Source organism: Pithys albifrons, chromosome 7 (genome assembly GCF_047495875.1).
Source record: "Pithys albifrons albifrons isolate INPA30051 chromosome 7, PitAlb_v1, whole genome shotgun sequence".
NCBI lineage: Eukaryota > Metazoa > Chordata > Aves > Passeriformes > Thamnophilidae > Pithys > Pithys albifrons.
In genome coordinates, this window is record NC_092464.1 from 50,922,333 (window position 1) to 51,049,433 (window position 127,101).

Genomic DNA, 127,101 nt, shown 5'->3' on the forward strand with positions numbered 1-127,101 from the left:
ACCTGAGCAACCTGGAATCAAGAAACACGCCACCTGAGTAGGACTGTACTCCCCAACCTCCCCTTGCTCCTCTTGAGGCAGGGACAGTTGCAGCGAGGAGAAGAGATGAAGAGAGGTGGGGAGGGGAGGAGGAGGACGATGAGGTGAGGGAGAATTTTTCATTATTGATGAAAGCCTGTAAACCAGATAGATGAGCTGCAAATACACAATTTGTTTACTCACACCAGATGCTCCTCCAGCTTCAGTTATTTTGTCTTCCTTTCAAGGCCACACCATGCATAATCAGTCTGTGGGATCAGGAAAATGCATCCCTAAATCTTTCAAGGGTTTATTTTATGTAGAATTAGAAATTACACCTACTCTACAAGGTTAGTAGTGTGTGCTGTTTGCTCTCTTAGGCATAAAGAAGTCTTTAGATAAACAAAACGATACAATGGGTTATTGCTTTACAATCCCTCCAAAAGCACAAAATTCAGTAATCTGCCAAGTTCAATAGGGCATATTCATAAAAAAAAATCCAAGAAAAGGGAGAAATAATTCTGGGCTAATATAATTTCAGAGGAAGAGGGTATCACTAGTATGTAACAGCAGTACATACTGGAAAGTATTTCCCTTGCTTGTCCTAGAATAAAGTTCTATAGATTGCAGAGAAATATACTTACTGTATTCATCTCAGAACATGCAGAGGTAAAAATGTCTGAGAGATGTCTGATTGCCTAAAAAAATTAGAGTAAGAAAAAAATTTATACAAGAAACAGTTGTTAATCCAAAATGAGAAAAGCATGTCTATTCATTTCCTTCTGCTAGAAAGGGAAATTAGAAAAATTATCATTCATGGCTACCTTATCAATGTTCTTCTTTTGACATCTATCATCTCAGTATATGGAATTTTCCAAATAATTTTAAAGATACAGAATTAATAATTTTCCTCATCCTTTCTGCAAGACACTTCCTTTGTGGCTCTGGGGTGCACGCATGAGATGTGAAGACACTCAGTGTCAGAAGGGTATGCCATACACAAAGTAACCTGCAGCACCCAAATGGCACAAGACATCGTGTGCAATAGTGTGGCTTTTGGGACATTAACAATACATCTTTTTGCCAACAAATAATGACAGTCCTTGTAGTGAGATGTGGACATTTTGTAGTTTTTGAATTTATGTTTTCCTTTATAGTGTGGTGGAATTAAAAAATGAAAGTAGAGTCAAGAAGGATTTCTGAAGAACATGGCAGAAGAAACCATGAAAGCCTTTTGCTGTAGACCAGAGACCTTTTCCTGTCTATACACAACCTCAAGCGTGCTGGAAACACCTCTGTGGATTTGGCACATTGTGACATCCCAAGGACACCGAAGAACCAAGGCCGAGGGTGTGTCTTTGACATGGAGATTTCTAAAACATAGAAACATGTCAACTGCACACAACCAGCACCTGTTAAAGGAGTGCTTTGAGCTGAGCATAAGAAGGCTTTGGGTTGTTCATAGTGTCCTTAGGGCTACGACTGTCACACATGATGGTCCACTTGATTATGTATCCCTTTCAAAGAAGTGGTGACATGGTGTCCACAGGGAAACTGAGGATCCATTGTCCAGTGTTGGCCTCTTGCAGTGATCTGTAGAGAACCTGTTACTGAAATGCAAGTGTCGAGATACAGTTAAGCAGAAAACTGGCCTGGAGGTCATCAGAGCATCACTGGAAACCAGGTGTAATAGGTTATTACAACCACCTCAAAATGGTGCCCTGGAGCCCGGAATTTATTGTAACACGATAGCCAAAAGCAAGTTGTGTCTCTGAGAGATTCTTGGGCCTAGATCAAACCTGCTGAAGGAATGAACAGAAAATCAGACAGCTTTCCTGTAATCTCCTTAGACTCACTGTGACATTTCAAATCCAAAATCCCAGCTATCACTCTTGAGCCAGTCAGCTTCTTCACAAAACACATCTGTCGTTAGACTTGCTTTTGAAAGCTGTTGTATCCTGAGAAAGAGAAAAATCAAGTTTCCTCCTCTTCCAGAGACACAAATCCCCATTTCTTCAACTAAAAGCTAACAGATCAGAAATGGAGAGGAAACAGATATTGTTTGTATACAAAACAAGTACCCAACAAAAATATAGTGAAAAATAACTGAATTCCTAGGAAAATTCCTAAATATTTGCAGCTTTCATTCCTCAGCAAACACAACAAAGCAGATTCCAGATTCATGGAGAACTTACTTTCCACATAAAATAGGTGGCCAATGAAGAATTACTGCAAGGTAGAGATCTTCAGCTGAGTGATGGTTAAGCACAGACAAGCTCCCTTTCTTAGGGGACAAATACATTAATTAGCCGCAGTGAGTCTGGAGCACGAGGAGCAGCAGCTGATCTGGGGTCCAGACCTTTTGGAATTCTGGCCACAATTAGAGCTGAGAGCAAGAGTTTAGATGGTGCACCTGTTATGCTCTATTTCTTTGGAAAAAGAAGTTTTAAATTAAGATTAGATTATATAATACAATGTATAAACTATATGTACTTCAGTGCTACAAAACTTCCAAAGCACCACAGATGAAACAGCTTCTTTGGACCAAAGGTTTATTTTTAATGACACAGCACCGGAAAACATAAGTTACAGATGACTTTTTGATACAGGATACATTATATATCTTACTTTAAAAGGTTCTGTGAAGGTAAGCTGCATAAATACACATAGTGAAAATATATTGTGTTTATTTCTTCTCAGAGATTAGTTCTGTTTCTTTTTTAAAATGTATTTAGCCAATTAAATAAAAAAGTATAGATTAGCATCATAACAGCTCCCCTCCAGATTATCTGATTGTAACTGCTGCAGCTGGAAGAGGAGACTGAGCCATGCCTTCTCAAAGGTTAGCAGCTTGGAACATGATGTTATTCTTTATCTAAGAATGAAAATTTCACATTACAAACACAGATACTGTAACATGTTTTGGCAATGGAGCAGCTGAAACAAAACCTTTTCCTGTAATGCCAGACAGTGAAAGAGCAATGCATGTACTGGGTGATACTACACAGCCAGAGAACTACAATGATGTTGTGAAAATGCATATATAGCCATATGCACTTATATATACACATGTAAGTTCTTATGTGTATATATTATGCATGTCCAAAAATAACATTGAAAAATGTTGTAGTAGTTAATTATATTTTTTTTAAACACATGAAACTTATAATAGTTTGACCTCATAACTACAGGATAATTAATTAAATCTTCTGCAGTGCAACTCAATACAATACACTTAGTGCAGAGAAGTTAAGGTTTTGGTATTGAGGAAGCTAATTTCAGATTTCATGGGAAAGGACCAAATACAGGATCACCATAGCTCTGACAAAGCACAAACAAACCTGTCGCCACAAACTCAAACAAATAAGGACATTTCTTTTTAATTTGATTTTTGTTCCCCCATGTACTGCTTCAGAAATTGCTGTTTACATTCATGCTCATTTCAATGTGTTCCAACAAGCTTTGTCTGGCACCACTCTGTAAACCATTAACAGCTTAAACTACAAAAAGATGGGCTCCTGTGTTTCGAAGAGGTTAAAAACCTACTGACTGAGCTTCGTATCATGTTCCTCTGCCTGGGAGAACTATTCCAGGTGGCGCGTGAAGTTCTCTGGGAAAAGTCCTTTATAACTGTTTGCATCTCTGTACTGAAGCCACTCTGATTCCTTAATGCCCGTCAACCAGCCAGCCTCCTGCAAAGGAAAACACAGTCTCTTAAATTTCATGGCTCCTAATTTCTCACGCATGGCTAAAAGACTTAGTGTTTTGGTTAAAAAGCAGCCTCTGATTTTGCACAGGACATTCTCTCTGTTCTGCCACACCACAATTTTGTGAGACCAAGTGACTGTGAGCACATGGTATGACCTTTAGCCCATCTAACTCCTAACTGTACTCAGTATCATAAGTGGTGCAAAAACAGTTTTGAATATTAAATTTTTCCCCCTGAGAGTTTTTTTCCTCTCCTTCACGTATTGGCAGTCAGAAGAAATAATAGCCCTTGCAATCTCTGGAGTTACTATCTTTAGAAATTACGTAATAATTTTTCCAAAAACTCCTGGAAACCCAAACCAGAACTTGACAAGCAAAACTGTCAACAAATCACCATCAGTCCAAGCAACCAAAAGCAAGATTTCCTATTGGAAAGCACTGACTTCTCTTAAGTGTGATAAATTCTACCTGGAATAAAATCAATTCAGTATTTTTAAATATGATCAACTTACATCTTCCTAACTCAGTAACTCTGTACCTTATTCCTTTTAAGAACAGGTGAGAGCAAAGCCATGACAAACAGAATTTCTAATGCTGCCAAGTTATTATGGCACAAACAGCACACCTGGACACAGAGTAGCTGGAACAGATCATCATCAAGCCATGAGAGCTCAGTGGCTGCATGTACTGGCAAGCTGCTGTCTGCCCCCAAATAAGCAGATCATTAAAGCAGATCCAGCTTATATATGGCATTGGCTGGATACAATTAACTGGAGCCATGTTTTTAAAGCACAAGAAATATCTGAGAGATAGAGAACTGCAGCTTTCTAGAGCAGGCAGCATAGAGTGTGTGAAGGAATACAAAGTTATACTGGATAATAACTTCAACTAAAGGCCAGTGGAAAAAGCCAATGGGTGGGATTGGTTTGCTTCAAATGGAGAGCACAGGCTGATTTTCCCAGCTGCATTAGAATTATGGCTTTAGACAGGTCAGTTTTGAAGGAGAATAAAGACTAAGAAAGAATAACAAAGATAAAAAGCTTCTATATAAATGAACAAAGTACCAGGCAAAAGACAAAAATATTAAGTGTTATGATGATGCTAAACATGAAGGGCAAAGATGTACTGAGTCATACAGATATGAACAGAATGCTTTCAGAAACATGAATACATACAGGATTATTTTCTGCATCATTGCACACAATTTACTTCAATTAATGCTAATGGAATTCTGATGCACATCAGAAGAACAATATACTTCATGGACTCACCAAGTGAAGATGAAACATATTAAACACCTCATACAGCTAGGAAAAACAGTGTGAAGACAGAGAGCATACTTTGCTATCCTTAGAGCAGTGTCCTATTCTGGGAACACCAATAATGAAATCAAGTGAACTGCTGGTGAGGTAAGACGTAGCATAATTTGAATAATAGACTCTATCCCTATAAAAAACAGTCAAGTGCCTGCTGAAATAAAAATATTCTTTCTGAAATAAGTACAAAAAACCAACCCACCCACAAAAACCAATTAGTTGCCTCTTGAATTAAAAGAAAGCTCATCTGAGATGATGAACATTAATTATTACCTACCTTTGGACAGCATCAATTAGCAAAACAATTTCAAACATGGTTCCCAGCACTCATATGTGCTTAGGGCTAATATTAGTATTCAGATCTATTTTAAGAAATATTCTCCATTCAGAGCAGAGCTTTCAGCTGCCTGATTAGGTAGAATCCAGCCCCCCAACTCTCAACCCCCAAATCAGTGGAAGAATTCCCACCACCACTACAGGCAGTAACAGGTGCAGTGGGGTGGGTGGTGCCAACAGTGGGCAGCACAGTCTTCTCTTCAAAGCAGTGGCCAAAATCAGTACATTTCACTGCAATTCAATTCACTTATAGAATACAATTGTTTAAAAAGCCACCTGAAATTTGTTGTTAAAATAAAATTAGATGACTTAAATGAAATCAAAGTGTTGTTTAAGTCAGGTTCAGGCTTCCAGAGGGCAAAGTTATCTTTATCAGAGGCATATAACACACACAGCAGCATCTCCACACCTTCAGGCTATGGGAGAGCACAGTCTCTGTGTGTTCTCAGTGCTCTCTGTGGGTTAATTTGTATTATTTCTCCAATTCCACACATAAAAACTCTGAACATCCAGGGAGCATGTAATCAATTCTATTGCAATGTTAGGACAAAATTATAAAGAAATCATTACAGTTTGTAGGTCATCCTCTGCATTAAGTCTTTGAGTACATGTCTGTCAGCATAAAATCCACCACACTGTGGCACAAAAAAGCCCTAGAAAATATGCTGAGGTCAGATCCTGCTAATAAGCATATACCTAGGACTTCAGATATAGTCAGCTGTGCTATTTAGTCTCAAATGAAACCAAGTACTAAACCAAAATTAAAATCTTTGTGTTTTCTCACAGTAATGACATTTTGAATATGCAGTCCCATTGACTATAACCTGTGAGAAAAAAAGTTGAGGCAAAGAAAAATATCAACAAAAGCAAGAACTGCTTGTTTTTACCTGATCCGCTGTAGTCTCAGAAGGAATGACTAGTACAATATCTCCTCGTTTTAGATTGAGCTCATCACTGTTAGCTGCCTCAAAGTCATGTAGAACTTCAACCTGAGGAAAATAACACCAAACATGCAGATGTGACCTAAAGGGAGAGATATTTTCTCAACAAAATTACCTGTTAAAACTTGACTGAAAAAAAGCTGTCTTTATGCAAACATATGGCTATGGAAAGGCACATTCAAATTATCACAGAATCAGAAGGGGTCAGAATGGGCCTTAAAGATTATCTAATCGCAACCCCCTGCCATGGGCAGAGACACTTCCCACTAGGCCACATTGCTCAGGGCTTTATCAAGCCTGGCTTTGAACACTGCCAGGGTTGGGGCATCCACAGCTTCCTTGGGCAACTGTTCCACTGTCTCACCACCCTCACAGGAAAAAATTTCTTCCTAATATCCTGCTCTTTCAATCTGTACCCATCATTCCTTGTCCTAGCACTACAGTTCCTGACAAAGAATCTCTCTCCAGCTTTCCTGGAGGCCTCCTTCACATACTGAAGTCTCCACACAACCTTCCCTTCTCCAGGTTGAACAGCCCCAACTTTATCAGCTTGCCATAGGAGAGGTGCTCCAGTCCTCTTATCAACATTGTGGCCCTCCTCTGGACTTGCTCCAACAGTTCCACATCCTTGTTATGTTGGGGACACCAGAACTGTGCACAGGTGGAGTCTCATGAGAACAAAGCAGAAGAGTATAGAAGCATAAACTGTTAATGTCGTTGATTCGTGTCACAGTTTTCTATATATTTCCTCGGAAGCAGGGACAGCTTAAGTCTTCCTGAGACTATCCAAGGAAAATTAAGGTCCTTTCCCAATGTTAGAGGACCTCAAGGATAGATGATACTACAACATCTCACAAGTCCTGCCACCTTCATTATTCCTGTGTAAGGATTTCCTTTCATTAGCCACTATCATTATGATATCTGAGAGAGTGATTTTGGTACAATTTTACAAATAAAATTGATAAAGATTCCCCCTAACTGATTACTTCAGATTCTCTCATTCTCTTATTGTGGTCACTGATACTATTCTTCTTGTGAACATCCATGGAAATTTGAGTTGGTTGTATGGCACCCACTGCAACACATCATCAAAGAGGTGAGTAATGGGAACTCTCCTTAATGCTTGCCCTGGAAGGAGCTCCCATGTACTGGCAGACAGGTATGCCAAAAATATCTGCTTTTCAAAAGGGTGATTATTAAAACCCTGGCATGGTCAACATGTCATAGTGAACAGACCATGTTAGGTAAATGTTTTTATCTCCTTGAAAGATAGCCAGTCTAATTTTCTCAAAACACAGACATTTCCATGAGAAATGAAAGAAGTGGCATTGAGAACCAGCTTGCAAATATACATTCTGCTTCTCCTTATTTATGTCTGACCCCAGAGAGTGTGATGAAAAACAAAAGATAAACTATGTCAGCATGTTTGAGTCAGAGTTACACAATACTGTTCACACTCACCTTAATGTTACTCTCAAAAAAAAAATTTGAGCAATGAGAATAGACCAAGAAGAATGGCATACTTACAAAGTGCAATGGGACTAATTACTCTGAACTATGCAAATTATAACAGGAAGCATGTAAAGTTCATCCATCCCCAAGCAACTTTTCTGCTGCTCAGTGATTCCAAAGTGAGAAGCATTATCAAAGAACCTTGTGAACCAGGAAACCCTGGGGGCCTTTCCAGCCAAGGAAAGACTTTCTCTTATGCCTCATTAAACTTTTCTATTTGATTACCCTAACAGTTTATAATATCACTAAAGTTACAGAATGACATTTTGGTTCATTACCATGAATTGTAAGTCCCAAGAGTTTCAATAAAACCAGTATTTCCACTATAGATTTTCAGGCCAGAAAAATGCCATTTTTTAATGTTCTCATAGAATGGTTGGGATTTGGAAAAGACCTTAGAGATCAAATACATTGTTAGCTTATCAAATATATCATTAGCATTTATCAACAACATTCCTAACTAACTCCATGGCAATGCAGTTTTATTCAATATATTAATTTATAGCAGTTTGGTGAGACTAAAGGGTTCTTGTATTTCAGTGCATCTTACAGCTACCTAAGGATATGGATAGTAACAACGGTGTGCAGAAAATGTATTTTCTCAGACTTCATTTATGAAGCAACACAACAAAATTAGAGTTGTGTTTATGTGTATGTGTGTGCATGTGTCTGGCTGATAAATTAAATATCCTTTGGCCTCAAAAATCATCACATTGCCTGTGCAGACAGACACACCCACAGCAGCCAGATCTGAGGGTGTATCCAACAGAGGAATGAAGAAACAGACCTTATAGAGAAAACCAGGTGGCATTGCAGAAGCTGCATCTTCTTCTGGAAGGGGCTGATCTTTAGAAGGTACAGATTGGATTTCCTCAGCAGGTTTCTGATCGCTTCCAGCTTGGGAAATTTCACTGGCAGAAGTGTCAGTGCCCTGAGTGCCCATCTCTGCTGCAGCATCTTTGGACTCATTCATGACGACTTCGTGTTCTTCTCCCTCCCCCTCGTTGTTCGATGCTGGCTCTATTACTACTGAAGGGATGCTGCTGACCTTGTCCTGGGCAAAAACAAACAAACCCCAAGGAAAGAAATGCATGACTATTTAGTACTTTATTTCAAACAGCAAAACACTACTGCACAAGAATGTAAAGGAGTAATCCCTTCCTACTTTTCACTGTCCTCCTTAGTCCTCCTAAGTCTGCTTTCTATATTACCACAAATTATTGCAATAAATAATAAAAATGCTTTGCAGGCAATTTGGGATCCATTTTCAGTGTGCATAGAAATTAACAGACCTTTCTCCTCCACTCTGCTCTTAATTTTGGGTAGTTTTGGGTAAAGGCACTAGTTCCAGCAGTCATTGTCCTGTATTTCTTTGGTAATTCAAGTTAGCAAGATAATAGTGATACAGAGGTGATTCAAGAAGGAAACACAACCTGTTTCTTTGACTGAGGGGATTTCCCCTCATTTACAGCAATGTAACTGTGAGCAGAGAAAGCAAAGAGGCTAAGTAGGTAGCATCTGACCAATAATGGAACCTAGTGCAAAAAAGCATTTAATAAAACTTGTCGGAGCATCCAATTTGAAAAAAAAACAACAAAACCCAAACCAAAAAGCAACAAAAAACCACATTCAGTGATTCCCTGCCAGACCATCTTATTCTGGAGCACAGAAGAAACAGAACATGCAAGGGCAGCAGGTGGCAGCTGGCTGCCCAGCTGCAGGGTCTGCTCTGGTGGCTGTTTGGCAGCTCCTCAGAGCCTGCAGGAGAAAAGGCAGCAGGCCAGATACAGAGAGATGGCTTGACCACCATGACTTACGTAAAGCAAGGTAATGCCATTGATAGGACGTGGTGCCAGGACACAAGAAAAATACAGTCCTTTTTCTGTGCATTCTCCTGAAAGTCCTGTTTGGTTAGGTGATAAATCTCATCTCCACAGAGGGGCACAGAGAGACAATGGTGGGAGGGAGTGCCCAAACAATGCACTATCCATGCTGCTCCTGGGCCCAACACAGGAGCCATCAGCCCATCAGGTCCCATCTCCACAAGCCCAGAGAAGCACAGGGGCACAAAGGCAGGTACAACCCAAATTAAGGGCTCATAAGAAGGGATACCCTGTGTGGGCCCCTCCCAGGGCTATCCCAGGAGAACATCACCCTTGCTACTGGCCAGACCTGGGGGCACAGGCATTCAGTAGCCTTGCCTCTCTCAGGCTGATGATTCTGTCCCAATTCCCTTAACACTCTCCCCCATGCATTGACATGAGTTACCTGAGACACATCAGCTTCCTTTTCTTCTCCCTGAGGTTTGTCACCTTCAGCAATTCCCTCCTGCTCAGCGGCAGCAGCGCCATCACCAGCTCCTGCTGCCATGGCCACACTGTCTTCTGATGTCACAGCCCTCTCACCAACAGGTGCCACCTAAAAACAACAGGAGGGAGGGACCATTGAAGATACGAGTTACAGTGTTGGCTGGAAAGGCCATGGATCAGCCCCTGCTCTGTGACCTCCCTGGGTGATGCTGACTTACAGTCTCAAGCTCACTGGTGTTCCTCCTGATTTATGGAGAGCAGTGCTGGGGGCAAGCTTGTGTAGAGAAGTTGAGTAACAGGCAGGAGAAAGATATTTATGAAACCTCACTAGGCACCACGTACCAGACTTCTCAGGTGGAGTAATTAATAGTGGAGTAACTGTTTGCCAAGACTAGTATTTTTTTCCTTTTCTTGTCATCCAGCTGTATTGTGGAAGAAATTTACCACTGGTCTCTGCTGAGGAGGAGGAGCTTGCAAGCTGTCCAATGGGTCCACAGGACCCTGCTAATGGAATCTCTTCTTGGGGAGAGGCTCCAACCCTTTTCCAGCTAGTCAGCTACCTGGTAGGCTTAGGCTGGCTTCAAAAATCTTGTACTCTTAATTACACACTCCTTTCTAACAGAGAGCCATACAAATCAGGCTATGTCAGGAAAAGTAAATATATTCCACAGCTGGATAAAGATCAGAAAAAATCTAACTGCAAAGATCTATAGTTATGTCAGTAACATAACTGAAGATACGTAAAAGCCCATTCAGTCTGGATATGACTGAAGCACTTCTGAGCAGTCCATGTTGAGAAGATAATGCATTCAATGCTGAATCCTTCATCCAGCAGAAACTTACTGTAAATTTTATGTATCACCCTAACATTTGTATTGCTATATACTGCTTACAGTAGCATATTGGGCATACACTAATACTGGATTAATCTTACAGTTTGAAGAGTGGAAGGCAAATGACAAAACTCTTCCTTTAAATCAAATTCATTTCTAGATGGAATTTTTAACTTAGAGCAGATATCTTGAGGAAAAACACAAAAGAAAAACTGTTTTAGAGGCACCAAAGTGAAGCCACCATTAGCTTGATCTCTTTGATCTCCATTTCACAGCCTGATGCTTTTTGTTTCCTCAGTTTGATCTCTCTCCTAAAGATGAGTAACTCGGCTACCTGAACTCAGCAACTGTTCCTGGGCACTCTTCTGGCATAGTTTTTTAGCAACATTTAATATTCAGCACTACTCCTTCTGGCTGCTATTAACTGACATGATAAATTCTCCTGGAGTCCTTGAAGGCAGAAAATACTACACAGATTTCAGAAATCACTGGGGAACTTTAATTAAATTGAAAATGCTGCTGATGACGGATGCCCTGTTGCAAAAAGAAGTAACATCAAAAGACATGGGCAGATGTTGATATCTTCTCCTGTAAGGCATGTGAGCCTGCCACTCATACTATTATCAATTTTAGCAGCCTTGACCCAAGAAGTTATACAAATAAATCAGAAGTCCTGGAATAGGCTATCAGGAAAAAGTGCAAATAGAGTGTACATCAGATTGATATCATACTATGCACCCCTAACAGCAAGGTGTAGAAATTGATCTTGCTGTCTGTTGTGATTAGGATCAACAACTTTTCTATTTATTGGATTTGTATAGCCCACTTTATTTCAGGAAGGAGCAGAATACTAATTTACATGAATCAGCTTGCACATGCCCCGCAGTGATGCTCTCACAGCCACGAGTCACTAAATGCATACCACAGCTTAAAATTGTATAATCATTTGTTCTTCTGTCTTAGAGCACAAAACCAATGTAAGCTGGATGGTTAAAAAAATCTTTTACAAAAAGGCATATGAGGTAGCATAGGATGAACCTTACTAACAGCCACAAATATATTTGCTTAGTAGAGAGGAATAAAAAAGAAGAGGGAGGCTGAATTCATACCCAGCTATGTTGAATCACATCCTTGCTGATACAGCTACTTGCATTACCTTACTTCATACTGAAAACCAGTCCTAAAAATTTATTTTATATAGTTCATAAGCAACATTAGCCTAATAGTATTCCAAAGCAGCTATCTCTAGCAGTATCATTGCAACTTGGACAGTTGTCCCATTACACCAACCACACAGGGGACAAAGAATGTTCACTATAAAGAGGGCTATAATAGAACAACTCCACTGTTTAATTGCACAGATGTGAATTTTTCTTCAGCCAGGATGCAGCTGATTCATACCTCTGTACTCTCACTAACACTGCTGTCAGCTCAGCACAACACCACAGACTCAGCAGCAGCTGAGAAGAAGGAGGGATACCCAACTTGCCATTGGGGTCTGCCAGAGGAGCTCCCTGAGCTGTGCTGGTCTTCCAGAGCTGCAGTTCTTTGTGTCATGGCTGCATTCAGAACAGGACTGGGTAATTTTTATGACAGTTGGTTACAGTCACAGCTAAGCTAGCTAATGTCAAAAGGAACCAATCATCATGCTTTAGGGAATGCATCAATTGCAAAGTCTCGGAGGATTTTGGGGTAGTACTGAAGAATCTGTTATGCAAGAGAGTATCAAGGGAACCACCCTTCACTGATAGTCAGATATCAGCTTAGCAAATAGCTTGATCTCTTATAGCAGCTCTTATGCAGACAGTAACACAGTTTTAAACAGCAATTTTAAACAGAACACAGGGTCAAATTCACTCCCAGATAAGAGACCTCAAATTTTTAAGAACAAGTAGTAACAGAATAAAGGGGAAAGATTTCAAAGACATAGCCTTGCTGCTCAGGGAACAGTGAGGCATTTCTTGCACATTTCTTCTTGGACCAGACTTGCTGGGAATGACAAGCAAATGCTAGAGCAGCAACACAGCTCTCTTGCACTGTGTTAACACAAAGTAGGGCTTGATCTGCCACTCCCACCCTGGACTTTGTTGCTCTTCAATTCCACTGTTTTCTATGTGGATGTGACAGCACTGCTGAGGAGTATGGCACCAGTGAGTCCCAAATTCACTTCCCAGTGACACTGGAATACCCTAGAGCCACAGATATATCCTCGACTCTAGCAGAGTTAATGCTGTTTTGCAGCAGGATAGCAAACCTAAGCTTGGACAGCTGAACTTACCATGTTTTGAAACCAGTGAGCAAAGACCAGTTCATGATCATTCTGTATGTAGAGTGACACCAAAATGAGTAACAACAAAAAAGGAGGCTGCCAGTCCCTCGAGGTACAAATCCTGAATTATTAGTAACTAGGAGTTATAATCTCTTTCCCAGCCCTTACTTCTATCCCTGTGTTTAATATGCAGCCACTCCTCCTGTGCCGCCCTCTGTGCACATTTGAACACATTATAGTTTTACTTTAGTATAGAAGGATTCAGGATAACATCCCTGAAGATATACAAGCAAAATGCAATCATTCAGGTCCACACATGCACAACTTAAAGTATGTCATCAAACTTTTCACTTGCTTTGTAATTTGATTTTAACTGTACCTAATGATGCCACATTGTGCTTCAGCAAACCAACGCACCATTATTTTCAAGTATCTGTTTTAGCTTAGGGCATATTTTGCCAGGAAGAAGAAATGATTATACTTTTTCTAAAGAAGTTTGCAGGAAGGCTAGGCAAACAAACCTATGGAAATTGTAAAAGCTACTGGGAATCTATGCAGAGTATTTCCAAATGTCAGGAGAAACAGTTTCTTCCTTCTGCCATGGAATTGTTTTGTTTGCTGCCCTGAAATATTTATCACTCTACACTGCTGCAACAGGCAGTTCCTCAGGCAAATCCTGCACTGAACGAGAGGTGATCTGATGTTAGAATATGTACCATTGATAGATATGTATCTGTGCAGTGTTGGACCAGATACCACAGCTGGGTCGCAGTTGCATCGTACTGACCTGCCTATTGATGACAGGTAAATGAGAAATAAATTTTTTTGCCACAATTCTCTTCAAGATATTAAAGCACAACCATATTCTTGAGGCTATTCATATGTACCTCATTTTCTTTCTCAGCAACTCCAGTTGTCTCCTTATCCCCTGCCTCGACACTTTCCTGCATAAAGAGGAAATAGGATCATCACCTTAGTTGTGCTGGGCAATGGGCTGCAGAGGAATTGGTATTAATCAAGCTAATGGAGGCATGCCAGGTATGGGATGCAATGAAATGAATGGCTAAAAGGGGTAGTACACAGCGAGCAGAAAGATTCTTTCTGCCACATATAATCTGAAATAAAAGTAGTTACATGCTAAACAAACAAAACCTTTAAATATGTCATCATCATCAGACTGTAAGAGCTAAGGACAATTTTATTTTTGTTTATTACCAGTATTTTTGTAAGAGCACCAGCTTTGAAGAACTGTTTAGTAATCAGCCCCATTATGGAAACCCACTTTGCTAATGAATTTTGAGGCTGTTTTACAAACACAGCTAGGTCAGTTTTTTCTACTAAAGAGCTGTAAGGGTGAAAAGAAGTTACACAAACATATGTGGGGGGCACAGTAGATTGGACCGTGTGCTTCAGCAATCAGAAATTAGGAAACCTCAAATACTCAGGCCCCAGCTACCTGCCTTCACACAGCCACAACTGCCATGCCAAGATTGCTTAAAGTTTCATTGAAGGGGCTGCATGTTCCTCTTTTGATAAAAGGATGCTGAGCTATATGCAAACTTCATATAATTCATTTTATTTTCTACAATAATATTTTAGTATTGTTTGCAGTCACCTCATAAGCCCCAAACATGCCCAGATGCCAGGGAAAGGCAGCTGCTGATAGTGGTGTTTCCATAGAAACCTCTTACAGCTTTATCACCATTAACATTGCAGTGTAACTTTTTCACAAATTATTAATTCCATTTGTTTTGAAGATGCCAAGCCTCTGCTATGTGGCCCTCAATTTTATAGTAATTTTGAGAAGACTGTAGAAGGGTCTTAAAGAGAATGAAACAAATATCAACAGCAAAATACAAATATTTCATACTCTAGTCATGCATGCATGCACACAACCATCCAGGCAAACCTTTTCTTTCACACAGCAGAGATGAACTGTTGCCTGTAAAGACCTTATGACCACCTGCAAGTCAGGAGACAGATGCCTTCCCTGCTTATACCATAAAACAGTGCTGAATTTCTGCCATTTGCTGTATTTACAATTTACCTTTAGAAATTATAATCATCTTGCACTTTAAAGTGAGGAATGTGCTAGCCTTTGCCATTTTCTTAATAATTCCCTGACAATATTCTCTGATAAGAAGTCCATCAGCTCAGCTTTGGGTATCTTTGCAGAAGAATCTAATATATACATATCCATATCTTTAAATGAGAACTGGTTTCCAGGCTAACTGAAAACACAGTCTTGGCTGGAAAGGTGAAAGTAAGGAGAATGTATCTTGCTTCCCAAAGCCTGGGCTTTCCCCAAGTTACTGTGACTATTGTGTGCTAGTCTAATTAGCAGCATTTTGCTGTTCTGATTAGCTGGAAGTTGCAATTTTGTGAATAGTGGAGTTCGAGAAGAGAGACAGGGTAGCATAAACTCCATCATTTCTAGAGCATGAAAGCCTAGCAAAAAGGATGACTAAGTAACATGTTAGTAAACTAACACCCTGGTTCCAGAGAGAAAAAAACCTTGTTCTGCAGACATCAGACACTATTCTACATTAGTTGTCTCCTGTATACAAGAGCCATATATCTTATCTTTAATAGCCGTATGCTCCAGTTTGGCACCTGCACTTCACACTCAGAAGCTGGACACAGCTGACCACTCCTCTGCATCTAACCACTGTACTGCTCTCTGAAACAATACTATTAGGGCACCATGAATTGTACCTACAGTGGGATTCAACCATAATTAGACACTCGAAGCTGCAGGCTGTTTCCTGGCCTCTGCTGTACTTGCCCAGTGTCTGCAAAGAGCTTATCACGGGGCAGTTCCCTGTATGCTTATACACAGCTTTGAAAACCACAGTATTTAGCTGAGTGTCTGACTCCTTTAATGGGAGAACATCAGAGTCCTGACAGTATCAGATCCAAAGCACTGAGAGGCTCTTTCCAAACTAATGAACATAATGAAAGCAGAAAGGCTGATGTTTGAGCACTGCTCTGAGCTCCAAGCACTATGTCTCTCATGTAGTTGAAGAAGAAAGGGAATTAACATTTCATAAGCTTTCACTTTATTATGATGTCCTCTTGTCATCGTTGCTTGAATGTGAAAAATTGATGTGGTGAGAGGGGTAGTATTATTTGAAAAAGCAATAAATCAGTGGTTAATGCATTATGTGCGTCAGACTATCCTTTGGATGTTACAGCTGCCTTTGGGTCATATAGAAAATGAAAGCAGAACTGCTGCTGAGAAATGATGTCTTAATCTTTTGCAACTCAGTGTACTTTTCCTTGGCTTTGATCATATTTGTCATTAATCCTAATTTTCAAATCTCTTCCGTGCAAATTCTGGAAAGCCTGAAATAACCTTTCAGAGTCAAATGCAGAATTGCACCATTTTAGGCAATTTTTAAATCAACACTTTCAGCTTATTTTCCCAAATTACCAAGGACAACCTCATTTTCAATATGCAATAAAAAAAAACAAGAACAAACCTAACCAAAACTGCTTAACTTCTTCTCAATGTCTCTGTTATTTCTTCTGGTTTGTTCTTAAATTGCCTGTCTCTTGCACTGTATTTCTCACTGCACACTGGGACGCCCCCAAGCCCAAGTGCAGCTGAGCAAGCTAAAAGCTTGTTCTTCTGAGAACACAGCACCAAACTGTGCTCAACAGTCCAAAAGGCACAGCTATACATCTTTCAGCAGCTTCTGTGGCAGAGGAACTCACCCAAAACCAACTCCTTTTTTCCATCCAGTTTTTCAGTAGCAATCTGCATACTCTACCAGTGACCAGCACTCATCAGAACCCTTGAACATGTTACTGTCTTGAGCAAAGCAGGCTACAAAAACAGATGTATTTTTCCTCCAGGGTTTCTTGACCTGTAGGTATAATCCACCAGCAAGACTTGCTGATAGTAGTATGTAGCAGAGGAAACTCAGATAAAAAGGATATTCACCGAGATACCTGTATGAAAAGGGATGTTAGTCAGCATAAAACCCTGTGTCGACTGCCTCAGACCACCTCTTAATTTGCAGTGACATTGTGTGCCCTGCTTTGTTCTCCATGCACACTTGTACTTCTCCTGTCATCATTTCCTGAATGCTGACATGTAAAAAATCTCCAAAGTGGTGTTTAGAGTTCCCTCTTTGGTTCACAACTGTCTTCTAAACTGTGCATCTTGTAGAAATTGATAATACAATCACTTTTTTTCTGGAATTTTCGTGCTCTAGTAAGGACCATACAAGATGCTTGAAATGAAATGAGGAAACTACTAAGGTCATTTAAAAATGGCATCAATTCTTCCCCCTTCTGAAGTTCATCTGGAATCAACCAACCTGTGAAACCAGCAATCACTGAGATGAACATGCCTGAAATGCCAAATGTAAGAGGAGTGACCTCTCAGGGCTGAAAGGAGGATGAGTGCTGGTGAGACCATGCTGTGACACAGCCAGACATGTGGGAGAGCAGCCATGGAGGGTAACCAAGGGAAGGATGACCATGGGAAGGGCGACTGAGATGCAGCAGGCACATTCCCTGATGAAACATGGCTCAGATGAGGCCTGGGAGGTGGCACAGTGCACAGATCACTCACCACAGGCTGCTCTGCCTCCTCGACAGGCTCACCAGGGATGGCCTCCTTTTCCAGAACAGCAGCAGCAGAGGTTTCCTCGACCTTGGGTTCCTCAGGCGGAGCTTCTTCAGCTTCAGCCTTTTGTTATTGATTTTTAGGTAGACAGTGGAAAAATTGTTGAGGAGGACATGATAGTGGGGAGGGAGGAGGGGAAGGGGAACTGTGCCTGGCACAGTGCTGCTTCAGGCTCAACATTGCTGGGTTTTGCCTCTGGCCAAGCACAGCACCTAAAGGGCATTTTCATCCTCCAAGTTCTTTAAGTAAAATGAGCCAGTTTTACATCCCTCCCTCACAAGGAAAGAAAGCATAGCTTCCTGAGTTACAGTAAGAGGTAATGCAAGGGAGGGGAAGTCACCCAGTTTGATCAAAAATGCTCCAGAAGCTGATGGCAAGACCCGAAGTTGAAACTGGAACCCTGTGTACCAACCTGGTCTTCAAATAAGAGTTTTCCAAATCATCTCCTACTCCTCAGTTCTGTCTGTTCTCAGAAAAACACAGTCCCTCCTCCAGTGAAGGTAAGAATCAAATAGCAGAGACTCAAACAGCTTTTCTATACACAAGGGCAAACATGACTGACTGAGTTCTAGCCATGCAAAAATCATTCCTGGTTTCTTATTAAAATGCATCTTCCCTTGAGCTCTCAATCACTTAGAAGGCATCCACCCACTATTGGGATTTCCACCCTCTTAAATTTTGGCCTCAGCTTGTTTTTTAGCCAGAGGATCTACCAAGTATCACCAGCCCTGGCAAAATAGCTCACAGCAGAAGTGCAATCTCCAGTGGAAAAATCACCTTACAAATATGCACACATACAAGGGGAGAGCTCCAAGCAATCCTCAGCATATTGCATTTATAAAGATGGCTGAGTCAACCAAATAAAATAACCCCAATAGATTAATTTGCCATGAACAAATTGCTCAGCATACAATGGAGCTCAAAAGCAATTGCTTGGTAGTTTTTAACAGGCAGCTGGCTAGAATATGATGTCTCCTGTGAGACATGAAGGGATGGCTCCCATGAAATTCTTTATGATAGTAAAATCTCCTCCTGATTTTTTTCAGGAAAAACCCCATAGCCTCTCAATTCTTTACTCATATATTCCTTAAGCAGATTAATTTTTAATGAGGCACAGAGAAGTTTGCCTATGCAAGACCTTCAGGATTTGGCACACCATAAAGGAGCATTCACTATATTGTATCAGGCTGTGGAGAAACCTCTCTGTGCAGTGTATTAATGACAGCTCTAGAAAATTTCCCAAAGAAGAGATAGGACTGAAATGAGAAACACAAAGCAGATTTATCCCAGGTGAGTTTCCTGAGGTTTAATGCTGGAAGATTCTTTCAGGCTTAAAACCTCAGGTAACGTGTCATAAAGCAGATTGCATTGATATGGTTCAAGTCACTTGTTGACAAGCAGACTTCAGTTACCAAAAAGACTTTCAAAAAGATTGTCAACTCCTTAGAAGTAGATCGTGCCTACTATTAATATGTGGAGAGTGGGTAAAACTACAGCAGTATTGGAGATATTTAAACAGTCATCACATGCTATCACCTGCTTGCCCTACACTGGACCACAGTACTCATTCTAGTCATTTCTTAATGAACAAACTGTTTGATGACACCTTTTTAAAGTAAAGGTCTTATCTCAGAATATTCTGGTTTTCTTTTCTTTTGCTCTGTGCTATCCTTGTGAAAGATTGGTTCAGTGAGTATGGATTTACAAACTGCAATGATATCAGCCACCCAAGCTGTTGTGTTTTAAAGGATGGAAAACACAAAAGAGAGAAAATCTCTTTGCATAAAGAAAGAATAAAGAAACTCTTTTTTTACAAGGCATTTAAAAAGGAACCAAAAGCCACCACTTACCAAAGGCTCTGTCACATTCTCATTTGATTGCACTGCAAACGCAGAGATATCCTAGATACAGAAATGAAGCATGAATGCAAAAACATTTGAGACAGGATATTTGCAGATATCCATCAAAGCACATTCACACAGAATATGATGACAAATACATCTTAACTAATAAATATCTTTAATACGTACTTAGATTTTCTAAGTCCTATTAATTAATATTAAACACATCCCTTTTTCAGTTGTACATTCAATCCCTCTAAACTAAGAAGTTTTTCACTCAACAGAGTCAGTGAAAAGCTATTCATTAGATAGATGTGATTTACAAGGACTTTGTTTTAGGTACAATGCACTTCTAAGTCATGAACCTTTTCGCAGACTACACATGGCTGTGCTTGGAGAGCATGGTAGCTCTAAGCTACTTTCATATCTTCTTGATCCTCGGCTTTTATTTGAATAATAACTAGAGTAATTACAGATACAAAATTTTACCTGCATTAAGAAATGGAAATATGGAGGTGTTTTCCAACACTTCGCTCATTCAGAACCAATTAATTTGCAAAATATTGCTGAGCCAAATTATTTTCCTACTGCAGTGAAGGCAGCAAATATAAATTTACTCCAGAGCAACATTTTGCCTTAATTATTAGAGGTGGTAGCATTGTGCTGTGCCCCTTCCTAACAGATCCTTTACTAAACTAAACATCCTGGAGCAGAATTTCAATCCCTGTATAAGCTGAGTTCTTTTGGGTACTTTAAAAATATGGTGTACAGCATGTGCTGTGGATGAGCCAGTCTCTAAAAGGATGCTAAAAAAAATGAGGCCCCAGGTTATCCACCTGAAATTTGAAAGCATAAACATGGTGCCTTCATGTGCTGTATCTCTGTGATGGGTACCACAGTCTCACCATCAGCACAGCAGTGAACAAACACCTTACATTTCACTTTGAGAGTAAAACATATCCTAACTGAAAATAAACATGGAGGAGAAAACTTCTCATTATATTTACACAGAGAGTCACTGAAATTGTGGGAAACTGAGGAAACCACTCTTTACAGGATTTTGGGATTGTGAGAAAAAATCCATACAAGAGCACAATAAAAAAGAGCTAAACCAGCCCTTTTTAGAGGAATAAGTCAGTCCCACAAAGGTAGTTAGACTTTTTGCTATTAAATTCAGTGAGGCCAAGAGTTCTGAGAGTATTAGAACCATTCTAGCAACATCAAAGAAGAATTTCAGAGAACAGACAAGGTCTGGATTTCACATAGTATGACATTGCTATGCAGCTTGTCTGTAGAAGAGATTTCCTGAAGTTGTATAGCCAGTCCTGATCCCTTCCTAACAGCAGAGAAAAAAAATTTATCTCAAAACCTGTTTGCTTCTTACCTGAGCAAATCCATTAAATGCTGTGGTGGATGCCTAAGTAGAAGTGAAGATCAGAACAAATTATTATTTGTTTACTAGATCAGAACATGAGTCAAAACATTTTTATTTGCAAAATAAAAATGTAGGCCAGACATCCAAAAGAAAAAAAAAACAACAAACCAAACCAAACCAAGAAAAAAGGGTAAGGCAGCAAGAAATTTGACAACAGTGCTATTTGATAACAGGCATCACAGGCTTAAAGAAAATAAAAAGAGAAAAGCAGAGTAATTTAGGTATTTTTACAAAACAATAATAAAAAAAAGACTAGGTGCATTTAAAGATATTCAGATAAAACACAAAAGCTGCGAGACACAATGTGCCTCATTCACCATTTTGAAATGCATTTTTGGCAGCCTTTTCATTACAGGGCTGAAGGGCACCACACTATGAACAGCTGCATGGCAATTTTTCAACAAAAAGAATAGCACGGGCTTAGGAAGGGCAGTGGGAAACACACAGATGGAATGTTTGTAAACGACAAGGTTATGCATGGCCTAAGGAACTCTTTGTCTAGACTAGGCTACACACTGGGGTAGGTACCTCTTCTTTATCAGCCTCAATTTCCTGGTACAACAATCCATATCTCCGGTTAGCAATTTCATCTTCAGATAAATCTGAGTTGTTGGTCTCATTGTCTTTAGGACTAGTTGAGCTCTCGGTGCTAGCATTCCTGGAGTTTCCCATTTGAAACAGAGCCAAGGGTCTAGCTACCTCCTTGCTCGGCCCAGGATTGTTACTGCCTGCCTGCTCCCCAGGCAGACCTTGCTTTACTGATGTCTCCTGAATTTTATTGCTTGTGCTTGCACCTACTTCTCCCCAGCTGTTATCAGTACCTCCTAGGTCTTGTGTAGACCATTTATTACTAATGCCTAACCAAACGTTTTCCAGGTTACCTTCCTCTGAGTCTTGCTGTTTGGGGAAAAAGGGCCAATTATCCAGTCCATTGGCTTGGCTATCTGACAGATTAGAAAAACCCCAGGAATCATTAGTAACTGTTGGATCCCAGTTTGCCAGCCAGGGTTCTGTTTCCAAGGCTTCAGGAACACCACTGCTACTAGGATGCTCTTCAGTGACTGCTGCTGCTGCCCTACCTGCCACTTGATCTTCTGCACTATCTAGGCAAGGATTACCACAGCTTGTGCTAGCAGCATCGGCTGTCTTGGGCAGCAGTGCCCCCTGGTTTTCAGCAGCAGCTTGACCTTCAGTGCCAGTACTACCATTTGGGAGATGGCTGATGCTATTATCTTCAGTTTCTTTACCAGACTCTTCTGCACTGAATAATTCAGCATGACACAGATCACTCCCGGTATCTGTAGAGTATTTTCCTGTGTGGTCAGTTACCTCTAGGTCAACCCCTGCCCTCCTGTTTATGCACTCTGTAGAGGTACTCTCTCCAGTACCATTGTCAGTTTGGTCTAAGGCATCCTCAAAAGTTCTTTCATGGCCCTGATCCCACATACCAAGGACTGTCTCAAATTCAGTGCCAGTGTTCTCTATAGCGTTGCCAGTGGTCTCTATAGTGTTACAGTTGTACGCTACTGTTTTGTCCCCACTTCCCAGCCCTGTGCTCAACAATGGTATTTCTCCATCTGTCTCCTCAATGACATCAACCTGTTTGAATTCTTCTTCTCTAGTGTTTTCTAGGTTAGCACCACTAGCTCTCCCAGTATCCCCATCATTATCTTCAAACTCGGGGAAATTTTCTACCTCTGTGCTGACTAAAGTTTCAAGATCTGATTTTGCTAAACCCTTCTGAAGTTTTGCCTCACTGTTTCCTCTGGTTTCACAACCTCGCTCTTCCAGTTCCTCTGTACCTTCTACCTCCTTGTAGTTAGCTCCGGTCTCTACCTTTTCACTTGGCTTGACACCTGCCCACTCGTCTTCCTCATGCTCTTCCTCTGCCTTTTGCACATCACATGGGAGGGGTTCATCCAACAAGCTATCAGTTCCCAGGATGGGTGTCTCAACACTGGTTACAGTCTCTAAAGGCTGATTGGTCACCACATCTTCCCACGGGATATTTTTGGCATCCAACTGGTCCTCCAGTGAAGTCCTCTGGTTTTCGTTTATGGAAGCTGACCCTGGTGCAGCATCCTCCTGCTCACCCACTGCAGGCCAAGCACCAGCAGGCAGAACACCTGTGGATTCGCTGGGGGTTTGCTCTGCCCCAGGGAAAAGCAAAGAACCGCCTGCAGCGCTTTCCTGGCTGACACTGGGTGTGCTAACATCTAGGCCCCAGCTGAGTGAACCTAGATCAGTTTGAGATCTGTTAATATCTTCTGATGGCCCACTGTTTGGGGTTTCCTCCATGACCAGGTTACACAGGGAAAGACTTTTTGAAGAATCAGGCTTTAAGCAGACAGAAAAGCAAAGAAAAAACACAAGATGAAAAAGATAAAGGCGGACTTGATGAGAAAACACAAAATTTATATTTTTACAAGAGCAATTTTAATTTAAAGAATGAAGTGACTAAATTAAGCCATTTAAGGAAAAGCTATGTGGTTTGCAACATCTGGAAGCAATAGACTATAATGCAGAAGAGCAGCACTGATAGACAGAACTAGAGAACTATATATTGCACCACAATGATTAAAGCGTGTCTAGAGCGGCTGTGATTCTGGGGGGAGGTTTGCTTACCGGCTGCACCAATTCACTGCTTGTCTGTACAGGAGAAAGTCATACACAGAAAGTCACACATGTAAAGACATACATATAAATATATACATACACAGAAAATAAGAACATGATGTACTTTGTTACAGCAGCAGTTCGTGAATTAGCAGTTCTCTAACCAGCAGCAGTTACCAGTGTGGGGAAGGAGCAGCAGGTCCTTTCCTGTCGCTCCACAAAAGACTAATCCCAGGCCCTTGAATTTTAAACCTCTGCATTACATTATGAAACAAGGCACATCTTCCTTTCTTGTGTGAGTCACTGACAGTTTTATTGCAGGACTCCTGTTGCAGGTCTATTTTAAAGAGGAGTTGCTCTATGAGACAGTGAAAAATAAGTGACAGTGACAATGCAAGCAGTGGTAGGACTTGTATTTACGCTCAGGCATCACTCAGGCAATGCAGACTACCCTGAGCACACAGCTCTTATTCTCCGTTATGTTGTAGAGGTTCTTACATCCACACAGAGTAAGGCACTGAGTCACAAACCTGCTGCCCACACTGCCACTTTGAACAGACAAATGCTGCAAGGAAGTTCAACTACTGTGCACTCAACTTATTAAGAAAAAATTTGTAAAAGCTTGAGTATCCCTAATTTCAAATGTTCACTAGGGACTTTAAAAAAAACAAACAAGCTAAAGCAAAGATGAAAATAACTATAATCCAGAATACATATATAATATTAAAAAGCTATAAATAAAAGTGTGCAAAGAGAAGATAAAGCTATCTAATATAGGTTTAGAGGAACACATTCACAACACTTCTGGGTAGTTTAGCTGGCCTAGATATTTGCAGCCTTGAAATTTTGAATACTCTACATATATGACTTTTTTCAGGCTTTATTTAACTTTACTTGATAGAGGGAGGTGAACATTTAATATACATCACATATGGTACATGTTCACAAAACAGTGCTGCAAACCTGAATACATGACAAGCATTCACAGATTTCTGTGCTGGCCAAAGTTACAAAAGGCCAAAAGTGAGTGTACCAGGCTCCATGTCAAGTCAACCCAGACAACTCCATGACAAAGTCAAAAGAAAGGTCACAAAAATGAGTTGTTTTCTTGCTGCTGATCATTGTATTTGGTTTAGCATCAGGAGGAAGAAGGAAGGATTTATAACAGTTTCCTGCAGTAGCAGGTGTTGTTGTGAATAGCTTCAGTTCACTGTATGCTCACAAAGACAAACCAAATTCTCGCTTCCCTACTGAATTTTGAGAAAATAGTAGTCCCTTGGGTAAAGGTCCTGAGGAACTACATCTTCAGGTAATTAAAACAACTGAGTAACATCCATTATTACACTCTAATGGCTGTAATTCAGGCATGGTAAAAACAACACACTTAGCTACAATAATTGTGAATTTTATTAGCCTAGATTTCTGACATCACTTAGGGTTTGTAGGCCAAGCAACAGTTGCTTAATACACTTGAAAGCATCATGGTTTGTAAATTATTTATCTTGGCTTTGGGTAAAGGCATTTTAAATCGGAGTTTAGGTTGTCACAAAATCAGAGGCACAGAAACATAATTATAAATGTCAGGCTTACCGTCCACAGATCCCAGGGCAATGTCTGAAAAAAGGAGTGGAAAAAGGAGGCCATGAGGAGAATATCATTCATATACTCTATGTCTAAACAATGTGCTTTAACTACGAAGATCGAACTTATTGATATGTGTATTTATAATACATATATATTTTATATATTAGCACACAAACAAGGAAGTTGACCAATATTTTCTTTTTCTTGTCCAATCTGTTAATAAATGTTAGTGACCTTTTACAGAAGAACTAAATAAACTGAGGAAAGAAAAGCATCAGACTTCATGCCAAGTATTTATAGCCCATGCCCTGAGAAGGAGCTCTGCTGGTTGGCCCCCAAAGCTGCCTGAGATGCTTCAAAATGTATCTACTACATTAAAGTCCACAAAACTCCAAAGCCTAAAGACATTCATAAAGTCAAATGTGAAATTGAAACATTTACAAATGTTAAATGTGACATCTGGTGCATTTAGCTTCTTTTCTTGCCTGCTTCATAATTTATAAGGACAGAATGGTTCTCTGAACAACTCCTGCTTTGATGAGCACAAGACACAGTAGTAACTCATTACTCAGACTTACAGCAAATTAACTTCAAGAGCCATTATGCATTCATTTTAATTTAATCCATGTATGTGCTGTTTCTGCAGATGTAATTCACAAGTGCATGTTCTTACTTCACTGTAACATTACCAGTTGAGCATTCAAGCTTTAAGGAAAAATGCAAGGTCTATTCTTATAGTGCTAAATGGTACAAACCTACTGACTTTCATGAAAGGAAAAATTGCTCATTTTCCATTTTTTCATTTTCCTTTCAACTTTAAGCATGAGGGAGAAGAAATAAACTGAAGAAAGGTGAGAGCACAGCTAGAAAATGGAGAAGAGGGCCAGGCAGGTTTAGAAAGGTCGCTTCTGAAGCAGCCACAGGAACAGAAAAGCAGTTGAGCAAGGCCAGGCCAGGGCTCACTTAGTGTGGTTCAATCACCCTGGCAGAGCAGTGGAGGGAGGTAATTAATTAAACTGTTAATAGAGAAGTCACGCCAGGCCTCCCAAGGCATCCAGCACAGAGGACTCCTCCTGCCTTGACACCACTTCTTCAGCAGTTTGCTGAATGAAAAGTCTCCAAGACTGAGGCAAAAGCACCACTTAAGGCTCTGTTGGAATCTCCCTACAAGCACAGGGCTCTCCAGAGACTGCAACCACAGGTTTTATTCAGTCTATGCTGCCATAGCACTGATCCTGTCAAATCCAGGACTGTCTTCCCTCTGAAAACGTGGTGTTCTGACTCATCCACACACTCTTGTGGGTGTGGACCATCCCTTCTTATACATATGTTAGGAGGAAAGGTAAAAGGAGAGGAGAGTCTGAAGGTGCTCAGTGATTGCTTTCTGTGTACCTAGATGAAAACTTACAAGGTACTTTTCTATATAGAATTATATTCTGTATTTCATAGTACATTTGTATCTAAAATAACTGTTTTTTAATGAAACTAATAAACTGTTCTACAATCTGTGCAATATGATGTCAGAACAAATGTGTTCTGTCACAGATGTTAAGTATCTTTGGTTTAATGACCCCACGGCTCTAATCAGTGTTATTACAAAAGGAACTCGAAGGGTAGCTAGCAAAGCCACACCTAGAGTTTTCTGTCACTGGTGAATGCCAAGGAATGTCATTCACCTTCCCCTTCCTCTTCCCTGCTTAGAGGGAGCAAAAAATAACAAGTAAAATGCACAAAGCTTCTGCTAGAATGGAACACTTCTGGCAAGTCTCAGTGAGAAATTTCAGATAACATTTGGAATGTTGACAATGCATCATTTTCCTGACAGTGCATATCCCATGAGAGATCACTACAGATCTCATTACATAACTAGAACTGCAGACCAAGTAATTAATTAATTAACTGAGGAAGAGATCAGCGAGAATCAGGACTATCTCAGCTTTAAACTTGCTTGTCTTCTCACTCCTTTCCCAGAGCTGCATTGCTGAGTAGCTGATTAGTTCTCTCGGGTCTCACAGAACAATCCAGATTAGTGATAGCCACAGGGATAATGGGTCTTGCTAACAGTGTGTTAACATTGTTGCTTCGTGACAGGACAGGGATACAGATAGGAAGGTCAGGAGATCTTCCTTCCTTGACTATCTGCCCTCTGGGCAGTGAATTCTGGATTTTAAAACAGCAGGTCCTGTAGGGTAAGCCAATGAATATCAGCAACCTGATATTATCAGCATTTTGTATTCATTTTCATCTTACCAACCCCCACCCCCATAGTGCTGCAAGAAACTGTCATATTAGTGCTGAATGCAGAATTTCTGTAACACAACATCCTACAAGGAAATACCCTATTCCTCACTCTCATTTTGCTTGAGGTTAAGTCTAAAATAGATTTACAGCAAAACCACTCAGCTCACTCTGCTGCCTGGTACAGAAACTCCATCACAGCAAAGCAAACATGTGCTGACTCCACGAGACCTTGGTCCCCTGAGGCACCTCTCCAGACATGAAGAATCAAAGCCAGGTCAGAAAAATAGTCAGAGAAACAAGCACTGGAGAATTACAATGTTTACACTAAGAGTTATTCTAAAGATGGAAAATAACAGCATGCCAAAGTGCAGGCCAATGTACCAGCAACATCATCAAGTACAGGCTTGCTGAGGGCGAAATACAGATGGCTGACTAGAGCTACTCAGGAAGATAAGTTTTTTCAGATGCTGCAGATACACTGTTCATTAGCACACAAGGCAAATCTTTGCTGTCAAACACAGCTTTGCCTACCTCAAGGCAAAGAGATACCTGAGACATGGGTGAATGACTAACTCCTGTTGGTGCAGCTTCTGGCTTGAAGGGGTCAAAGTCCAAATCTAGCAAAGATTCCTCTTTCTTAGCTTCAGGTACTTCATTCTGTAAGAAGAGAAACATAACTCTTGGAAAACTTATCTTTCAAAAGCTTCCCTGGGCAGTAAAATATTAAAATATTAAAATAAACAAAAAGTTATATCATAGACTTACCAGCTGTGGTGCATGCCAGGAGGGGAGGAAGCTCTGAAGATTTTCCTGAGCTTTAGAGTAAGTTTTAATTTTAGGATATTCACTCTTATGATGCCTTTGATTTCTCTATAGTACAGCTTTGTCTTTTCAGGCTAAACAATCACAACCCTTTCAAAAAAGTGCTGAGTGTGCACCATTTGACTGTGAAGGCCCTTCAGAAGTGCTCCGAGACAGACACCAAAACCAGAGACTACATGAATGCCACCCAGTGTCAATGCATTCTGATCAGTGGATCTCTTCCCAAACACAAACATTAATTAAAAGCCCATACTGAAGGACATAAATGCATTTGAATTAAGTTTCAATTCTGAACATGAACACCAGTTTATATTTAATGCTGTCCTCAGCTCTGAACTTTAGGACTAAACACCTCGTAGTGAGGCACCACAACAAGCTGCCCAAAGAAGTTATGGATGTCCCATCCCTGTAAGCATCCAAGGCCAGGTTGGATGGGGCTCTGAGCAACCTGGTCAAGTGAAAGATGTGGAATAAAGAAAAGGTGATGATGCTTCAATCGGCACAGAGTTCAGCTGGGGACCTCCTTGTCTTCAGATGGTGTGAATGTGAAAACTGTACACATGCTGAAAAACTGAATACATTTGTGGCAAAGTAGTCTGCTCAGGCTTACTAAAGAGGTAAAAATCATACTGAAGCAGCCCTTGAGCTGCAAATGACTGCAGGCTGGGAGAATGTAGTAGAAGGACATGTCAAGAGTATCAGCTTTGCTTGCCTTGCCTTCTTCCTTTGGCCTCTGCTTTTGGCCACAGGTGATGAAGGATAACTGGTCTGAAACACTGAAGGCAGTGTTATGGTGCAGCACTTCAAAAAGTCAAAGCCACCATTCTGACCAGTAACCAGCATTACATACATTCTGTCATCCCTTCCATCCAGTGCATTTAGACTTCATCACATACACCCTTGATGAAACAATACAGCATTTGCTGACATATGATCAGAAATGGATGAGACAGAAAAGTGAATTATCTCTCAGTGAGGTCTGAGAATGAACTTGCTGCTTTTGAGGACTGGATCAGATGAACAGGAGTCTTACTTAGGCCATGCACGATGACAGCTAAGGTATCTGCAGTGACAGGGCACTCCTCACTGACTGCAAAAATTCTCATTAACCATGACCCTCAGACCAAAATGTTAATGTCTTAACTGTAGCAACAAAGGCCCAAATAAACATATAGAGTACATAAGATACCACATTACATGGCAATGTAGGAGAAGAAGGAACCTCACGAAATCCCTCAGTAAGGGACAAAGCCATGTCAGGGAGGCCTGGCAAACATCCTGTATTTATTCCGCCATCACAGGACATGAATAAACGAGACATTTGAAAGAGGTGGCTGTGCAGAAGCAAGGCTGTACCTCCCAAAGGTACGTGAAGGAATGGAGAAGGCACCAGAAACCTGAAAGAACCATCAGAATTGCTACCCCTTCTCTGCATAGTCTGTACAAGCTTTAAAATAGCCTCAACAGTTCACTTCAGAGCTGTCAGATGCCCTCAGACACATTAAGTATCTGTAGGGGGCATAGAAATGTCCAAGCTAGTAACTGGACACTAGGGAGAAATGTGATGTGAAGAAACTGAGAAAAAACAAGGAGTACTCATTTCCAAATGATCCTTTTATCCAGTCACTCAGATGTCTCATCTTCTCACTTCTTCCTTTTACTTAGTGGCAATTAAATCCATCCCTGAAAATGAATAACCTGGACATGGGAGCTACTTTGTTGAATCAGTGCAAAAATTTTCAAGAGCATCAAGCAGAACTGTCTTTCAGCATCCTGCACAAGAGCAAGTGTGTTAGTACTGCTTGGTAAAGAAGGAATAACAACAACAACAACAGGATATTTGTGTTCCAGAGAAGAAAAGTGTTTGGCCTGTTTGTAATCTACTCTGAAACTCTGGATTAAAGCAGCAAAGCTCTATTCACCAACCTGTTGGTTTTGTGCCTCTGCACCAGCAGTGTCTGGGACACCAGTGGTGGTCCTTTGGGAAGTCCTGCACCATTAGCAGGCTCTGCAGGCTTGAGCAGTCCCTCCATACTGCCCAACAAGGGCTTAGGGACTACAGGAGAAGCCAAAAGCACCGAGAGGAGCAAGTCCAGGTTTCCTGTGGTTTCAAGCTATATATTTACATTAACCAGTTCACTTACAGAAGGATACAAAACCTATGTATTATTTTATTTGGTATGTCTGTACATAATCAGGGTTCTCAGATACAGCAAGGATGCTTTAGGGATGGGAGTTAGTTTTGTGGAGGGAGATGTTCAGATGACTCATGAGAAAGCAGTAAGGGAATTAATAGCTTAGGGCATTCCGAGGTCATTGGCTGCAGAGGAGGGAAGGACATAAATTATTCACTGAAGGGAGATCCATTTTCCCTTGAGAGCCATGCAAAAGATGTCAGCTCTCAGAAGCATACCCTACCTTTATTATGCCATTCCATTTTTATGCCAATTTCTCACAGAAAGGATGTAAAAATTCTGGAAATGTGACTTACACTCATTTAAAGCCCTGTTCCAGTGTCATTCCTTAATGAAAAAGAAAACCAGCTCCATTTCTGCTTTCCCAGCTGGCCTGACATACAAATGTTAGTTGGATACTGTATTTAATGCAAGGGGCCACATCCTGCACAGGTTGCACCAATTGTTACCACTTCTGTCAAGGCCCATGTTACCAGATAATTACTATGAAGTCAGGGGACAATGATGCAACAGAGCTCCCTTCTCCCTTCAGAAGGAGTGCCTGGTAGTGGCTGCATTCTGGGAGTTGCCTTTAATTCTTTAATTGCATGGGGACTTGACCATAAATAACTCTTTTCTCTTCCAAATAGATCCCCACAGATGGCAACACCTGTTTCTCTCCTCCACAAGGAAACAAAGCAGCACGTACTCAAATCGTATAAAATAACTTTTTCATTGCTGTCCCGACATTCTGTTGTGTTGCCAAACAAATTAGTACAAACCCAATGATTCACATGAAAACAAAATGCATAAACATTCTGCATAAGCTTCAGATCAACATAATTCTCCCTTGTCTATCAGACACAGGCTCAGATTTCAAAGTTGCAATTACCATAATAGAAAAGGTCCCTTTTCAAACAACCATCAATTAACCATAACTATGTGAAAGCTGAACAGCTGAATACAAATTTTACAGACTTATTTTTTGCAACTCTGGCTTTTCTGTTTTGTTATATGCAACTTTTAAAAATTACCTAATAATGAGATAAAACTAATTTTGATCACTTCTCTTCTATGAAATGTTACTATGAGCAAAATAAGGGAATGAATAATCTAGCTGAAGCAGCCCTTCATACCTGTAAAAACCAGGCAAGTTCCATGTTCTAAAAACCACTCAAAAGAAAGAAGGAATACTTTTAATGTTTTTTGGATGAAGGAGACAGAAATAATGATGAATCACTGTAAAGTTCTACTTGAGATTCTTAGGTTTAGAAAAAAGCATTTCAGATCAACTCTCAGCTTATAATGCAGTCTGGATGCACTTAAATCGCAAACATGACTTTTCATGGTATTTTTAGTCAGGCCTCTCAGGAAATGCCTCATTTTTTTCAGTATGTCAGCAGTGTTAGCCCTTTGAGTGATAATTGTGACCTGTTCAAAGGTAAAACACTATTTGTAAAACACCCTTTCAAGATAACAGAAAATGGTAATTGTGTCTCTGCCTTTTACCTGCACCCTCTTCCTCCCTCCCCATTGAAGATCAGCCCCAAGGGCACTATCTTGGAGAACTTAGGGTGATTCCAAGGCTGGACCTGTAAACTATTCACTGAAGCTTACCTGTGATGGGGTTGTCACGTTGATTTCTGGGACAAAGTTGTCGTCAAATAAGTTAATGATGTTCTCCTGTTGCAGTTCCTTTGTGGGTGTGAGCTTAGGCAGTGGTGGGACTGGTGGACCTTTCCTCAGCTAAGACAGCAAAAATGTCACAGGTTAGTTCAGGGATAGAAGAAAAGCTTTAAGTTAGACCTAAACAGAGTGTGTCGGGTCTTTATCACCCTAAATAAGCCATGAGAATAAACCATAGATTGAAAGGAACTGTTTAGTTTTTCACCACCAAATGCCTTGAAATAAACATTGTGGGAAGATCAACACAGCTCTAAGTTTCAAACTCCTTCAGACCAAAATGTCAGTTTTCATACAAAAGCACTTCTTGGCTTTTTTTTCCCGCTGCATCAGGCACACAATGCAAGACACTTGCCCTCCCACAGAGCCCACAGCTGGAAGGGCGATGCTGCACAGAACCAGCCTCTGCAGCTTTTTGGCCTCTCCAGTTTATTTGTGTTTAGCTTTGGGACTTTGGCCCTCCCCACTTGTTGCTACCTTTAAAGCATAATTAATACTAAGACCATGTCCTTTCTGGGAACCAGAGCACCTGAAATGTGTTTGGTTTATTAACTCCCCCTGCTCTTCAGAGATTTGCCTAACTATGACAAACTAATTGCTTGGAAAAATACCAAACATTATTGGATAATTTTTAGATCTTTCAAAATACCAAGAATATTAATCCATAAAAAATCCTCGGGTGGTATAGTGACATAGTACCACTGGCATCAATGAGACCGAGGCCTGCCAGCTGAATATTCAGGCAGATGAATATTCAGGAAGTCTCTTTTGGGAGACCAGAGGAAATAAACATGCTTGCTAAATGTAAAATCCAATTTCTTCTGATGTGTGCCCAGCATAGAAATAGCAATCATTACAGAAGATATCCCAATTTTAAAAATATCTGTAACATCAACGCAAGTCTTTGATATGCTCACAAAGAAACTCTTCCACTACAGATGAAACTGATGGATGATTCTTATTCTGCCAATACTGGTGAAAAAAGTGAGGCCAACAGTGCCAAACTTCTCAATCCAGTGTTAAATCTGACATTAATGATCAGTAATTAGCACAGCAGTATTTAAGGTATCTTTATTATGTACTGTTTTAGAGATCAACCAGACCAGTGATGCTCACTGGGTAGTTTCCAAGGGTAAGCATAATTTTGAAGATGAACAGAGTAGAAATACATAATATACAAAAATTCACAAGGAGTTTTTAGAAATAGACTTTTCAAGCTATCACTGCTGGGATACGGGTCCTTAGAGACAATGCAACTTTTTAAGAAGTATTTTGCTTTGCCAGTGCAAGTCCCACAAATTCACCAGGCACCTTTGAATTTCTTCATTTTCCCTTATATGAAACCCATTTTCCATTCCTGTTGTGACACAGGGATGAACAACTAATGAACAGAACAGACTACACCAGAACCAGTGGCCTCTGTCGTTACTCAGTCACAGCCTAGATGAAAATCCCACCACATGCATCATCTCAGCTATCTCTCAGTGCACATCAGCCCAGCCCCTCCTGCTAGGAATGTGCTTACCTGTGTGGGTGACTTAGGTCGGGCTGGTGCTGGAGATGCAGGTGCCAGCATGTGGTTGGGACTGGCAGTGGGGCTGGGCAGGGGAGACGCCTCCTCCGGTGGGGACGGTGTTTTCGCAAAGCGGAGTGGACCCGAATCACTGCACAGAAGCAGAGCAATGGTGAGGACATACATACCTTGCTGACTTATTACCTTGACAATTTGATGCAACAGCTGAACTGCATTCCTGATGTAATGCCAGTGACCACAAAAGCCAGCACGCACATTATAAAATTACTAAAACTAAAGCTGCAACTAAATGCAATTAAAATTCAGTTATCTACAGTGACAAAGGAAGCTTTAATTCTGAATCATCATGGTTTTTGGAACATCTGTTAACCTGGTCATTATAACTTGAAGGAAACAGAGTACCTGCATTTTTTCAGATTATGTACTTGAAATACCATTTCACTTACAAGTTTATAACTATCATAAAATGTAGTATAGATTTCCTGTCTTCATTTCACACAGTTCTCAGAATAAAAGGCTCTAAAGATAAAAAATCTCATAGGAAGGCATAACAATGAATAATGCAAAAGATTTTAGAAGCTCAACAACTTCAGAAAGGTTTCAGTAAAACACAGCCAAGATTATTATAAAGATATCACTATTTAGAAGGACAACTCACCACAGCTATAAACAAGCAACAGTCAAGTGACTTCAACAGAGCTCTGCTAATACTAAGAAAAGTTCTGATGAAGTCCTAGAAAGCATCTGCCCCTTCTAAGGAAAGGACCTGGTGCAAACAGATAATATTGAGCTACCTAGAAGGGAGCCTCTAAATTACAACACTCAGTGAGCACGGGACTTGGTAAGAGCGAGTCCTACACATCTTCAGGGGGAGCAGAAGCACTGCCTGACTGAGACCACAGCAGAAACATGAGCCTAAAGCTAACACAAGAAAAAATTGTTCTTTGGAAGGAAAAGCTTAGCTCACACTCACCACCTCTTTCTGTGGAAATATTAAAAGAGAAAAAATAATCAGTCGTTAAGAAATTTCTTTCCCAGTTACATATTTACCTTCATGATATTCAGCAGCATACAAGTTTTTAAGATCTTTCTTTTTATACAGTTCTTTAAAGGAAAGATTAGATACTGTACTTGTCTACTACCTACTTCTCATACATCTAAAAAGGAAAGATGCTTTTGCTTAGAAAGACCCACTCCATAATAGTCTCTTAGAGCACCATCACTAATAATGGAAGGCAAAATCTATTCCAATTTTCCTGCAAGGTTTGTGAAGAGTACAGCAAAAGAGAGAAAAATAGAAACTGAAGAAAAATATGTATTTTTTAAAAGCATTTTTAAAGTAAGTTGAGATAACATTGCGTTAAATTACATCTAGTCATTTGCAGCAGAAATTATTATTTATTTTATCATTAATGGAACAAGTAATTCAGTGGGAACAAGTATGGGCATGTTGGACATGGTCTAGTAGAGAGGAGGACAAAATGTTTTTTACAAAGACTGCTTGAAATCTTCCAACACCACATTGTATTATCTCCCACAAAGGTATTTTACAAATCCTTTATGGAAACACAGTCCAATTGGTGAATCTATCCTAAACGGGCTGGAAGTGGTGAAGCATGAGCTAACAGCTCTGGAGGCAGTGATGTAGATCACAGAATCGGAATCACAGACTATTCTGAGTTGGAAGGGACCCACAAGGATCATCGTGTCCAACTCAAGTCAGTGGCCCACACAGGGGATTGAACCCATGACCTTGGCATTATTACAACCAAGTTTTAACCAACTGAGTGTGTAAGGCTATATGAGCATGGATTACCACTGAAATAATGTACAATACACATTTTTGTCACATGCTTATAAAATAGCTCTGAATTCTGCATTAGGGAAGAAGGTTCAGTATTTCACTCTTTGTTCTTCCAAATTAAGATTAAAACAAATATAGGAATATCTGCCATATGTTTGAGGCAGATGTTATGTTGTTTAGTCTGTCTTAATTGTTGCTAATCTAAGTCCAGCTTGAGGGCAAATCAGCAGTAATTACAACACTGTTCTGATTTCTTCTGATTAGCTGGGGTTGAATAGAAATTCAGGCTTTATGTATTAACTCCAATTATCATTGTGTCTTGGTAAGTCTCACTGTTTTACAATTTCAAACTTTTCTGCATATTGGTATTAAAGCACAGAGAGATCAAATTAAGGCAGAAAGGCTGTGTTTGTTGAAAGCCAAAGATCAGAAATACTGTACTGGCATCCACTGACCTGAATGAAGCACTAACTTATTTTAAACTCTTTTAGTTGTGTACTTTAACATAAGATTTCTCCTGAAAATCTTCAAAAATATGGTATTTTGTGACATTCTCTTTACTTCAACTTTTCAGCTTTTATGGTGCACCTTATGATCTTGACTTTTCCCCATGAGCAGAAGAGATAAAAGCTGACTTTCAAAGGTTGGGATTCTCACCTGATAATAAGAGCTGAAAAAACCTCTAAATATTTCAAGGCTTTAAAAAAATTATGAGTTAGCAACACTGCTGTAAACTAAGTATCTCAAGATAAATAAGCTACACATTTGGTTGGTGCAAATTGGTGTAACAATGAACCAGGCTAATTTGAAACAGCTTTTTTTTTTTCAAAAGGACTTCTCTGAAAAAGTGGGTGAGGAAGGAAGTGTGCTTTTCACCTTTAGCCCTGTTGGGAAGAACTTCATCCAAGGTACCTTCATGTACCATCCTGAACAAACAACACCCATTAGCATGTTGTGCAGAAAGTACTACACATGGTGCAGATGTTTAGCACACATGCTGAAACCCACAAAGCCCACTGCAATGTAATTCATTTGAAAAGCCAGTAAATTCACCTTGGTGCCCCTTGAATGGTGAAGGCCTTGTCTGCATGCTGATCCCCCAGCTTGGTCATCACTTCGTATAGTTTGTGGCATAGCTGTGGGGAACAAAACACTCGCCTGAGTTTATGTGAGTGAATACAGTCAGGATTGAAAACACAGGGCAGAAATCTGGTCTGACAATTGATGACTGACAATATATAATATGATAACTTTATGCTATAGTATAAATCCTTCCAAAAATTCTTAGTGCTATGCATAGCAAAAGCCTAAACAGAAACCTAGCAAACCCCTTAGAATCAAAGATAATAGCAGGTATTTAAAAACATAGGCTATTTTTCAGAGAAAAAAGTTCATAAGTGTGACTGACTGCTATATGAGGTCTGAAGAAGATCACCTGAAGTTTAAACAACACAGGTAGCCAAGAAGGTTCATGTGTTCCCCTAAAACACCTAATCCCAATTTACACAGGACTTCAGTAAAGTGAGTTTTCAAAAAATTGTTAGTTCCAATTTGTAGGTTACTATAAATAATACACTACCACTCAGCCAGGTACATTCAAAAGATCCTCACTGGAACTGTCTGATCTGCCCAACAGTCACAGATAAAATGCTGCATTGCTGACAATGCATAGCAGGCTTGAAGGGAATGCTTGACATGCTTTTCTTGTACTGATTAAAGCAAAGAGGTGCTTAGAAATTGGACATGGCAAAAATACTGAAGGCAACAATAAATTACCATAATGGAAAGTGAATTTAGTATTACAACTGGTAATGCACTGTAATCCAAAATTGTAGGGACTGCTCTTCCCTTAAGGAGAGAGCAAATAGAGCAAGTAGAAATGAATACCATGGTTATACTACAAATCTGGATCTACAGCCCATTCTCATGTGTATCTCTGCTAGATTTTTACTACAAGACTTTTTTTGCTGTCATGCATATCATAATCCATTATACATGAGAGAGTCATTTTTACTCACTAAAGCTATTTCCTTGTGAAACTTGGCTTCAAGGCTGGATACGTTTTTGAAGGTGTTCACATAGAAGCCAATTCGTCTACAAAGGATAGCACAAAGAAAGGAAAAAGAGAATAAAAAGAGATGGGTGGGAGGGCCACAAAGGCAAATAAATTAATTGCTTTCCAGACTACAAGCAACATTCTTGACTATTACTCTCAGAAAAGCAAATAATTGGATGAAATGTCAACATTTCAGCTTCGTTTGTTTATGATTATTACTGTTCACATTAAGAAACATCGTATTTCACACCAAACAGTGAACCAAGTAGAGACTACTCCACACTGAGGGAGTAATTTAATACAGACTAGACATTCTTGCACAGACAGTCAAAAAATCTTCTACATTTCAGATGGAGAAGGTGTTTTCTTAGGTTTTGTATTATTCTTTTTCCTATTCAAAACTTGGGTGTGTCATTTCCCCAAACTTTTTAATAAAAAAAAATCATCTCTGGAATAAGAATAAGCCTGAAAAATGTCAACTCAATAGACGATTCTTTCCCTGAAGAAATGTAATAACTAAAATAAAGGACTCTAAAAGCAACTGCTTTCTAAAGTATGCCTATTTCTCAAATTAAATTGTACCTTTCCCTACGACTAGTTAGTGGGAAACAAATATTGCAATAAAAAGGTCATTACTCTAAATCATTCATATGCAGTTTTACTTTTAGGAGGCCCATAAAACAAATATCTTGCAGTGCTAAGATTTTCAACTGAAATGGGCAGAAACATAGCAGGAAAAATCCTCTGCTGATCTGAACTTTGACAGGATTTAATTTAGAAGGCATAGAAGACAAAGGATACTTAGTGACTCACAACACACTTCCACTCCAGATTGTCAGTTGTTAAAGAACATAGCACAGTAACAAGATGCTTATTTTTCTGCTGCTTTTGTTCTCCCATTCATATTGTCTGCATTTTGTGCATAAACACAATTCATGATTAAACACCTTGAATGAATAAATGATCTATGCCATCAAATTCTTTTACATCACAGATACAGTCAGTGCAAAAGTATGACATGCATCCTGATGCAGTTGTAATAAAAAGTGACCTGTAAGTAGACCCAAATGACCACAGATTATTCTGTGCTGTAGCACAGCTATCTACTCATAACATGTAGATCTTTTTGCACCTCAGAATGAAGATATGGTAATGAATCTGAAGTGGCAAGATACACTGAAAGAAATAAGGAAATTTAGACTTATAGTAAGTATATTGTGGAGCACTTGCATACATTTTTCCTTTTATTATTTCAAAAAGATAATGGATGGGTTCTTTAAGAATTCAGCAATCCATTTTCTGTCAGCTCATTAAAGTTCCCTCATTTCCTTTCCTTACTTCCCATTTAGGCCTTGTAGACAGTATCTCTCCAGGCTTACCGTGACCACAGAGATGGCAATTCTTCTTGTAAGTCAGTGTTAAACTCTTCAAACACTTTCTGTGCTTTTTGAAATTCTTCCTCTGCCTAAACCAAAACAAAAATGTTACTTCTGCAATCACTATGACATAGCAAAAGCTGCCAAAACTGGTTTTGTGCTGGTTTTTTTTTTTCTGGATCTTTTAAGATTTTTATTGACAAAGGATGTGACTCAGTCCCATGCCATAGAGGTCAAAACAGGATTTGCTGTCCCCTCAGTCTCATCAAGAGAGAGAGTTGGGGCTCAAATGGGACTCATTTTTGGAAGACACTGAATGTGCCCAACACATGCACCGAAGTACTCAATATACATTTATGCCTAAAGATACCAATATTTACATTTTTAAGAGACCAAAAGGAAGACAAACTTTGTGCTCCGTCTCTACACAGAAAAAAAAAAAAGCCACCCAAGCTCCCTAAGTCTTCTGCCAGCATGTTTCTGTTTGTGCTACCTTGGTAATTCTGCCTTCATCTTTTCTTTTTGAGCTCTGCAGGGCTTCCAGATGGTGCCTCGCACTGTCGTAGTCCACCAGTTTTCTGCTTCGCTTTGCAATGCGAGTCTGCACGGGGGAGAAATGACAGTGAGGATGAAGAACACTCTTTTAAAAGCTATTTTACTTACATCATCAATTAAATTTTAGACATTTTGTCATTCTCCCTTATCTGCTGTTCATATCTGAATTATCACAGAGTCAAAAAACATGCTGAGTTGAAAGGGACCCACAAGAATCACTGAGTCCAACTCTTAGTCCTGCACAGGACCATCCCCAAGAGTCACACCCTGTGCCTGAGGGTATTGCTTCCTGAAATCTGTCAGCCTTGGGGCTGTGCCCACAGCCCTGAGGAGCCTGGTCAGTCCCCAACCACCCTCTGGGGGAAGAGCCTTTCCCTGAGATCCAACCTGTCCCTGCCCTGACACAGCTCCAGCCCATTCTCTGGGTGCTGTCCCTGCCCTGACACAGCTCCAGACCATGCCCTGGGTGCTGTCCCTGCCCTGACACAGCTCCAGACCATGCCCTGGGTGCTGTCCCTGGTCCCCTAGAGCAGAGATCAGTGCCTTCCCCACCTCTGCCCCTCCTGAGGAAGTTGGACCTGCAATGAGGTCTCCCCTCAGTCTCCTCTTCTCCAGGTGAGCACACCAAGTGCCCTCAGTGTCCTCATTTGCTGCCCCTCCAGGCTCTTCCCCATCCTCACTGCCCTCCTTTGGACACTCTCTAATGGCTCAATATCTTCCTTCCATTCTGTCAACCCCAAACTGCCTCAGCATTGCAGAGCAGGACAATCCCCTCCCCCACTAGATAATTGGAGTTTAACATATACATACATACATATATATATATATGTATGTACATATATATAGGTGTGTGTGTATATACATATATATACACACACACACATACATATTCACTGTGATACAGACTTTTAAAAGCTATATCTTATATGCAAATTTCACATGCTGAGAGGGCATAAGCACAGTCTGATTTAAAAGTGTGTTTAGGACTGCACATCAGCAATGTTGGTATTTTTAATTAAGTTTTCATTAGTGCCTGATATAAATGACAAAGAAGAGGCCTGTGTGATACTTACTCAGTCATAAACCATCACAAAAATTTTCCAGCTATGTCCATACAGTCATATTCAAATATGAAAGTATTTACTTCTCCACCTATGATGCTTCTTTATCCTAACACATTTCATTTAGCAGTCATTCCCCTGGACTGTACACCAGACAGGCATTTGGGAGAGGCTACAATCTGTGTAACATTCTCTCCTGATGTGTATTAAAAAAATCTTTTAATAACTGGTTAAAAGACAGGAACCATGGCTTAACAAGTTAAAGATACTCACAAGTGCACCTGGCCAGTAACAAAATGGCTGTTTTCCATGCAATTTGTCTGGCATTTTAACTGCTGAAGAGTTTAATGTGTCCTGATTGAAGTTGGTGAGAATTATCTCATACCAAAGAAATGAAAGCAAGAAAAAACAAAAAAATTTCCCCTCCAAAGCCTAATTTACATCCAAGTACTACTACAAGACAAATATTTTTGTTCACTTGAAAGATAGGCACAGCCTAATATCAGGGATATACTTAGAGAACAACATCTTGCACATTACAGGAGAGAATGACTTCCACCTTCCCCCCTTTCTCCTTTTTCTTACTTGTAATCTCAATTTCTATTTATTTTGCAACTCAACAGTAATTTTACAAATTGTCTTTATAAAAAAATCATTACTTTGATATCAGGAAATTGTCCTAGATATGTATCCAAGGTTAACAATGACCCATCCACCAGTTTTTGATGAAAGTCTTCCCAAAGTTCATCGCATTTCTGAAAAGGCAGAAAAGAGAAAAACGTGCTTAGTAGTTTAATGCCACTTTAAGCCCAGGAGAAATAAAAAATGTAATTGGCAAAGATTAAGTTTTAGAATGTTCTTTATGGCAACAAATCAGAGCACACTCATAAGGTGAATGAAAAGAGTACCTTGACATTGCAAAAGTAATTCACAACAAAACAAGATTTAGCTTAATTAATAGTTTGTGTTTTCATTATTTCAAATAGTAACTGCTATGTGCAATTAAGAGTATCATGGGTTCAAGGTGTTCCTCACGGTTTCCTGAGGGTCAGCAATGTAGAATCTGAACCTGCCCTGGTTCTTGCATCTACGTATGTTTGTTACTGCTGAACCTTACAGAGAAAGAAAGTACAAATGAAAAGTAAATAAAATAAAGGAAGAGGTCTTTCCATCTCACACTTTTTGTGCCATTAAGGCACATTTGATGAAATGGCTGATGTACAGAAAAGAACCCTACTTTGCACTACTGGAGGACTGGGATGACAGATATGAGCCATCCCAATATCAGTAGATAAAATAAATAAAATCCACATCCTGTCCCCTCGCCTACCCCCACCCCCTCCCCAGGCCCTGAAGGTGTAGTGCTTTTCCCCAGAACATGCTAATACAGCTCATGTGACAAGGACACCGTGAGGAGAAGAGTGAGATTCCTTCCTAGAAGAAAATCCTGTTACACAGGCACAGTGCTTGGGTTCTCAGTTGAACAAGTCAAGTCATTAGCACAGTGTTAAACATCCTGATTCCCACTTTCCAAAATCACTCAGCATCTTCCTTTGATAGGAGGAAGGCTAAAGGGTGTGAGCTGGGCTCTGCAGGGCTGGTATCCACACAGACAAGTCCAGAAAGCTATTCCCTAGTGTTAGTTTTATCACAAACTACTATAGGGCATATTACAAATGCTGTGTGATGCCAGTCTTCTGTTCACTTATTTCCTACTCTGAAGGAGTACCTAAGGAATTATTGCAATCTATTAAACATACCTAATTTATTTATTAAGACAATGTTTAATCTCAGTGGTCTACAGACCAGAACAGCATTAGATCATACCGAGCCACAGCCAGCTTTGTGCATTTGCCTTCATACCTTGCGGATATATATTTTGGACAAATTAAAGTAATGAAGGTTTTCTGAATTCTAATGGACTCAAACAACATTACTAAAGGATCCTTTAAGCCGTCATCTTTCCTACCACACAGAATCAGGTCTATTATGTGGGTCCCTTTTGGAATGATCATTTATATCCTAGACTGAACAGATACACACTTCTTTTTTACTCTAGGCGGAGGGATGCATAAATCTACATTTGTCATTATGTAGTAAAAACATCAGGAGATTTTGTAATATTGCTCACAAGTCTCATATTAAGAAGGCATAGCTAACATTTATCTTCACATCTAATAGGGCATAAGAGCCAAATTATGGTCCTTTCACAGACAACTAGAAATTTACGGGTGTAAAATCTAATAGTCTTACAGACACAGGATGAGGTGCTACAGCAAGATGAGATTTTCCAGCTGTTTAACCTAAACCAAGATAAATGGTATGGTTTCTTAAATTATACAGTTTGGGAGTTGAGTGTTTTTCAAATCAAAAACATGTCATGCCTCCAGCAGCAGGGAAAGGTGGGAGAAGGCAGACAGAGAAGCAAAGCAATCTGTACACAGGTTTGGGAGGACTGTTCTGTATTCCAGCTTCTTATTAACTGTATTATCGAGGAGGCTTTGCAAACTGAATGTCAGGTGGCTAAAAGCCTCACTGACAACTGTTTGCACCTTCCTGTCACCACCAGCACATTTGCTGACAGACTTCTCCTGGGATTAGGGCTGTTTCAGCAAGCAGTTCAGAACACCTCAAGTCAAATTCTTGCAGTGTTGTCTAGAAAAGCCTATTCTTCTCTAAACTCTGGAGCAAGTTACAAAGGTGAAAATGAATAATGTAGTGCAGCCTCATTACTGTTAAATTCCCTAGTCTTTTCAGGGACAGGTGAGTGTCTCCTCAGATGCCCTGTTTAGTGCCACTGGCTCAACAGCTGTTACACAGCACATAAGGATAAACAGATTTGATTACTTGTAACATTATTTGAACTGAGAATCCCGAGTGTAAAACTGCATGTGAGATGCCTTTGTACAAACTTGGCAATCAGATGCTTTCAGGGCCAATTCTGCTCACCCTGGCACTGACCTCAGGGGGAGCTCATATCAGCTAGTTGGTAAAACAGACACTGCAAATTCTGCAGCTGGTCGGAAGGAGCTGCATTTCACAAGACCAATAATTTATATTCTGAGAAAACAGGATTTAATGCAACAAAGAAATAAGGTGAATTTCTGATTCACACTTCTCTCTGACAGCTCAGGGTAATCCATTTGCAGCTGAAGCACCTCTTCCCTCTTTCCACACATCTTACCTCTCCAATCATTTTCACGTCTTCACGCCCGTACCAGTCTGGCTCGTACACTTCATGGAGAGACTCTGTAAGCTTCTTTGAGGCATCTTGCATTCCTGCAATTGAACAGGAGGAGGAACAAATAACTGCAAACTACAAGAAACAGTTGCCAAATACGTTTATTTTCACCCACATGCACTCACTATTCTATTCCCTCTGGCAAATTGAGAAAAGAGATGGCTGAAGTTGGGGAGAATGCCGTGATGGCCCTGGTTTTATGAAGGATCTCACATGCTCATCCAGTAGCTTTACAGGCTTGTGGAGCCCAGTGCTTATTTATGCTTGCAGAGAATCACCAAGTGCTAGGGCAAACTCATCGGTCACTTTTGGAGCTCTTGCCACCACAGCTGGAACAAAACCGGGGACTATTGATGGTTATCACTCTGCAATACACTGAGGAGCTGGTTTAAATGTGAAATGATTTCAAAGGTATTATGAGAAAGAGCCTAAATCTACCTTCGTGAGATCTGTTACATTTAGTGAATGAAAAAACACCCTCAGTAAAGGCACTGCCTTTCTATTTTGATGCAGCACCAATCCATTAGATGTTAAATATGGTTCTGAATCCAGTGAAACCAAACTGAACTTAACTAACTTGATAAGAGTTCAGAATCAGTAATTTTAAAATGACAACTTTTATTTCATCTTCTTTGCAAAATCTGAACAACACCACAAAATTTTTTACTTAGCATTAACTTTTTTTTCTTTTTAAAGCACTTTTTTCCCTCTAGTCAAAATCTGTTTGGCACAACACATTTCTGCTGTCTTGAAAATATCTCTAACATGATTTTCAGATTTAACTGCTCAGTGGCTGAATTTAGGAATAACATTGACATTTCTGAACAGAGAAACGTTCAGGAGTGGAAGAGAAGAATTAATTTGAAATGAATGCCTACAAGAGCAGATTCAACCTGCAGATCTGAAACACGTGGCTTGAGATATGACAGGAAGATAAATGTAGCAATACACACATCCTAGTATAAAAATGGTGGTTTATAGAACAGGTGGGGTAGGGAAACAGATACTGAAAAAGCTGTTCACGGTCCCTGGGTTCAAAAGAGAAAGTGGCACAGGGGAGAGCAAATACAAAGGAAACACAGGAGTTTAGAGTGTAGCTTTCCTCCTTAAATCAAAAGTACTGAGCCAAAACAGAGTATTTGATCTCTTCAGGTACTGTCTTGGGGATGCTTTTTAATGACAGAGCTCAGCTCAGAGAGCTAGGATAGTACAAGAACTTGAGATGCATTTCTTCCTTTTCTTCTCCATGGTTAATACTTAGGATTATGTATCCCTGGCTAAGAAAGGGTTCCTGAATAAAGGGGATGGGTTTTGTTCCTTAAGAGATGGCAAATTACAGCAAAATACAGACAACTTTCACATATTTTTCCAGGCAGAACTCATTTTAAATCCTTAATGACACTGCAAATTAATCAACTCAAGAGGTAAGACCAAACCCAGCACAGAATCACCATGTTTAAAAAGGCTGCTTCTCTCCACTCAAGGTGAACACACAGACTGGGAGAGTTTGCTCATCCCTGCTGGCACTTGATCCTTTATGACACCTGAAGGTCTGCCCTCGAGCCCTGTGTGATGAACCTGCACTCCTACTGAATCTATACCAGGTTTAATGCAATACCCCAAATGAGTGCAGAGATAAACAGGAATCCAGTGAATTCCCATTCTTTTTCATCCCTGTGGGCATAAACTTACAATATCCAATGATTTTTTTATTTGGCTTGTTTTCACATAGAACTCTTTCTTATGCAGTGATACCTTTATGCATTATTCAGCACTAAAATTAAGAAGATTCGTGCCTCAGTCATAGACTGCAGGCTGTCTCTCTCTGCTGGTTTTAACTGCTATCACTGAGACATAAATTGTTAAGAGAAAGTCATTAAGTACTAAGAAATGTGAGAATAAATTTTACTGCTGATGAACAGCTAGAAATTTATATTTAATATGAATTTTTTCATTCAGTGCCGCTTCTTGGTAATTGGGTCATTTATTCAATAACTAAAAATGCCAAAATATTTGAATTGCTTAGGAAAAATGTTGCTGAATAACCCAGTTATTGAAGTCTGAGCCTCCCAGAAATCCTCTTACCCTTTCTCTGGGAAAGAGATCCTGTTCCTGGAACCCCAAACATCTTCTAGAGGCCCCCAAGTGATAGGGATCCTGGGGTGGCAGTGCAGAGACATTCCCACTAAGCACCCTAGGGGTGGTAGAGGGCAGGTGACTCTTTACCATCACAATTCCAATTAATTCAAGCTCCCATGGAGATTGAGACTGGCCTAGGACACCATATGGGCTGCAGAACCCACATGCTGTGGGATCTTCTCACTACCCTGCAGGGTAACCTATGGAGAAACCTCCATTTTCCTGATGGAGTGAGGTGTCCTGGTCTGGCTCTTAATATTCAGTTACTTATGTGGTTTTTCCAGGGAAATGACCTATCTTGCCATAAGGATTGCAATTGTTATTGCTACTAACCCATTAAAGTTTACAGTGGGATAATGAAATAATTTCATTAATTCATTAATAAATTTTGCAGAAAGATGACGAATAGTTTGTTTTATTGCTTTTAAGAAATTACATGACTAAGGTTCACATGCCTGGAGGATATGTGCACTTGTCAGCCACAGGCTGACAACTAGACAGCAAAACAGCTTACAGACCTCCAAAATCTCCCCTACCCCTCCTGTAGACCAGTAACTAGTTCTCACTACATTCAGCCACCTGAAAGGTAGAGTGCTTCTTTTTAACCATGTAGGATTCCTTCTTGTCTTTGCCACGTGCATGAAGATCCAGGTTTGTATCTCCCCATCTGCACTGGCATCTGGGGCAGAGAACAGGAGACTGATTTACGGTTTCTCTTACAACTGGTCCATAAAACCATTCAAGTCACCTACAGCTCCCAAAAGCTTAAAAATAAAATGTGAAGTAGAGAACCCAGATACAGATTGCCAAGGAGACTGGAAAAGACAGAAGACTGAGGCATGAGATGACTAAAGCTACGGGGGATAGTACATGATCTCATCAGTACAAACAGCAGACAATAAACTACCATGCAGATGAAATGAAACATCACATAAAAGCCATTCACAAGCTCAACAGCTTCATGACGTGGTTCCTCCAAGTTCGTGAATAACCAACAGGAAAGATCAGTGTCCAGCTAAGACTAAGCACCACCCATGAACAAAAGGAGGAGTCTGAATACAGCAAAAATTCCTTTAAGAATGTGTGATACTAAACTTCAGATTGTCAAGTACATTAAAATGAAGGGATAGAGAGTCATAAAAAGGCTCAATTGACCATCCCTTGCTTAAATCCCCACCTGGAGTACTGTGTCAAGTACTCAGCACAAGAAAGTTATGGTCTTATTAGAACAGGTCCAGAAGAGGCAGCAAAGACATTCAGAGGAACGGAGAACCTCTCCTACAAAGACAGGCTGAGACAGTTGAGGTTGTTCAGCCTGGGGAAAAGACTTTGGAGAGACCTCATTTTGTCCTGACAGTACTTAAAGGGGGTTTCTGAGAAAGAGGGAAAGCAACTTTTTATACAGGCAGACAGTGATACGACAAATGGGAATGAATGGTTGAAACTAACATAAGAGAGCTTTAAATTAGATGTTAAGAAGAAATTCTTTACTCACAGGGTGGTAAGACAATGGAACAGGTAGCCCAGAGAAGTTGTGGATGCCCCATCCCTGGAAGTGTTCAAGGTCAGGCTGGATGCAGCTTGGAGCAACCAAGTCTAGTGGGGCATATCTGGGTGTTGGAACTAGGTGATCTATAAGGTCCCTTCCAACCCAAACCATTTTGGGATTCTATGGAATCGTGCCTGGATTTGTATTTGCAACTTCCAATATCTAGTCACTGAAAAGTCATGCAGCAAATTGAATCTTATTACTGGAGTTCAGTTCCAGAAACCCTTTAAAAAGACCTACTTCTCTCATACCTCTAAGAGTCTAAGGATGTCAAGAGCATTATTTTCCAGTAACTCCAATATATGCAGTTATATAACCAACTTTTTTCCTGCAAAATGAACCCCTGATGACAGGACTACTCCAAGGCTCTGATATCCTGCACACAAAAATACCACTCCAGTGCCTAAATATGGAGGTTCCCCTGCTTTTGTGCAGAGAGACACCCCAAAATCTTCTGATGACGGCAGTTCTTCAAAGAAGAGCAACTAAGACCCTGTAGCAGCTGCTTCTGTCATTCAAAATCTGGAAAGGCCTGTGGCACTGCTGACCTAGTCAGCTTTGAGGAGCCCCCAGCCAGAGCTCTGTACTGTGGTCTGCTGTCTCAGATTGTGCATTCTCTCCAAGCACCAACATGTGCCAACATGGGTGCCAAGGATGCCCACTGGTGGCTTGCTGACTTTGAAGAATAACATTTTAAGGCTCTTGTGAGCTGCTTACGACTGAATCTCTTGAAAGACATGCAGGTAATAAGGTGTTGGCAAATACTTCATTCTCAGTAAGAAAACCAGTCCAAATTGCTTACAAGCTGCAACAAGAGAAAGATGCTGAACAGGAACACATGGGTAAAAAAGCAGAACTTGAACAATGAAAATTTTACACCAAGATGAAAAGAAAACTTGGTGCAAAGAGTAACCCACTGGAGAGTAAATGAGCAAAAAATCCATGACTGCAGAGTACTAGGAAAAGAAGAGAAAGATGAAGAAAGAACATGAAACAGAGAAGAGTATTGTCACCACCATGGGAATCAAAGCAGCACGTAACCAGTCAGCCTATGTGACAGATAAGCCATCGAGCCAACAAACAGCCTCATCACGCTGCTTCTGAGTAGCCCTCAGATAATGGGTGTGGGGAAGGGGGAAAAAAAAGAGAACAAAATTAGCATTCAGTGGGTCCCCAAAAATGACTGTTGCTAAAATTTCCTCTAATAACAAAAGACACTGTTCAAAATTGTCGGGTACGGGACTTTCCTTGGCCACTCCATCCAGAAAATAATAGACGGTCAAAGGTATAAAGCTACTGCTTCGCTCCCCATTTTACAATGCCCATCAAAAAGAGCTTTCTTACCTGCCTGTGAACAACTGCTGAAGCATTATCATGACAGTGACTTCCAGGGATGTTAATGCTCATTTGCAACATTTTCCTTACTGGATTGGAGCCAGGTTAGAAATACATACACACACATATATATTTATCATATATGTGCTTATCTCAAGAAGCCACTGTCTGTCAGGCACCAGCTCCTATTCCCTTCCCTTTAGGGCCTCCAACTCCTCCAAAGAGAGGTGGCACTTGGAATACAGTGAGCAGTTGGGCATGGTGGATTTACAAATGTCTAGTAGGATTTAAACAGCTCTTTACTTATCTCTGATATTTAAACTCTGACCAGCGAACTTCTGCTACTTGAATTTTTAATGTAGTATCAAAAGATGTCACATCTGAGTTTTAAACTTAAAAGATAATGGATTAAGCAGTCAGAAATATATGAGAAATCACATCACTGCAGGAAGTGTGGTTTTGGAGGAAGATCATCATCCAGATAGTAATACCTGGAAACATTACAGGGGTGCAGCTCCAGCAATGCCTTGACTGGGATGCCTTGCACAGGGTATTTAAGATTCCAGCATTTGCAAAGATGTGAAGATTTTGTGTGTGCTGAAAAAGGTGTGCAAAGTGAGAATCTGGGCAGTGGTGCTGCACACAAAGGACAGTTGGGATGAGCTGTGCATGCAAGGCTGTACCCACATCAGTTGACGCTGACGGTGCAGAATACCAAGCAACAGGCTAAAGAGAATCTTATGTGTATTTGTCTTTGTAAAACTTGAACAAGCCTAATTGTCTCAACATTTTAAAAAAAGTTTGCTTTATGAAAGTATGATGTAAAACTTAAAAATCACCTTTAATGGCTGCTAAATATCCTCTCAGTTCTCTCTGGAGTCTGGAACCTTCTGCCTGGAAAAGGAAAAAAAAAGAGCAAGGAAGTGAAAATACATTTCAGTTATGTTTAATGCCTTGAAACATACAGTATGTTGAACTTAACAAAAAGCAATGTCAGGAGCTATCTGATGGATAGTGTCACATGTTGGCAAGCAGGCACAGATTCATACAGAAAAGGGGGTTGTGCATACTCTCTAGGCTAGACTTTTTGGGTTTATTGCACCAGTTATCTGCTCAGTAAGAACTCCACCCAAACAAAACTAGGTATATTTTAAGGCCAACATCCAGTTCAGGCCAGCCCGGCCAATGGCCCAACCTGAAACACAAAGAACCATAATTGAGGATGGTGCAGCTCCACTGGAAACCACTGCAATGAGCCCATGCTAGACTTGCAGAAAATCCACAGCCTTACATATATAGTTTACTATCTTTGCAAACAGTTTACCAAGTACCAAGTACTTTAACATTTTAACATTGTACAACTACTAGAATACCATAATTGTAGATAGTTTTGTAGGTAGAGCATCTTGCAGTTTACTGTGAAATTTCAACTTTCTTTGGCAAATACATCAAAATTGTCTTTCTCTTACATCAACAGCCTTTGAAAAACTCAGAACAGACAAAACACAATGGCTTGTGTTAGTTTATGTCTGACTGTATCACAAACTGGACTTCATAGCTCCTTGGATTTGCAGAGATCCGTGCCACACACGTACTTGTCCTAGTTACAGTGGCTGGGACCAGTTTTATCACTGTGTGGGTGTAACCAAGACTGTGTATGCCCTCTGTGTTATTTCCCATGAACTGTTACCAATGGACCATTTGCAGCAGCTGCCCAGGGCACACTGACCCCTCAGGATGTGAGCTGGGTGTTAATGAAGCCTGTGAGAGAGGAACTGTGACAACTCCCCTCTGGGGAGGCATCAGCACCTCCACACCCAGCCTGAGGGGTCATGTCTGCTCATGGGCCATCAACGATTCCAAAATTGCCCCATGACTCGCAGAGTAAATCACCCATTGTGGGACTCCCCGCCTTGGGGGAGGTACTGGGCATTCCCACCTGAACCTGAGGGGATATAATCTTGGGGTTTGGGGACTTCTGGTACCACTCGCAGGATCCAGAGGAGAAGCAGAACCTCGACAGGGCTGCACTGCTACACTTGACCAGACTGCAACATCACCCTCACCAACAAGTTTTCCTTTCCTTTCACTGTGCACTCAGGAGGACCACGTGGGCCAACGAACACTATTCTGTTCGTGCCCCAGGGGGCTGGGTTACACTTCTGGTTTTTTGGGTTAAAACTAACTTCTCTTTGTATCATTGCATTTATTGTAATATTTTTATTAAACTGTAACTGTGACAATCTCTTTTGAGTTGGGTTCATTTCTCCTACCAGTTTACATTTAAACCAGCACAATACTTTATTGCTAAAAAGCTACTATCCAGGAACCCTTCAATAGCCACAAGATTTTTGAAACACCTCACATTTACCATTTCCTGGTGTTTTTAAAATTATTTATTTAAGCCATTGGAAACTACAGGAATTTCAGCTTGCAGCCATATTTTCTCACATACAATTACACCATATGGAAAAATCAGCTGCAAAATATAACTGAATGCTCTGGAGTTTCTCTCACATTTTCCATATGAAAGTCGGAACCCTAAAGGGTGCATGTGAATAGTGTGATTTTTTCAGAAGGTAGAAGGTATAAGCTGTTATAACCCCACTTAACTCCAAGGACTTCTGATGTCAGTAAAGAATTTGCCATCATGTACTGCAATGCTCAGAGCATTCAGACACAGGATGATAAGAAATTCAGGTTGAAAGGGGTTCTCTGGCACTTGGAATCCATCTACTTGCAGCTATGTTAAGTCCAAACTGGTTCTGATAAAATACTTGCCTCACCAGTACACACAATGCAATTACGTCCATCAAACTCTCCTGTTTTTCCCAGTTTTCTGAAGGGAACTGAAGGCCTTTAGAATGGGATCAACACCACTCCCTACCCCTCTCTCAAATAGCAATGCACTATAGGAAGAAATTGCTCAAGGTCCTGGAAATATTAAAGAACTAGGAAGGTAAAAATGCCTGGATGGGTCTAGAAAGCACAATGGATTAACTTTTCAGATTCAAGAAAGAGAAGAGAACTTTTACACTAGTTTGATCTGGATCAAGTCACCTACAGATCCCAAAGCCAATAATTGACTAAGTTCCAAGTACAGACCCACCAGGGTGGTATCTGAGAAGGTGCTTAGTAACAGCAAGTGAGCAGGAGCAGCAAACACCCAGCCTTTTTCTGGTTTGGGACTGTATTCCATGTTCCAAAGGAAGGCACCCCCTTCCCCTTCTTTAGGATCAAAGCTGCATATCAAAATAAGGGCCAGACAGCTGCAGGCTGGGTATCAGTGGGTTAAACCTCAGGCTTAATTACTTAAAAAAAAGTTCTGAAGTAATAGCTTGATGTTGTGTCCTTTAAGAAAATATATACATGTACAACGTAATACTGCTTAGCAAAAGTACTACCCCAACTCATCATTACCACACAATGTATCACCCTACAGAACAGAGCAGACACTGACCTCTTTCTGCTTCATTCTGTGCTAGAATGGGAGGCAGGCAGATGACAGAAGTTGTCTGCTATCCATAGACCAAGGAAGGCTCTAAGTGATCAGTGTTGCCACAGAGGAAATGAGATCTCGGGTCTGAAGAAGAGCATCAGCAAACATTTGCCAGGAAGAAAAGGGAAGTTCCCCTTTGATGCATTTCAGTGTCCCCCTGGGAGGATCCCCAGTACTCTGAGAAGTCACATGAGGGTACAAAAATTATCTTTCCATTTCATACCTTCTTTGGCCTGAGTGCTTGTGGTGAAAATGGAAGATACAGCAACTTGGCTCTTCACCATGATCCAGCTGAACAGGTGCCCAGGAAAAGGTGTAAGAAAAAGTCAAAGTAGCAAAATAATGTAAATATTTTGCCATGTGTGCTGTTATGAGTTCTGACACTTCATTCAAAAGAATAATTTTAACATGCAGCTCCCTCAGTCTGGGTTATTAACAGGCCACAAACCACTGAAATACCAAAGCATGATAGAGCCATAAGAATTTTTCCCTATTAGCAAATGTTGTGTGGCCTGTCATTAAAGCACCCATGAACAAGGGCCAGCTCCCACTGAATTTGAGAGAAAATCTCTCAGTTTCAAAGGCAACAGAATTAGGCCTTATTAAAAACATCAGAAATAAAAATTAGCATTGAAAGTCCTTAGTCCTGTGAATTCTCCAAAATGTACATCTGGTCTACACATTTTTTAGAGTAAACTCTCTATTAGTGAAGAGAGACACTTTTGCCACCTAAAATTATATTCACAGGATGAAAATACTTCATTGCTGGCTTTGCACATCTTGCAACCTATGACATACAGGTTGTAAAAAGTAGTGTTTTGAAGCCTGACACATATTTAATGTTGCTGCTTTGTGGTGTTTACTGGTAACTCTTTCTACTTTCTGGTCTATCAGATGAAAGCATCTGGTACCTCTGTAAGGACTGCTCCAAGTATTTTCATTAAAGCAATGAACTTTGTTAAATGAAAGGCAGCTTCTTGAGGGAGAAAGAAAAGTAGGTATCATTTCACCAGTGGCGTGTTCCTTTGAAATGGAATTTCCCAAGACTGCTCTGATGCTTTGTTCTAGCCAAATGAGTCAGAGTTTCATAATATGTAAGAAACTCCAGAGAGAAATTTCAATAGCAGACTTAATAGCAAACTTCTTACAATCAGGTTGTTTGATAACAGCATGCATGTTCCAGCAGACTCCAGCACCAAAAGTTAGTGCTTTTAGCTCACCTGCTCATACTCAACATACAAATCACCAACAATCTATTACATAATCCTGTTTAACTGCATATAACAGCAAGGGAAGCATGCTAACAACCCAAACCTACAGCCAGCTTTAGGAAAGTCCACACAACTCTCCCAGCAAAGTACCAAATAGCAGTTTGTTGCTTTGAATATCTCTGCTCTCTGGTTTCATTACATGGTCAGTATTATAGAGCTGTTAAAGACACTCTCATGCAGTGAGACAAGGAGGTTGGGTGCTTCAGGCAGCCACAGCTCTTAGATACCCTCACAGCAGCATTGAGCTTTTCAGTACTACTGATTCTTGTGTATGTTTAATTTTGCATCTCTTTTAAATAACAGCATTTGGATGAGGTCTATTATGTCACAGAATATTCTCAGTTGGAATGGAGCTACAAGGATCATCAAATGCAACTCTTAAGTAAGTGGCCCATATGAGGATCAAACCCACAATCTTGGCATTATTATTTAAGCATATCTTAGCACTGGAATTAAGACAAAGACAGCCACAGCACTGCTGGCTGTGAGACTGATGAGACCTTAAAAAAAAAGCTAATGAATAAAACCATGAAAAACATGGTTTGTGTCTTATCAGCTTTTGCTTCCTGATGAGTAAGAAAAATCGTTGAAACCACTCAAAAATTAAAGGCCACATGGCCTCCACACAAGTTGGAATTGGATGAGCTGTTTGTCAGGAATCATTTATTTCAGCTTCCCACTCAGAACAGGAGAGTTTGATTTTTCTATCATGTCACATACAGGATGTAAACACAATACTTCTTTACAGGAAAGGTCAGCACAGCATGTGCTTGATACAAAAACCAAATAAATCACTCCAATTTAGTGAGAGTGAAGGGCATGAAAAATGTTGAACCTGGACCACAGGCAAATTAATTACCTGGCCCATAGAAAAATGATAAATATAAATGCAGCTCTAATACTGGAATTTCATCATTCCATTGTGAAACCATCAGGGAAAGAGCTAAAAAGAAAGCATTTTCTGTATCACCAGGAAGATATTCTTTACTGTAACGTGCAGTCGCCTGCCCCAATGTAAGCAGTGCTGTCTCTGTCTTCATTTTAGGTACTATTCACAGGTAAGTCTTTTAGAGAACTCTGAAGTATGAATTAAAAGGACTACTACATTAAGAGAAACTTAACATAAGAAGAGACTATTTGGACCTGTAATTCATTATGAAATCTATCTGCTTACCAGAGTAACCTATTTGACCATTTACCAGGTCCCTTATACTTCCTAGAACTGTCTCCCAAATTTGGAATCTTAAAGGAATGGATTTCTTTTTTCCTCCTTTTACAAGCTGTAAGAGACTTGGCTATTGAAATATTTCTCTTGTGTATCACTTGAAAAAAGTTGGGTTTGCAACCTTCTCTGGAAACACAGAGGTTTTAGGCATCCCAATATCTTCCAGGACAGCACCAAATTTGTGGCCCAGCCCCTAAGAAGGCTCGAAAGTAAGAATTGAATTGTTCTAGTTATTGACAGGATAAATTGAAATAAACTGAATCAAAATGTGTCTCAGATGATTTGGACTAATTCAAAAAGAAGTAACTTGAAAGGTAAGAAACAGAAGCCTCTGCCTCATGTTAGTAGTGACTCCTACAGGCAGGTGAGAAGGCTTTGTGCCTGCAGGGACACTGAACTAACACATTTAGGAAGACTGAACAGAAAATACCTTGCACTCACCTGAAATGAAATTTCAACTTTGCCTCATAGTTAAACCTTCCCCTCCCTAAACTAGGATTTTATATTCACACCTATTGCATCCTCTCATAAGTATATTCATGTCCTCAAATTAGGGCCAACTACTGGTTTTAATGAAAATTTGGAATCTGCAAAGGCAGGAGGTGCAGAGTCCTATGGCTGACAGTAATCTATACACAGCTGATGTTGAGCTGGACTTTCTGAACATGCATTCGGGTCTCTGCTTATGCCCACACAGCTGCATATACAAAATGACATGCATAAATAACATATATAAGCTATGTATTAACAGATCTGGTAGAAAACTCTCCAGATCTGTTGTGAACTGCATCATATGCAATCCATACATTAAATCCCGGAGCTGGGTTATGTCAACTATCCCCAGGGTCAGTTACTCCAAAAGGCTCCTGAAGAAACACATACCAGGTGTCTCCTTTAAAAATAGCCAGAAATAACTTCGAGGTTCAATTGCACTGCCTGGGAGAAAACAACTAGCACAGTTACTAAAGCTGCAGATGTGTAATTGTTTATATCCAAGGGGCAATCAAAACCAGCACAGTGTGACAATGGTTTAGACTTTGGATTTGGAGCAATCAATAGGCAGGATCAAAAAAAGCCAAAACATCAGATCAACTGCTCGCTCCTTTGAAGTGAGGAATTAGCTGGAATGGATCTAAACTGCCCCTGCAGAGATAATCTTGTAGCATAAAACAGAGGGCCTCACCTTCCTAAATATCCTGCCTGATTGGGAATTAATGAGGCTGAGATGAGCTCTAACGGTACACTATGTTTATTCTTGTCTTGGGAAAAATATGTAAGACATATAAGGTAATTATTAAACACACATTTAAGGATGGAAAGGTGATGAGCAGAGAAATCCCTCCCATAGCCCCAAAACACTTTGCACATTGTACAGCTTGTGTTTGGCTTAGTGATCATCCAGTATCTGAAGCACACTTTTGGATTGCCCCAAATGTCTCTGCCCCCTCATTCAGTCCCCCTGGATGCAGATACTTGTTGGCTTGCAGAAAAAAGCTCCATCCAACTAGTCTAGACTGTGTTTTCCTGTGTCTGGTTTGCTTCAGAATATCTACTGGGGTCAACACCTGGCATTGTCTTTTTCAGCAAAGGAGCCTCTTATGGACAGAACTCTATTGAACACATAGTATGATGCAGGTTTACAAGTACCAAGAATCCCCTGCAATTTAATATGAGATTATTCAGACAACCAAAATATCTGAGTATCAGTTAAGTAGTAATAGTGTCTCCCATTCAGAGTAATTTTAAACTATGCCCTTTTTGTTTTATTGCCTGGATTCTTTTATCCATTTCAAGACCATGCACAAGACCAGCAAAACAAGAGGAGTCTAAGAGGAGGAAGTAAGGTAGGTTTAAAGATGGTCAAATAGATATATGAGATACCTACAAATTCCCAGAGAAAGTAAGATTTTTCAGAATACAGACTGAATTTCACATTATTCTTTGTGATACATATTAAAGCTCCCTTTCTTCATCATGTCCTTCATTCAACTCTAGATTAAGACACCTGTCACTGTCTACATGAGTAGGGCATTTCTTCTCATCATAGAATATGTCTTCAGTGCAACCTGTGGAGTCAGGAGAGCAATTAAAAAAATCCAACAGTGGAAACCATTCATTCAACATAGCTATCTAGTGCCTTTTGTGATGCACTCACTAATGGCAAATACAACCGGACCTTAGGGACCTGCCAGCTTTGCTGAGCAGCCTTTGGAAGCCAGGGAGGAAACACTAAGGCCTCGCAAGTGGCAACAGATGCCAACATTTAGACAAGTGACTCTCAACCCTCACAGCAGTTGGTGGGGCTGTAAAAGGAGTCACAATTTAGTATGGTGCAGGCTATGCCCTCACTGATGAGCACCATCCTCTGGGGACTGGGACAGGTGGGCAGAGCCAGGGACTGGTAAGAGGCTTCACTGACAGCCCCCAACCTAGCAAGGGTTTGAACCAGATCCAGGGTCTGTCTGAGAGACTCAGACAGGAGCAGCAGGAGATGCAGCTGAAACACGTGTCTCCTGGGCATGGGGATGAGCCTATGATGTAACTTATGCAAATAACTGAGTTGAAATGGGACTCCTGCTTCCTGTGCAGGATTAGGGGATGCAGATTGGGCTGATTAGAGATATTATGGCCCAGAGATACTCCCAGGAAACTGACCAGTTTCTGTCTTGCCCTCTGCAGCCCACTGCCCAGTTCAGCACAAGTATTGGGGAACATCCAACTCCTGGAAACACAGCCACAATTCAGGTGGTGCATCTAGAACTGGATCACCCTCCAGGCATGGGGTTCAGCAGCCCAAACACATGTCTATTGCAGCTGGAGGCCACAGACTTACAGAATGTGCCCCATTGGAAGGGACCCACAAGCATCTTTGAGTCCAACTCCTAGTCATGTACAAGACCATCCCCAAGAGTCACGCCATGTGCTGAAGGGTATTGTCCAAACATTCCCTGAGCTCTGGCAGCCTTGGGGCTGTGTCCACTGCCCTGGGCAGCCTGTTCAGTGCCCACCACACTTTGAGGGAAGAGCCTTGTCCTGAGATTCAACCTAAATCTGCCCTGAAAAAGCTCTAGGCCATTCCCTGGGTGCTGTCCCTGCCCTGACACAGCTCCAGCCATTCCCTGGGTGGTGTCCCTCATCCCCATAGAGCAGAGATCAGTACCTGCCCCTCCCTCTGCCCCTCCTGAGGAAGTTGTATCTCCCATGAGGTCTCCCCTCAGTCTCCTCTTCTCTAGCTGAACACACCCAGTGCCCTCAGCTGCTCCTCAGATGCTGCCCCTCCAAGCCCTTCCCCATTTTCACTGCCCTCCTTTGGATGCCACAAGATGCCAAAGAGGATCACAGAGCCAGCACGTGTGATACAGGGCTCTGGCCAAAGCCATATGTCTCTGAGCAACAGCAAGGGGCCAGGTAGGACACTGTGGGGCACATCTGGTGCCTACAAGTAGGTGGTGAATCTAATACTGGGTATCTTAATGCATAAATGACTTAAAAAATTAGTGGCACAACTGATGCAAAAAGAACACCTCAATCAATGTTAATTGTTTCAGAGACCAACTTTTGGCCAATGTCATGACACAGCTGTAGGACAGCTAAGTATGGCTGTGTGAAGTGACTATCTGGCCAGGATAAGTCTTTTCAGGACCCCTAAGAATAACACCGGAGGGGCAGTTCTTTCTATGAGATTAAATAAAGCAATCCACAGCAGCAGGTTCTGCTCACTCAATAACAGCAAAAGAAGGCTCTTCATTTTCACCTAACTGTATAAACTAGCAACAACAGTACTTGACATTTTTCTTTTTATCTCAGAACATGCCATGGGCATCTGCTTTTGTAGTAGCAGCTACTGTATCTCTTGTGCTTCCATATAATACATAATCTCAATGGATTTAAACATGAAAATATAGTTTAACTGTAGTTGGTAAAGTAGAAGTCTCAAAACTACATGTAGAAAAATAATGAGAGGCAAATATGCATATACATGAAATAGAATATTGCTCTCTTAGGAAAATAAAGCCAGCACTTCAAGTCACACAAATATACATGGACATAAGGGCAATTGCTACTTCCTGCCACAAAGAGACTGTATAAGATGCAGGTGCTTGAACAACAGAATGCAGAGAAAATTTCAGGTAAATCTCTGATGGACTTCGGTAATTTCACAGTTGAGAGAATTATGCAGGAAGTATTTTTTTTCTTCTCACTCTGAACTTCAGGGCTGATTAAAAGGCTGAGCATATCTAGAATCAGCTGTGCAGAGAGAAATGTTTAAGCCTCAAGAAATTTCTTGCAATACACTGAAAGTCTGTGTCATGCTGCCATATATGAATTTATACATTTTGTTTGTTCCACAAGCTTTGATTCTGAGCAGCAATTTTCAGTTTTCAACTTAAGTGGAAGGTGAAGAAGAGCTGCATTCACTGTTTAAAATCTAAATGTCTTCATTGTTGGCATCAGCTGCAGAAGCTTATTGCTTCTGATAGAAAGTCCTGAGACTCTGCAGAGCAACTGTGCTCTGTTCCCTCTGGACATGGGATGACTCAGTTTCTCCATGGTGATTCATCTGGGTAAATCAACTCTGGAGTTGTCAAGTCCGAACAGGGCTGTTATCCAGCTATATTCAGAAAGAGATAGAAATGGACCACTGGGAAAACTAAATAAGCTTTTTCTCCAGATAGATCTGCTGCACATACCCTTGCACATGGCCTTCTGCTGAGTTTGGTACACACTCACCATCTGATTTGCTACTCAGCCAAAGCAGGGCATTGTTAGGATTTCCCATTTTTAATTACCTCTTTCCTGGATAACAAGCACTTTCCTTTCTCTATCCTTTTCCTAGGTTGAACTGAGAGTCCTCATTTATTATATTTGGAGAGTATCAATAAAAACATCATTCTATATGTAAGATCAGTTGACCTCCCAAGTATTGCAGGCTCAGTTAGGCAGGAAAACAAGAGAAACACACCACTGGCACAGCTTCCAGCTTTTCAGGATGCCAAGAACACACAGGGCACCAGCTGCAACCTAGAACTTGCAAAGAGACAGAACTGAAGTGACAGCGTTTCTCAAAATGAAACATGGGCAGGTAAGATGGTCAGGGAACAGACCAATCACTGCTAAGTGAGATTTCAGGAAACAAAAGTAAAGTTTGGACATCCTCTCAAACCGTCTCTGCCACAGCCTTGTTAGATCAGTGACCACCACAGAGACAAATAATCCTGGAGTGAACTGAAAAAAGATAGGACAGCCTCTACCAGGGGTGGCTCTGCTTGCAAACCTCCTGATTGGTCACATCAACAGCCTGGTGAACCCTCAGCACAAGAATCAATCAACCAGGCACCTTTTTTATTCTTCAATATCTAGAATTTAACTTTTCTTTTTCTAAACGCTTTAGAGTATCAGAACTAACCTTGAGAGCAGAACTGAAGGTAAGAAGAGATGGCTGTCTGAGTTCACAGAAGACAACAGTTCTGCAAGGCATCCATCAGTAAGAGTAATAATTCAGATGCACATTGTAATGCTTCATATATTTGCATTGCTAATTCGTTCTAAATCAAAGCATGGACCAAACTTCGAACATTTTAGCTAATTTATATCCTTCCTAATGGTGATTGTGGCAGTAAGAGTGCTTTTGCAGCATTTTCCCCCCTTTTACTTGAAGAACCAAGCACAACAGGCCTCTTTGAAAGCACAGTAAGCATGTGTGACTAGTTCAGTAAATACAGAAACAGTCTCTCCTTTGGTGTGCCAGTGGATCTGCATGTGCCCCCCCTGAGAGTTGTGGTAGATCCCTTTGCACTAACTCCTCTCTGTACAGCTCCCTCTCTGGACTGAAGTCACATTTGCATCCAGATTTAGCATCATGCAGTTCCTGCAGAGTCCTTGACTGTTTACTACTGTCTCTCTGTACATCAGAGGAAGAAATAAAATAGAAGTAATACTAAGATCCTCCGTAGCCCTAGGCAAGCCTTTCAGCTGAAAATCACCATTATAGAAAATTGTGAAAAGGACAGAAAAACCCAACACTTGAGACATAACATTCCTTTAAAATAGATGTGTTTTCTCTTTCACCTCTTTTTTAAAAATTTCTGTCAGAATTTTGAACTAAAAGAGAAAAAAAATCCCACAAACTCTGCTTCTTCATGGGAATGCTCCAGTTGCTCCTACACTGAAAATGCCTTTACAGATGTACCTTTCTAGAAACACAGTTGCTAGCTGTGAAAACAGCTCAATACCAACAGCAAAGATAAGCAAAGACATCAGGGCAAACAAGAATCAAGAAGACTTGGAAAAGTGGAAGGAGAAGAAAAGGGAGAATACAACATTTTTTTAAAAACTGAGCTTGGCCGTGGCACTCAGTGCCATGATCTGGTAAAGGGACTGGAGTTGGACCAAGGGTTGGACTTGATGATCTCGGAGGTATTTTCCAACCCAATCGATTCTATGATCTCTGCAGGGTTTCAAAACTTTTTCAGACCTATGAATTCCCACCATCTTCCTGACCTCAAGAAAGCTGAGGCAGGAACTATCCCTATCAGAAAAATAGATTCTTTTACTCCTAGCATTTTTCTCTTTGGTGAAGAGCAAAGATCAAGACAACAGCTCAGTGACTCCTGAAACTTCCCTCTCTTCTACACAGAGAGAAAAGTAAAGGCTAAGTGACAATAAGATGCCAAAAGAGCCAATAAGCATCATAGCAGTGAGGATGAAGGTTTTGTGTTTACACAGAAAGGAGAAAAGTGCATGTGGTGGATAGGGTTGATTCAGAGCAGAAACTGCAAACATTTCCATGAGCCAACTTTTACATTGTGTAAAATATGTGGGAGTAATTCTTGCCCTCCAGTGCCTTTCTCTAGGAGCTCTAGATGCTCACAAAGATGACAGATACGTCAGTTCATACTTGCATAACAAGAGTGTTTTCTGGAGCCAAAAAGCCTATCCAACAAAACAACAAGTAACTGGGGTTAGAATTTAGGATTGCATTGGTAGTAGATTATAAACTCTTTGGGGCACCTTTGTTTCCCCCTGTTGTGTTTACAACGCTAAGAGGAACTGAGCACTGCCACCACAGACCACAGCACCCACAGGGAATGTCCCAGCATCCCCTCTACAGTCTCATAAAACCAGTATTATTATGCAGCACTGATGAAGGTAATCACCTCTACAAAGCAACATCAAGGAAATACTTCTATTCTTTGGAAGAAGAAAACACCACACTGCATTTAGCTGGGGTTGGGTTCCATTCTCAGTTGGGCTGGTGAAAATCTGCTGCCACTCTGCTGATCTCAAGAGGTTCAAGAATGGTGATACTACACGTGACTACAATACACCCTTTTATTATCAGACCATTTTTAGCCCTCTGCATGCACAATTCCAACTGTTATTTCTGTTTGAAAACAGCAGAAAAAGATCTTGCACCAACTAAAAAAATAATCTTACCTGTTACCCTGTAACACCTTCAAAATCAGCAATTCTTAGGACACAATTAAAGAAACTGAAAAAGTGACTGACCTCTTGTCGTTTGAAATTTTGAACGTATTCTTCAAACTGTTCATCTTTAGTTTCATCTGCTTTTCCTAGTTTTTGAAGTACCTGTATTGAAAGGAAAAACAATAATTTAATATTTATGTCACAAAACAAAATTGCAGCCAATTTCAACACTTCTGTTCTCGCAGTTAGGCTTAAATAGCATTTTAGTTTTGGGGGGTGCTCAAGCATTGCAGTTTCTAAAATTCACACAAGAAACTATTTTGAAAAAAGAAAAAGAAAAAAAGCAGGAGTATGGGGGGGTTGTATGTGTTCATGTGGAGACATTCTTCAAAGTATAGGATCTTTGGTGGGATGTGGAGATTTTTTTCCTGAAGCAACTTTTCTTTTATCAAAGAATCCCATGGTTTCAAAGCAAGCAAGAATGAAAGAATTTTGCTGGCATTGCAAATTTTTCTCCAGTTCAGACAAAGAAAGAAAAAGAATTCATTAGGTTTTTCTTTTGTTTATGGCTCATTACATCAAATGGTACTAACATTACCCTTATCTGTATGATTTTCAACATAGAGTCAGACAAAATAAAGAATTGTAAGGCTGTAAGAGAAATTGTTATAGCTGATGCTTAATTAAAACTTAGCGTTCATTATTCTCCCCTCATGAATTCAGAAATGGGGTGCCATCCACTAGATAATAAATATACAGTCAGTCAGCAGTAAGGGCTGGTCAATCAGCAATCTCAAAAGTAATTTGACACAGCTACACTTTATTTAACTATAATAAATGCATTCTATTAATAAATCCCATCACTACCCCTTCATTCTAATACTGAAGACTTGCACAAAGCTGCAGACAGACTTCACCCTCCCTTGTTAAGCAACCCCCAAATCTTTATAGAGCACTTGCATGTGGGAATGAACTGCCTGACAGAGTGATATTCAGACTGCTCTCCCATGACAAATTGACCAAAGTTTTTGTTTTCACAGGAAAAAAACAAAACCAAACAAGAGAAAACAAAGCCCACAAACACCACGAAATTGAAACAGATGCTGTGAGTAAACATATAAACATCACACCACCTATTCTTCTCAAAACAAAGAATGCACAGCCCCAGTCTTGCTCCATTCTGTCTCTGACCACCCTCCTCTCCCAAGCCCAGCCAGCCCCACACCACAAGACCAGGCTGCATTGCTACAGTGGAAAGCAGGGCTAAAGATGATCATGAAGGTGATGTGACACCAACTTTTAAGACCTCAGAACTGGAGCTACGAGCTCACCCAGGGAGTTTTAAAACGTCCAAGGCTCCAAAAAATTCACCCACCAGATCTTTAGAAGAGCCTTCAGTTCTTTTAACATCTTAACAAAGCACAAAGGAGAAAAGCTCTACATTTTCTCAGAGTACTTTTACTGGTAAAATTTAGAAAATAAGAGGACTTGGCAAAAGTTTAAAGGGTAACATCCAACCAAAACAAAGTATTCCACAAAGCACTGACTTTGCACATGCCAACCCATACAGCTTAGCAAAAACCAACCCCATTCAGTCCCAAGTTATCCAAAATGTTAAGAAAGGAGAAAAGAAAGGGAAGAAGGAGTAAGAGATTACTAAATAGCTACCAGTGGAGAGTCCTGTGCAAGTCCAGCTTCCACAAGGCCAGATAGCAGATCTCAAGGCAAGACGAAGACCACGTGCTGTTGTTTTCATGTGCTCTGGCCCCTTGTGACCACCCCTCCTGTGTGGGACCTCCAGCCCCCTGGCCTTTCTGGGGCTCCAAGGTGTGATCCGGGCAGTGCTTTCAGGCTGCCCTGGCCTGACAGCTGCCCTGGGGCTGCCCAGGGAGGGTGTAGTGACTGGCACGTGGGACAGGGCACAACCTCATCTCCATGGCATTCCACCTCCATACACACACAACTGAGCTGGGCTGAGCCTGTAATTAATATAATAATCCAGTGTCTCACATACCTGTGCACATGGCATGTGAAACATCAAGGAAGTTTTGACATATTAAGAGCAGAAAGATGGAAAGGATGGTATCAGAGAGGAAAAAAAGACAAAGACCAACCTTTTTCTGCCAATAGCCGTGTTCATTTTCTGGCATATGTGGGCATTTTAGGTTGGTTTTAAGACTGCTGGCTAGTCCCAAAAACTTGATACGCTCTTATCACCAACCTCTCCATAAAATATTAATAACATCATAGATAGTTTTGCAGAGGAATCATCTAATTTAACATTTTGAATCATCACAGGCCTTCACAATGCTCCTCATCACCAGTGAGCCAGTCTGGCCTGGCTGTGCCATGGCTTTGACCTGTACCAGGTGGCTTCCTGAAAATCCACCATCTCCTGTTCAGAGGTTGCTGCCAGGTCAGCCTCCTGACCATGGCAACACATCCAAACTCTGTCCACAGCAAGAAGGAGCAGGCACACGAACTGTAGTCTGAGCAATTCATAACACAGGTAACAAATTACAGCATGAAAAGTTGTCACGATAGACTCATTTTTCTTTTCCAAAATATCCACAGCACATATCCATGTCTCCAAATATGCACTCAGACCCAACAGTGCAAGGCACAGAAGGGAACAACCACTCACAGCACCTACCTCCTATGGTTTGGTGGTATTTGGGGTTGTTTTTGTTGGTTTTTTTTTCAATCCTATCTGCAGCTTGCAGTTTCTCTACACGTATTTAGCCGAACTAAGATGCAGTGTTACAATTTAGCCTCTGCAAACACCAACCCTAATCTTAATGCAGAGCTACAGTAAATAATAATTAACACAGTTTCTCAATGTTACTAATCCAAAACAGAAGTACAAATATGGTTGGAAACAGAATTTTCAAACCAAAGGTTGACATTATCTAAAGAAACTTACTCTCATGGAAGTCCTGTAGCTCATGCCACTTACACAGATAACTGGATTTCACTTACTGTTTTCCTAAATGCAATCCTAATCCCATCCCCACAATTCCATACAAAGACAGTGCAGCATATTGGGGAAAAAAACTATTCCTCACAGAAACCTTTAGATCCCACCCATACAACTCCATGGACCACTGAGCATGTAGCTCAGTCTCTTACAACCAACCTAATTGTAACTACAACTTTACCACGGGTAGCCAAAATAGAGAAGTTTCCAGGCTGAAAGTAAGTCTTAGAAACTGAGATTAGCTCAGTTGGTTAAAACTTAGTTGCAATAATGCCAAGGTCATGAGTTCAATCCCCTATGCGGGCCATTGACTTAAGAGTTGGACTTGATGATCCTTGTGGGTCCCTTCCAACTCAGAATAGTCTGGGATTCTGTGACCCACCTTCCAGCACTTGTTTGTGCACTTCTGTCTCAGAGTGGAATTCTCTTGACAGCAGAAGTCTATAGTTAGTAGTTTAGTTTTGCTCTGTTAGGTCAGCACACACAGGGGGTCTTTGGGGTTGGGTTAAGGCCAGGTGAAGGCTTGTCTGCCCTGCACAGGGATTCCTCTGACTCCACCTTCCCCTCCCTTGCGGACAGGCTGAAATAACCTTTAAACACATTGTTCATCTTGTTACAGAGAGTACCTGGGTTAGAGTCAGGGTTTGGTCCAGCACTAGGGTTGGGAAAAGGCAAGTAGACAGCTAACTAGCACTGGGTTTAGAGCCAGAGAAAACAGACTCCATAGACCTGGTTATTGCAAAGCATTTGATGGCCCTTGCTGATAAAATGAAGGCTGTGCTCAGAGAAGCAAATGCCCAACCTCCCCCTTCAGCCTCAATTCCACCACCCTTCCAGATCAGGATTAGCTTTAGCAACAGGAATAGCTCAGTTTATTGGTGGCCCATGAGGACAGGAAAAGGGGAGATGGATTGTGTTTCACAAAACCCTTGGAGATCTGTACAGATATGTGGCAAAGATTTTATTTTAGGTCCATGTGGTAGGTAACCATATTATGGATTTGCATTCAGGTGTTAGAAAGAAAAAAAGAAAAGCAGAGGAACCAAAGATGTTGCTAAACATTTGGTGGCCTGTTGGGCTTGAATGGGGCCAAAACTCAGTGAAAGCAGGTGGCTAGAATTTTTTATTTTAGCATACCCATACAGAAATGTTTTAAGTTAGGTTTGAGAACGTCTATCAATATTTATGAACAACCTATACCATTTACAATAAACTAAATTTTAAAAATAAAAGCAAGAGACTTGAACTGAATCTCAATGGTCAAGTTTTCTGTAGTCTTCTAAAGACTGTTTAAAAAATATGATAAACATGATAATTCTGTCAAAACAGAATTTTTCTGGATAAAACCTACCTCATTTAATATAACTCAAATAAATCAGCTACCAGTAAGTTTTGCCTTAGAATAACATAAAAAGATTTTTAAAAAAGTATCTAAAATGTGTATCAGTGTTGACCCAGATATATATTGCTAAGAATATATAAGCAAAACGGTTAAGTCCAATTAACATGAGAATGAAGTAAACCTAGATATGGTCAAGTAAATACAACTGTCAGTCAATGTGGTACTGATAAAACACAAAAAATTTGAGTAAGAACATCAAGTGTGTCTGATATAATTTATAAATGTCATCAAGAGTACACTTGTAGATATAAAATGGAAGGATATTTCCATGTGGGGATTCTGCAACTTCAATAAACTTTCAGAAGATGTGAGACTAAATAGCTCTCTGGTTTTAGTCTTCTAAGTTCTTTTATTTATCAAATAATACATTTGGTTCTATGAGGAACTTGAATTGAAACGACCAATTTCAGAGTGACTGGAATGTGAAAGTTGTTAAGTGTCTGCAATGTACCAAAGAAAGGAAACTCATATAATAAAATAAATTACAGATTAGTTGGCAAAGATTGATTGCAATGAAAACTCTTGTCTTGAGGCAAGAATGACAGTGTTATAATAGCTGTTGAGACTATCACCCCGACAGGCCCATCCATCCTCCCCTAAAAAAATTTTCAAGACTATGAGAATTGAAGGAAAGAAAAAAAATCAAAATTAAAACCCCCCCAAACAAAAAATCCTCCCACAAAACCAATTCAAAACCACCTCCAAAATCCCCACAAAAGCCCCCAAACCAGTAACAACCAAAAACCCCTAAAACTGACTCTCTGATGTAGCCTGTGGCCACCCAGGAGCTGCCTCAAGAGCAGCTCAGCTTCTTGCAGAGCAGCAACAAGGCTGGACAGGAGATGACCTCTTTTTGAACACATCAGCAACCTTAAAGAACAACCAACATCCTCAAAAGCACTCAGGACAGGATGACAGGACTGCTCAGACAGTACTACCAAGGACAAGACTTTATTAGAAATTCCCAGGACTGCTAAAATACTGAAAAAATTCAGCTAATCTGCCTTTCAACAAGCAGTACTATTTAAGGGTGTAACAGAATAACCCTTATATGAAAAGCAAAACAAACATTCATGAGAGACCAAAGCCACTGTCATGTACTTCCTGCCTAAAAATCTTTTGAGCACAGCAAAGTGCTCTGGATCTCAACAGATGCAAACTCATCCATCTTGCTTTTACAACATCATTCCACAACTTTTTTTTTTCCCTTATATCTCACTCTTCTACAACCTGTAAAATAAATACTAGGGCTGCATGACTAATATGTGCAGTTTTCCAGGCATGGCAATGTTTAATAAGCCAATATTTTTTCATGTAATGAGATGCTATACAAAGCATCCAATACCACAAACCCATAAAAATGTGTCAAAACAGAAAAGTTAAGCATGATCCATGATACCCAGCTGGTATTTGAAAAGTGTAGGAGCAAAGTTCAAGAAACCCTGTTAGTTCCAAAAATAAAAGCTAGCAAGGAGGATGACATATTGAAGTATGAATCAAAACTTACCTCCTGACTCTCACCCAAGCATGACAGCAGAGTGCTAAGCACAAGAAAGAGAATTCTCAAGACTCACTGAAGTGAAACCAGAGAGGGAATCATCACAAGGGTGCTACTCAGTTGTCCTGCAGCAAAGAGGGGCAGGAAGAGACAGTGCAGTGGATTCCAGATGTGTAAGTACAGAGCTTATGGAACTATGTGTTTAGTCCAGCTAATAGAAAGTATCATCTCCTAAAAGGTAACATTCCTATCTAATTACTCAAGATCTACTTGGGTGGCATTCAATAACAAAACAAATCTTTTTTTTCCCCTCCATTTCAGTTCAGTACTGAAATCTCAAAACATGGTCAGCAAAAAAAAAGGGACAATGAGATACTTGTTACATCCTAGCACTGTTTAATTCTATGGTTGTTACACAGTAGGATTAAAAGCTAGATGGAATTTCATAATTAGAAAAATAATAAATGTAGGATCATTTAAAAACCTGTTAATTTTTTCTCTAGTGCTGAACACACCCAGTAGGAATATTCCCATTTTATAATGGAGTTAAGATGTCTGTGCCTGAGATAGCACAGTGTACTGCTCATTTTCAATTCTGCTGTGAATATTTTGATCCCAGCACAGCTCTGGTGCAACAGGCTCAATTGCTCCTCTTTTCCAAGGGGCTGACTGAATTTTACACTTTCCATGCTCTACAGCCATACCCTTTCCAAGAACTCAGCCTTACCCTTGTACTGCTCCTGCTGCTATTCCACCATTGTGTTCCTGCAGAAACAGCAGCTGAAGGTGACAAATATGTGCCTGAGCCTCTGTTCTCATTAAAATCTTTTGCAGGGTTGTGGAAAAAAAATCCCTTTGTACTTGACAGACTCTGAAAAGCCTGAAAACCTGATTAATAGAGAACACTGAGCATTTTACTAAGAGATTTTTACGTTAGAAAATGCAGAAACACACTATAAAATAAAGCTCGTGACTGATAAGCAATTGCTTTGTTACTGATCTTATAAAGTGACTAAACTTAGCTGAGGCTTCCAGATCAGCTTTAGGTCATCTGTGGTGACACTGCTTTTTTCTGTGTACACTTGCACTACTAATGCCCTACAGAGTAACTGGTCATTCATCAAACTGTAGCTAACCTTCCCTGTCATGTCATGTACTTTGTTTCTTTATTATTGTACTGCCAATTGTGCCCCTGGTTCTTGTGAACCTCTGATAAGACATTTGCTGTTTAAAGAAGCATGAAGGTGCACTTCTACTTTCCAATGCTTTTCTTTTGTTATTTTTTTGCAAGCTTTTGCTTGTTGGTGCTTTGATTCTTGTAAAATACAATGAAGCATGGGAACAGGTTGCTTAACAAATAAAAAGAGTTCTGAATAACATCCAGACAAGCATAAAACACTATGATAAGCTACATTCTCTTAAATCAAAATTGAAAGATGGAAATGTGGTCTTTCTAATGCAGCCTAAATGACAAATGTGAACACTATAGTATGAGAGATGATTATAGTAACCTTTCTGCAAATTACAGAATCTAATTGTACATCATTACCCAGATAATGCAAAAATGCTCTAAAATGAGCCTTAAAATAAACAAGATTATGGCTGCTTCCAGAAGGAAGCCACAGACTTCTACATTAGCCCTTGGTCATTTGGTTAAAACCAGAAAGTCCTTTACAGAGGACACTGACTTGCACATTGCAGTGCACCATGATGTGTAGATAGACCTTTGCTCATCCTTTTCTTTGTAACATCCAGCAAATTTGGTCTACTGAAAGGAAGCATCCTTGCAAAATTTAACACAGTAGTAGGTGGCTACTGTTCTGCATTAACTGTGATCCCAAGAGGTCCAGCAGTAAAACTTGGCTGGGCAGTAGAAATTTAAGGAGACTGAAGGATGAGCTTTCAAATTTGCCAAAGCCTCGTTTTACTTATGAGAAGGAAGGAATACTGACAGGGACAATAAGGTACTGCCAGGGACTTCTGCTTGTGTCTTAGGCACTTTACAGGGCTTAATGCTGTGGGGCTCTCCCACAGGATCAGGTGGCTCATCAGACACACTCTGCAGGTGCTTAACCCCAGTGGATGTGGAAACCTGGCAGAGCTTCAAAGAGCTGCCCTGTATTTCAAAAACTAAACAAGCTGTTCCCTAGACTGCCCTGTGTGACCAGACTATGTAACAGAGGACAGCAGCAAGGTAGGGATGCTGCAATGGTGCATGGCAGAAAATTTTCATGGAATGTAGCTTAAAAAGGGAAAGAAAATGGAAAGAAACAATAAACAACATAAAAGAAGGTGTAGAGAGAAAAAAAAGAGTGAGAAATCAAAGAAAGAGTTAAGAGGGAGTCAAACATTAAGAGAGAATAGGGACTACGCTAAAAAAAAAAGAAACAACATTGAGAAAATGTAGAGTTGATTCATTTGTCTTAACACAGGCATCTGAGGTGGCACAGGAGGTCTCAAGCATGTCTGTGCAGGTGGAAAACAAGATATAGGACCTGTGAAAGTGTCTTCTGGAATAGTAGCTTGAGGCAAGTCAGGATACAACTCAAGCAGCCTGTGTATGGGCTGCTGAACTGAACTGTTATGAGCACGACAACATCCATGATCCTCAAAGTTTTGAATGTTCTTTTTCCTCACAAAATTGCTCAAGGCTTCATTCTTTGCTCGCTTTACCAGTGGGCAAAAAAAAGGTACAGGAAAGGCAAGAAACTTCTACACCAAGTTCAGAGGATGTCAATCACAAACCAAAATCTGATTATTCTAAACTAGCATCTTAACCACTGGGCCATCCTCCTCTCAATAGGAATTTTGTAGTACAGAAATCTGCTGTGTTCACAATATTTGTACTGGAGCTAGACAGAAGAGGAAAAGTGAGACAAAAGGCTTCTAAAAGAACTGGAAAGACAATCTCTTTGCCCTTCTCTGGCTATTGTTACTCTCATACTTCTTGCAAAGATTGATTAGTTCTTTTGGTGGAACAAGATCTAAATTTATCGGCCTGAACAATAAGCAATTGGCTCAGTTTCTGTGTCCTTTATTGCATCCCAAAGAAATGAAAACACCACTCTGCTGAATTAAAAACAAACAAACAAAACATCTTATCAGCTGTTGTTTCTGCCTACACCTACACATGTAGCTGAAGAGTACCTGGATCACCTTCCAGCAGTGACCAGAACGTCTCACCCTTCTGGAAACCTACTGTGCCCTCAGGCTCACTCACACACTCCTCATTACTTCTTATTTCCCTCCCTCTTACCAGTCCCTCCACTCTCTTACCCCCCTTTGCTTTGTCCTCTACCCTTGCTTTCAAGCACTTTCCCTGATACTGCTCCCTCCAAAAAACATGGTGTGTTGGGTTGAGCTGGCAAAATGTCAAGTGCCCAAAACAGAGCGAAAGGGTCCCCTCCTAACTCCCAACCAAGGGAAAAGGAAGGAGAGAAATAAAAAAGCAAGCTTCTTATATTATACAAAAGAAAGACAATTAAAAAACAGAATATGATATGATACGTATATATACAAATGTGAGAAAAACCCAAACTAACAACAAAAGCTACTGAGTCACCCAACGAAATAATACAGATTCTAACCATCCAAACCCCACAAAACCTCCCAAAAACTCTTCCAAAGAAAACTCCAAGCAAGAAAGGAGAAAAATTAACAAGAAAATGTTCCCTGCCCTAGATAACATAACAGAGCGGGGATGGTGGCAAGGCCTGATCTCGGTATAGGAAGGGTATGGTGTCCTCATGGGGCTGAGGCAAAGACCAAAAGAGACAGAAGCTCCTCCTCTCTCTCTTTTTATACCCCTTGACACTTCTTGATGATGTCAAATTATATGAACTATTCCTTTGGTTGCCTAAGTCAGGTGACGCTCGTCCCTTCTAATCTACATCCCATCCTTCGGGCCTGCTGAATTGAGGCCTAACTGAGGCCTGGCTGAAACCAAAGTCAAAACTACCACACATTGGCAACCGAAGGATTATTTTTTTTACTGCCTTGATAGCACTTCAATTTGATAGTGTGTCACTTCATGTGACAACTTTACCCTATCTTCTACTCACTTTGGGGCCCATTTGGGCTTCAAGTCTTTCAAAGAAAGACTGTTTGACCCTCTGCCCTTCCCAGCACTGAAGACAAGGGGACCATCATCTTGAGTAGTTTAAAGGTCCCACCAAAAAGACATGATTAATAATTTAACTTCTGATATCTACATTCACCTGGTGATCAGATAGTTCTTTTTCTGTCTATTTATTTGATATCCTTAGTCCTTAAGAACTGGGAAAAAAAAAAGTCTAAAGCAGCCACTTGAAATTCTTTTTTTCACAGTATTCCCAAAGAATAAAAAGCACAGAGTGAAATATAAAACAATTGCCAATGATAAAACTTCATTGTGAAACTATTCAAACTGCATTTGAATAATTATTAAAAAATGGAGTAGATTGCCTAAATACAACCATTTAAAAATTAACTTCTGAGACCTTGTCAATAGAACACTAAAATCAACTACAAAAACATTTAGCACAAAGATCTTTTTAAGCTGCAAGAAGCCACAATGCAACAAACAGTTTTATCTCCTGCACAGAAAGGCCACTAAAGCTCATCCTTGCACAAGGAAACTAATTTAATTTATGGTACCAAAATCCTCAGCAGTCATACCTGACAAGCAATCTATTATCTCTAAATTAATCAAATTTTTCCTAGGCCAGGAAGAGAGCTATAAAATACAAATTGGTAATTTACTTGCAGCTACCACAGTTTCATTTCTTAATCAAACAGTTAAATTCTACCTGGAAAAAGACAACTCTGTCTTTTATAGACTGTCTCTGGATTTATCACAGCAAATACATGATGCTCTTCTGGGCTGCTGACAGTAAAAAAAAAAAAAAAAAAAGAGCAAAAAGCTTTTCAGTCACATGGACAAATATAAAGATCACATTCAATATAACAGATCTTGAATTTAAAAGTGCAGATGCATTCTCCCACTGTCTAGTTCCACAGGATATATATATACATATATAGCACAGCCTTGTTTATTTAGCTCTGATGATATGATTTGATTGGATCACAGAATTTAAGGGAACCAGGATTTCATTTTAAGTAGTGATGCTTTTCAGGCTATTTCACCTTATTTTGCCACTGCTGAATCTTATTTCCTCAATTCCAAGATCCAGTGACAACATTTCCTATTGGTTTTGGTCAAAATCAGATGGAACCAATTTATAATAAAATATATGGTCTGTAGCACTGAAGAGCATTAGTGACAAAATGTAATGTCCCCTCAGTAGAATGCTAAAAAGTTGGTAAATCTCATTTAATAGCATTATAGGCATCTCTAGGTTACCTCTCATCACAGAAGGCAGAGAAAGGTAATTTACAAACAAAAGTAATCTCTTCAATGTGGAGGAACATCAGATAAAAGCTTTAAAAAAATAAATTGCCAGAGTTGCTGGGAAGAAAAAAATAACAATAAAAGAGATACTTTGATTTGATACGATTTTCTAATTATTGATGGTGAGATTATAATCCACATCCTTCGACACAAAATTACATTATATCAGTAGTTGTGCAGATGTGATGGCAAACAGAGACCAAGGTACATGACATGAGTAATTAACAGAGTTCACTTACTCCTCATCTCACAGAATCAAAGAATGAACAGGTGAATTTACTTTCCTTCCACTTACATCACTCTGCCTACAAGACACGCTACTAGTGTTCGTGTGCCTTCTCAGTTTGGCTGCTAAATTAGCCCATATGCTCAAAGCAGCAATGCAGATGCCTAATTTTGACTGACTCCTCCAGTCTGAGCTGTGACATTTCCACAGACACTTCTTGGAAAGGAACTGGCAAAAGCTCCAGAGAGACACCCCCGCTGGATGCAGCACACCCTGAGGTGCAGGCGCTGCCCACCCTGAGGCTCCTCCGTGCTCAGCAGGAAGGGGATTTCTCTCTGCTGCCTCAGGTCAACCTTCACCCCAGGACTGATACAATGGGGCCCTGGGCAAACAAACCCCAAAGTTTCCAGCGTGGTTTGGGGGCTTGCCAACAGAGTGTTTCACCACCTGTTAAGGCAGTCTCGTGTCCTGCCACACACAGCAACGCAGCACATGAAGATAACTTTGCCTAATGCTTTGCAAAACATTTCCCAGATTGATGCTCATCTGTGAAGGAATTTACTGTTTCTACACAGATCATGAACATATTGCACACTAAATATCAGTGATGTGCCTGACATAGCAACAGTCACTGATAAGGTGCTTGGCATGCTCCAAATCTCCCTCCTCTCTCCTCATCTGGATGAAGACCGTGACCCTGATATAACACTTCTAGGTGAATTCACTCTTCTCTAGATACAAGGAAAAATAAATTTGTTTCAAAAAATTGAGCTCCCAAAAGTAAGAAAAGTTAGATAAAGCATATATACACTTGACTCAACAAATTTATCAACTTAGGAAACCAAGGTCAGCCTTTCTTTTTAAAAAATAACTTTATCAGAAATTTAATGATCCAAAAGAGATATATTTCAGACTTACTGGAAGTATATGTGAACACAAAACCTCCTAACAATCACAAATTTCCCAAGGCCATCTCTATAAAGAAATAATTAAACCAACATAATATGGCTACTATTATGAGCTAGTCAGATATTTCTGAAGAAAGTTACTGTGTTTCCTTCTCATTGCTTTTCAGAATTATTCATCGTTTTTGCATTACGTTAGGTCAAACAGTATCTTATAACCAAGTATTCTAAGTCTGCTCAGCTAACAGCATATTTCTACTCTTCTTGTTAAGTGCTGCTAAGGGTAAGCTTGCCTGTTGTCAGAAGTTTCTGTGCATCATCTCTTCATGCTCACCACAGGTCATGGCCTTTTGTTGTGGAAAAGTCAAAAAGCTGTGAACTAAAGCTGAGGTTGTCAAGGACTACCAGCAGTGGCGGTGTCAGTGCTCCAACTTTGGCACTGAGACACCCTAAACAAGTAGGGCTTCATCCTCTCTCACAGCGCTTGGGGAATGAAACTCCAGACATGGCCCTTCTGAGGGCACTGTTCATCTGGAGGAAGATTCTGATGCCTTTCAATGGTCCTCATTAAGATAAACACCAAGTCAGGGAAAGGTACTACAGTGAGAGCAAGATCAGAAAGGAGAAAAATTCAGCATCAATACAGAGAAAGGATTAGAGTGGGTGAGAAAAAATATCACAAACACTGTTAGGTGTAAGAAGACATAGAAAATAGCACTTCCAGAATTGAGAGGAAATAAAATAACAGCAGAATGCTGTGGCCATAGAACCAGTTTGTGCAGTCCCCAAGGCATGGTGGGGAATCAGAAGCAGCAAAGACAAGCCAGAGTGACCTTCAGCAGCAAGCCCAGTGCTGTGAGACCTGGCACACTCTTCAGAAGCAAACTGTTTCCTCTGAGGCTGAAGCCAGGCCTCAATGAACTGCTCAAGAGAAACCTCTCACTGCACCTAAAATGGAAGGAACGCCTTCCACAGAAGACTGGGCATATTAGAGTCTATGGAAATCACTGGTACATGGCTGAATCCAGCTGGAGCAAAGAGAACACTAACTTGATAGCCTCTCACACCTCAAGTGTCATGGAACAGCATGGGAGAGTGGCAAACAATTCTAGTTTTTCTTTTAAAGATGAGCTGTTCTTGTCCAGTGGCAAAAATGGAAAAAATTATCACCATTCTCCTTTAATGAATGTTATCATTCCTACGTTCAGTCCACTCCTTGCTACACTGACCAAATGCCATGACTTCAACCTTCCCTTATCACCAAGTTTTCTAAAGTTCAGGTGTTTTATTTGCTTTTCCCTAGAGTCTTTCCAGCTTCTCTTATAATAATATGTCTAAAAACACTTGCTATGTTTTAAAATCACTCAAATGTAGAAAGAAATGTGCTAAGCACTGAAAATCAGCTTACACGTGAAAATGGATCTGAAAAATGTTGCTGGACATGAAAAAGCAGCAAAGGAGATTAAAGTACACCAATTTGATATGCAGAACTAGTTCCTATGAAAAAAATCACTGCACATGTCCCATAAAAAAGTTACACGTTCCTCAGTGTCTCACTACATTTGGAGCTCAAATGTACAGTCAGTCTAAGTACTCCTATCCACCCTGATCACAGTAAATGACTATCTTCCAAGCACCTCTGAAAATCACTTCAGGAGTGGATTATAACACCTCCATCTCTAGGGGGAGAAAATTGAGGCGCAGGAATTGATTAAGCATCTGGGCCAACCTTTAATTAATCATGCAGTATGCCAAAAGGACAGCTTTAATCTGAACATGTAGATATTGTGCCTTAACACTGGGCCTGAACAACCACTCACCAACACAAAGAACTACAAAAGCACATATAACAGAGAACAAGTATATGAAAAGGTCCAAATCTCATTTATTTCACTCAGGTAATTAGATTTGTGGATCTGAATGTGTGAGAAGGATGAGCAGGATTAGTTTCTCTACCATACTCAAGAATAAACTGATACATATGGGAACTATTACTTAATATTGTCTATCATACCCACTCAAGGTGTCATATTTCTTGTAGCAAAAAGTTAAAATTTAAAGATACTGGTGCAAAAATAAGTAAATCAAAGCTTACTGGGAATAGTTCTTTCAGTGCAAAGACTGATTTTATTTTTTTTCCCTTTGTATCAAATGCAGTTCCTGAAATTTTCAGCTGTGTAAAATACCTTCTGCAGTGAGTAATTTCCTAACCAAAAGATGTTTTAAGTGCTTTTTATTATATGCTTTCATAAAAGATGCTTTTCACATAATGAACCATAATAACTTTAAAAGGCAAGTGGAACTGTAGGCATTTATAAATATAACTAACTTCTGACAGCTAAAACAGATTAGAAAAGCACCACAGTCATAACATTTTGTTCATTTATGTGACTATAAATGAGATTTTCTAGGAATACAGAAGTATTTGACACCCACAGGTACTGAAGGATGTTAGACAGGAGCACTCTAGGAAACTTGTGATGTTCTGAAGTGTCTGTAAAACCACATGGTTTTGTTACTTAAATGTACAGAGACATTGTTTGTCATTGTAACAAAGATCACTCCATGCATTTTACTAATACAGAAGCTTGTTTAATGAACTAACTGAAGAATTGTCTGCCCAGAGATGTTTATCTTGTGTAGCTTCAGGATTCCCTCAACCGAGCAAGATCATAGCTTTCAAAATGTTCATCGCTTCAAAGTCAACAGGATTGGTCCCACATAGGGAGGAGTACACTGTGGTGTTTAGGCCATGGCACATGTGCAGCAGAATCAAAGCTTGCCAGCCTTGTTGGAGGGCTCCTGGAAAATCCAGTCTGCCACCATAGACTTCCCACCATTTACACTCACAGTGAATATTCTGATTATCTGATGCCTTATGCTGTTGCAAGTTAAGAAAACAAATAATGAAAGGAAGGAAACTGCCTTCTAAAACCTGCAGAACACAAACCGAAACCAGATCAGAAATGTGTGGCATAAGTCTATAGTAATGCTCTAGAGTGATCCCCGTTGTGACTGTCCCTCTTTTGCCTACCTGTGTGGCACAGAAAGCTCTTTGCACCCAAAAATGTGTTTGGACTCCCTCTCTAGGGAGCTTTGATGGAAGCATCATCCCTTATAACCAAATATAATTTCTGTCCCTGTCTGGTGTTTTAATCTGAAACATAGTACCAAGAGGACCTGTGAGAAGTCTGATGAATTGTTTTTAAATGCCAAGGTGAAGACAGCTATCAAGTTAGTCTTGATTTACCTAAAATGTCTGGATGATACCAAACTTCAGGCAGCACAGTATATACTACATTCAAACATCACATCAGTCATTAGAAAGCCAGCTTTTCACACCAAAGCAGAAAGTATTGAAAACTAAGAAAAGAAGGGAGGGCTACACAAAGGCTGAAAAGGAAGGAGATATATCTGCTCCATAATGTGCGATCCCACATGTACCTACCCATGATGCTGAATTTTGATAATCCTCATCTCACAATAAAGAAATACTTCAGTCAGTGTCAGTACATCCCTGTTACAGAATTCCATATGTACAAGGTGGTTAGGATGGTACTTGTGGGCAGCAGCTCCAAGGGAGACTATGGTTTCCAGGAAAATAGATGACTGTTTTCAGCATCCTCTTACCTACCATAACATTAACAAAATACCCTAACAGAAAGAGTTAATGCATTCCACAGCAAAAGATCCTGATATCTAGAAGTTGGGGAAGTTGGTCAACAGTTCCCTTCTTTTATAATTTGTCTCTTAGATTACACAGTATAAGATGCAGTTTATTAAATTATTCAAATGCATAGTGAGATTGCTGATAAAGCTAAAAGGGGATCCAGGAAGGCTGAACGTACTTTAAGAAGGAAATCATAAAAGTATAGGAGCAGGCTGTTCCTGTGGGCTGAAAGACAAGGTGTTGGGGAAGTCCAGCCTGGCTGAATAGGGAGCTTTCACTGAAACTCAGAGGAAAAAAAAGAGTATTTATCACAGGAAGGGGCTGGCAACTCCTGAAGGGTACAAGCTTGTCATTAGGTCATGTAGAGAGAAAATTAGAAAGGCAAGAGCTCAGCCAGAATTCAATCTGGCCACTACTGTGAAAGATAATAAAAAGTGGTTTTATAAATACATTAACAACAGAAGGAGGGCTAAGAAAAATCTCCAACTTTTACTGGATGTGAAGGGGAACATTGTAACCAAGGCTGAGGAAAAGACTGAGGTACTTAATGCCTTCTCTGTGTCAGCCTATACAGAGAGAGTAGTTATCCTCCTGGGATGGCAGACAGGGACAGAGGGCAGAATGGACCCCCTGCAATCCAGGAGTTAGTTCAGTGACCTGATGTGCCACTTAGACACTCACAGTCCATGGGGCTGAATGGAACTCACCCAAGAGCATGGAGGAGCTGCCAAGAGCTCGTCAAGACACTCTCTATCATTTGTCATCAGTCCTGGCAGACTGGAGAGGTTCCAGATGACTGGAGGTGAACCAGTGTGATGTTGACCTGCAAGAAGGGCTGGAAGGAGGATCCATGCACTCCAGGTCTGTCAGCCTGATCTTGGTGGCCAGGAAAGTCATCTTGAGTGCAATCACATCACACATGCAGGACAACCAGGGGATCAGGCCCAGTTAGCACAGATTTAGGAAAGGTACATCCTGCTTGACCAACCTGATCTCTGTGTTCATGACCGGGTGACTTGCCTGGTGGATGAGGGAAAGGCTGTGGGTGGACCTGGACTTCAACAGAGCCTTTGCTACTTTTCCTGGAGAAGCTGGAAGCCCATGGCAGCTCAGGGCTTGGACAGGTACGCTCTTTTACTGAGCTAAAAACTGGCTGGTGGCTGTTGTCTTGGTTTTGTTTTGGCTTCTCAGCCCCTCCTTCTCCCTCTGCCCCTCAAAGCGGGGGAAAGAAAAGGGAAAAAATCTTGAAAGAAACTGAATTAAGTCAGAGTATATATGTATTTTTTCTAAACACAATTATATATACTCAATCTGCACCCAACATTGGAAAACTTCCAGGGGAAAAGGAAAGGGAAAAGGGAAAACAGGGACAACACAGAGCAGGTACTAGTAGGTACTACTAGAGATCCCCACCCACCCCCAAGCAAACCAGTCCAATACAATCCTACCAAGAACTCTCAGAAGGCGGCCAGCTCTTTCTCTCACTCTCTCTCTCACATTCTCTTTGATCTCCTGTGTGGCTCTGACAAGGGACCATAAGCAGCAAACTCCCTGCTCCCAACCCTTGCAGGAACAAGAAGACCGGCCACTTCCTCTCTCCCTCTCTGATACCATCCTCCCTTGTCATATGAAAGGGAAAAAACCAAGGTGGGGAATACCTAGGAGACAACCCTTTCCCTAGTTACACCTGGCTACCAGGGAAGGCCTGGATCAAAACTATCACAGCTGTGCCCTGAGAGTGGTGGTGGATGGAGCTAAATTCAGTTGGCCTTTGGTCACTAAGGGTGTCCCCCAGGGTCTGGTGTTGGGGCCAGTCCTGTTTAACATCTTTATTAATGGTTTGGATGAGGGCATCCCTCAGGAAGTTTGAAAATGACACTAGGCTGGGCAGGAGTGTTGATCTGCTATTCTGCAGCGGAATGTGGCCAGGCTGGGATCAGTGGACTGGGTCCAACAGCATGAGGTTCAATAAGAAGCACCAGGTCCTGCAGTTGGGTCACAATAACTTCATGGAGTGCTCCAAGTTGGGATAAAGTGGCTGGAAAGCAGCCCAGCAGAAAGGAACCTGGGGTTGCTGGTCCACCGGCAGCTGAACATGAGCAGCATGTGCCCAGGTAGCCAGAAAGGCCAATGGCATCCTGGCCCAGATCAAGAATAGCGAGGCCAGCAGGACCAGGGAGGTGATTGTGCCTCTGTAGTCAGAACTGGTGAGGCCACCCCTTGAGTGCTGTGCCCAGTTCTGGGCCCCTCACTGCAAGACAGACATCGAGGGGCAGAGCATGTCCAGAGACAGGCAATGGAGCTGGGGAAGGGTCTGGAGGGTAAGTCATATGAAGAGAAGCTGAGGAAGCTGGGGGTGTTTAGCCTAGAGAAAAGGAGGTTGGCACTTCCTTTTACAATGCTAAGAATCCCCTGTGTACTGAAACCTGAACCATGACGTTAAGGAAATGTCACCTCATTACGTACCACACAAAGGCCTCTTCTGACTCCATCAATAAATTAGAATGTGGGAAGAGCTCTATATAATACACATTATTAACTCATGGACTCACCTGTTAGTAAGCATATTTTTAGAGATGTAATTTCCTGATTCTTAATAACAATCTCAGAAACAGAAATCTTGACTTATGACCAAACCTGTTGTGATATAGACTACAAACACACATTAAAATTCAGTGCTTCTTTTAGACTTCTTGTTGCTGAGTGACAAGGACACAACTTTTGTATCAGCACTCCTGGTCTCTTTCTGCCCCTTCACTGTAATTTCAGTGTGACTCACACTAATTTAATCCATGCAATGCCCTTGACTGATATTATTGCCACAGACCTGCAGGCAAATCGATGAACAAAAATGCAGGTGATTACGTGACATATTCCTAAACTATGACAGTATTAAGGCAACTCAAGCTGATAATATGTACCCTAAAGGAAAGGCTGCCTGGATAGTGATGCTATTCCTCCAAGGGTAGCTCTTGTCAAGTTCCCCACAGACTCCTCTCCATAAACACCTAGGGCTCTACATGGAAAGCTCATAACAACCAGTAATAACAGGACAGTTATTACTCTTAGTTTTGTGTCATGAAAAGACTTTTACCTGTTTATTTTCCTTGGGAGATGAATCTTATGAATGAGATTGATAGCCCCAAGGGAAATTCTGGATGTTGCAAGAAAACATGTTAGCTATTCAGTAGAAGCCATTGCTGCCTCAAATTTAAATTAATCTCAGCACCTCATCAGGAAGTTAGGAGGCCATCAAAGATGCTACATTTCCAAGCTAAATCTTGTTAGTCCCACTTATTGCTCACAGCATATTTTTCACATCAATAAGAATAAAACCATTTAAGTAGCTCTGCTCTAACTTTCTCAGCTTTGTCCTTTCTCCTCTTCCTGCCCTTGGCCATTGTCAGCACTGCTATGGACTATGATACATTTGCCACATCCTTCAAAAGGAAGCTGCATTTCCGTAGTGCCTGAAATGGCTTCTGCATAAAACACTGCAGTCCTCACAGGTGATGGAACAATATAAATGCAATGCTGGTGATTAATGTAAAACCATGTGATTAAAGTGCAAGTCAGCGTGATTAACAGGGCTGCAAATATGAGACCTATGCTTTCTCTTCCCATAACTAACTGAACTGTTTCTAAGACCTGCTCTGAAATTAAGATGAGATGGCATTATTTAAAGTAAGTTTTTCAGATTCAAAGGATACCATGTTGGTACAGAATTTCTCATTCTAACCTTCATCTATTTATACTTTCCTTTCAGAATAAATCTGCATCCATGAATGCCTGAAGATCTCTCTGTGTCACAGTGGCAGATTTCTGGGGAAATTGCTGTGCATGGATTACAACACAGGTCTAAATATAAACATTTCAGAGATTTCAGGGTCATGTTTGGGTAAGAAGAAAATAGATAGTTTTACCACAGTGATACTGTGGTAATGCTCCTTATGAATATGGACAAGGAAGCTTTTTCATTATGAGCTATGAAAGCAGTATTTGAAAGCATATGAAATCTAGTAAAAAAATTCACAGACCAGAACAAGAATTCCTCAACCCCTGGAGAAAGACAGAACAATCCAGCTTGAGTGTTCAGGAAACAAGTGAATAGACAGACACACACTGCTTGAAGCAGTATCCTTCTAAAAGCCAATTATCCCGAACGGGAGAATCAAACTTGGTCAACCAAAAAGACCAAGAACTTAAGGCAGATGAATAAATCATGGCTGTGCAACCACATAAAAATCAGAGCAAGTAAATCACATTAATCGAGAACATGTGTGAGAAAAGAAGTGTGGAGGTAAGAACAATTTCCTGCAGAATGCACAACCCTGCATCCTAAACAGCATTAAGCAGCCTCAAATATCTGAGGAGTGATATTAAGGTTTTGCAATACCACAAGAATTTGCTCTTCAAATGCTACTTATAGGATCAATGCAAAGATTTGAATACATAAAGAGAGATCCTGGTCTTGGTGCTCTATTTGGGTTACAAAATCAAGACTTCTGCATCCAGAGCACCCAGGCTAAATGATCTGTCTCAGCCTCAGTCCCCCAGAGGGGCTCCTTCTGGAGAGAGATGGTTCTTGTGATGTCCTACCCCTGGCTCGTGCTGCTCAGGGGCAGTTGGGAAGTGCTGGGCACATTCAAGGATGTGATGAATATAACCCCTGGGAATCTGCTGGTCTCTGGTCAGAGCAGATTTTTTCCAACAATCCCACACTGCCCTTTGCTAGTATGCAGTGCACACTCAACACTATTTTATGCTTCAGAGTCCTTTTCAACATATTCTGAAGGAAAAAAAGTAGTTAGGAAAATTTGGGTGGTTTTCACAGTAGTGAGTCTGTCCATTTTGATAAAGAACAAACAAACAAAAAAAAAGAAGAGGAAAAAAGTCTCCAAGTGATATTATTTAAACCTAAAAGAAAACACAAAAAACCCCAGCAAACACATTTTTTAGCATAGAGGGGACCCTCCAAAACTTCCCCTCCAAGTCAGGACAACCTGGAAAGCCATCAGATTACATTTAAGGGATATCAGAGGGGAATCAATTAAGTAATCGAAGAGATTAAGAATAAGAATGCACCTCTGCAACAGGATAATTTAGAGAAGAATCTGAAGTAGCCACAGGTGAGTTTACCCTGACTTTGTACAGGATAGAAAGCACAGGATTAGTGGAAAGATTACTGCACAAATGGAACAATAAAATGTTTTTCCCACAACATGCCACAAGATGTAGGGCTTTAACTTTACAGCACTTTACCCTACCTAATTTCTGCCCAAACAACCATGCAATCACTGCCAGTTAATTTCAATGAAATTACTTCACCTGAGAGCAGATTCTATATTACAAAAATGCCAATAAAGACACCAAATTAAAAAAAAAAAAAAAAGACAAAAAAAAACATGAGGACTGAAACATAATTAGAAATAGTTCTATAGTTAGGCTACAGTTCAATGACCCTCAAATTGAGTTGCATTAATAAATATTCAGACACTAAACTGCAACATACTTCAATGTTTAGTTATGGGCAGAAAAACCTCATCAGCAGATAAAATAGAACCCTTTAGCCTGTCCAAAATGTATGAATCTCTATGTCACGAGGTAAATTATACTCAAAAACATTTTGCAGCAAGATTTACTGTAGATAACCAGCCATGAAGAAAGCTAACAGCCTGTGAACAGAGATTTTTAGCAAGGATTAATCTGAACCAACAAGGCCCTTCTAAACACTTTAAGAAACCTTCTATTTGAGGAACTTTCTTCCCTCTTCCCCGTATCATTCCAGATCACAAACCTGGAAACTCATACACAGCTTTCAAGCAACTGAAGAGCCTCAGCAATATGTGATAGGAAAGCCTAATGAGCATCCAATTTTTTGGAGTTGCCACTTTGTACCTTCCAAACTTAAAGGAAACAGGTATTCCTCAGGAGAGGCAGGAGATATCCACGACAGGAGAAAAAGCTGTCTACTCCCCAAAGCAAGGGACAGGGGAGGGAAAGCTCTGCTTGCCCCTTGTACACCAACAGCATTGATGTTTCTTCTGAGCTTGCAGGACCCAGATCTCCTTTTGTAGCCAGAGTTCCTCTTTTCTCTTTTTGTGAAGCATTACAGTGTACCATAGATCAAATATAAATATGTGTCACGTACCAAGCACATCCCATTCCAAACCCAAAAAGCTCCCTTTGCCCCTCAAACACAAGGATAGAACAATGTTCATTGAGTGGATGAGACATGATGGATATGGTCCAGCCCTGAAGTACCAACTCACCCTGCTCCATTGATGTGTGTTTTAATCTTTTTCTGTGGGATCCAGAGAGCCTGGTCTTCGGATGCTGACCAAAAAAGAGGGCATTACATTGACATCTCCAAATTTTAACTTGAATTTAAGGTGAGAGCTGAGTAGTTCAGAAACAAAATTCTTTTGAGAACAACTAATCTACTCAGTCAACCAATTTCATAGTGTTTAATAACCTATGCAAGAAATTGAGCAAGAGTCCATAACTAAGAAGGACCTGAATTCCCCCATTCAATGCTGGAAATTATTTTTCTCTTGCCTGTCTCTAAAGTTTGCACTTTTGAAGTCCACTTCTGCTCAAATTGACCTTTTATTCTGTAAGTGCAGCTTCTGTGTGGTTAAAACACATTGTCTAAAAATACTTCCTTACTTAGCAGAACAATTTCCACCGACTTTCAAGTAGTGTGTCTAATGTTGGCCTTTAAAATACCATTATTACACCTCATTTTGTTAGAATTGCTGTGCCAACAGGGACCTGGATTTTAGTTTGGAATAAAATTCCAGAGAGATAAATTCTGATTGAAAAGTCTGTTTGATCATTATTGAGTATGACAGCAAGAACATAATTTAATTCTTATATTTTGGGTTCTGTATGGCAAGATAACAGACCAGGATAATTTTCATGGTTTTGTTTTGTTGTTTGGTGGGGGTTTTTGTTTGTTTTTGTTTGGTTGATTGGTTGGTTTTTTTAAATTGTAAATTGAAACACTTCACCCTTGAGAAGTATGGTGAAAGACTTTGCCACTTCTAGAATTTATTTCTTACCCAGATTAGCTCAAATTTATGAGTTCTTCACATGTAGAAGGAAGAAAAATAGATACAGGAGAACGTTACTGGAAAACTGAAACTGCATCTGGGCATACAATGAAACTTCTATTATGCGTTGTCACCATTTATTGGGTAATTTACAGGACCGTGATGCCAGTCATCAGATTAGAAGGGTCCTCTGATAATTCTGTAGTGTTTGAGCCAGTACCAGAACACTGTGCCTTAATTTTCCTTATCTTTTCCTTAGATATTAGATAAATATTTCCTAGTTGATAGCATGATCTCTGATAGGAAGATGCTGTTGCTACTGTAAGTCAAATATACTCTTGGAAAAGAAATTTTGTTGGACTGAAGCATCTGTTCAGTTGGGTTTCCTCCTTGAAAAATAAAAGGGCTTTTTGTAAATAGACATTTGATCAGTTCCCTGCTCACCCAGGGGCTGCTGCTGTGGCTCAGCACCTCCTCACTGAGTTGTTGTGCTGCCCCATCACGGCCCTGGGCAAGGGGAGTGCCCCTCAGTGCCAGCTCAGGGGAAGGCTGAGCATGGCACTGGAAATCCACACTCATTTGAGGAAGCTGAGGGAGGGAGGATGTTGCCACAAAGAAAACTAAAGGGCAGCTGAGCTTAGCTGGAAGCCCTCACTGAAGGTTACCTGCATCCTAGTTGTATTTAATACAGCATAGGGAGCACAAAGACATACACTGAGAGCCTCCACACACAGAGTGCAGTATTTACACTGACTTTTGGCAAGAACATAGAGTATTTTCTTCCTGAGAAAAGGTACTGGCTGTACTGTTGGCAATATGTAGTATTCAGCCTATACTCAGCCATTAACTATATATAGCTATATTACTATATATACTTAATGGCCTATATTTTAAATAATCCCCAAAACTATTCCTGCTATTGGAAACACCAGACTGCTGCAGAAAATTACAATCCCAAAGATACATTTTTTTCATTTCTTATAATCTGATATCCTAATTATCCTTCTGTCAAATGTCTGAAATGATTGTTTAACTTTACAGGATTGGAAGCTGTTGCAGCAAGGGAAGGAGGCAGATAGAACAGCTGAATAAATCCCCAATGGCTGATGGAACAGTGTAAGTGCAGGACTGTGCAGAGACACCAGACCTGGGTGGATTTGTGAGGCTTTGCTGGAGTAGGAGCTCCATCCTGACTACTGAGCCCCCTCTTCAGCATGGGTGGACATGTTAACATGGCTACACAGCACTTGGAGGCATGGTTTGGTGTCACTGCACTGAGTTTGTTTTATCAGAGGCACACTTGGTTACAAACTTGTTCAATGGCAGCAACAGAAGTACTTCCAGAAAGGACTGGCAACCACAAAGGCAACATTCAACAGATACAAAAAACCCCTTGTGAAATTAGTATTGTCATTCTCTATGTTGTAACAGGCTTTAAAGGAAATTATGAGGACTGGGGTTTTAGCAAATTAACCTTTGCTAACTCAGAAAACCGTATTTCAAGGAGCCCTTAACAGTACAGCACACACATTGTTCCTTTATTTGTTTAAAGCCTCATCGACAACAAACAGGTAGTGCACAAGGAGACACCAGGAGTTTTGGTCCTCTTACAAACACTCCTATGCAAGAGTGCATCAAGCCCCTAAATTAAACCACGTGAGAAAACAACACAACCACTCAGCATTTCTCAGAGAAAACAACTGTTACTCTCCCAAATAAAACACAGGTACAAATGTCTATCAGTGCCATGAAGTGATGCACAGCTCTGCTCTCGGCCCCTTTCTGGCCACTGTCACTTTCCTTCAAAGCATTCCCTTTGGGTTTTCACTTTTATTCTTTGGTTTACCCTTATGTTCTGTACCAGCATTTCCAAGATTTCTGGTTTCATGCTCTGTCCTTTGTTCAGCTCTCATTTCTTTCCCTCCAAAGACATTGTCTCCTCAGCTTGTTTTCCCTTCACCAACTTGTGATCACCTCTTCTTTCACAGTAAATGCTCTTGACCTCCTACCAAAATCCTCTACTGTGCAATCTACCTTGGCACTATGTCTTAGAACCACTGTCTCAATTAAATAGAAGCTTCCCTCATGACCAGAGACAATATTTTTAGCTCTTAATTACATATGCAGATCAATGAATTTCTCTTTCCAATTAAAATCCATTATACTTTTGCTTCCTACCGACAATTTATTCAAACAACCTGATAAACAAATAATCAAAACCAAAGGTGCATGACCAGTTAAACTACTTAATTTTTAAACTGTGTATAGTCTGTATATACACAAGGCAGGGAGTGACCACGGAATACACCAAAAGAGAGAAGTTCAATTCAAAGGTTAGCAAATCTGAAAGAAAAATAACTGAAGAGCTATTTAAAAAGGTAGTAACAACTAACTTTAAGAAACTAAAATCTGTTCCAAAACACAAAAGAATAAAATAATCAGATTAAATTCAGAGGTAAACATTGTTTCCACATGTAACAATGCCCAGAGAGGTGGTGGATTCCCCATCCCTGGAGGTTTTTAAACTGAGATTGGCCATAGCACTGAGTGCCATGATCTGGTAAAGGGACTGGAGCTGGACCAAGGGTTGGACTTGATGATCTCGGAGGTCTTTTCCAACCCAATCAATTCTACAATTCTATGGTTTATATCAGCTGTAACCAGACACCTGCTGATGCCTTTGTATTACCATCCCCAGCTATGTGGAGATCTCCTTGAGCAGTCACAGCAACCCCAGCCAGTCAATCCCTCCCATATTGATGCAAGAGCTAAACAGTTTCATATTCCTAAGGCCTCTTGGGAATAAGTCACAGGAGGAATGTATTTTTTCAGGAAAAGCCTGCTAGTGTTTGATCTGATTAACTCTCAGAAGGAAATCTTGCTATAGTGCTTTTCTTGCCCTGCACCTCCCTCAAGAGACTTTTGGGCAGGACAGTGAAGGCAACACTAAAAAAAGAACAGCCTCAGCATCAATACCCTCCAATAACAATCAATACTAATGGCACCAAATAATAATAACTACCTGACCTGGAAATTGCACTACAAACTTTGGTGAAAACTTTAGGCATTACTTTTTATCTCCTGTTCCAATTAACTTATCTCAGTTTTTCTTGTTTATCTCAGCATTTTATTATCACTGTTGAATAGCCTATATTGCTGCTTTAAAAGCATTTATTTCTTCAAATATGACCTCAGCCTGAAGTAAACACAGGGGAGTATTTAAACCTATTCAAATTTAAAAATACTGCTGTTTGTTGGTAATGTGACTAGTTTGTCTACGCATTAGCCTTTCACATACTGTATTTTTATAAATGCTTTTCATGTAATTACATCTAGGGTATAAGTGATCAGTCCTTTCTGAGGAATGCATATATGGTTTCTTGGCAAGTCTTCTTCCTTCATGTAAGTTAGAAATATTTAAAAAAATAAGACTGAATATTTTTTATGAAAAATAGAAAGAAAACTCAAGGGAATTAAATCAATAAAGACCTGGACATTTGAAGAGAGGCATATAAAATTCTTCAAACTCCTGGCAAATGAACCATCATTTCAAAATATCCATCCAGGCAGCTGTTCCAAATTACAGGATTCAAGATTTCATTCAGATGAACTCTCAGTTTGACTCACTTCACTTTGATGTTTAAAAGAAGGGGAGAGAAAGTGGCAAGTACTGTAATCTACAGTGTAAAAATGTACACTTCTGATTATATTTCACCTCAGTAAATATATACAGTATAGATGTACAGTAAGTCTTAGAAACTGAGATTAGCTCAGTTGGTTAAAACTTGGTTGCAATAATGCCAAGGTCATGGGTTCAATCCTCTGTGTGGGCCAATGACTTAAGTGTTGGACTCGATGATCCTTGTGGGTCCCTTCCAACTCAGAATAGTCTGTGATTCTGTCTGTGACTCACAGTGTTTCTCCACAAACCATTGCTCAAGGCACAATTGCTGCAGTTAAGTTCAGTTTCCACCTGATTTCTATCATGGTATTTTTAATAAACTTCTTTTTCCATTTGGAAGAACAATTAGAGGAATATCTTATGAGTAATGGGGAGCTGGGAAATACTCCTCACTTGCAGGGGCCTGAGTTAGCAAGACCATACTGGGGTCAGCAAGCAAGCACATCTAGTCCTTAGGCAAGCTGGTACTGGGAAAACATACAGATCACAGAATCACACACAGAATTACAGACTGTTCTGAGTTGGAAGGGGCCCACAGGATCATCGAGTCCAACTCCTAAGTCAATGGCCCACATAGGGAGTTGAACCCATGACCCTGGCATTATTACAATCAAGTTTTAACCAACTGAGCTAATCTCAGATACCATGTTAGTTTAATGTCTGGAGCATGTTTGCTAGTTAAGATCACAGCCATTCTGCATCAGCTGCTCAGGTTGACCCCCACAGCCACATCACTCCACGGGGCTTCAGTGAAGCAGCAGAGGTACATCAGCAAAGTGAGACTCATGATGGGCATGTATTCAGTAATCCATCACACACTTCCTCAGCTTGTTCCATGGGCTTCACAACAAAGGGAGTATTGGTTCAGTAAATATCTCACTCAGCTGGCTGTGTCTGTAGTTTATGCATTTAAGTGTATTCTTGTCCTGGTGCCCACACACTGCTCTCTGAGAGTTACACATTCACTGAAGTTAAAATATGTTCCCCGGATTCAGACATCACAAGCAAAGCTTGAAAGCAAAACTGTGAGCTATCAACACATAAATTCATTCCAGCCTTGGCAGAAGAGAATAGAGTTCAAGTCAAGAAACAAATTATATTCAAAATAAATAATTAAGGGTTGTATTGTGGTTTGAGGCAGTCCTGTCCTAGGAATAGCTCACAGATAATACATCACCAAGCCTGGTCTCTTCTGCAGCCTCTAAGGACTGTCACAGCAGGGTAAGCCAATACCAGGCTGGAAGAAGTCCTTTTCTCCTTGCAATAGTTCTGCAAGCTGGAATCTCACCCACAGTCCAGACATTGCAGCCAAGCAGCCATGAGCAGTGCTACACTCTGTTCTGTGACAGCAAACCAAGTGTGTGCCACCTGCAAACTACTCAGGCTGGCTGTAACTGAAGGTAATGCTTCTACTAAATGACATCTTAAGCTTGGAAATTTCTATCTGGATCCTCCCAGTGCCCCTAAAGCGGTCCCAGAAGTCAAATCTTGACACCATTACTATGCCATGTCACAACAGATCAGGTTTTGTGACATGCTCTCTAGCTTTGCATGGCAACAAGTAGTGAGAGACATTAACATTGCCTAAAAGAGCAAAATTTAGGGAGAAATAAGTGTTATTATCGTCTGTCTCTAAATGACAGTGTATTTTATATTATTCTATCCCTCTCCCTGTACTGGAGCAGAGGAAGCTACAGCCTCCCTGGGGATGCTCAAAAATCTGGTCTAGTGAGAAAGAGCATTGCTTCCAAGGAAGGAAAGAGTTTAGCAGAAGTCAAAGAACTGAAAAATATTTTAAAATGTTTCCCTGCAGGCATTAATGATTCCAATGGCTCATTTTTTGCCTGAAATCAACAAAACTTAATTTTGTTCATAAATGAGTTCATGCCAGCATTCAGATTCAATACAGAGCAAGATAAATATTTATAAACTGGCATTTGCAACTTGTCCTATTCTAGAGGAGACTTTCATTAGCAAACCACACCAGTAGTTTAGGGAATGAAGAATCCAAAGCTCCAGAAGATACAGCAATTCCCCTTCCATTAATATGGGAGTTACTCTATTCTGCATTTTAAATCCATCAAATGCACACAACTGTTCATGCTATGGGATGAACTCCAATTTTATTTTAATCTCGAAATTGATGAGATTTAATTCCTTTCCATTTAAAAGCACCTCAGTGAATTCACAGTCCTTATGTAGATATCCTTAAGTCATGCCACAACTTAGGGACCAATATTTTAACATGTGGTGATTAAACTTTACATATATGTCTTAAATAAACAACAATCTAGAAAACAGTTCCCATGAGTTGAATGCACACTGAGCTCTCTCCAGACATACCAACTAGCCTGTAAAAAGCATGCAGTGAAGGTGCCAAGCTCTAGGGAGGATATATTTTTCATTTCTATTCTGGTTTAAAAACTGTTTCCTGAAGAAAACCAGAAAATTCCTGAGAAAGCACAATAACCAGAGAGATACTACTTATAAAATGAGAATATTCCCAAATTCATTATGACAGAAGACACAAACTTTACAATGCTCCTAAAGCAACAAAGAGCATGTGCAACTGTGCCTCTTAGAAACAGACAGCAAAGAACTGATAGTCAGCATAGAAAAGCATTGTTAGCAACATCCTAGTTGTGAATCTTATTTCAGTCTATACAGTAATTCCTTTGCAGTCAAGGTTCTCTCCACATGAGGACTCACTGGAGTCCTGATTGGTGGAAATCACAGAATATCCTGAGTTGGAAGGGACCCACAAGGATCATCGAGTGCAGCTCAAGTGAATGGCTTATTATTCTTAAGTTGAAGCAAAGCACATCTTACTAAGGCTACACTCAGGACCCATACAAGAAACCAGAGGAATAAGAATTTTTGATGCCTCAGGATCACCCTTGATCATGGCCTGGAGTCACACACAGAATCACAGACTATTCTCAGTTGGAAGGGACCCACAAGGATCATCGAGTCCAGCTCTCAAGTCAATGGCCCACATAGGGGATTGAACCCATGACCTTGGCATTATAACAACCAAGTTTTAACCAACTGAGCTAATCTCAGAGTCCTTCCTGGGATTGGCACCTTCCAGAACAGACCTCTCTGTAAGAGGCTGCAGGTATATCAACAGCAGCTACACTCCTCTGTATGAGTGTTTCAGGTAACAGCCCCTCCTCAGATGGCTGAAATAACATGCAACCCACTGCCACACTGCAAAGTGTATCAGCCATGTATCAAATACCACTGCAATAAATATTGTAAATAAATCCCGTGTCAACAAAGAAGCCAACGAGGTAATGGCCCAGATCCCACATGTGTAAGATGAAAATAATTAAGTAGCAGTAGATGCATATAAAAGATGGCTAAAAGTGTGTTCAAAGCCTTTACCCAGATTTTCCTTTGTTTCTGCCCATGCAGTGCTCCCACCTGTGAGGGAGTTTGGTGGTGTCAGGGCAGGCAGGGCATGCCATGAAGAGGCCAAGCTGGGCACGCATAGGACTAGGCTGGGCAGGGACTGTAACACTCCCCCAGGACCCTGACAGCATGAATTACACTGAAACAGCAATTAAAATTTTAGTTTAGATGCTTACTTTTTGCACATCCATCATTTTTTCACCCCAGCCCTTGCCTCAAATGATGGAATATCTTTGTCCACCTCTCAAGGCAGCAGAATGCTTAGAAAGCAGGTAGGCAGGTCAGATGCAATTGCTGTATTTGCATGTGGGATGCTTAAATACATTTTCAAGTAGGCTCCACATGTACAGGAGACTCTGCCAGGGCACAGAAGCTGCAGCAGCAAGAGCATTACATTTTTTGATTCTGATGTAGGTAGAATCACCAGCAGCCAGACAAGGGCTCACCAGGAATAAGATAATCCACGTAAAGCCAGGAAGACCAGAAGGCTGACATGTGCTCACAGCAGCTGAGAATATTTCCTGGTATTTCCACTTCAGGGGCACCACGTTACCTTCAAACTAATGGTTTTGACACACAGGAAATGTTTTATAGCACAAACTTGGCATCACAGCAGGTAAGTGCAAGATGTAAAGAAACACTCTTAACAGAGTTCCCAGGCAGGAAGGTTTGTGCTCCTGAGGTGAATAAACCAATACTGCTTACACTTATCAATCATCCATACAGTACACATGGTAAAAAAGTCTAGCCTGAAATTACTCCCACACAGTAACGCCTCCAGGAAATTGCAAATAAAATGTTAAAAATCTACAGCTCTCAGTATAAAGTAAGTCTGTGTGGAAAAAGAAGGGCATCTGGGGAGAGCCTTTCCTCCCTACTATGTGAAAGAATAACATTTGTACCAGGTCTGTTACATGCCAACTTCTTGTTACTGGACTCTCCAGAAACCTTATGAGAGCACAAACACCAGAAAGTTGACAGGAGCTGCAAATAGGTTGAAGTAATTCCCAAGTTTTCCTACCAGTGTGCAAAGCAGAGCTCTGGAACTCACTGACCTTCCCCATATGGTCCCTCCACTTCAGCAATGTGGCCACACAATGGAGTGTGGGTCTGAATCCTGACCTTTCCCACAGAGGCTTTGCTATTGCTTTGCTTCTCACCAGAATTGGTCATGAGGCCACTGATAAGGAAGGACCTACTCAGGCTCTGATTAAGCAAAAGCTGTTGTAGAGACAAATCAACATGCTAAAAAAACCCAAAACAAAACAACCAAACAAAACCCCAAAAATGAAACAATGACAAACAAAAATACAACCAAAACATTTCTGTTGTCCCAAAATTATCCAGAGAACTGGCATGTCTGAGCCAAAAGCTTGACAAAGAGGCAGCACAGCACTTGAATTTCCTTTAGCCATTTCAGAGACCCATCTTAGGAGGACAGCCCTAAAACCATGAATGACAAAGAGGTGTTGAGGTACCCAGTAGCTTTTGCCCTTCTCCATGTTTGTCTCTCCTTGCTCTCAGTTCTTCCAACCAAGGGAAATGCTGCTGTTCTCCACTGTTGGGGATCACACCCTGGAAATCATGTCCTTCCCTTGCAGGGATGAATGTCACAGTCTGGGCATGGCTCAAGGGCAATGATCCTCCCTCATTGTCTGGGTTCAAAAGCCCGCCCTGGGAGTGCTGTCACTTCCAGCAAAAGGAGGACATGGGAAAACTAGAAGGATGCCACCAGAAGACCAGTGAAATGATCTGTGGGCTGGAGTACTGGGCATAAGAAAGGAACTGGGCTTTTACAGCCAAGACAAGACAAAGATAAGGAAAGAAAACCTAGTTTGTATTCCCATATGGCTAATTGTTCATTACAAAGAAGGTCAAGCCAAGCCCTACTCAGAGACTCGCACGAAAATGGGATAAAGCAAAGTCATAAGCTGCAACAAGGGACATGAGGGGAAAAACAAACCCCCATGAGATGGTGAAATGCTACAAGAGGCTCCTCAGAAAGGCTGGGCAAGCCCATACTCAAGATACAACCAGTCTGGCTGCCTTTAGCAACCTGACCTAGCTCTGGGACTGCCCCTGCTCTGGGTTGGAGGTGGGTGAGTCAGCAGACACAGGTCTCTTCCAACACACATTATTCTACATTCTACTCTATTCCTAAAGGAAGGATCAGTTGTTGGTCTGAATGAGAGAGGAAAAATTAGGAATGGGAATAGGGACTGTACAGGCTGTATATGTGACTAAGGAATGCATTGAGAACACTCACCAAAGAAGGTGGGAAAACCATTTGCTCTCATTTTTAATAAACAATGTTAGGTCTTTTTATTTTGTGAGATAAAAAATTCCAACTTTACCTTTTTTTTCCAAAATATGAAGAAATGAGCCTGCTACACTGTCCTTTTTTGATTCTTGTGACAATCCTGGGAGGTTATGTGGGCTTTCTATTGCTTTTAATGGAACAAATAAACCTAAAGAATTTCAATTTATTTGTGGGGTGGGGAGATTGAAAGGAGGGGAAGAACTACTGTCTTTTAGGCTGATGACTATTTGGGTCTAGCCTACATTTTGCACACCTTTAGCCAGGCCTCAGGTGAAGTGGAACTGATAAAATAAGGTGTTGATATGCAGAAAAAGAAAAGAGAACAATCAAACCGCATGGACATTCCAAGCACCATCAATTGATTGGTACAAATGGGCAAGGAAAAATTAGCAAGATTCAAACAGATGGTGCCAGACTGACCTGTATTTGCACAAAAGTGTTCATTGCAAGGGGAGCAAGGAAAAAGCTTGAGCAAGTGAACCCTTGCAAAATACTGGCACAAGTCAGTGTCAGACACCGCCCCCCGAGTTGGATGCAGTAGCTGTGCAGTTTACTCAAATTTGCTGAAACAGTTATAATTAGCCACGGAATTCAGTGTCAGCAATTCAGGAGTATTGATTCATGCAGGCCAGGGAAGGTCAACCAAGAAGTTTATGATCCTAGAATAGATTTGCTGCTGGCATAGCCAGGAAAACTCTCCCAAAACAAGGAGAAACCCCAGCCTGTAACAGCTCAATGTGGCTTGTGGCATCCCCAAAGTAAAATTTCCTCTTGCCTCAGAATACAAACATGCACACTACCCACCTATAAGCATAGGTGTAATTTGCAGAAAGCTCCAAATTAAATCCAGCCCAGCGCAGAGCCAGTACAGAGAGTACATGTAGAATTAAATCCTGTTAATACAGTGAACTGGATTATATTCAACCTGCAGAGCCTCATCCTGCTGCAAATAAAGTCAGCATGAGTAGAATGAGATCTTTAAAAGGTAGCTATTATAGTGATTTGATATTGAATTCATCACAATTTGCAATAGGCATAAATCCTAAATACTATGATGAACATAACTGGCATTTCTTTAAGGTGTGACTGATTTGAATTCTCAAAAAAAAATGTGAAAAATTTAAAACATATTAAAAACCCAGTTTCATATTAACACAACTTGCAACAGTAAAAAAGGCAAAGGGAATAAATGGAGCTTCAATGGAATGCTGGTTGACACTATTTTTGCACATTTCTTCCTGCTATGTGTACATGGGAGCAATCTGCATAGTTCCATATATTTCCATAAGATTACTGACAGAATAAAATACCTCTTGGTCTGAGTATGAACCACAGAAACATTCGTGTCAAAGTAGGATCGTTCCTTGATTTATCCAACACAAATCAGCCACTGCCTTTTCTTTTGAGGGGAGAGGAAAGAAAACTCTATGACTCCTGTACTCATCAGAGACCAAAGGATCAGTCACACCCCAGATGGGAGCAGGAATTTCCTTGTGTCTCTGTCAAAATTATCTACTGCATATGTTATGGACCAGGCAACAATACACACCCACACATCCAGCTTTAGAAAAAAACCACTGTTTGCAAATTATTACGCTCTTTACTCTAGCTTAGGTTTGCATAACACAAAGAGTAACTGGATTTGCTATTCTACATATATACTCTTCTGAACAATATGAGATTAATTGTAAATCTTAACAATTTCATAATTTTTCCTAGTACAGCTATAAAACATTTTATGTGAGCCATAAGTGTTGATTTTTGTCCAGATTTGAACAACCAGGCCTCTCTTATTTTTTAGAATGGAGAAAGATAGTAAGAAGCCACAAATTTTCCTTTTAATTTTAAATAGGTAGGCCCATGAAAACTTAAATTCACACATGGGGGCACTGGCCTTTTTTAGCCAGTTAACTTAGTCCTATGTCAGCACTAACTTGTGGCTATTATACCCAGATTCTTCATTGTTTACTAAACTATAAATGCTTTAAGGCTGAGTTCTTCAATTCTCATAGCATCACAGAGTTATCCAACCATCTGTTTGGGTTCATTTCATATTAAACATGAGCATGTTTACTCTTCATACAGGAATAAAGTTATGAGAAAATTCTCTTAGGACTGCAAATGTGAAATACAATTTTTTTATCTTAGTACCTAAGTGATACAGAAAGGTCATTGTAGAGGATGTGTAATGCTTTCCTAAAACCTTAGATAGGAGTTACATTTTGGTGTGGAGGACGACCTACAGAGAAGATGTATGTGTATCCCTTTCAGGACAGACAGACCTCAGAGCAAATGTGGTAAAGTACACACAGAGCAGTGTCCAGTTAAGTTTCCCAGTGACTCCAATGATCACTCTCACTTCAATGCATGTAACCTAAAAACTCTTGCATCTCATCAGAGTCATCATTTCTAGGTAACTGAGGGGTATGAGGAGGAAACCCTCCAAAACACAAAGAGGTGCTAGCGGTGCAAAAGGAATGCTCATGAATAAGGAACTGAGTTACCCACAACTTGAAATGAAATGAGGAAGCCAGTGGAAATGAGCTCTTTTGGACGTCTTAGAGCTGAAAACCTTTGATGAAACTTTATTTTTAACACTTTTTAGTAGTACAGTAAATAATTTTGGTGTGATCAGAAACATCCTCCTCACTACTGGTATGACTAAAGCTGGTTTAGATACAAACACAGCCTTTTGGTATATGTATCTTAGAGTGGAAACGAATTTGTGACACTTTCAGAAAGCTTTCCCCCACCTTTCTTCTAATTCCACTTCTTTTTTAATAAGACTTCACAAAAAAAGACAGACATTCATCACAATCCACCAGAAGTGGGTGGGTTTTTTCCTCAACATGCAATGATAGCACCTTCTCTGAAGAACTGAAATATCCTGAGCTTCAGAATGAGAGATGATAAATAGCAAATGCTTTGCATTTGAGACTGACTTCACACTGCCTGTTTCTTTAGATCCATTAAATGTGTAAAATATTCTAAGATGCATTAATAGATAATAAAATTTACTAGACTGGTGACTGCTTTCATGCAAGTAAGGAATCCTTCTGTACAAAAGCATGAAAAAATATCCTTCTTTGAGTCAGAAAAAAGTCTCAGTTGGGTTTATAGACTACTTCAATCCCTCCAACACTTTGGATAACAGATGCTACTGGGCAATCCAACCCCACTATTAATGAGCAGGCTTCATGGTAGGATGGGCTATTGATGGGCATCAGCAAACAGACATTGGTGGAAGTGCTTTGAGACAAGCTGACAATTGGATACTAGAGGGAAAAAAAATACTGCTCACAAAAACAAAGCCTTCATAGAAGTGTCTTAGCAACCACACCATTGCACAGAGCCTCCTTTAAAATACCCTTTTTAACAGGGTCCAGTCTTTTTATTTCTTTTCCAGATAAACAGTGCCTGTGGAAAACAGCCCTCACTAGAGACCCAAACTGAACAGCACAATCTGAGCTGAAACACACTGTACTCAAGCTTGTATTCATCCTGCAGTCTGTAAACATGTGTTCTTGATCCAAAATATTTTTCAGGCCACATTTGAACCATATTTGACAGAGCTTCTTCCTCCCTGTCCTCCTACATTGCTAGTCATGACTCTTGAAGGAGTGACTTGTTTAGGAGTTAAGATGCCCTTCGAAGGGAATGTTTGTGTTTGTCATCTAAGGGTTGCCTAAATTTCTTCCTGATTTTCTTCTCAGTTTGGCTGTCAAATCAATCTAGATTCTCAGCCAGCTTCTGAATTACTACTTATTTTTACCCCAATATGAAACTTTGCACAAAAGATACTGGCACTATGCTTGCAACAAATATATTCTTGGATGGATGCTACAGGAAAACATGATGTTAAGAATAAAACCCTCTTCAGCTCTGCAAAACATCAGTGAGGTTTGCCTTCTCTGAAACAGGCCCTGGAAGCAAAAATTCCATAGGAGGGGGGGGTGGTTTAGCACAAGAATAGAGAGCAGAAGCAAGTTTAAAAGCCCTGGGGTACACACAGCGCCTTGACTTCCCTGAATCTGGAAAGACAGCACTTCTGGATAAACCCTAGGGCTGCCAGCTGGGTGAAGTCCCTGTGGGCTCAGCTGGAGCTCCTGATGACAAGCACAGTTGGTGACTGTGGCCACTGCAGGCTCCTGCAGCTCACACATTGGCACTGCCTGCACTGCTGTCTGAATTACGAGGCAACTTTGATCTCTGTCTCATCTTCCCCGTCCTTCAGGTTTTCCCCGGGTTCTCAGCACTGCTCCATGGGGTATTGTCACTCCATTCCTAGCTTTCCCCTGCACAGGGAGGACCTTGGGCAGCGCTGTAGACCCCGAGGGAACAGAGCCCTGTTCCAGCAGTACCATCTGTCCCCCCTCCCATGCTCAACAGGAGACAAAACAAAATGACCCCTCAGTATTCTTTCATAGCCTACAACGTTTGGAGGCTCAGTACTGACCTTTATACACTCAGTCCCCTCTGATGTGTGCAGCTGGTACACAGGAGTCAAATAATTTTCTAAATGGCTTTGGTGGTTATGTCTGCAGCAACTTGTTTGGTTAGACATACAAGAGAGGAAGGAAAGGAGTAAGCAGCAAGGAAAGGATGACAGGAGAAAAGAGGGACAAGGAAGGAAGAGGGGAGTTGAATATACATGAAGATACAACTGTCCTGATACTAACTCTGCCTGCACATTTTGGCTAAGAATTAAACAGAACAATGTTTAGAGTTGTGCTCTGAATAAAATTACATTTTGGCAGTTTGCAAGACCGTCACATCATAAAGAATATATTGATTTCTTTACTAATTCATCCAGAAACTACTGGAGAATAGAGAGGGAAGTTTGTACTATTTTTTAAACTCAAAGAAATTTCTCTGCACTGTTATACTTCCATATTTCTTTAAATCCAATTCGGTATTTCAAATTCACATCTCCCCTCCAAAAGCACAGCTTGGTTTTGGCCCTCACCCAGCCCTCTTCTCACCTGCTGTGGTTGTTTTCCACCTGCTGCTCCACACAGAGTGAACCCACTCCTGCACCCTCTTCTGAACGTGGTGCTGCTGGGACCATGCTGGGGTGGCAGCAACAGCCCTGCCTGTCCTCAGTAACCACCCTGCACTCCTCTCCCTTGTCATTTCCGCCCTGAGCAAGGTCCAGGAGGACACCTGCACTGAGACCAACCTGCCTCTAGACTGAGCCACACTCCTGCCTCTCTTCAGGCCTCAGTACCCCCATGAATTTCTCTTTTGCTTTGTTCTGCCTTTGATTGACAGCTTCTGTCTCCCCTATGATAAGAATGTGGTTAGTACAGATTTGAAAAATATCAGGCAATCAATTAAACTCTTTCCTCTCTGATTACACGTATTAATCATTCCTTATAACTTTTACAGGACTAAAATTTGTCCTATACTTACAATTACAGGCAACTTTATTTTGAAAAAATTATTTCATGCTCATGGGAGATCTATTTCAGCAGTGTCTCTTATGTATTTAAAAAGTTCATCCAAACGGCATAGAGTGGCCATAGAAAGAAAACACTCATATAAACTAGCAAGTATTTGGGTAACAATGGCAGGATGAACAGGAAGCCAGTTTAAGTAAAAGCAACAGCATCCACACACAGATGTGTACAGGTTTAGTAAGAGTATCACATTTTAATTTATTCCTCTACGTGCCCTGCATGCAAATAAATCCTCAAAAAACTTCCTGAATCTGAATGTAATACATACATTTTATGAGAAAAATCAGTGTCATTTTTCAGATCTCAAAGGCTGATTACTCTCTACAGAAAACTCATCACCTTTATTTAATCAAGCTCCTTGTCCATATGCAGTGTTCCATCTCCTGCTTTATGCTTCAGGTGCTTTAACCCTTGTGCATGTGGGTCATTTAAGTGGGCTTTGCTGAGACAAAGCATGAATCATCAGTAGAAATAAGTGTTCCCATGGCACTGCAGACCATTCCCTACCTCACTGCCAAGCCCCTACATTTCTGCACACACAAGGAAATGCTTAGCAAGGATCACAACGTAGAAAGCAAAGACAGACTACCTGTGTTCTTCAGCAACTTCTATTTTCTCAAACTTTTCTTCTTTAAACATAAGACATCAGCCTACTCCTAAAGTGTTTTTCAGTTTACAGCCTGGGAAAAGTAGGATTGGCAGTTTCTTTCCAGCATGTGCAGGCACGTGTGTACACACTATAAAGATGGCATTTTTTGAAAAGTTTACGGAAGAAAAAAAGGAGGTTGTTTGCTCATCTAGAGTAGAAGTTGTTTATCAAATGGTTGTTGTAATGATAGCCCAAGTCTTTGGAAGGCCTTCCTCTCCTCTTTCCTATCGTAGAGTTCATGGACTCTGTATCACTACAGGGCACAGATAGAGCAATATTGTGGGTACAAAAGTGGGGTGAAAGTGAGAAAGCTGAGACTTTAAGAAGCATCAAATTGATCTGCTACAGAGATGGAGAGAACAAAGCAGGTGTCATTTGGGAGTAAGCAAGAGCTTTTTGTCAGAAAACAGTTGGCAAGACTAGAAGGCACAACAACAGAAATAACTAAGAAGTAAGTAGGTGCTGGGCACTGGGAGTCTGAGATCAGAGCGAATTGTGGCTTTTTTTGTGCCTTCACCCACTGAAAGGCTGCTGAACTCCTCCCCCATTGCCCCACCAACCTTCAGAGAAAATGTCTAAACAGAATTCTACCAACTATGTGCTTGTCCACATCAGTCCCCCCCAATTCTTCAGTCTCACTGGTGCTAATGCCCTACAGGATAATGAAGAGTAATTATTGAAACAACAGCAAGAGAGGTAGAGCAGCCAGCAAGAGGAACAGACTATTTCCCTCACCAGCTTTCTCATGGCACAAATAGGCAGAAATTAGTTACATGTGTCTTTAACACAGGCTTAAGTTTTATCACAACCTCTGCTCAAGATTAATAAACTCCAATTAGCAGAGACTCAACATGACAAAATTACTTTTCCAAACTGGTTGTTGGTTGATGATTCTGGCAACTATTGACTAACTAGCTATTCATTAAATCTGGAGTAAATGATTTTGTATTCAAGAACAGCAACAATGCAGTGATGCACAGCACTTATGCTGATGCTGCAGAACATTTAGGGAAGAGTGACTCAGCACTTGAAACACTTTGGATTGGAGGCTCCAAGCAGCTGAGTTTGCAGCAGAGCCCAGTGAACGACAGCAATGACAGTTCCCTCGGGAAAATGTCCTCCATGTTGAAGCAGCAGAGCCATCTGCTACTCCTTCTCCCTGCACTCTGCAATCCTAGAGGTGAGAGGGCTGGCATAGCACCCAGTAGGTTTTGGGGGGGTTGCATCCCCCTGTGTATATTTTAGGCAAATGAAAAAAATCCCCCTGACACCTTAAGGCAAATTCAGGAGCTATGGTCGTCTTCATGTAGGCAAAAAAAGTGTTAAAGGGCATCTTTCACCCTTTGTTTTTGTTTTTTTCCCCAGTCTCAGTATTCTGTCTGCCATCCCACACTTGCTTTTGTTACCTGGCAAGTCACTAAGAGAGGCTCCCCAAGCCTGGACAGCTGTGCTGCAGGAGGGGTGGGCACAGACATCCTGCTGCCCCCTCCATCCTCACCCCCACCTCATACTTATCCTGCTTTTCTCTGTCGTTTATCCCCACTGAAATATCCTGCCATGACAGATGTCGGGCATTTTTCTTCACTCTTCTTCCTAGTCAGTGCATAAAGTTTGGGTCACTGAGGTGAAAGTCACTGTGTACTCTCCTTTCCTGCCCTCTTTCCCTGCTCTCTCACCCCTGCTGTCTACAACAGCTGGTTGCACCAGGCTCCAGCAGCACATCCTAATGAAGGAGGCAGGAATTGGTGACCAACCTAGGCCATGAATTCCTGTATTTTCCAGATACACAGGTTATCACCACCCCAGCATCTCTCCACTACATGCCCATAAAGTCACACTGTCAATTGTACCACAACAGGAAGGTGGCACTGCCTGTGGAGTGGCTGTGGACCACTGACAACAGCTGCACTGATAACGAGCAGTCCTTGGGGCAGAAACATGAGGGCTCAGAAAATATGACAATGCAAAAACTCTTCCAGAGAGGTAAGATACAGTGAAGAAAGCAGTTCAGACCCAAATCCAAAAGGTTAGCAGTAGGGTTTTAAAAAAATTATTTTATTTTAAAGAGAGTGTCTAAGGGAAGTGTAAAGAGAGGAGCAGAGGAAGAGACACACGTTCAAGAACGAAAAAGGAAATGGAAAAGAATTAATGAGAAAAGACAAAATTCTCAAGCAGGCACAGAGGAGGCGGCCACATTTGGCAAGTGAACACAGGGCTATGGAGCCCCACAAAACTTAAGAACCAGCACTTTCTTGACTTGTGGAAGCCAAACGACAATGAGGAAGAGAGTATTGCATAATGACTTACAGGGTCATGGTTAACATTGCACACAGGGGGGAAACTGGAACAGGACAAACAGATTACCCTTCTTTACCAAGCAGGGAAAATGCCATGTGAGAACCTCATAGGAAGGAGCTCTGGGATTTTCTCTCCCCAATTTTTCACGCTTTGCACTCACACAGCCAGAATCTACCTGTACCTTTTAACCTGTACATTAGAAACTAAAACACTTGAAAGCAATCAGTATTTTAATAAGAGCTACTTATTATTAAGAGATGGGCCTGATTGGGAGGGTCATGTGATAATTCCAGTTAGATCATAAGGAACGCTAACAAAAGAGGAAAACCACTTCTAAATGTTGAGGTAAGAAGATAGGACACACTCCTCTGCAACAAGGAAATCTACAACAGGGAATAAGGGACTTGAACTGCAAAAAAGGACATTTATATTCAATGAGAACTTTCTGACTGGAGATGCCTAAGCAAAGGCATAGATCAGTTATGGGAAGCTGCAAAATCTCCACCATTATAAACTTAAAAAAGGCCGGCAAGAAAATCACTTCAAACAAATAATTTTAAGTACAACTGATTGCACTTTCATTAGGTAGAATGGGACAGATGACCACCTGAACTTTCTTTTCTACAGCTTCTATGACCAAACCCAAGAATTTTTAAATAATAAAATTCAAGTTTTCATTACACTGGCACTGGAAGCTAGAAAATTCTGATCTGCAAGTTTAGGCCATACCATTCACATGAGAAATTGCCTTGTAATTGGTTTTGTTTGTAAACCCAGAGACTAAAAATTAGCTTTTCAAAGATGCAGTTGCCTCATCATTGTATGTGCTCGTGCCGGCAGGGCCCCAAATGTTGAGGTTTGTCATAGCACTGTAATGACTTCAGTGTAATAGATTTTATAGTATCTGTGGGGTTAGTTTTAAATCATTGGACAGCAGTTTGCTGCTATGAACCTGAGGCTACTAGAACCATGTCATCACATTGCAAGCAGCTCAGCACAGATATAATAGAGGGAACATGCCTTTCACAAGTTATTCTTGCAGATACTCATCTCCTGCCTCAGAGCAGACATAACTAGTTACAGAACATACGACTTGTAGAGAATCACAAAATTCCCTTCCAGATGGAAGTTTATCTTTCTCCTTTAGGGAAACTCCTCCTTTACAACATTCTAAATCCTAGTAACACCTCCAAAATTCTCATGAATTGGGGTATTTATTGGTTTAACTTACAGATGAAACAAAATATACTACTTACTTAGAAGTTAAACAGCAAAAAACATGTTAGTTGGATTTTCAGGAGTTACACAAGAAATGTCCAGGAACAAGTCTTACTGAAACCGAGTTTCAGAAGCATTGTGACAGCACCAGCTGGGTTTATTGTGAGAGGGTGGTCAAACACTGAAACAGACCTGCTGGAGAGGTGGTCATTGACCCATGTCTGTCAACTGTCAGTGTTGAAGAGACATTTGGACAGTGCCCTTAAAGCCAGGCTTTAACTTTCGGTCAGTGGGACTAGATGATCACTATAGATCTCTTACAGCTAAACTATTCTATTTTACTCAAATTTATTTTTCTTCCTACCTGCTCCTTTCCCAACCAGTACATGCTGAGGAAATCTCTGATGACATTTCTTCCCAGCCCTGCACTAGCAGAAGGCAGTGAACACCCATAACCTTCTTCCAGCCTTGGCTCCTCCTGGGAAGGAGGCATGGAACTTCTGAGGGGGGTGAGAGCTGTGGATCATCTCAAGATAACAGGACCATCTACACAAATTTGCAAAAAGCAAGTGCAGTGTGTGGGTTTTGAAAGTCTGAGTTCATCTAGCTGAGATGGGTATCCACAGGATGGCAAAACCCACCATTCCTGACATTAGCGAGGCTCAAAGATCAAGCTCCTCATCTAAACGCAAATTGTCTTAGAGTTGAGCAATACTTGTTCAGTAGCCAAGGATTGCTTTTCCTCTCTTTTGGCTCATTTTTTGAAATGCCCGAGCTGTTTTCCTCAGAAAAACACACTAAAACAAAAGAGTTTTTAACAACAGTACACCATCAGAGAGAAGGTCCATTGGCCCATACTCTGCCTCCAAAATGGCCAATCACCAATATCTAAAGCAGGGCACATGAGCAGTCACATCTGCCTCTGTCAGGGTCCTCATTGTCTGGGACCAGCCTTACCTGGGACCTCTGGGCCCACCCTCTCCTGCCAAGGGCCCAGGGAATGTGTCCCAGCTCAGCCTGGGACCTTCAGACTCCACCTGAGCCATGCTGTAGGTGTGCCCCTCTCTGCCTCTGTCTCCTGAATGAGCCTGGGACCTGCACTGCAGAGAGCTGCTCGCTCTCTGGATGGACCCCTCAGACCTGGGTCAGAGCTCTGGGTGTGACTGGCATAACTGTTCTTTTTCCTGTGCTTGCCATGAGTCAAATAGTGATGAGACTTATTTGTCTGACACTGTCAAGGACACCTAACACACAGGTTACAGCTGGAAACAGGATATTACTTTAATTTTTGTTTTTCTTCATCCATTCTAGAGTTGATGCTCACAAGCACTAACACAACATGCATGTGTAGCCAGGAGCAGGCTAACACATTTCTTAGTTTAGCCTGAAAATACACCCTTTGCAGTCTAGCAATGCAAGAGCCACAGAGAGCAGCAGCAGCAGGAACACAGTTCAGAAGAAAAGGTGTGTGGTACTGTGAAGCATTTTCCAAGGCATGACACATTTCAATGACAGGCACAGTTCTGCCTTCCAAGACTTGCTTTGCTGCTGTGCATCTTGGCCAGGGGTGCATGAAGAGCACTCTTGTGCCTGCCCTGTGCTTTTGGTGCAGGCAGGGAGAGCTGAAAAGCAGCAGCTCTGCATAGGGCAGCAAGCCTGGAGCCCTTCCAAGCACAGGCTGTTTTGCACAAGCAAGGAGCCCTGGGGAAATGGAGCCAAGGGAAGAGCAGAGCTCTCTCTCACTCCAAGGAAGCCCGAGAGAGCCGGGGCATGAGTGGTGCCTTGGAGGGGTAGGCAAGAACTGAGCTGACGGGCCAGAGGAGCCCTGACAGGGGGCTATGCTCGGTGCTGCTGAGGAAGGTTAAAAACCCTGCAGACACTTGCAGCCCTCTGTGGTGGGAAAAAAAAAGCCTTCCTCCCCTCAGCTGCAGGGCACAACAGGCCATCTTTAGTGGTGCATGAGCAGCAAGCAGCAACCCAGCCCAAGGGGAATGAAGAAGCCCTGAGCAGTGGTCATTCTTGATGCTGTAGAGGAAGGTGAAAGAGCCCTGGGGACCAGTGCCAATCTGCCTGGGGGAAAATGTCTTCCTGATCCCAGTGCTGGCAATCACCTGCCCTAAGCATGTGAGCAAGACCTGCCTCCTGTCCCACAGGCAGGTCACTGGACACTAGATTCAAAATCAGGGTGCCAAGGCAAGTACTACCACAAAAAGCACCATCATCAGGATGGTGTATGGAAATAATAATTGGCCACTCCATTTTTCACAACTCAGATTTAATACTTCTAATAAAAGTCACACTTGCTCAATATGAGATATTTTCCAGTTATTTAGCTTCTGTCATATAATTAGTGACAAGTCAGACATGGGCACATACACTACTTACACCGTGTAACAAGAATTTCTCCTGGACTGCTAGGAACTGGAGGTAATGATTGCATCATTAGAAAAATAGTTTACATAAATAAAGTTTTATGTTTTAGAGGCCCTCTGTGTTTTTAAAACATACATTGCATCAACAACAAACAGAAAATTACATATAAATGCTTCATAAAAACACTGAACTATAAAGATACATTAACTAAACTGAAGGTGCTAAAATCTAATAAGAACAAGATAAAACAACTCAGAATGTATTTAAACATCTCTGTAAGTCAGTGGGATATTACACACCTGTAACAAGGCCATTCTATTCATCAGATTTTCAACTCCTAAATACAATTTACTTGTCACCAAGTACCCAAAACAAATAAACAAAATCCAGTCATTCTGTATCATTCCCATTGGGAGACCTCTATTTTTTAAGTAAAGTTTTAGCAGAAATAAAGGCTTTTATGTTGTATAGCCATAAAAGAACCCAAAGCTAACCAGAAATGTAGGCCTGAGACAGTAGATGTGCACAGCTCTTGCAATACCTACACCTGCATGCCAGGAGGCAGGGGCAAGGAGCTACATGGCACTGTGACTCACTCTGGATCAGCCCACTGGTACTGTGACCTACTCTGTGTCACAGTAGCTTTCAAATAGCCCCATAAATAAGGAACTTTCAGACCACTGACATAAGAAATTACCACCACGGATGCCATAATGAGGCTGAAATTGCCAAATTACTGACTGCAACACATGCAGATTGAAGCAGGCCAAATTTTCCCCTTATCACGATGGCTATCACCAGTGTGAGGGCAGAGCAGCCCACCCATCAGAGCCCATCAGCATTCCCAGGTGGCATCCAAGGCACCTGTTGGGCTCGAGGCAGCTTCCCTGGGGCTGGTGCAGGAGCAGGTACCTCAGGTACTCAGACTAAGTTGTTCTCTTTGTTATGCTCACCCATTTCTGTGAGCAGGACCTCCCATGTGTGCACAGACATGACTGGAACCAGCACATGTGATTATTAAGATCTGCACCAGTGCTCTTCCAGATGGTTAATCACAACAACACTGACAAAGACACAAGAAAATTAATAGGATTTTTAGGTTTCAACTACCAACCCAGATCAACTCCCACCATAAAGTCATCAGATATCAAACTATTAAAGACTGTACTATGTGTTTTACTCAAAAACAGTTGTAGTCCAAACCTGCAAGAATAGAAACGCATCATGACCTTGGTATTGAAAATTCTAGTACTCTATGACCTGGTGAGCTGGACAGAAGTATTTTAAAGGGAAAAATAATCACTAGCCTGGAACAGCCTCAAATATTAGATTCTTGAATACTAACATGATTATGTACAAGACTTTTCTACATGTTAATTGTTCCAAATTTTATGCCATTACAGCACCACAGAATTCAATGTGTGGCAAAAAAGTGGGGATTTATAGGCAGTGAATTATAAGAAATACACTCATAAAATAATCTCTCTTAATTCTGCAGAGCCCTATTACCTAGGGTATATTACAACACAGGATATATGCTAGAGGGGTTTTATTAGCCCTAAAAAGAGATGACTTGCAATGCTTGCTGACAACCGTGTCTCCAAAATTCGTGCTGGGAACAGCTTTATTGCAAACTGCACCAACAGCGGACACAGCTGCTATAAATAGCCACACACAAATGCTTTTCTACGGGCTTTAATCTCTCTATCTACAGTCCTGTTCTGAGACACCCAACAGCTACACGGAGCTATTTGTGTGCAACATCTATACACATCGGCTTTCACTAATGAAGATGAACAAAACAAACAGTGGCCAGCAAGGCCCTCATCTTTGGCCAGGAGCTCCCGCAAATTTTCCACGACTTCGCCCGTTGTTCAATCCCAGGCTACAGTAACGCCAGAGCCGGCACTGGCCTCCTCAGCAGACACGCCACCAGCCGCAGAGCACTCGGGCTGGCCCTCGGCACCCGGGACAGCTCCCAAACCCGCCGCTGTCACCCCGCGGGATCGCCGCAGCCGGGGATGAACCAGCGTGGATATTAAAGGAAAGGCAATCCTCTTAGGAAGGCTGGCGGCGAGGCGAGGCGAGGCGAAGCCGCGCTCCCCCGGTGCGGAGCGGCGCGGAGCGATGCGCGGCCACCCCCGTGGCAGCGCGGCCACCCCGGTGCGGAGCGGAGCGCGGCCACCCGCACCTGCTGAAAGGCGAAGGAGCGGCGGCTGCTCCGGGCCTGTGGCAAGTGGCCGGCGGGGAGCGAGCCCTGTGCGGGCGGGGGCACCGCCGGTGCGGGGAAATGGGCCGCTTACATAATAGCGCGGGCGGCCCCGCTCCCGGCCCCGCTGGCTCGGCACTCCGCGGGCAGCAACCCTTCGCGGAGCCCGGGCACGAACGGGGCCGCATCCCTTCGCGGAGCCCGGGCACGAACGGGGCCGCATCCCTTCGCGGAGCCCGGGCACGAACGGGGCCGCATCCCTTCGCGGAGCCCGGGCACGAACGGGGCCGCATCCCTTCGCGGAGCCCGGGCACGAACGGGGCCGCATCCCTTCGCGGAGCCCGGGCACGAACGGGGCCGCATCCCTTCGCGGAGCCCGGGCACGAACGGGGCCGCATCCCTTCGCGGAGCCCGGGCACGAACGGGGCCGCATCCCTTCGCGGAGCCCGGGCACGAACGGGGCCGCATCCCTTCGCGGAGCCCGGGCACGAACGGGGCCGCATCCCTTCGCGGAGCCCGGGCACGAACGGGGCCGCATCCCTTCGCGGAGCCCGGGCAGTGCCGTGGTTCCCTTCTGCCCCCGGCCCTCCCCAGCAGCTCCCCCGGCCCGCAGCGCACCTTCTCCTGAGCGCGGTTGAGCCGTTTCTGGACGTTCTTGGCGAAGATGCCGGTCTTCATGTCAGCCATGGCTGGCGACGGGGATGGGGAGGATGGGGAGGGGAGGCGGGCGAGGCAAAGCCCGGCAGCTGCGAGCGGCAGGGGCGAGGCAGGGATGGAGGGACGAAGGGAGGGCGAGGAGGAGGAGGAGGGCTTTAAAGACACAGCGGGGAGAGGCGGGGCCGCCGCCGCCGTCTCAGGTGAGCCTCGGCCCCTCTGCCCGCCCCCGGCCCCGGGGAGGCGGCCGCGGGGACCAGCAGGGTTGGCAGCGGCGTCTCCTGGAGATGAGGCAGCTCCTCTCGATAATAAAGCGCATCAAGAGAGAGAACGGCGATGATTATTGCTGGAAGCCGCCAGCGCTGTGGCAGCTGCCGGCACAAGCCCCCTTGCACACTCAAAGAGCCCGAGGCACCTTCTTTTTTCCCTAGAAGTTTCCACCAGGTCGGAGTGTGTCCGGTGTCCAAGCTCCTCTGACAGCTTTCGCTCTCTTTTCGGGGCTAAAGCAGCAGATGACCCGGGCTGAGCTTGTCCGGCACAGCATCAGCCGCGCAGCGCCCAGAGTGCCGGTGCTGCCCGATGTGCCACACGGTCCCTGCCATTTGTGCTGCTCTGACATTCTCCTGCCATCCACCGCTCGCTCCTGTCTCCGTGTAACAGCCAACAGCGCTAACCTGGCCCCAGACTGGCTTCAGGCTTTTGATCTTGTTCCTGAAGTTACAGCTTTAAATCAGAACTGGAGAGTAGTCACAACTAAAATTTCTGTCCTGCCTTGACACTCAAGCACCCCAAAATTTGCTGAATAGAGGATCTCTCAGCACCAGTCACTCAAGGCTGGCAAAATCATCCTTGCTAGATATTCATTCCTGCCATTTATTTTTTGCTGTTTGGCCAAGCATGGAGATCCCTGATATGGAGAGTAAAAATCCAGTGACTTTGTATTTCTGATGACTGCCCAGTCCCAGATCTGCATGACACATTTTCCTGTACCATTAAGAAGTGGATTTAACATACCAGCTAGAGCAGTAACAGTGTTTATTGAGAAATTGTGACCTGTTTAAAGGTTTAAAGGTAGGTACTTACTTAATTCTCACATAAACATAATTTTAAAACAAAACAAAACAACAACAACAACAACAAATAAACCCAACCCCAAAAGAAAAGCAGAATACCAAAGAAAACATGTCATAGCAACCAAGGAAATTGTTTCATCTGGAAGATTACAGACAGTCTCTTAGAATGCTGTTAGGCTGGTGAAGGATCAAACCAAAATCTTATGCACAGGGCTCCAAATTCTTTGAAGTAATTTTTCACATCTTCAGCGTTTCTCTTTCTGGCCACTTTGGTATCTGATTCCACCACTTTAATAATGATTTTCAAAAATTCTGGAAAGTGATGGTCTTAACTTGCATTACTCATGCATTTTCTTCACCAAGGTGTAACACAGGTAGCAGATTTCAGCAGCACAGAGTGCATTTGGTTGCATTTGGTTGCATTTGGGCTAGAAGGGGGAGGGAGAACACTCTCCTGTGCCTTCTTGTCTTCTGCTGTCTGATATAACAGCAGATCCTGTATCACCAAGCCCCCAAATGCTTTTCCATGCTGGTGGACAAGGAGCATGAAGATGTGTCTTGTCAGACAGCCGATCTCTCCCTCCTCAGCTGGTTGACCTGCACTGGTGTTGCCCCATTTAATGGCCTTGAACAACAGCCAAGGCTTTTTCTTCAGCTGGTTTATCAATGTGTGTGTTCCTCTCCATCAGCTATATTTTGGAAAGTAATTATCAGCAAACAATCAGGGTGATCTCTCCACACTCTCTGTCTGTTGCATATAACATTTATTGTAATTCCTCAGAGGAACATTAATTAGTGTTTCAAAGCAAATTTTTCTCTGTGTTTTGGTTATACTTTAGTTGGAGATAGATGTTATTTAAAAATGAATAATCCTTTACTACAATTTACCCTGCTTATTTGTGCTTTATTTTTGTTGTTATTGTTTATTTGGTGTTATTTAAAAACAAAAAGATTTCACTTCAGTTTCACTCTTGAATAGCAGTAATTCATAGAAAAATGCTCCTGAGGGAGTGGTGATTTTTGAACATAAAATCTCTAAAGGGAAGGGAGAAGGTAAGTATTAGTCCAGCTGCTATGGCATCACTTTTGCCAGGTGATGATCCCTATTCACCCAAAATGTTCATCAGCAAAGTTTGTGTACTTTCTGACTCCTCAACAATGTGGCTTCTCATCACACATTTCTGCTGTTCTGATCACTCTTCATTTGTGTAAAGCAATAAAATTAGAGGACACTGGTCCATAGGAGTCAGTTTTACAAGCCTGAAGATAGAAAAAATTGGCAGGTGTCTTGCAGCCATCTCCACTGCAACAATAATTTAAATATAGAGATCAACTGCTGTGGAGTGATAAGCGACTTGCACCTCCCAGAGCTCTACAAATCACAGCATATGAACACTCACAATTCACACTCCAGACACAGCAGATAAAAGACATCCCCATCATGAGCACACCATTTAATATTCAGTGCAGTGGCAAATTGGAATGGGAAATGAAGCTGCAGGACAGCTCAAGCATTGGATTGCACTGTAATGTGGATGGGGGGAGGCAGAAGGTATGGACACAAACACGGTGCCTGTTGGGACCAACAATGAGCAAACGTGGGAAAGCAACATGAGAAACTGAATGGTTTCAGGAGTACAGGACCTGAATTTTAAATCTCCTTTTACAAGTGACAGCTTGGTACTATACTTGCAGTTTGGGTCAGCATATAACGGGCAGTAAAAGACTGTTCAAATTATCTGGGCAGTTTCTGTAGGTGTTGCTGAATTTTGGATGTGAGTCACAGAGAGGAGAGCTGTTTGGCTCACATGACAAGGATAGTAAGGAATACAGTGGAAAACACACATCAAAAGAAAAGTGATTTCATAAAATAAATGTAGTTCTAAACCGTGTAAAAGTCCAGTCCAGAGGAAAATTATAACAAACATCTGAAATTAAAAAACATGTTCATATTTTAACACTTAGGCACATTTTTTCCTTTTTTAACATGGAAAAGCATCACTAATGAAGGGCTATAGAGCTTGCCCAGAACAAGCACCAGTGGTGTTTCTGGAGGAGATTCAGTCCTGGGTAACCCCCATGGGACACAGATATCCATGCTTGGACATCTGCAGGGGGGAGGTATGTTCCATCCCTCCTGCAAGTCCTCTTCCCTGAAAAAAAGAGGAATTAGAGAAAGCAGCTTCAAATAGGGGTGGGGGGAATGCTAGAGAGAGAAATCCTGTAATTACTGCTACATTTGGGTGAATCTTTTCAGGTTTGAGGCAGTGCAAGTGGACAAGATATGAAAAAAGATCCAAAATCCTTTAGGGTCAGCAGGTGGGTGTAAGGGCGAGTAATTAAGTACCACTTAATTAATACCAGGCTTTTTCACTTTTTACACAGTTGGTGTGTCAATAAAATACAAATTTGAGGGAAAGAACAGGGTGATAAGAAGGACAAGCTTTCTTGAGATGCAAGAATGAGTTTCAGCATGGCCAGAGCTGCAGGGAACCACAGCTCCCTCCCTCTCTCGGTGAGGAAAATTGCCAAGCTGGACCTGGACAAAGAAAGTGTCTTTGGGTTGTATTATTTAGATGGCAACAGTGTCTTGACAGGTTGTGTATACAGTACTGATTGAAGCTTTAGAAATGAAACTGAAGAGGATACCTGTGCTCTGGTTGGCCTCCTCCTGGGGTATCAGGTATGTAATTAAAAGCACAATGAAAGGTACAGAAGATGAGTTTTGGAGAATCATGCTGACAAGTAGGAAGAACTCCCACCATATAAAAGGTATGAACAACTCCTAGCCAAAGTTCAGGTTCCCTGATCTATCTGAGTTCAGCATTCAAAAGTCACTGAAAAGTGCTTTTGAAAAATCTGATCCTAAATGTGGTTGACACATTTCATCTTCTCAGTTAGAAGGACACTGGCCAGAACCAGAAATATCTGCCTTTTTATGTGGCAGGGGAAAAGGGCAGAAATACTTTCTGTAGCACATCCTTTGGATCTTTCCTGAAAGAAAAGTCAGTCTCTGCTTAAGAAGTTTATTTCTTCATGCACATTTTTCCATACCCTTTCTCTTCTTTCCCATAAAATATGTTTACAATATCTCTAGTATTTGCAGTGAGGATCTAGAAAAGCATTGTTTGCATAACAATAAAAATTAATATTGTGACACTTGCTCTCTCTCTTTTTTAATTTTTCTTTAAAGCCATTCCAGCACAATCTTGTCTTTTCTCAGGGGAATGCCTCACCTGCAGTGAGTTTCTCTCTTATGAGGGGGACATGGCATGCATGGCCCAAGTTTGATTCCATGCATTACTCTTTGCTCATGAATTGGCTGTTAATGGCATTACACACATCACAGCACCATCCAACCTCCTTGCTTTTATTCTTAGTGCTAATGCACATTTGTACAGTGCTGTTGCTTCCACCCTCATGTGGGCTAGGAGGAGGGATGTAGCAAAAAGATGCATAATCCTAATCCTGAAATGCTTAAAATTTGGAGAAAAATTACTATCTGCAACTATTCTGATTGCATGTGCCTTGAATTTAGAAAGGCCATGAAATGAAATATAATATATACATGCAAAATAATGCCTACATTTATGCCAGTTTGAAGGACATAGGTTTTGTTTTTCTTCAAGAAGACAGATGTCTGTAAACCATTGTGAACTGATTGTGGTGGTTTAGTATCTGACACATCATTTTCTAAATATCAGGAATTTTTTCCTTCTAATCACTTGAAGCTGGACTGTGGAGGCTGGAAGCCCCTCTCCTCTTCTTGTCTTGACACTCACTGCTTTCAAGGAAGCAATAACAATTTAGAGCAACCAGGAGTACAGAAGGTGTCCTGTTAAGAGCAGCACTGCCCAGCTGTTGCTACTAGTCCTGGACACACCAGGTATGGCCTAAAAAAAACATGGTCTGAAGGGGTTAATGTGACCTCTGGCCAAAGGAGAGGCACTTTCATCATGAAAACTGATACTATAGCAGAGGATTCATCCAAACTTCCAAAAGGCATCCCCTCCAAAGACCTTGTCAAATGGTTGCTTCTGCTCCTTTAAATCACACAGCTGAAAATCAGCTTTTAAACATGTGGACACTGAAGGTAACCCCAGCTTTTGATTATCAAGGATCTTTATTCAAGTATCTCCACTCTTCTTTCTCAGTAAATGGTTTGTTCTTAATTGAGCTGGATTTGTCCTGACTTGTCTTACCATAATCCATAAATTGTTCCAAGGAATCCCGAAGTGATTATGATGACTGAGCTTTGGGAATGCCAGCACTTCCCTCATCAAAATTAGGAAGAGCAGAACACTGAAAGGTTGTGACATACATTGCTCTCTGCAGGAAGATGATCTTTCACTTAGAGTGGCTCCAGATATACTATTATTCATCCCAAAGGTGTCCTGTGCAGATGCTGTGGGAAACAATCCCTGGAGTCAGTTGGAAGAGTCCCACCTGTTAAAGGCCTGACAGGCTTAAGAGATTGTTATTTAGCTGTGGATAGTGTATTCTTCAGTATCTTTGAAAAATTGTGTTGGCTTGGGGGTTTCTGTTGTTTGTTTGTTTTTTCCTTTTCCACAGAAAGGTGCCTGCAGCCTTTCAAGGAGCTACAATCAAACAGCAGGGATTGGAGGCAAAATAGCCTTTGCATCCACAATACAGCAAAACTTCCTTAGGGCCTTCCCCAGTCTCCATTTCTGCCCTGTTTCACCTTATTATGGACGTATACATGACAATAAACAGTCTGCTCATCCAGCAACTGTCTCTGGGAGGAATTTTTTCTGAATTATTTCCATCATTAACTTTGGGTGTTCACAGTTGCTGTACCAGTCACTATAGGAACCAAACTCTACTGTTGCAGTCTCTCTAGTCCTTGGCAGGCAAGACTGATTTTTCTCACACTGTGGGGGGAAAAAAACATCTTTAGCTAATAATGGTATGCTGGTCTTATTTTGGTGGCATCTCTTTGCAGTTTCTTGCAGCTTTTATCAGAAACAGTCTTGGTAAAAATTAAAGTTAAATTTTAACACCTTCTCCCTTCCCTTTCTCCTCTTCAAAACAGGACTGACAAATGTTCACACGTTGCTACTCATGTTCCTGTTGTATCTCAGAAATGGCAGGCAGCAAGATGAGAGAACAAACTACACAATAACAGCGTCTCCTCACTGTAGGTCTCAAAAATGTTCTTTCAGAAGGAAAGCCTTTACTAAATCTTAATAACCAATGAATTAATGGCCATGACATATCAATTACATTTTTAAAAACTGCAAATGCCTGTAGATGAATACACCTTTTATAATCAATAATGATGCATTGCTGTGGAGAGAGAGGTCATAGACTTCATATACCCCTCTGTATTCCCTGACCACCTGTAAAACAGGAAGATAAAATCTGTCATACTAAAGCAAATGAGAAGCAGGGTCAGACAGCAGACTGAGGACTTGGGTATCTTGGTGCTGTACTTGAAAAAGGATTTTCTGTGGACGGGGTAAGGATTTGCATAACATCCCTGAGCAGAATCTGATGGAATGTTTTCCACCATACCCTGATTCCTTCTCACCTCGGTGTAGCATTGTTCAAACCCAGTATTTTCAAACACCATCCTGATTTTCTTCTGAAAGATTGAGGCATATACCCTCTAACGTCAAGGGAAGAATTTTTGATCAAGGTTAGTGGGACAGATGCTGAGCAATAAATTTGAGTGTGTCAGTGGTGTGAGTGCAGGTGTCAGCAGTGTCACTGTGCCAGAGCTGATGTGCCCCAGCTGGCAGCACAAGGATCTCAGAGGCACTGCTGAGAAGTGCTGCGGAGGCATGGGGCAAAGCAGTGATACACACAGAGCTAATTATTGCAGTACAGTTGACATCTACCCGTGAACAAGTCTTTGAAACCTTCACTGCTTCTGGATGTCAAGTGTGAAACAAGTTTCTTCTGATCCTTCTCTTGGTGTGTGCCAAAAGCACCTTCTTCCTGTTAGACAGTACCTGCTAAAACACTTCTAAAATCCAAAACAAGATTAAAAGAGTATTTTTGGAAAGGAAGAAGAGGAGTCTTCTTGGAAAGTCTTTTTTTTTTCTGATTACATTGCCTCAGACTTGGTGTGAAGTTGACTTTGTGTTACTCCACCTTGCTGGCAGCAGGGAGAACTGAGAGGAGATGTCTGGGGCTCCATCTCACAGGTGAAAGTCCAGGTCTGTGCCTGAACCTGCCATGAGACCCAGGTTGATGTGCCTGTGGGGCCAAACCCACTGCAGAGGCAGGCACATGGGTTCTGCCTCTTCAGTTTAACCCCTGGGGCAGGAATAGGATGAAAAACTCGGACAAAATACCTCAAAAATTCAGGGACAGGGTAGGGATACAAATTTGCTTCACAATGAGCAGAGCTATTAACCAGTCCTATCGAGTTTTCCCCCAGACAATCCCACCACCCCTTATCAAAGAGACTTGGAGGGCCAGCATGCTCAGATTTCTGAGGCAAACAGCAAAACAAAAAATCCCAGCCTGACAGCACATTTTTGGTCCCTTTGCAGGCCCTTTACCCGGGGCTATGGGGAAGCAAAGTCCACCAAGTGCCAGGACACTCCGTGGCTGTGGCACCACAGCGCTGTGGAGAGCCGTGCTGGGATGGGGGCTGCTGCAAAGCCATTCCTGGGCTCTGCCAGGGCAGCCCCATGTGGAAAGCCAGAAATGGCTGCTGCCACAGCCCTCCAGCCTGGTGTGAGCTGCAGCACCCTCATGGGATTTGAGAGACGAGGCTTTCAGAGAGCGCCAAACCCCACGATGCTCCTTGCAGAAGACACTCCAAATGCCAGACTATCACTAGACAAGTGGGTGGCAACAATCTCACCTCCCACTCTTCCCACCCAGAGAAGAAAAATCATGATTTAAGGTGCCAGGTGCCGAGTCCCTGTTTCACAAAGACTCACTACACCCACATTCACATGAGAAACACATCGCTGCCTTCAGCATTTCGTAGCAACTGGCAGAAGCGTGTCCACACTCAGAGCTGCCCCAAGCAGGCTGTTGGCAACCCACATCCCCAGGTGGTTGCCACGTGTGAGCTGAAGGCTGATTTAGACAAAATCCAGCTGCACAACCTGAGCTCAGGGTCCTGAGTTGTGGGGAGGCACCGTGGGAAAGCACACTGGCTAGAGATGTGCAAAGCATGGAAAACAAAACAGTAGGTAAAGACAGGTTTGTTGAGACTGGGATAAACAGCAAATTGGGGAAATTTCACTGGAAAAAGTGTGATCTGAAAAGATAATAAAATAAAAGGGAAAACAAGGGCTTGGAAGAGCCTCTCATAAGGAGGAATGGAGGCCTGTCTTTGGCCTGCCAAGGCTCAACCAGTGCCTTGGTGGAGTGGTGGGCTATTAGCTCAGCAACACCAGTCTTAGCAATGAGCCAACAGTGAACTGCTTTTCGATTTGTCCTGGGCATGTGGGATATACTGTGTAAACCCTGTTACTGGTTTGATGGACAAAGTGAGCAGTCTGAGCTGCATAGTTAATGAATCTTTTCTCCCTTTCCCCTTCCTCAGAGCTCAGCAGAGTTTGGAAACTGTCTCAGTCCCTCTAGACCCAACTTTGCAACGCAGTGTAGGCTTTGCAAGACTGGGCTGCTGAGCTTTTTATTTGCATCTGGGCCTAATGGAAGGTGAGGGTAACATATGGAGATGCAGGAGTTTGCAGGGAGCAATGGGACATGGTAAGATGAGCAGAAGCAGAACAAACCAGATTGGTGTAGTGTAGATGTGAAAAGATATTTAAAGTCATGCTTTAAATTATATGACTCATCAAAATATTGCTTAACATGTAGAATTGACATGACACATATCCACATGCTTTGAGAAACAACTCAAAACCTTGATCCAAAACTGCTGCCAATTCCTGGGCTCTAAAACTAGCCTGCAGATGTCAGAAGGGCAGCAAGATGGGATTATTTAACAGCACGAACCAACAAGATCCCTCTGTTGACATAATCTTTTGCAACATTCATTACTTTGAAGAACTCCCCTATGTAAAGAGTTCAGAAAATATAAACAGCCCTAAAGAGGAGAGAGGGGGAAGTTGTCTATGCTCTTATTGAAGCCTATGATGAAATTGAACAAGATCTGGTTTCTATATCAATTATCATCTTTATAAGTTTATAACAAAGATATAACACATTTAGTTTTCGTAGAGTGTGAAAAATTTTTTGGAGAAATTAAAAATAACTTTCACAAAAACTTTCAGTCATGGTGAGTGAAAATTAAAGGACGACAGAAATGAATGTTAACAGAACCTACACCTGATTCCCAAAAATGAATCCATGTCCATTAACATTGGTCTCTCTTGTGATCTGACATGATCAAGAAACAGGTCTTGGTAGAGGACTAGGTGGAATTGCTTACATTTTTCATAGCTTTTTAATTGCCTCAGACATAGAGAACTACGAAGCTCCTTTGAAGTTCTGGGGCTTCGAAGCCTGTCCCAGCTGCTATCACAGTAAATGAAAACTTCTGTTTCTCTTGAATCACCTTTGGTTTAGGATCTCATACTCTGAGGTGGAGGATGCGCCTACCCATGTGTTTTGGCTCTGTGCAACACAAACCAGCATTAATTATTACCCAGGCTTGGGTGCTCCCCACCCTTAATGTGCAGGTGCCTATGCAAAGACAATGACCAGATTTGCTCTCAAGTTTCTCTGCAGCTGTTACTTTTAGTTTGTTCTTAACATGAGTTTCAAGGCATACATTTTTCTTAGTGTCTTTAGGTAAAAGTGAAACATGACTCCTTTTGAAACTGAAAAAGTACAAACCTAATCCCTCTAATTGTATTGCCTCATAGAGGGAAAGAAATTAAGGCCAGGGTTTAAAATTGGTGAGGAAATCATATTCCTTGGTAAGCCCTTGTGGTGATGGTTAGGGGTGGGTTTCATCTCCCCTCCCTGCAGCCCTCTGAGCAGAAATCAGGCTCTATTTGTACAAGTGGGTGGGAGCACACTCCTAAAACAGCTATTGCCTGTGGCCCATGTGCCATGTACTTTAAAGCCAACACATGTGATTCAAAGTCATCACCACGAAAAGTCACCAAGAAGATGAAAGTAAAACTCTAGGCAGGTAGATGCTGCTGAGTGCCTGAAACGCCAGAGGCTGAAAGGGAAGAAGGAGAAGAGGTTGGGATGCATATCAAATGATGCCACAGTATCCTGCTCGGTCAGCATGGTTCAGGCAGATGGCCACAATGAATATTTGAAGAGTTGTGGCATGTGCATTGTAATGGGAGCAGAAGTAAAATATAAACCCAAGCAAATATTGCACCAAGACCACCGGTTTAGAAGATTTAAATTTTAAAAATATCTTTCATTGTTCCAGGATGACAACATAGTTTTGATGCTATAATTTTTACATGTGTTACACCACTGCATTAACGAATTCCAGATGTACATTCCTTGTGGGATACTCATAGCTGTCCCAATATATCAATGTAATATCTTAATAAATCAGGTCATGCACTTTAGGACTCTACTGGAACATCAGACATGAGAGGAACATACCAGGAACAGCCATTGTTAATCCTAAGAGATGCTGTGCATAACTCACCACAAAACAAGGACAGGCAGCTGACCGAGAGCTGACACAATTTCAGAACAGACAAGACAACAAAAGGCAGCCAGGAGATCACCCGTGTTATTTTCCTACACCCACAGCGATCCTTCCAAAGTGCATAATTAACTTCATTAGGAAAATCTTCTTACCAGTCTGTGCTGATTCATCTGCCTGGGGAGAAACCGAAAACTTGGACGGTCAGAAACATTATATTGGCTTGCCCAAATTTTGTGAATTTGATCTGAGGTTTACTGGGGGCAATGACACTCTTTCAGTTGTCTTGTCAGTAATCCAGTGATGTTTCTGAGTATGTGCAGATGAGGACACAAGGCATGTGCTGGTAAGAACTACTGATGTAGTGCCTTGTGGCTCTGGCCAGTAGGTAACAGTGGGACTGCTAATGACAAGATAAGCTGGAGAAAACAAGGCCACTTTGGAACAAACCATTTCCTCTGAAAAGAGCATGTTCTGTATTCCTTAGTGCTAGTAGCTAAAACTGCAGAAGTTGGAAGTATCAGTTAAGGGAGGATCTCCAGGTTTGGACACTGGGTTTTCACCTGAATTTACTGAGCACTGAGATACATAAAATAAAAATGAAACCGTGGAAGCAGTGATGATGCCTGCAGTATGATTTGTTTACCCATCTATTTCTGCTTTATTTATGAAGCTAAAAAGTGGCTAAATGAAAAATGGATTTATATGCAAATAAAAACATCATTTGAAAGATGTGTCACCAGAACTTTTTTCTCCCCTTTTTCTCTTTTATTTCTTTTCAAAGGTGGTCTCTAAAATATTCAAGTGAAACTGATTTAGTGTGCAAAGCCGTGCTATTTCCACTCTCTCTGGCAGAATATTTGCCAGCAGCTTGAGGTGTAAGGATATTGCAGACACAAAGACGCAACCTCATGAACAGATTAGCATGGCATCAAGAGGAGTGAATGCACATCAGCAGAGGACAGTCATGAATGCAACTTTGCATAGAGCCATTATAATCCCAGCATCATTTATCTTTTGGATGTGAGGTTTGTCTTAAAGTTAGCTGCAGATTTCTTCTGTGAAGAAGTAGTGGAGATAAACACTGGCATAAAAAAGAGGCTACAGTGTGGGGAACTAAATGCTGTAGGTGTCTCATGCACACTGCAATTTCAGCTGCAAAGCTCAACCTTTTCTAGAACAACCATCTTTGTATCATATGAGGGGCATAAGAAGATAAAAGAAGATGAAGATAAAAGACATTCACATACTCAGTGTAAGTATGATCTTCAAGAGACCTGTAGGACCTTACAAGTAGACCTTCAAGAGACCTGTAGGACGCAGCTTGGAAATACTTAAAAGGAGATTGTAGACCTCTAGTCAACAAGCTAGCCCTGTTACCACAGAATCACAGAAGATGCTGAGTTGGAAGGGACCCACAAAGATCATCGAGTCCAACTCCTGCTCTTGCACAGGACCATCCCCAAGAGTCACACCTTGTGCCTGAGAGGATCATCCAAACACTCCTGGAGCTCTGTGAGCCTGAACACTCCATGAATGCTCTGGAGATAACACAGCCATCATCACAATGCACAGAACAGGAAAGAGGATTTTTTTTTTAATTTGGGGTTTGGGTTTTCTTTCCCCCCAAAACTATACAGAGTTTTGTAGTAGAGCAGAATCAAATGACAAGCATGACATCACACAAGAAATAAGTGATGAGTTTTAGATTTCATTTTCTGGGATTCATCCATAACAAAATATACCAATCATTTCATCTCCTGCCACTTCATGAATTGCAAAATACTAACTGAATGAAGACTAACATTTGATTCAATGCATCATAAAGGCTGGTTGCAGTCACAAAATAACAGGAGGCACATGGACGGAGAAAAAGGATTCAATATCTAGAAAAAAAAACTCTGTAAGAAATCCTGATAATTTCTTTACCTAATCTTATTGTGCAACATGACTCTCATTCTTCAGATCCAGCAGCATGAGCCTTTCTAGTACAACACTGCAATGCAGCATATGGGAAGAAGCAATTAAAACCAACTACCAACACACCCGTATTTCACAGGAGCAGCATGAAGTACAATGCCTTTAAATGCCCTTGTAAGTTTGTTATAACACTGTTTTGAAAGCAAATATTACTAATTAAAATGTTTCTCACTGTTTCCTAGAATGATAAATGGAAGTCATAAACTCTTTCAGCTGTGAGTCCTGTGGATGACCACCAAGTTCCATGGTTAAAGAGATTTTGTACTACTTGCCTCATTGCAACAGTTACAGACTATCTCATCCACCTTAGGAGGAAAAATTCCTGACCTATTTGATTTGATAATATCCATAATACAATCTACTATCTAAGGAGGGTCAAATGGTGCTCCTCATCTAAGCTGAGGAAAATTTGTCATCAGTTTCAGTAGGAACAAAACCTGGCTCATGTTTCCAAAGCTCCAGCACAGACTTCAGCCATCAAAGGACCTCCGGACATCAGTTTGCAACCTTGGAGCTGTGACTGCTGAGCTGTCTGAGTCCACTGACGTGTGTGTGGCTGCTGAGCTCGCAGGAGAGGCACATCCAGGCCACCTGCTCTTCAAGCTGTTAACAGTGAGTCCCATCAGGAAAATAAACCCAAGAGAATGGCAGGAAATACAACACACCCTATAAAAGCAGAACTTGCACTGCAGATGATTTTGTATGTGCTGATGCCTGAGTCCACCACCTCTGATCTCTGCCATCTAGCATAGCCATCACAAGCTTGCTTCATGGATCATTTCCAAAAAAACCCAGAACTTTTTTTCATATAAGTGAAATCCTCTATACTGATCCTGCTAAAGAAATAAAATTTCTCCCAAGCTTCCCCCAAAAAGGGCCTGCAAATTTTAACTTTTCCTACCTCATGCAATGTATTTTCCTTTATTCTTCCTCAGTGCTTAGAGACAAGTGTCCAGCTTCATCCTTCATTACCAGCAATGAAAAGGTATTCCCTCTGCTCATTCTGCTGCTGAAAGATTAACAGCTTTGAAGCACCTTGATGTAGTTCTTGGTAGAGACAGTGGGGGAACAGGGGATTTCCACTGCACTTCTAAGGCAGTGAGAGATGCAGGGGCAGTTGTTGGTTTATGTGGAAGAGCAAGAGAAGAGAAGCACTGATCTGTGAGAGAAAGAGGCAGCAGAGGACTATCTGTGTGCCAGAACCATGCTCAAATGCAGCTGCAACCTTACCACTGCTAAGGAAGGCAGTGCTGCTTCTGTGACTAACGATTGCAAAGGCTGAGTAAGACTTTTGCCAAGCCAGGCACTCAGCAGTATCCGTGCCTTTGCTGGGCACCATGATCCAACCCAACAGCAGATTATTTGGCTTCTTCTCTGGGCTAGACTGCACCATTATAAAATATCTATGCACAAAACCTTCAGCATGAAGGAAATGTTCTTGACAATCTTTAAAAAGCCATGTCAATCACAAGAGGTTCCTGAAGACTAGAAGCAAATCTCACTCTTCAAGGCTCTAGTTCTTGTTTTAACTAGGCCTCTGGCATATTACCAACTTTGAAGAAGGGCAAGAAGTAGGACCTGGGAAACCACAGGCTTGTCAGACTCAATCAGTGCCTGGGAAGGTGATGAAGCAACCAATACTAGAGCAGGGGGACTGGACTAGATCTTGAGAGGTCCCTTCCTACCTCAATAATTCTCTTGGCACCATTGCAAATTTTATTTTGGAAAGTCTGCCTCTGAAGGAAAATGTTTTCCTTAGCTTGATACCTGGTACTGAACTTCCCCAGGAACTAAGAATGACCAAAGACCTGGCTGCCTTCCACAGCACATACAAAGCACGTACTTTTGATGTTCCCCACTTTAATAAATACACAGACAGTGTGTTTGCAGTAAATGACTGAAAATCACTACACAATTAAAAAAAAAAGGCACTTGAACCAATATACATATTTGGCGAGGGTGGAGAAGGGGAGAAGGAGACAAAGAAAATGAATATGGAATAATGTAAACAGAACATGGTCCCCTTAGCATGTCACAGGAAAGTTTTTTGATACTGCAGAGAGAATGAAAATCTGCATAGCATAGAACTAAGTTATACCAGAAATATATCCTTGGCTCAGCTTTACAGATTACCCAGGGAAAATGCTTCCCAACTTTGGCTTTGCTTAGCTAAAGATCTTCATTACCCTGCAGAAAATCCAGATGAAGCCTTTATAGAGTTGGAGACACTGGAAAGTGCTTCAGTGACTCTTGTGCCAGCACATGGAAAAATAGCTGCTACTGAATGGGTCCTACAGATTGAAAAAACTATTGCCATCTGCACCTATCAGTGCTACCAGTTTATTGTGAGCAAGACATGATAAAATGTGAGACAAGTGCTTCTTTAAAAGAATTTTTTAAAAATTCACAACTTACTGGCTTATTTATTGTGGCTCCCATCCCTTGTTGTCATCACACAGATAAATCTGCATCCTGTGGGAACACTATTTGGAACACACCATCCAGCTGACATCTTGCTAAATGTGATTTTACAGCCATCAGACACCACATACAGCCTGAACATGGCAGAACCTCTAAGAACTCTATTGCAAAAGCTTATTAGGATCCCCACTTATGGAAGCCTTTTAAGACTAAATTTAGGTCATTCCCACTATAACTCATTGAATTCTCTTAGAACTTCTCACATACTCTATCCTCTTCCACGTTTGATGCCTCAGATGTCCTGTTTTCTGCATAATTTAATATTTGATTACAGGAAAAGAAAGCACACATTGTCTTGAAGAACAGAAAAAACATCACCTAGGGACATTTCTAATGCCAAGAGAAAATTAATCTTTCATGGCACAGTAGAATGACAGTCCTGAAAGTATATAATTAAAGAGTCGTTCTCTAAATGTGGGACTTCATTTCTTACAAGTTTTGTTTAAATTGTTTTGGGAGTACAGCAGTTGATTTATAGCTAGTCTTTGGCAAAGATCCACTCGAGGGGGAAGCTCTTCTGGAGAAGAAGAGACACTGATGTTATGTCTAGCATTTATAAACAGAGGCAAAAGTTATGCTGCCTGAATATGAAGTCAGAAGTGTACAACAGGAGACAGAAAACTGGCACCTCAGAGAGCATTTCCTCAGTCAGGCAGCAGTCCTTGTGCAGCATTAGGTAAGAATTTTCCTGCAAGTATTTTTTCAAACTGCTATCAAATAACACAAGCAGGGCTGGTCCAACCAACCTGCAGAGATGACACTGGATTCTCCAAGGTGACTGCAGATATACAATACTTGAATGCTAAATCACAACACTTCAGAAAGCAGGAAATCCAACATGAGATTTTAATTTTAAAGAGATTATTTGTAATTCCAGTTCCCTTGAACTGCAGACAGGAACTCTGGTCACCAAGCAGGAAACACTGTGGTAGTGTACTCAGCAGCAAAGAATAAAACAGTGCCTGCTTAAAACACTGTAGCTGAATGAACACTAAGCCTAAGATAGAAAGGGACTGAATTTCTTAAGATGAACACTTGCTAAGCCAACATGTGCAGTCTGCACACAATAGTGGCAGCCTCTGCCCAACCATCAGCCAAAATTTAGAACAAGATGTTGCAGCACAGTCTCCTTCTGAAAATACATTACCAAACAGAGCAGGCAACTGGGTATTTCTTGTTAGCTGCTTTACAAATCTGCAGTTAAGTCCTTGGCAGGATGCTCACCAAGCACCTGCAGCTCCCCACTCTTTTGGGCCCACAAAATCTTCAGGGTAGCCCAACATTGTCACTAAGCCTATCATACTGCATTGTGGGCTCAAAATAAGAAAAAAAAAGATTACAAAAATCATCCAAAGAATCATTTTAGCCAAAATAGTTCTGTTTCTTTTTACATGACAGGCCAATATGTACTTACTTGATCCATCACAAATGTTTTCAGTCAACTTTATCGGTCAAGAACTCACACACAACTGGATGTATCGGAGAAAAAATAGTATTTATCTTAAGTTTACCTTAGAAACACAAGAACTTTGATAAATGGACTGACATCTTAAATAAGCAGTGGTGAAACTGGGTAAGTGCTACTCTGTACTTTTCTGAAGGGCTCTGTAACTTTAAGGCTGCTTCTTAGGCAGACTCTTCTCCAGAAGAAAAGCTCTTGGGTAGCTGAATATTTCAGACCCCAACCTCAGACGTTTTCTGTGATGGGAATGCTTCTTAGGAAGAAAAGTGAATCAAAGTCAGGCCTGTACACTTCTTGCTGAATCTTAATGAGCAAATTTAGAATTCAGGAACATGAAAAGGGGTAGTCCCTGAAGCCCAAATGAAAGAAGCTTTGGATTTGAAGAAGATTTTGATTAGATTTTCATACAGTGATTTAAAACTACTTGCATAATGTAAAGACTATGCCAGGGTATAATGCAATGATTGCTGGTGATGGATGACTAGCAAACTGAGTCACAGAACATTCAAATGCTTTAGGGAATTTAAGGCCAAGCTGAAGTAAAAAATAAACCTGCTTGAAATTATCATACAACTACAGAACACCTTGTGATATAAATGTATAGAAATAATTTGACTTTTTCCTCCTGTAAGCTGACAGCTTATGGCTTTCTTAGGGGATAATATAGAAAAGCTGCTTATAGCTACTGGAGAACAGGGTTTTGAAAATGTTTTTAAGCTTGTCTACAGGTGTGGGGCATGCAACAACTCAAGTATCATGGTGAAACAACCCTGGAGCTCACAGGAA

The 127,101-nt window shown here is 41.2% G+C and overlaps 1 protein-coding gene across 3 annotated transcripts; it reads right to left on the bottom strand.

Moving 5' to 3' along the window:
* Positions 1 to 2,553: 2,553 nt before the first annotated feature.
* Positions 2,554 to 109,861, bottom strand: AMPH (amphiphysin). Of its 3 annotated transcripts, XM_071561560.1 has the most exons (22): positions 109,710 to 109,860; positions 62,429 to 62,509; positions 49,764 to 49,818; positions 43,845 to 43,939; positions 41,320 to 41,415; positions 39,538 to 39,645; positions 39,048 to 39,133; positions 37,631 to 37,706; positions 36,666 to 36,748; positions 33,800 to 33,938; positions 32,209 to 32,337; positions 28,145 to 28,252; positions 25,361 to 25,384; positions 23,780 to 23,803; positions 21,104 to 21,136; positions 19,729 to 19,779; positions 17,825 to 17,941; positions 14,130 to 14,186; positions 10,100 to 10,249; positions 8,619 to 8,885; positions 6,266 to 6,367; positions 2,554 to 3,710 (listed from the first exon to the last, which is right to left on the bottom strand). In XM_071561560.1, the coding sequence occupies exons 1-22, from the start codon at positions 109,776 to 109,778 to the stop codon at positions 3,603 to 3,605; spliced, it is 2,058 nt and encodes a 685-aa protein (XP_071417661.1). In that variant the 5' UTR covers positions 109,779 to 109,860; the 3' UTR covers positions 2,554 to 3,602. The 3 variants fall into 3 exon arrangements, with proteins under 3 accessions (XP_071417661.1, XP_071417663.1, XP_071417664.1); XM_071561562.1 differs by lacking the exon at positions 14,130 to 14,186 and having other exon boundaries at positions 109,710 to 109,861; XM_071561563.1 differs by lacking the exons at positions 14,130 to 14,186; positions 17,825 to 17,941.
* Between the last annotated feature and the right edge of the window lie 17,240 nt (positions 109,862 to 127,101).

Bases quoted from the DNA above. Each gene is read 5' to 3' on its own strand.
- AMPH (XM_071561560.1), bottom strand. From the start codon at position 109,778: ATGGCTGACATGAAGACCGGCATCTTCGCCAAGAACGTCCAGAAACGG. The intron at 41,416-43,844 runs GTAAGATGTGTG...CTGCCTTTTCAG, and splicing joins ACGTGAAAATGATTGGAGAG to AAATGCGATGAACTTTGGGA. The intron at 21,137-23,779 runs GTAAGCAAACCT...ACTTCTACTTAG, and splicing joins GCAGTGAATTGGTGCAGCCG to GCATCCACCACAGCATTTAA.